The sequence below is a fragment of the Porcisia hertigi genome, chromosome 12, assembly GCF_017918235.1.
Source record: "Porcisia hertigi strain C119 chromosome 12, whole genome shotgun sequence".
NCBI lineage: Eukaryota > Euglenozoa > Kinetoplastea > Trypanosomatida > Trypanosomatidae > Porcisia > Porcisia hertigi.
Genome location: NC_090571.1, coordinates 417 through 124,425, shown reverse-complemented (window position 1 = coordinate 124,425; position 124,009 = coordinate 417). Strand labels below are relative to the sequence as shown.

The following is a 124,009-nucleotide window of genomic DNA, read 5'->3' as shown; positions in this document are numbered from 1 at the left end:
GCCTCGCGTGGTCACCGATCCACACCCCACCGCTACTGCCGCTACTGCTGCTCGCGCGGCCGCTACCCGAGCCCATGACGTTCATCACCACAGATTTCCCACAAGCGCAGACGAGGGACCAACTACAGCAGCGCACCGCTAATCGATAGAATAGGGGGAGGGGGGGGGATAGTCGAGAGGAGGAGAGCCGTGATGGAACTCACCGACTGACGCGAACGACGACTGACTCGGCATGCGCGACGACGTCGATGCAGGCAGCCCAACACGCACACACAGACGCTCGCTGAGGTGTGTGTGTGTGTGTGTGTGCGTGTCGGGCTGCCACACTGCTGCCCGTTGCAACAGCGGCCGTATACTGCGGATTATCTGCGTTGTGGCGTTGGAGGCTCGGCCGCTGTCGACGTTGTTCTGACCGTCGCTGTAAAGGAGCCCTCAGACCTCCGGGATGGTCAGCGGCGTCTCTGATGAGGCACCCGCCGGGCAGATGTTGTCCGTCGTGCAGTCGCGTCCTCGGTGCTCGTCTTCGATGCTCACGAGAAGACCGACCTTGGACGTCCACGAATCAGGCACACACCCACAGAAGCCGTTGCCGCTCAGCAATATATAGACAAGGTTCGTCATCGCAGACCAAGAGGACGGCAGGCTGCCGATCAGCTTACAGTCATTGAGTGCGACGAAGCGCACCTCCGTCATCCCGCTCCATTCGGGCGGCAGCGTGCCAGAAATGTCCGTGTGCCTCAGGGAGACAACTTGCACCGCCTTCAGCGAGCCCCACTCTGGCGGCAGTGTCCCAGAAATGCCCGTGCTGGCCAGGATGACACAACGTAATGCCCTTGAACTGCCCCACTCAGAAGGCAGGGTACCAAAGACGTGCGTCTGATCCAGTGACAGTACTTTCAGTTTCCTCAGTGAGCTCCACGTAGGGGGCAGGGTGCCAGTAAGCGACGAGGAGTCACCGATGAAAAACGAGAGCGAGGACATCGAGCTCCACTCAGCAGGGAGACTGCCGGTGATGCCCTTGCATAGGTACAAACGTAACTTTCTCAGTGACGTCAGCGCGCTCCACGAGGCCGGCAGAGTTCCCGTCAAGTTGGATTTCCTGAAGGCAAGGTACCTCAGCAGCTGCAGCCTGCTCCAGCTGTCCGGCAGCGTCCCGCTCAGCCCCATCGCCATCATGGAGAAGTCGAGGCGCTTGATCATGACCTTTGTGTAGTCAACGCCCTCTGGCATCTCCGGCAGCGTGCCAGTGAACTTCGCGGGGATTCTCGCCACGCTAACTCGGTCCACGGTGCACGTCACGTATGTGAAGCCGCAGAAGTCGCCACCGCGCCACTCACGCTGCAGCGCGGGGATCGCATTTGAGAACGCCCGCAACACCGTCAGCGTGTTCGCCTGCTGGGCAGCTGTAAACTCGCTCGTCTCAGCAGCATGCACGACTGGCGCACCGTTGCTGCACAGCAGCAGCGCCACCGCCGCAGCGAGGATCGCCGCCAGCATCAGTCGACGTGCACACCGCGTCATTCGCCACGAGTGACAACTGCGCACGACTGAGTGCTTCAGCGGAGGGGTTGCTTTGGGGGGGCGTATAGGGAGGGGGCGGAGAGGGATGAGGAGGGGGCGGGGAGGGTCGTGGTGAAGGGAGGGCGGGGGTGGGGGAAGGGGTCAGCGCGTGTGGTCCTTGACCGTGGGAGTGCGTGTGCGTATGGCTGTGTGCGCGGATCGATGAGTGTCTTATGTGCGGGTGTGCCCAAAGGGTAGGGGGGGGAGAGAGGAAGAGGGAGGAGAAAGAGGGGTGAGAGAGTGGAGGGCGTATAGGACAGAAATGGGGACGGTCACCCGTCGCACAGGAACCATCGGATGAGACGATACAGAGAGTGTGTGCGGTGGCGCCGCTCACACTGAGCATTGTCACGCAGGGCGGTAGTGAGGCACCGTGCGCGCATGCTCCGGCTGCGGTGCCCACCAGCGCACCGAACCACCCCGTGTGCTGCTGGTGCTACTGCCTCACCCGGTCCGGGTGCCGGCGGGGTGAGTTGGCCCCGTGCTCCACGCCACTCCCAGTAATGAGGAGGAGGCCCCCGAGCAGGGGCTTCGCGGCGCAGCATAGGGGGGAACACACCGCAGTGTGACACGGGCGCCAAGAGCGTTGCGACGCGCATCCAAACACGTGCGCACCACACTGCGGGGGTGGAGGGGGAGGAGAGGGCCTCTCGTTGGCGCTAACATTCGTGGGGAGCTCAGCCGATATACACAAAAACACGAGGGGAAAACGGGGGAAAACAAAGTATCAGAAAAACACGAACACTTCGAGCGATAAAAGGGGTGGGGGAGGGGAATAAAATATTTCCTTGCGAGACGGCAACGGGAGCCCACTGGCTGGACGTGGAGGGCGGGCGGGGGGAGGGGTGGGGGAACAGTGGTGTTGGGGCAGAGACGCTCGTACAACAGAGAGCGATCGGCGAACATTAGCACACACTATCCACAGCAAAACTCCCACCCAGCGCGACATGAGAATGACTATGCGAGCGAGGGCCGGCTGTAGGTCACCCGAAGAGAGACGAAGGGATCAGCTCGCGCACAGCAACGCAAACAAGGAAATCAGAAGCAATGCAGTGAGATGTGCGCATGCGACTTGAAACAAAGACGTGCACACATACACACACACACACACAAACAAAAAAGGGTACGCAGTTGTAGGGGTCCATGTATGGCTAGTGTGCCTGTGTGTGCGCGTTCCTTTCATGGCTGGAGAAGGCGTGACGACTGGGGAGGGCAGTCCGAAGAGCAGCAGACAGTGCTGGGTGCTGTGGGCCTCGCGTGGTCACCGATCCACACCCCACCGCTACTGCCGCTACTGCTGCTCGCGCGGCCGCTACCCGAGCCCATGACGTTCATCACCACAGATTTCCCACAAGCGCAGACGAGGGACCAACTACAGCAGCGCACCGCTAATCGATAGAATAGGGAGGGAGGGGGATAGTCGAGAGGAGGAGAGCCGTGATGGAACTCACCGACTGACGCGAACGACGACTGACTCGGCATGCGCGACGACGTCGATGCAGGCAGCCCAACACGCACACACAGACGCTCGCTGAGGTGTGTGTGTGTGCGTGCGTGTGCGTGTCGGGCTGCCACACTGCACCTCGTTGCAGCAGCGGCCGTATACTGCGGATTACCTGCGTTGTGGCGTTGGGGGCTCGGCCGCTGTCGACGTTGTTCTGACCGTCGCTGTAAAGGAGCCCTCAGACCTCCGGGATGGTCAGCGGCGTCTCTGATGAGGCACCCGCCGGGCAGATGTTGTCCGTCGTGCAGTCGCGTCCTCGGTGCTCGTCTTCGATGCTCACGAGAAGACCGACCTTGGACGTCCACGAATCAGGCACACACCCACAGAAGCCGTTGCCGCTCAGCAATATATAGACAAGGTTCGTCATCGCAGACCAAGAGGACGGCAGGCTGCCGATCAGCTTACAGTCATTGAGTGCGACGAAGCGCACCTCCGTCATCCCGCTCCATTCGGGCGGCAGCGTGCCAGAAATGTCCGTGTGCCTCAGGGAGACAACTTGCACCGCCTTCAGCGAGCCCCACTCTGGCGGCAGTGTCCCAGAAATGCCCGTGCTGGCCAGGATGACACAACGTAATGCCCTTGAACTGCCCCACTCAGAAGGCAGGGTACCAAAGACGTGCGTCTGATCCAGTGACAGTACTTTCAGTTTCCTCAGTGAGCTCCACGTAGGGGGCAGGGTGCCAGTAAGCGACGAGGAGTCACCGATGAAAAACGAGAGCGAGGACATCGAGCTCCACTCAGCAGGGAGACTGCCGGTGATGCCCTTGCATAGGTACAAACGTAACTTTCTCAGTGACGTCAGCGCGCTCCACGAGGCCGGCAGAGTTCCCGTCAAGTTGGATTTCCTGAAGGCAAGGTACCTCAGCAGCTGCAGCCTGCTCCAGCTGTCCGGCAGCGTCCCGCTCAGCCCCATCGCCATCATGGAGAAGTCGAGGCGCTTGATCATGACCTTTGTGTAGTCAACGCCCTCTGGCATCTCCGGCAGCGTGCCAGTGAACTTCGCGGGGATTCTCGCCACGCTAACTCGGTCCACGGTGCACGTCACGTATGTGAAGCCGCAGAAGTCGTCACCGCGCCACTCACGCTGCAGCGCGGGGATCGCATTTGAGAACGCCCGCAACACCGTCAGCGTGTTCGCCTGCTGGGCAGCTGTAAACTCGCTCGTCTCAGCAGCACGCACGACTGGCGCACCGTTGCTGCACAGCAGCAGCGCCACCGCCGCAGCGAGGATCGCCGCCAGCATCAGTCGACGTGCACACCGCGTCATTCGCCACGAGTGACAACTGCGCACGACTGAGTGCTTCAGCGGAGGGGTTGCTTTGGGGGGGCGTATAGGGAGGGGGCGGAGAGGGATGAGGAGGGGGCGGGGAGGGTCGTGGTGAAGGGAGGGCGGGGGTGGGGAAGGGGTCAGCGCGTGTGGTCCTTGACCGTGGGAGTGCGTGTGCGTATGGCTGTGTGCGCGGATCGATGAGTGTCTTATGTGCGGGTGTGCCCAAAGGGTAGGGGGGGGAGAGAGGAAGAGGGAGGAGAAAGAGGGGTGAGAGAGTGGAGGGCGTATAGGACAGAAGTGGGGACGGTCACCCGTCGCACAGGAACCATCGGATGAGACGATACAGAGAGTGTGTGCGGTGGCGCCGCTCACACTGAGCATTGTCACGCAGGGCGGTAGTGAGGCACCGTGCGCGCATGCTCCGGCTGCGGTGCCCACCAGCGCACCGAACCACCCCGTGTGCTGCTGGTGCTACTGCCTCACCCGGTCCGGGTGCCGGCGGGGTGAGTTGGCCCCGTGCTCCACGCCACTCCCAGTAATGAGGAGGAGGCCCCCGAGCAGGGGCTTCGCGGCGCAGCATAGGGGAACACACCGCAGTGTGACACGGGCGCCAAGAGCGTTGCGACGCGCATCCAAACACGTGCGCACCACACTGCGGGGGTGGAGGGGGAGGAGAGGGCCTCTCGTTGGCGCTAACATTCGTGGGGAGCTCAGCCGATATACACAAAAACACGAGGGGAAAACGGGGGAAAACAAAGTATCAGAAAAACACGAATACTTCGAGCGATAAAAGTGGTGGGGGAGGGGAATAAAATATTTCCTTGCGAGACGGCAACGGGAGCCCACTGGCTGGACGTGGAGGGCGGGCGGGGGAGGAGGGTGGGGGAACAGTGGTGTTGGGGCAGAGACGCTCGTACAACAGAGAGCGATCGGCGAACATTAGCACACACTATCCACAGCAAAACTCCCACCCAGCGCGACATGACAATGACTATGCGAGCGAGGGCCGGCTGTAGGTCACCCGAAGAGAGACGAAGGGATCAGCTCGCGCACAGCAACGCAAACAAGGAAATCAGAAGCAATGCAGTGAGATGTGCGCATGCGACTTGAAACAAAGACGTGCACACATACACACACACACACACAAACAAAAAAGGGTACGCAGTTGTAGGGGTCCATGTATGGCTAGTGTGCCTGTGTGTGCGCGTTCCTTTCATGGCTGGAGAAGGCGTGACGACTGGGGAGGGCAGTCCGAAGAGCAGCAGACAGTGCTGGGTGCTGTGGGCCTCGCGTGGTCACCGATCCACACCCCACCGCTACTGCCGCTACTGCTGCTCGCGCGGCCGCTACCCGAGCCCATGACGTTCATCACCACAGATTTCCCACAAGCGCAGACGAGGGACCAACTACAGCAGCGCACCGCTAATCGATAGAATAGGGAGGGAGGGGGGGGGGTAGTCGAGAGGAGGAGAGCCGTGATGGAACTCACCGACTGACGCGAACGACGACTGACTCGGCATGCGCGACGACGTCGATGCAGGCAGCCCAACACGCACACACAGACGCTCGCTGAGGTGTGTGTGTGTGTGTGTGCGTGTCGGGCTGCCACACTGCACCTCGTTGCAGCAGCGGCCGTATACTGCGGATTACCTGCGTTGTGGCGTTGGGGGCTCGGCCGCTGTCGACGTTGTTCTGACCGTCGCTGTAAAGGAGCCCTCAGACCTCCGGGATGGTCAGCGGCGTCTCTGATGAGGCACCCGCCGGGCAGATGTTGTCCGTCGTGCAGTCGCGTCCTCGGTGCTCGTCTTCGATGCTCACGAGAAGACCGACCTTGGACGTCCACGAATCAGGCACACACCCACAGAAGCCGTTGCCGCTCAGCAATATATAGACAAGGTTCGTCATCGCAGACCAAGAGGACGGCAGGCTGCCGATCAGCTTACAGTCATTGAGTGCGACGAAGCGCACCTCCGTCATCCCGCTCCATTCGGGCGGCAGCGTGCCAGAAATGTCCGTGTGCCTCAGGGAGACAACTTGCACCGCCTTCAGCGAGCCCCACTCTGGCGGCAGTGTCCCAGAAATGCCCGTGCTGGCCAGGATGACACAACGTAATGCCCTTGAACTGCCCCACTCAGAAGGCAGGGTACCAAAGACGTGCGTCTGATCCAGTGACAGTACTTTCAGTTTCCTCAGTGAGCTCCACGTAGGGGGCAGGGTGCCAGTAAGCGACGAGGAGTCACCGATGAAAAACGAGAGCGAGGACATCGAGCTCCACTCAGCAGGGAGACTGCCGGTGATGCCCTTGCATAGGTACAAACGTAACTTTCTCAGTGACGTCAGCGCGCTCCACGAGGCCGGCAGAGTTCCCGTCAAGTTGGATTTCCTGAAGGCAAGGTACCTCAGCAGCTGCAGCCTGCTCCAGCTGTCCGGCAGCGTCCCGCTCAGCCCCATCGCCATCATGGAGAAGTCGAGGCGCTTGATCATGACCTTTGTGTAGTCAACGCCCTCTGGCATCTCCGGCAGCGTGCCAGTGAACTTCGCGGGGATTCTCGCCACGCTAACTCGGTCCACGGTGCACGTCACGTATGTGAAGCCGCAGAAGTCGTCACCGCGCCACTCACGCTGCAGCGCGGGGATCGCATTTGAGAACGCCCGCAACACCGTCAGCGTGTTCGCCTGCTGGGCAGCTGTAAACTCGCTCGTCTCAGCAGCACGCACGACTGGCGCACCGTTGCTGCACAGCAGCAGCGCCACCGCCGCAGCGAGGATCGCCGCCAGCATCAGTCGACGTGCACACCGCGTCATTCGCCACGAGTGACAACTGCGCACGACTGAGTGCTTCAGCGGAGGGGTTGCTTTGGGGGGGCGTATAGGGAGGGGGCGGAGAGGGATGAGGAGGGGGCGGGGAGGGTCGTGGTGAAGGGAGGGCGGGGGTGGGAAGGGGTCAGCGCGTGTGGTCCTTGACCGTGGGAGTGCGTGTGCGTATGGCTGTGTGCGCGGATCGATGAGTGTCTTATGTGCGGGTGTGCCCAAAGGGTAGGGGGGGGAGAGAGGAAGAGGGAGGAGAAAGAGGGGTGAGAGAGTGGAGGGCGTATAGGACAGAAGTGGGGACGGTCACCCGTCGCACAGGAACCATCGGATGAGACGATACAGAGAGTGTGTGCGGTGGCGCCGCTCACACTGAGCATTGTCACGCAGGGCGGTAGTGAGGCACCGTGCGCGCATGCTCCGGCTGCGGTGCCCACCAGCGCACCGAACCACCCCGTGCGCTGCTGGTGCTACTGCCTCACCCGGTCCGGGTGCCGGCGGGGTGAGTTGGCCCCGTGCTCCACGCCACTCCCAGTAACGAGGAGGAGGCCCCCGAGCAGGGGCTTCGCGGCGCAGCATAGGGGGGAGCACACCGCAGTGTGACACGGGCGCCAAGAGCGTTGCGACGCGCATCCAAACACGTGCGCACCACACTGCGGGGGGTGGAGGGGGGAGGGAGAGGGCCTCTCGTTGGCGCTAACATTCGTGGGGAGCTCAGCCGATATACACAAAAACACGAGGGGAAAACGGGGGGAAAACAAAGTATCGAAAAAACACGAATACTTCGAGCGATAAAAGTGGTGGGGGAGGGGAATAAAATATTTCCTTGCGAGACGGCAACGGGAGCTCACTGGCTGGACGTGGAGGGCGGGCGGGGGGAGGGGTGGGCGAACAGTGGTGTTGGGGCAGAGACGCTCGTACAACAGAGAGCGATCGGCGAACATTAGCACACACTATCCACAGCAAAACTCCCACCCACCGCGGCATGACAATGACTATGCGAGCGAGGGCCGGCTGTAGGTCACCCGAAGAGAGACGAAGGGATCAGCTCGCGCACAGCAACGCAAAAAAGGAGATCAGAAGCAATGCAGTGAGATGTGCGCATGCGACTTGAAACAAAGACGTGCACACATACACACACACACACACAAAAAAGGGTACGCAGTTGTAGGGGTCCATGTATGGCTAGTGTGCCTGTGTGTGCGCGTTCCTTTCATGGCTGGAGAAGGCGTGACGACTGGGGAGGGCAGTCCGAAGAGCAGCAGACAGTGCTGGGTGCTGTGGGCCTCGCGTGGTCACCGATCCACACCCCACCGCAACCCTCTGTCCGGACACCACCGCTACTGCTGCTACTGCTGCTCGCGCGGCCGCTACCCGAGCCCATGACGTTCATCACCACAGATTTCCCACAAGCGCAGACGAGGGACCAACTACAGCAGCGCACCGCTAATCGATAGAATAGGGGGAGGGGGGGGGATAGTCGAGAGGAGGAGAGCCGTGATGGAACTCACCGACTGACGCGAACGACGACTGACTCGGCATGCGCGACGACGTCGATGCAGGCAGCCCAACACGCACACACAGACGCTCGCTGAGGTGTGTGTGCGTGCGTGCGTGTGCGTGTCGGGCTGCCACACTGCTGCCCGTTGCAACAGCGGCCGTATACTGCGGATTATCTGCGTTGTGGCGTTGGGGGCTCGGCCGCTGTCGAGGTTGTTCTGACCGTCGCTGTAAAGGAGCCCTCAGACCTCCGGGATGGTCAGCGGCGTCTCTGATGAGGCACCCGCCGGGCAGATGTTGTCCGTCGTGCAGTCGCGTCCTCGGTGCTCGTCTTCGATGCTCACGAGAAGACCGGCTTTCGACGCCCACGAATCAGGCACACACCCACAGATGCCGTTGCCGCTCAGTAACACATAGCTGAGACTCCTCATTGCAGACCAAGAGGACGGCAGGCTGCCGAACAGCTTGCAGTCATCGAGTGCAACGATCTGCACCTCCGTCATCCCGCTCCATTCGGGCGGCAGCGTGCCCGATAACCGCGTGCCAGTGAACGCAACAACTTGCACCGCCTTCAGCGAGCCCCACTCTGGCGGCAGCGTGCCTGAGATTTGGGTGTTTGTGAGGTACAGTCGGCGCAGTGCCCTCAAGCGGCCCCACGCAGCAGGAAGGGTGCCAAAGACGTGCGTCTGATCCAGTGACAGTACTTTCAGTTTCCCCAGTGAGCTCCACGTAGGGGGCAGGGTGCCAGTAAGCGACGAGGAGTCACCGATGAAAAACGAGAGCGAGGACATCGAGCTCCACTCAGCAGGAAGACTGCCGGTGATGCCCCTGCATACGTCCACACGTAACTTTCTCAGTGACGTCAGCGCGCTCCATGAGGCCAGCAGAGTTCCCGTCAAGTTGGATTTACTGAAGGCAAGGTACCTCAGCAGCTGCAGTCTGCTCCAGCTGTCCGGCAGCGTCCCGCTCAGCCCCATCGCCATCATGGAGAAGTCGAGGCGCTTGATCATGACCTTTGTGTAGTCAACGCCCTCTGGCATCTCCGGCAGCGTACCGGTGAACTTCGCGGGGATTCTCGCCACGCTAACTCGGTCCACGGTGCACGTCACGTATGTGAAGCCGCAGAAGTCGTCACCGCGCCACTCACGCTGCAGCGCGGGGATCGCATTTGAGAACGCCCGCAACACCGTCAGCGTGTTCGCCTGCTGGGCAGCTGTAAACTCGCTCGTCTCAGCAGCACGCACGACTGGCGCACCGTTGCTGCACAGCAGCAGCGCCACCGCCGCAGCGAGGATCGCCGCCAGCATCAGTCGACGTGCACACCGCGTCATTCGCCACGAGTGACAACTGCGCACGACTGAGTGCTTCAGCGGAGGGGTTGCTTTGGGGGGGCGTATAGGGAGGGGGCGGAGAGGGATGAGGAGGGGGGCGGGGAGGGTCGTGGTGAAGGGAGGGCGGGGGGGGGGGGGGAAGGGGTCAGCGCGTGTGGTCCTTGACCGTGGGAGTGCGTGTGCGTATGGCTGTGTGCGCGGATCGATGAGTGTCTTATGTGCGGGTGTGCCCAAAGGGTAGGGGGGGGAGAGAGGAAGAGGGAGGAGGAAGAGGGGTGAGAGAGTGGAGGGCGTATAGGACAGAAGTGGGGACGGTCACCCGTCGCACAGGAACCATCGGATGAGACGATACAGAGAGTGTGTGCGGTGGCGCCGCTCACACTGAGCATTGTCACGCAGGGCGGTAATGAGGCACCGTGCGCGCATGCTCCGGCTGCGGTGCCCACCAGCGCACCGAACCACCCCGTGCGCTGCTGGTGCTACTGCCTCACCCGGTCCGGGTGCCGGCGGGGTGAGTTGGCCCCGTGCTCCACGCCACTCCCAGTAACGAGGAGGAGGCCCCCGAGCAGGGGCTTCACGGCGCAGCATAGGGGGGAACACACCGCAGTGTGACACGGGCGCCAAGAGCGTTGCGACGCGCATCCAAACACGTGCGCACCACACTGCGGGGGGTGGGGAGAGGGCCTCTCGTTGGCGCTAACATTCGTGGGGAGCTCAGCCGATATACACAAAAACACGAGGGGAAAACGGGGGGAAAACAAAGTATCGAAAAAACACGAATACTTCGAGCGATAAAAGTGGTGGGGGAGGGGAATAAAATATTTCCTTGCGAGACGGCAACGGGAGCTCACTGGCTGGACGTGGAGGGCGGGCGGGGGGAGGGGTGGGCGAACAGTGGTGTTGGGGCAGAGACGCTCGTACAACAGAGAGCGATCGGCGAACATTAGCACACACTATCCACAGCAAAACTCCCACCCAGCGCGGCATGACAATGACTATGCGAGCGAGGGCCGGCTGTAGGTCACCCGAAGAGAGACGAAGGGATTAGCTCGCGCACAGCAACGCAAACAAGGAGATCAGAAGCAATGCAGTGAGATGTGCGCATGCGACTTGAAACAAAGACGTGCACACATACACACACACACACAAACAAAAAAGGGTACGCAGTTGTAGGGGTCCATGTATGGCTAGTGTGCCTGTGTGTGCGCGTTCCTTTCATGGCTGGAGAAGGCGTGACGACTGGGGAGGGCAGTCCGAAGAGCAGCAGACAGTGCTGGGTGCTGTGGGCCTCGCGTGGTCACCGATCCACACCCCACCGCAACCCTCTGTCCGGACACCACCGCTACTGCTGCTTGCGCGGCCGCTACCCGAGCCCATGACGTTCATCACCACAGATTTCCCACAAGCGCAGACGAGGGACCAACTACAGCAGCGCACCGCTAATCGATAGAATAGGGAGGGAGGGGGGGGGATAGTCGAGAGGAGGAGAGCCGTGATGGAACTCACCGACTGACGCGAACGACGACTGACTCGGCATGCGCGACGACGTCGATGCAGGCAGCCCGACACGCACACACGGACGCTCGCTGAGGTGTGTGTGTGTGCGTGCGTGTGCGTGTCGGGCTGCCACACTGCACCTCGTTGCAGCAGCGGCCGTATACTGCGGATTATCTGCGTTGTGGCGTTGGGGGCTCGGCCGCCGTCGACGTTGTTCTGACCGTCGCTGTAAAGGAGCCCTCAGACCTCCGGGATGGTCAGCGGCGTGTCTGATGAGGCACCCGCCGGGCAGATGTTGTCCGTCGTGCAGTCGCGTCCTCGGTGCTCGTCTTCGATGCTCACGAGAAGACCGGCCTTCGACGCCCACGAATCAGGCACACACCCACAGATGCCGTTGCCGCTCAGCGTGATATAGACAAGGTTCGTCATCGCAGACCAAGAGGACGGCAGGCTGCCGAACAGCTTGCAGTCATCGAGTGCAACGACGCGCACCTCCGTCATCCCGCTCCATTCGGGCGGCAGCGTGCCAGAAATGTCCGTGTTCCCCAGGAAGACAACTTCCACCGCCTTTAGTGAGCCCCACTCCGGTGGCAGTGTTCCAGTTATTCGTGTCTCTTCAGCCATGAACATCCGGAGTCGGTGCAGCCTACTCCACTCCGGCGGCAGCGTGCCCGATAACGGCGTGCCAGTGAACGCAAGAACTTCCACCGCCTTCAGCGAGCCCCACTCTGGCGGCAGTGTGCCAGATATGCCCGTGCTGGTCAGGATGACATGACGTAATGCCCTTGAACTGCCCCACTCAGCAGGAAGGGTGCCAGTAAGCGACGAGGAGTCACCGACGAAAAACGAGAGCGAGGACATCGAGCTCCACTCAGCAGGGAGACTGCCGGTGATGCCCTTGCATGCGTCCAAACGTAACTTTCTCAGTGACGTCAGCGCGCTCCACGAGGCCGGCAGAGTTCCCGTCAAGTTGGATTTCCTGAAAGCAAGGTACCTCAGCAGTTGCAGTCTGCTCCAGCTGTCCGGCAGCGTCCCGCTCAGCCCCATCGCCATCATGGAGAAGTCGAGGCGCTTGATCATGACCTTTGTGTAGTCAACGCCCTCTGGCATCTCCGGCAGCGTGCCAGTGAACTTCGCGGGGATTCTCGCCACGCTAACTCGGTCCACGGTGCACGTCACGTACCTGAAGTCGCAGAAGTCGCCACCGCGCCACTCACGCTGCAGCGCGGGGATCGCATTTGAGAACGCCCGCAACACCGTCAGCGTGTTCGCCTGCTGGGCAGCTGTAAACTCGCTCGTCTCAGCAGCACGCACGACTGGCGCACCGTTGCTGCACAGCAGCAGCGCCACCGCCGCAGCGAGGATCGCCGCCAGCATCAGTCGACGTGCACACCGCGTCATTCGCCACGAGTGACAACTGCGCACGACTGAGTGCTTCAGCGGAGGGGGTTGCTTTGGGGGGGGGGGCGTATAGGGAGGGGGCGGAGAGGGATGAGGAGGGGGGCGGGGAGGGTCGTGGTGAAGGGAGGGCGGGGGTGGGGGAAGGGGTCAGCGCGTGTGGTCCTTGACCGTGGGAGTGCGTGTGCGTATGGCTGTGTGCGCGGATCGATGAGTGTCTTATGTGCGGGTGTGCCCAAAGGGTAGGGGGAGAGAGGAAGAGGGAGGAGAAAGAGGGGTGAGAGAGTGGAGGGCGTATAGGACAGAAGTGGGGACGGTCACCCGTCGCACAGGAACCATCGGATGAGACGATACAGAGAGTGTGTGCGGTGGCGCCGCTCACACTGAGCATTGTCACGCAGGGCGGTAGTGAGGCACCGTGCGCGCATGCTCCGGCTGCGGTGCCCACCAGCGCGCCGAACCACCCCGTGCGCTGCTGGTGCTACTGCCTCACCCGGTCCGGGTGCCGGCGGGGTGAGTTGGCCCCGTGCTCCACGCCACTCCCAGTAATGAGGAGGAGGCCCCCGAGCAGGGGCTTCGCGGCGCAGCATAGGGGGGAACACACCGCAGTGTGACACGGGCGCCAAGAGCGTTGCGACGCGCATCCAAACACGTGCGCACCACACTGCGGGGGGTGGAGGGGGAGGGAGAGGGCCTCTCGTTGGCGCTAACATTCGTGGGGAGCTCAGCCGATATACACAAAAACACGAGGGGAAAACGGGGGAAAAACAAAGTATCGGAAAAACACGAATACTTCGAGCGATAAAAGGGGTGGGGGAGGGGAATAAAATATTTCCTTGCGAGACGGCAACGGGAGCCCACTGGCGGGACGCGGAGGGCGGGCGGGGGGAGGGGTGGGGGAACAGTGGTGTTGGGGCAGAGACGCTCGTACAACAGAGAGCGATCGGCGAACATTAGCACACACTATCCACAGCAAAACTCCCACCCAGCGCGGCATGAGAATGACTATGCGAGCGAGGGCCGGCTGTAGGTCACCCGAAGAGAGACGAAGGGATCAGCTCGCGCACAGCAACGCAAACAAGGAAATCAGAAGCAATGCAGTGAGATGTGCGCATGCGACTTGAAACAAAAACGTGCACGCATACACACACACACACCGCAAACAAAAAGGGGTACGCAGTTGTAGGGGTCCATGTATGGCTAGTGTGCCTGTGTGTGCGCGTTCCTTTCATGGCTGGAGAAGGCGTGACGACTGGGGAGGGCAGTCCGAAGAGCAGCAGACAGTGCTGGGTGCTGTGGGCCTCGCGTGGTCACCGATCCACACCCCACCGCAACCCTCTGTCCGGACACCACCGCTACTGCTGCTACTGCTGCTCGCGCGGCCGCTACCCGAGCCCATGACGCTCATCACCACAGATTTCCCACAAGCGCAGACGAGGGACCAACTACAGCAGCGCACCGCTAATCGATAGAATAGGGAGGGAGGGGGGGGGATAGTCGAGAGGAGGAGAGCCGTGATGGAACTCACCGACTGACGCGAACGACGACTGACTCGGCATGCGCGACGACGTCGATGCAGGCAGCCCAACACGCACACCCAGACGCTCGCTGAGGTGTGTGTGCGTGCGTGCGTGTGCGTGTCGGGCTGCCACACTGCACCTCGTTGCAGCAGTGGCCGTATACTGCGGATTATCTGCGTTGTGGCGTTGGAGGCTCGGCCGCTGTCGACGTTGTTCTGACCGTCGCTGTAAAGGAGCCCTCAGACCTCCGGGATGGTCAGCGGCGTCTCTGATGAGGCACCCGCCGGGCAGATGTTGTCCGTCGTGCAGTCGCGTCCTCGGTGCTCGTCTTCGATGCTCACGAGGAGACCGGCATTGGACGCCCACGAATCAGGCACACACCCACAGAAGCCGTTGCCGCTCAGGAACACATTGCTGAGACTCCTCATCGCAGACCAAGAGGACGGCAGGCTGCCGAACAGCTTGCAGTCATCGAGTGCAACGACGCGCGCCTCCGTCATCCCGCTCCATTCGGGCGGCAGCGTGCCAGAAATGCCTGTGTTCCTCAGCGAGAGAACTTGCACCGCCTTCAGCGAGCCCCACTCTGGCGGCAGTGTCCCAGATATGCCCGTGCTGGTCAGGAGGACATAACGTAATGCCCTTGAACTGCCCCACTCAGCAGGAAGGGTGCCAGTAAGCGACGAGGAGTCACCGACGAAAAACGAGAGCGAGGACATCGAGCTCCACTCAGCAGGGAGACTGCCGGTGATGCCCTTGCATACGTCCATACGTAACTTTCTCAGTGACGTCAGCGCGCTCCACGAGGCCGGCAGAGTCCCCGTCAAGTTGGATTTCCTGAAGGCAAGGTACCTCAGCAGCTGCAGCCTGCTCCAGCTGTCCGGTAGCGTCCCGCTCAGCCCCATCGCCATCATGGAGAAGTCGAGGCGCTTGATCATGACCTTTGTGTAGTCAACGCCCTCTGGCATCTCCGGCAGCGTGCCAGTGAACTTCGCGGGGATTCTCGCCACGCTAACTCGGTCCACGGTGCACGTCACGTACCTGAAGCCGCAGAAGTCGTCACCGCGCCACTCACGCTGCAGCGCGGGGATCGCGTTTGAGAACGCCCGCAACACCGTCAGCGTGTTCGCCTGCTGGGCAGCTGTAAACTGGCTTGTCGCAGCAGCATGCACGACTGGCGCACCGTTGCTGCACAGCAGCAGCGCCACCGCCGCAGCGAGGATCGCCGCCAGCATCAGTCGACGTGCACACCGCGTCATTCGCCACGAGTGACAACTGCGCACGACTGAGTGCTTCAGCGGAGGGGGTTGCTTTGGGGGGGGGGGGCGTATAGGGAGGGGGCGGAGAGGGATGAGGAGGGGTGCGGGGAGGGTCGTGGTGAAGGGAGGGCGGGGGGGAAGGGGTCAGCGCGTGTGGTCCTTGACCGTGGGAGTGCGTGTGCGTATGGCTGTGTGCGCGGATCGATGAGTGTCTTATGTGCGGGTGTGCCCAAAGGGTAGGGGGGGGAGAGAGGAAGAGGGAGGAGAAAGAGGGGTGAGAGAGTGGAGGGCGTATAGGACAGAAGTGGGGACGGTCACCCGTCGCACAGGAACCATCGGATGAGACGATACAGAGAGTGTGTGCGGTGGCGCCGCTCACACTGAGCATTGTCACGCAGGGCGGTAGTGAGGCACCGTGCGCGCATGCTCCGGCTGCGGTGCCCACCAGCGCACCGAACCACCCCGTGTGCTGCTGGTGCTACTGCCTCACCCGGTCCGGGTGCCGGCGGGGTGAGTTGGCCCCGTGCTCCACGCCACTCCCAGTAATGAGGAGGAGGCCCCCGAGCAGGGGCTTCACGGCGCAGCATAGGGGGGAACACACCGCAGTGTGACACGGGCGCCAAGAGCGTTGCGACGCGCATCCAAACACGTGCGCACCACACTGCGGGGGGTGGAGGGGGGGGAGGGAGAGGGCCTCTCGTTGGCGCTAACATTCGTGGGGAGCTCAGCCGATATACACAAAAACACGAGGGGAAAACGGGGGAAAACAAAGTATCGAAAAAACACGAATACTTCGAGCGATAAAAGTGGTGGGGGAGGGGAATAAAATATTTCCTTGCGAGACGGCAACGGGAGCTCACTGGCTGGACGTGGAGGGCGGGCGGGGGGAGGGGTGGGGGAACAGTGGTGTTGGGGCAGAGACGCTCGTACAACAGAGAGCGATCGGCGAACATTAGCACACACTATCCACAGCAAAACTCCCACCCAGCGCGGCATGACAATGACTATGCGAGCGAGGGCCGGCTGTAGGTCACCCGAAGAGAGACGAAGGGATCAGCTCGCGCACAGCAACGCAAACAAGGAAATCAGAAGCAATGCAGTGAAATGTGCACATGCGACTTGAAACAAAGACGTGCACACATACACACACACACACAAACAAAAAAGGGTACGCAGTTGTAGGGGTCCATGTATGGCTAGTGTGCCTGTGTGTGCGCGTTCCTTTCATGGCTGGAGAAGGCGTGACGACTGGGGAGGGCAGTCCGAAGAGCAGCAGACAGTGCTGGGTGCTGTGGGCCTCGCGTGGTCACCGATCCACACCCCACCGCAACCCTCTGTCCGGACACCACCGCTACTGCTGCTACTGCTGCTCGCGCGGCCGCTACCCGAGCCCATGACGCTCATCACCACAGATTTCCCACAAGCGCAGACGAGGGACCAACTACAGCAGCGCACCGCTAATCGATAGAATAGGGGGAGGGGGGGGATAGTCGAGAGGAGGAGAGCCGTGATGGAACTCACCGACTGACGCGAACGACGACTGACTCGGCATGCGCGACGACGTCGATGCAGGCAGCCCAACACGCACACACAGACGCTCGCTGAGGTGTGTGTGCGTGCGTGCGTGTGCGTGTCGGGCTGCCACACTGCACCTCGTTGCAGCAGCGGCCGTATACTGCGGATTATCTGCGTTGTGGCGTTGGGGGCTCGGCCGCTGTCGACGTTGTTCTGACCGTCGCTGCAAAGGAGCCCTCAGACCTCCGGGATGGTCAGCGGCGTGTCTGATGAGGCACCCGCCGGGCAGATGTTGTCCGTCGTGCAGTCGCGTCCTCGGTGCTCGTCTTCGATGCTCACGAGGAGACCGGCCTTGGACGCCCACGAATCAGGCACACACCCACAGAAGCTGTTGCCGCTCAGGAAAACGTAGTTGAGACTCCTCATCGCAGACCAAGAGGACGGCAGGCTGCCGATCAGCTTGCAGTCATCGAGTGCAACGATCTGCGCCTCCGTCATCCCGCTCCATTCGGGCGGCAGCGTGCCCGATAACCGCGTGCCAGTGAACGCAACAACTTGCACCGTCTTCAGCGAGCCCCACTCCGGCGGCAGCGTGCCTGAGATTTGGGTGTTCCTGAGGTACAGTCGGCGCAGTGCCCTCAAGCGGCCCCACGCAGAAGGCAGGGTGCCAAACACGTGCGTCTGATCCAGTGACAGTACTTTCAGTTTCCCCAGTGAGCTCCACGTAGGGGGCAGGGTGCCAGTAAGCGACGAGGAGTCACCGATGAAAAACGAGAGCGAGGACATCGAGCTCCACTCAGCAGGAAGACTGCCGGTGATGCCCCTGCATACGTCCATACGTAACTTTCTCAGTGACGTCAGCGCGCTCCACGAGGCCGGCAGAGTTCCCGTCAAGTTGGATTTACTAAAGGCAAGGTACCTCAGCAGCTGCAGCCTGCTCCAGCTGTCCGGCAGCGTCCCGCTCAGCCCCATCGCCATCATGGAGAAGTCGAGGCGCTTGATCATGACCTTTGTGTAGTCAACGCCCTCTGGCATCTCCGGCAGCGTACCGGTGAACTTCGCGGGGATTCTCGCCACGCGAACTCGGTCCACGGTGCACGTCACGTATGTGAAGCCGCAGAAGTCGCCACCGCGCCACTCACGCTGCAGCGCGGGGATCGCATTTGAGAACGCCCGCAACACCGTCAGCGTGTTCGCCTGCTGGGCAGCTGTAAACTCGCTTGTCGCAGCAGCATGCACGACTGGCGCACCGTTGCTGCACAGCAGCAGCGCCACCGCCGCAGCGAGGATCGCCGCCAGCATCAGTCGACGTGCACACCGCGTCATTCGCCACGAGTGACAACTGCGCACGACTGAGTGCTTCAGCGGAGGGGGTTGCTTTGGGGGGGCGTATAGGGAGGGGCGGAGAGGGATGAGGAGGGGTGCGGGGAGGGTCGTGGTGAAGGGAGGGCGGGGGGGGAAGGGGTCAGCGCGTGTGGTCCTTGACCGTGGGAGTGCGTGTGCGTATGGCTGTGTGCGCGGATCGATGAGTGTCTTATGTGCGGGTGTGCCCAAAGGGTAGGGGGGGGAGAGAGGAAGAGGGAGGAGAAAGAGGGGTGAGAGAGTGGAGGGCGTATAGGACAGAAGTGGGGACGGTCACCCGTCGCACAGGAACCATCGGATGAGACGATACAGAGAGTGTGTGCGGTGGCGCCGCTCACACTGAGCATTGTCACGCAGGGCGGTAGTGAGGCACCGTGCGCGCATGCTCCGGCTGCGGTGCCCACCAGCGCGCCGAACCACCCCGTGCGCTGCTGGTGCTACTGCCTCACCCGGTCCGGGTGCCGGCGGGGTGAGTTGGCCCCGTGCTCCACGCCACTCCCAGTAATGAGGAGGAGGCCCCCGAGCAGGGGCTTCGCGGCGCAGCATAGGGGGGAACACACCGCAGTGTGACACGGGCGCCAAGAGCGTTGCGACGCGCATCCAAACACGTGCGCACCACACTGCGGGGGGTGGAGGGGGGAGGGAGAGGGCCTCTCGTTGGCGCTAACATTCGTGGGGAGCTCAACCGATATACACAAAAACACGAGGGGAAAACGGGGGGAAAACAAAGTATCGAAAAAACACGAATACTTCGAGCGATAAAAGTGGTGGGGGAGGGGAATAAAATATTTCCTTGCGAGACGGCAACGGGAGCTCACTGGCTGGACGTGGAGGGCGGGCGGGGGGAGGGGTGGGGGAACAGTGGTGTTGGGGCAGAGACGCTCGTACAACAGAGAGCGATCGGCGAACATTAGCACACACTATCCATAGCAAAACTCCCACCCACTGCCTTGTTTTCAAAAAAAAAAAAGTATGGAGATGAGAAAGATTTATACATACAGAAGGTTACGCAAAATTATATATTTATATATATAGACGAAGCATTGTGAGCAGAAGGCAGCGTACAGGGGCCTTCCCTGTGCAGATGGAAGACTGGATGGAGGGAGGAGTACTCGGGGGAGCGGGGGAGCGGGGGCGGGGGAGCGGGGGAGCGGGGCTGGGGGAGCGGGGGGTGAGGGGTGCATAGAACCGTAGAAAGAAAAATGCACGGAGAAGGGGAGAACCGGTCTTCGTGAGGGTGTTGGCTTGATGCAGGCGCTCGTGACGTGTGCGTCTGCGCTGTGGAGCCTTCACAGATGAGAGCATCCCTGTTGTTTTTTTATTCGGCCGCCCGTCGTGCTTCAAGAGTCCCCTTAACAAGCCTGCCAAAGTGCTGTTCTTCTCCTCCTCGTCCGAAGCAGAAAAAAGCTTGCGTTCAGTTAGAAGAAAGGTGAGGCGAGGTGGGTCGGGCTGGTGGAGAGACAGGGCAGCTGATGAGAAACAAAGGGTTGAGGAGATCTTTCCCGTCCAGTGATGCACATGAATGCCTTCTGGGTGATGAGCTGGACAGTGAAGAGAGGGACGAGAGAGAAAGCGCAAACCACACGAAGACGCTGTAGACCAGCACACGGAGACACTCCCCGCACGCGTACCTGCGTTTCTGTCGTCGCGCTTCAGGGTGTATATTGGCAACGTCCCGGGTGTCCCCTCCTCCCCCTCCTCCTCCGCCCTCTTTTTCCCCACCGAGCAGGCTTTTATTTCCCGCTGCTTCATTCATGCGTTCGGCACAGTGAGCACAATGTGAACACACACACACACACACACACACACACACACGCTGATTGCAGATACATGAACGCCATGAGAATAGCGGTGCGGTGCGGTTGGGGTGGGTGGGTGGTCCGAGCTCAAGAGCAGCAGCGAGAGACAATAAGTGGAGAGGGGGGGGGTGGCAGCATCTGTATCCGATTGGATGTCAGGAGGAGGAGGGCCGGAAAGGGCGGGACCTTTGCGAATGCCGCCTCCCTTCAAAACAGCAACAAAATATAAATATAACCATAAATCCACATGTATATAAGAGAATCCCACTTTTCGCGTCTTTAGAAAAAGAGGATCACACACAAGCCGAAAATATAAAACAAACAAACAAAAAAAAGGGCCGCGGTGCGGTGCGGTGCGGTGCGGGGGGGGGGGGGGCAGACAAGCAAAAGTCCGAAGCTCAGCAAAACAATATATACAAAAGACGGTTTCCTTTGATCGTCGTTTCACTACGTCTACTTCGAGCACCCCCCCTCCCTCCCCCCAAAAAGAGAAACCGAACACACACACACACACACACACACACACACAGGGAGACAGAAAGACAGAACACGAGTTCAAGATGAGATGCAGGAAAAAAAAAGGTGTTCACTGCCTTAGATAGGTGCATACACGGAGTGGACGAGTTGTCCGAGAGAAAACAAACACAGAAAACAACAATGAATTAAAAGCGGGCCACAAAACTTTGCGTATATATGTGGGTGGGTGTGTGGCAGAAACCTCGACATTCCCTCACCACCTTTCCATCGCCTTCTCGTACACGCACACGTACACATTTTTTTTTTGAGGGGGGGGCGGGGGTAAACTACCACGGACAACACATGTACACCAACAGAAGAGGGGGCATAACTCACACAAAAGACACAGACGCTTAGCTTAAAATAATTTCCCATCCCCACACGACGCACCATTAAGTCATTTCTGTAGTTAAAAAGTGACACTCAATCGAAGCTGCTCTGGACAGAAGAGGGCAGATCTGCATGTGTGCCAGAAGGGGGCAGGTGTGTGTGTGTGTGTGTGTGTGAGTGAGTGAGTGTATTGCTACTCCGTCTCTGACTCCATCTCAGCATTGCTTTCATGTTTCTCCCACTCCTCTTTATGTATTTTTTTCTTCAATGTGCAGTGCACCACCCCTCTTTTGTTGGCAGGAGGTGTGCCCTGAAAGGGATTGTGGTGGCAATGAGGGGACATACACACACACACACACACACACACACACTCTCGCTTTCGCTCCTTCTCTCTTCAAACACTTTTTTATTTTCAACAGAAAGAGGGAAAAATATTTAATCTTCGACAATAACTACTTTGTGTTACCACGTGTATTCATTTGAGGAAGGGGGTTTCCCAGGACGCACACACCACACCACACACCACACACACACACAGACGTAGAGAAGTTGTAAGACAAACGCGTATCGCAGCCCTCCTGCTAACTACCACCCTCTTCACATACATACTCCCCATATGTCCATAACAGAGAAATTTGGCCCGCCCCCCCCCCTCCGCCCTTCTCTGCCTGCTTTCAAGTGTCTTTTTCACGCGTAGCTTCCTTCTCGGAGACGCACAGGGGACATGCACTGACAAATCAATCGCTCGCTCGCTTTCTCTCTCCCCCCTTCCTCTCGTCATCTACCCTCCTCCGTCCCCCTCCACTTGTTGGTATCGTGTGCGCCTATTATATTATTAGCAGCGGTGTACAGATTTACCCCCTTTTTTTATATCGTTGTTTTTTTTATAGTTTGATGTGCGTGTGTGTGCGTGTGTGTGTCCCCACTTCCTCCCGAGAGAGCGAGCGAGGGGATGTGCAAGGGGGGGAGGAGGGAGGAGGGAGGGATTGAGGAGGGGGAGGAGGAGGGAGGGGAGGGAGGGAGGGATGAACACAAACACACACTCCCATTTCCAGAATCGAACAAACGAAAAACAAAAACACTATAACCACCATCTACCGCCAGCCGGCCGTTAATGTGTGTGGAGCGCGCGCGCACGAAGGAGAAAAAAAAACAGGAGCAGTGAGTTTCACGTGCAGCGCGGTGATTCTGTATTTTCTGTGGTGACAGTCAATCTCCTCCCCCCACCCCCCCACACTCACACACAGAGCCCATCCGCTATACGTAACACAAAGGACAAAAAAAAGAAAAAAACGAGGGAACTCTACACCAGTGGACATTTTAAGGGCTAAACGGGGGAGATGAGTGGCGGGTATTGACGACAACAACAACACGAACAGACAGACAGACAGACGGGGGGGGGGAGCGTGAACACCACACGGAGGGAAACCACCATAAAGGTGCGCACTACCGTACTCCGCCCTCCTCATTTCTCTGCCATTCTCACTGCCGTGGCTGTTTCCAGTGTTTCATGGCCTTGTCATCTCTCGATCGTTTGTTTGGAGCACGACAAACTTCGATTGAGCATCTCCACAGAGCCGTTTTTTTTTTTGGGGGGGGGGGGGGGGGGGGGGGGGAGGGAAGATGGCAGTAGAGACGGCGCGCCTATCCATACGCGCATGGGCACATGTTTGGTACATACCAGCGTGGTTTATGGATACGTGTGCGTGCAGGCATGATGTGTTTATTTGAGCTACATCTCACAAAAGGAGACAAGTAGCGGTGTAGGGAGGGAGGGAAGCAGACCAGAAGCTCTGGGCGATTTCTTTGCTGAGCGACCCAGAGGAAAGCCGAGCTGATGTGAGGGAGAGGAAATGCAGCGCAGGTGCGCGCACCCCCCCCCCCACACACACACGCGCGCACATCGCGCACCGTCCCTGTCCTGCTTCCTTTCACTTTACTTGCTCGCATATCGACCTCAGTTCTCCTCCTCAGAAAGCTATCTATCCTACAGAAATCGTCTAGAAGACGGTGGAGCTCACCCACTCGCAGCGTCGCGTCAAGAAACCGTTGAAGCCGCTGCCGGATGCAGTGGTGTAGCTCCCCATGTCTGGCACCAAAAGCCAGTCACCCAGTTTCATTTCTGGAAAGGGCTGCTTCTTTAGGATGCAATCCATTGAGTCACAGGTGGGACCGAAGATGGTCGTGATGCGAAGCGGGCGGCGCGCGAGGTTGCGACGGCGGTCCCAGGTGGACATGTGCAGGGACTCGTTCGGCGGGGCACCGCTCACCAAGGTCTCACACGTCTTCTTGACCTCCTCCTCCTCCTCCCCCTCCTTCTCCCCCTCCTCTCCCCCCCTCTCCGCCGCGTCGATGCCGTCTTCCACCCGATCAGCGCCGTCACCGTCGTCCAGTAGGAGCAGTCTCGGGTGGCTATGGTCGAAGATGATGCAGTTGAAGCTGTTGTAGAGACCATCGTTGACGTAGTACTGATACTCCTCAGGCTTCTCCGTCATCACGATGGATTGAAAGGCCTGAAGACGCTCCTTCTCCACATCAGGCATCCGCAGTTTTCGGGCGGCAAAGACGTTCATCACAAGCGCGTGCGTGGAAGCCGTGAAGTAGCGGCCAGGTTCGCTGATGATGGTGATATCACGGCTGCCAAAGAGCTCATCAAGCACCGGCCGGATCGCACGGGCAATCGTCTCGAAGGAGATCCCATCGTCGCCTTCGTCCAGCGCCGTACCCGGGTAGCCGCCGCCGATATCGAGTAAGGTGCAATTAAAGCCGTACTCAGCGGCCTGCTCAAAGACATAGGCGGCATCGTGAATTGCGGACACGTACGCAGAGGTGTCGCTGTTGCCGCTGCCGACGTGAAAACTGACGCCATACAAATCCACGTTGAACCGCCGGGCCGCCTGCAGTATAGTCACCACCTCTTCAAGGGCGACACCGAACTTGGTGGAGAAGGCGCATTGAGCGTTTTTATCGTTCGTCTTGATACGGATGATCGCGCGCGCCGAAGGCATTGTGCGGGCGATCTTCTCCATCTCCAAAACGTTGTCCACGGTCACGTAGGTCACGCCGCACGCCTGCGCGGCCCGCATATCTCCGAGCTGTTTGCACGGGTTGGCGAAGATGATGTCGTCCGCTGATTTGACGAGCTGGTTGTTGAGCACCATGTGGATTTCTTCTTTTGATGCGCAGTCGAAGCCGGCGCCGAGGGCCGCAAGCACCTCCAAAATGGCAAGGTTGGGGTTGCACTTGACCGCAAAGTAAGGGCGTACCATCGGCAGCTCGTGACGCCAGCGCGCCATTTGCTCGACGACACGGCCGAGGTCGATCATGAAGAACGGATCCTCTGGCTCGTACCCATGCGCGGCTAGAGGAGCGCCCTTTGTCGGCGTCGGGGCCATCGCGGCAGCGGCACAACACTTCACCCCCTTCTGGATGTAGAGCTTCGACAGGCGACGCCAGTACTGCTCACGAGTCTCCATTGCCTTCTTATTGGTGGATAGGCCGGCCGCACTGTGGTGGGGTCTGTAGTGGCGCTGCACAGCGGCCAGAGCACTTCCCGAGACGGGCACGTGCGTATCCACGCCATACTTCCTGAAGACCTCACAAACTGCAGCCCGGCGCTCTTCGGCCGTGCGCGGACCGTAGATGGGGTAGGGGGAGAAGCTTAGACCGTTGACAGCCTGGCTGCCCTCCAGAAAGAAAAGATCGACAAGGTCCTGGTTGGCGGCAACGGGGGCGTGCTGATCAGCAGTCGAGTCCGCAACAGCACCACCAGCCACCTCCTGCACGTACGCAGGGGTCCACTTGTTGCACTCTGTCGGAGACAGGGCTGACTGAATGGGGGTGATGTGGTGCGGTTCATCCACAGCACTGAGTTGCGCTGCTTCGTTGTGAGGGGCAGCGGGGCAGGCTCGGTTCGGTGGACCAAAATCGGTAGACTGAGGGCGGACCTGGTACTGCTCCAATAACCTCGCCTTGCAGATGAGCAGGCGCTCCTGGGCCGCGACGGTGTCAAAGGCAGACACTGGCGGCATCATCGTCATAGCAGAAGTGTGTTCATGACTCACAGTGTCACTTTTGGCGTAGTCGATGGTCGTTGGCAGCGGCACCGCACGGTGGTAATTGGCATGGTTATAGTGGCTTACCTGGCACAGGGTGATGTCATGAGCGTCACTCATCGAGTTTAAAGAAGGCCGGCAGGGGGTGGGGGGAAGGGGGAAGGGGAGGTTGCGAAAGACAAGAGAATTTATTGCTACACCACCAGGGGGTGGGGTGGGGTACAGCGCCCTGACGAGGCTCTGTAAAGAAGAACACACACACACACACACAAATAATAATAATAAAAGTAGCACTTGAAAAAAAAAGAATGACACCTACAGAGGACGGCAGTGAAGAGTGGAGGCGACAGCGAGACTGAGAATTCGTAGATAACAAACGAAGAGGATGAAGGGGGAAGAATGGGTGGATGGGAGGGAATAGGACGTGGTCGATGCCGAGGACAACTTTTACCTTTAGTTGAGACAAACACACAAAAAAAAAAGAAGTGGTGGGAGTGGCTGAAGAGTTGAGAGAGAGGGTTGATAGCGAGGAAAGCGGAAGGTGCTTGTGTATGTGTATGCGTGCGTGTGTGTGTGTGGAGGGGGGGGGGAGGGGGAGGAGGGGGAGGAGTGGGGAGTGGGGAGGGGGCGGCGACAGGGCAGAGGATCAGTAAGGAGCACCAGAGCAGCAGCTACAACAGTGATGGCAATGCAGAGGGGGACCAGTAGGTAGATAGGGGGGGGGGGGGAGGTCATGCGTCTCTGTGCCATTTTGGCGCGATGCGAGGAGGAAGTCAGAGTGTCCACGTATGTCGGCGCACGCAGGTTCCTTTACGTGCTCGGTTGCCATGTTGAGGTTTGATCGATCGATGGTATTGATGATGTCGATTGGCGGCACACCACCACCCCCCCCCCCCCCCCCCACCAGACATCGACACATACACATTAGCTGGCCTTATCTTATTCCTTCCCCCCCCCCGAAAAAAAAATCGTCCCCAAAAGCACAGCAAAGAAAATCCACCCAAACCCACAAAGATTTGAGTGTGTGTGTGTGTTTGGCAGGAGTGGGGGAGGGGGAGGAGGAGAAGAGGGCAGAGCAGCCATCGATACTCGGTAAGTGCAGGAGGGTCGCTGATGAGGATGAGGACCAATTACTACAAAATGCGGTGGCTGGGCTTGGCCCCACCGAGGGCGATGACGATGATGCTGATTCACACGCGCCACCATCCTCAAGTACGCCGTCACCACTACCACTACCACCACAACCCCCCCCCCTCCGTGCCTTTCCTATTACAGCACCGTACCCTCCACACACAGTACGCGCAAAGGAGGCGACTCACGCACGTCTTGGCGCCGTCTCGTTCAAGCGTCGAAATACGTGACGGTAGTCCGAGAGCAGATGACGCTTGGACACCCTGCGTAACTCCACCACAATGCCTTCTTGAACAGTGGACGGTGCACGCGCTAGCCATGGGGACAGTGGGGGGGATGATACGCCTGGTAGAGTTGTTGAGCGCCGCTGCAGTGAGGGCAGCGGCTGTCCGTATACATATGCCACGATGTCCGCGCTGCTAGCGGCGTAGCTCAGCAACACAAGCTCATCATCGAAGCCTAGTTCGAGTAGTTTTGCCATGACGTGCACAGGGTCCCAGACGCCCATCGTGTTCGATGCCGCTGTACCACCCGACATCCCCGATGTGCTGTGTCGCCTTGGCAGTCGTGCGCTACGCCCCTCTTTATACTGACGGGCATGTAGCGCGCGCAGAAACTCGCTCACCTCCGGCTTTGGGCGATAGACGTAGTGACGACAGCAGGGCTGCCCACACTGACAAAGTAACCAGTTGCGCGACTGCATCATGCATGCCGAAGCCCCCACACAGAGAGGAGCCATGCGAGTGCTGTAGTTCAGCGTGAGCTCCTCTCCCGCCTCGACATCACGAGTCAAGAAGAAGCTGTTCGCGTCGGCAAAGAAAGGCCACCGCGTGAGCCGCTCCATCCAGTCTGCGCTGTGCGATGGTGCGGCCACAGACGCCGCGGTCACCCACGAAGGCGGTTTTCCTGCGCCCCCATCAACTCCCCCTCCCATTGGACTGCCATGCAAATCCTCCACACGCTCGCTGCCGCTGCTGCTGCCGCCGCCGCCTGTGGAGCCGCTCTGCTGTGAGTGCTGCTGCCACTCGGCTGCGATTGTGGCGGCTTCCCAAAAGGTATGTGAGAGTCCACTGCACACGTTGGCCCTGCAGCTGTGGTTCATCAGATGATGCGGTTGTGCCCGCGTCACGAGCTCTACCACGCTCCCTGTGGGTTGAGTGTAGTGCCACGTGTCTGGCAACCTCTCATGTGTGTCAGCCAAGAGGGTTACGAAATGGGGGGCGAGGAGGAGTGAGCGGCGCGTCTCGGCAATGATGCGAGTGCCCCGCGGCAGTGCACGTGCTGTGAAAATCCCTCTGCTGTGGATTGGGCTGTCGCCAACGTAGAGGCAGTCGAGGGCGTCCTCGCCTAGTGGCGAATCGTGAGAAGAGGAGCGCCAGGCGGCATCGGCAGCAGAGGGGCCACCGGCAGGCGGCGAGGGGCGCGATGACGCCAAGAGTGCATCCTCCCTTGACAGGCTGTCTTCACAATGCGACGGCGACCCTTGCGAGTGAGCAGTGCGACCACCCCCGCACAGATTTTCCTCATTGAAAGAAACATCGGACTCCTTCACCATTGCAAGCGGCGGCCCCACCCGTCGCCGAGTGAATATCATGACCGCTCCCTTCACATAAGCGACGTAGGCAGCGGCTTCGAGCACACGCATCGTGAGTGCGCCAAGGTATGGTGTGCGCATGAGCCCGATAAGCACAGTCATCCAGCGCTGCTGCAGACGGGTGCGCAGTGATGCAGGGCTGGCTGCGCTGCTACTGCTAGAGATGGCGGCGCTGATTGAGTCAGCATGGCTGCTTTTCTGTTGCCACCGGAACGACTCTGTTGTGGCCTTTCCAGAGGAATAAACTCTGTCGGCGTCAGCATAGCTCAGCCGCTTCGAGCGCGGCACTACGGAAGACTTTGCCGAGACGGTTGATGAACCCGATGAGGTTGACAGCCTTCGTTGTGCGATGTGTGAGCGATATGAGATCCCTTGGTTTGATGCAGCATGCTTACAGGCACGCGTGCAGCTCGACTGCCCCCACAGGCGCCCTGCCCCGCGGAGTGGGGGCGGCATTGCGGGGTTGAGGTACGCTCTAACACATGGTAAGGGCCGATAGACACAGAGACATCGAGCTCAAGAGGAAAAGAAGAGAAACCGCACGAGACAAGAGACACAACAACGAAAGAGGGGCCACACATGAAGTTAAGAAGAGCAAGCAACAGTCGGTCCACGCTTGCGTGAGACTACATCCATGGATGCCCCTCTCCACCTCCACCTCCCCCGCCCCCCCAACCTCAACCCACATACAGGTACACATGTCGCCTCTACAATGGGGAGTTTACTTCGTGTCCCATACTTTCGATATGCATGCAGATGGGTGGTACTGCACGACATAGTTTGACAAGGTGTTACACAGAAGAGGGGGTGGAGGTGGAGGTGGAGGGAGGGAGGGGGGGACACCGAACAGTCGGCGATAAGGTCATGAAGTTGACGAGTCCGTGTGTGTATGCAGTTTACTTATTTGTACTCTGTGAAGGGCGAGAGGGGAAGAGGATTGAGGTTGGGAGGGGGGGGGTGTTGGGGACGAGACACAATCACCCTTGACGCCTTTAAATTTCTTTTTGCATCTAAAACTGCGGCAGATTTTCCCTCTCATCGACGTTGGTGAGTTTGCGGGGGCTGCCAGCACTGTTGACTGCTTGGGGCGCATGTAGACGGTGCCCCTGCGACCCACGTATGCCAGGCCGCCCATTTCCATGACGTGCCGTGTTGCCCACTGCGACGTTCCCAGTACGCGGCTGCATCGCGGAGGTCTGCTTCAGCGAGGCCCAACGGTGCGCGTGGCATTCCACGTAGAATTGACGCAGCCGTGCGGCAAATGTGGCTGACGGCAGCCGTGACGGGAGCGCTGGTGGGACAGTGAACATCATCTCTACCACTGCACCTTCAGCACCCAGTGCACGGTGGCTTAGTCGTTTGGACAGCACTGCGGCAGGCGACAGGGATGCCTCGCGGCTGCCGCCTTCACTCGGTGGTCCTTGTGAAACACTGCAATTCCCTTCGGCGTCCCTCACATCGACTGACGCGCTGGCGGGGTCCAACAGCGTCGCCAGAGCACGTGATGGTGTGGCGAAGATACACCCAAGGTCGCGCAAGAGGGCCTGGATGGTTTGGCCGCTACGGACGCGCTTCAGGTAGGTGGTCAGTACCTCTGCAGCTCCAACGGCTGGTGGCGACTGTCCAATCCCCTGCGCCGCCTGCGCGGCAGGCGCAAGAAAGGGGGAGCGGTGGAGCTTGTACATCACACGCTCGACGTAGTCGGCAAGAATGACCATTTTTCGTCCCGCTTGCAGGTACTCGTGAAGAACAAGGAGAAGCGTGGCCTCCACAAGGGCATCACCGTCTTCCGCACGCATGACCGCCGATGTGCGGCAGCCGTGCTCCTCTGCGGCAATGGCACACGACGCTTCTGGAAGACACCAGTGCAGTCCATCCGAAAGGCCAGGCGTCGCATCTGACAACGTTTCTTGAGCCCTTTTCTGTCGTTTGTCAGAGAGGCCGTTAGCCATGGGCACCAAGACTCCGGGCCATCCACCACCACGGGTTATGTGTTCCAGGAGGCCCATGTAGCCCTCCATCGGCAGCGGCGTTGGCAGCCGCCACACACCTAAACCGTACAACATGACAGCGTGAAGGTGTGTGTGCGCGGCATTGAAAAGCAATGCAACCATGGCCTTGGGTGAGGCAGCGGCGAGGTAGCCGGCCACCACGAACAGCGTTGACGTCAGTGGTGGTGTACTAGTCAAAGCAGCTGCATTCGCTTCGTTGCTGTTAGACAAGTCCAGCACCCACACATGGTGCGCCGAGAGCATATTAGCGTCAACCGATGACGAAGGAGATGACGCCCCCAGTCCAGCATCGCCCAAGAACCGGTTGGACAGACTCGACTGCCGCAGGTGCGGTGGTGGAAGAACATCGGCGACGCTTTGCATCGCCACGAGAGTGCCAGCCACTGCGAGCGGTGTGGCTCGGCCTGCCTGTGCAGCTCTGCCTTCCGCCTTATGTGTGCTGGAGATGTTCTGCCCCTGTGAAGACAGCGTAGGGTCGCCGCTGAACCACTGCAGACAATTCAAGAATGAATGGGCACCAATCACACAAGGATAAACATGCTGGGTGAGTGGTAGGTAGGTCGCGCTCTGAAGGCACAGCAGCGACGCCAGTGGCAGCGAGGCAGCACCAGGCGGTGTGGCAAGGGGTGTGTCGCCGCAGCCTTCGCATCCCGTGAGGTCAGAGTGATCGCCCTTGTAGACCTCGGCCGCGTCTACGCATTGGCGACCGCCTGCCGCTCGTGGGGCCCAGCCGTAGAGCGTTTCCAAGTGTTCGCGGCGAATCCTGAGCAGAACCGCGTAGTAAAGGTGCTCAAGGTGACTGGCAGAGCGGTAGTGTTGATGCAGGGCGCCCTTGTTGGCATAAATGCGGTTGCAAAGTATACAGTAGTGCACTGGCAACCGTGCAGTGTCGGTGATGCGATCGCGTGTGGCGTGCGCCACGGAGGAGGCCTGGTGTGTGAGGGTGGGCAGAGGCACTTTCCAGGTGATGCTGCGAGTCACGTAAATGGGCGGCAGGACGCTGAAGGTCAGCGCTGCCGGCGTGGCCGTTCCATCGGGTGGGTTTGGGTTCGCGGAAGCCAATGCAGTCGCAGGGGCGGCGGTGGGAGAACCGTTGGCGTGGCGACTATACACCCGAGCCCCGTGGCTGTCCAGCAGCGACGAATTCTTCGACGGCGAAGGTGCAGTGGGAAAGAGGTCCGCAAGTCCCAAGGCTTCCACAGCTGCACGAGTGATAGACCGGCCACAGATGCCAAGGCTGTCCGGCCAAGACACGCACGTAGTCGTCGTCTCAGTCACTCCGGCGTCGCCGCAGCTGGTCGACCGCGCTGTCGCTGCGATGGGCGGAGGGGAAACCTCAGAGAAGCGCACGCTGCGCCGCTCATCTGCAACCGAGCTCTCCTGGCGTGTGAACACGGTGGCGGACGTCGGAACGGTGGTCAAGGAATGCGACAGGGACTGCGTCGACTGTGTCGGAGAGCCGGGTGCAGCGATGGCAACACCCGTCAAAGGTATTCGCTGGAGGCCACCGAGGCCGCTACCCCCACCCCCACCTCCGGTGCCTGCAGTCGCGGCAGCGAGGAGGCTGACACCGAATGGCGCCAGCTGCACGTACGGATGACTTCGTCGAGTTGAGCTGTCTCGGGACGGTAACGTCGCTGGCGCTAGTGTCTTCCCCACGTCTGCGTATCGCAACGGGGACGGGAGCACCGCCGCCTTCAGGAGATCTTCCTCTGGCAAAGTGTGTGCACCGTCTGCGCTTGTTGCTCGTGTATCCGTAGGTGCTGTCTCTGAAGTCGTCGGCGCAGGGGTGGCTTGAGGAGACCTTGCGCCCCCTGCAGTGCTATGACACTCAGCCCGCGCAGCGTGAGAGTGCTGCGCAGATACAGCGTCGTTGGCCTCATCATTCGCATTGTGATCAGAGCCGACGTTGATGCCAAGAGTGTGCGGGGAACTCGGGAAGCGACTGTCGAAGAGGCCGGTAAACCCATCGCGCACGAAGCGAGCGGCCACGGCGAGGCGGTTGCTTTGGAAGAGCTCTAGCTGCTGCAGACCAGCGCCACGCAAGTATGGAGAGAGAGCTCGCTCCACTGATTCCAATGTCACCCCCGATGCGCGGAGGAGGTCATGGGAGTTGGAAGACGGCGAGAGTGGTGCCTCGTGTACCGCTGTATATCCTGTGCGGCTCTCATCCTCTTCTTTACTCGCAACTCTTCGTGGGATATCTGGCAATATGGTTGAGCCTCCGCACGACAGCGGCGAAGACGCGACGTCTTGCTGCTGCTGCTGCTGCTGCTGCACATCGATGTTGAACGTGCAGACGTGTTCCTCGTCGTTCCCCAGTGCCTGCATGTTGCGGAGGAGGCGAGAATGGTGGAAGCGGTGCCCACCGTCCTCGCCGCGCAAAGTGCGGTGGCCGAACGCAGCCACGAACGCGGCACACAGTCGATCGTCTGTGCGCCCCATGAGAAAGGCGACATGAGGGATGGGCGGTGGCGGGGATGGTGCGCGGTAGATGGGCACCTTCGACCTTGTCACTCGCGTGGACAATGGTGGAGGCACGCTTGAAGACAGAGGGGTGGCGGCGTGGCCGGCCAGGGAGAACTTCGTGTGCTGCTGCCTGTACAGGGAGGGGTATGGCGACTGCAAGGCAGGCAGACCATTCGCCCAGTATGTGAAGCATGGGTGTCGCCGCACCGCCTCCGTCGTCTCTCGTACCCCTTCGAGTTGGCTGTGATCCATTGCGCTGGCTTCTCGGCCACCAACACGGGGGGCCCGGCGGTCGCGTGAGCGGTCCCCAAGATACGGTCGACCCCACAGTCGAATCCTTCGCTCTTCGTTGGCGTACCACTGGGGTAAGCCGTAGCGTTGCCGCATGTCGGCGTGACGTAGGCGCACCCGGCCAACCGCAACCCGCTGAAGGCGCCGCAGCGAGCGCAGCAGCTCCGCCTGGGTCTCTGCAGACCACTCTCCAAGAAAAGGGACGAGGTCGACCGCGGTGTGACGGCCGCTCCTGCCTGGTCGCGTTGAAGTGTTCGTGTCTGTCCCTAGAGGCGCACACGACCCGACGACAGCGTCGGCTTGGCACACGTAGGCGCTAAAATCTACCTCGGCCTCGGAGTCCTCGACTACAAAGCGCCGAGCAACACTATCCAGCGGCCCCTCCTCTGAGGCCTCCGTCGACGCGGTGTTCAGCTGCAGCAATAGCCGAATGAGCCTGCCGCAGGTCTGGGCGACCATGTTGTCCACCTGGCGCATGGCGCTCCTGTTGAGGCCGTGCATATTCTGGAATCGGACGCAGGCGTTTGCATTGGGTAAGGCATACCACTGCCGCAGCAGCGCACGCAGCATGAGCGGTTCACTCAGTTGTCCTACTTGGCGCTCCTCCTCTGACGTTGAGGCCGTGGCCGTGGTTGGCGTGTGTTCGTCCGCCTCACTGGCGAGGCTGTCATCGATGGGGCGCACCCCCTGTGGCAGGGAAAAGCCGGCAAAGTAACGCTGCACCCAGAGGTGCCGATAGAACTGCTCCAGCGGCGAGAGGGCCGGCTTGCTGTCCACGTCCCTCCGCTGCGGGGCATAGTCGGATTTCGTGCTGCTTCGAGCGCCCACCTGAACCGCGCTGCGGGGGGACACACGTGGCGTCAGAAAAAGTGAGGGAACAGCCATGGCACACGCCACCATCACTGCGTCCTCGACGCAGCAGAACTGGAGGCCATGGTAGACGAGAATGGCATGCTCGTACGGCAGCGGTAGGCTTGCCACCAGCCGACCCTTGGGGGTGACAACGCTCTCGTCGAGTAAAGCGAGCAGTGCATTGTTACGAAAGTGGCGGGAGGCCCCATCTTCCGAGCTGCTGAGCGCACCTGGGGCTGCGAAAGGAGAAACGGCTCTGGACTCCATCCAGCGGCGTTGCCCAGGGGCGCTGGGTGCCGCTACCGTGGCAGCAGCACAAACGACCTCGGAAATGGGGGTTGTGCTCACCATACCCGGCAACACAAGAAGGTCCGCGTCCGCGAGCCGCTGCAGGGCCAGTGAGGCCTGCCCGGCCTCCGGCGGGGACGGTAGCGCCGCCAACGCCTTACTCACCTTCGGGAAGAGAAATTTGAGCCGTAGCAACACTGCTGCGACATCATCGGGCAGGGCCTCCAATGTCGGAGCTGCTGCTGCTGCTGCTGCTAATGATGATGGGGTATTGAATGGTCCCGTCGTCAAGGACGAGGGTGAGGCCGCCTGCGTCGTCGACAGCGGTTGCATCAGAGTATCCGGAAGCACAAACCGCCTTGGCGCCAGGTGGATGACAATGCCATCGCCAGTACGGCCAACTCGCCCACATCGCTGTCGAAGTCCACTCGGTGACACGAAGGACGTCAGCACCCGTGTTGCACCGGTGACGTCATCAGAACTCACGCGGCGCTCCAGGCATGTGTCGACAACGATGCGCGTGTTCGGAATGGTGAGGGAGCTCTCAGCAACGTTTGTCGAGAGAAGCAGGCGCAGTGGTGCCCTTGCATGCTCTGATGCCATCAACTGTTCTTGCGGGCTCCCTACCGCACTGGAGTGCAGCAGACCAACCGAGAAGACCTCGTTGCCGTGGCGCAGCACGGGAGTTGAGGGCACGCTCGAGTCGACCGCGTTGTGAAATTCCGACGACGCCACCGAAGCTGAGGTGTGTACAGTGTCACACCGTCGTTCGAGTGCCAGCATGATCTGGTGCAGCTCCCCGATGCCGGCAACGAACACCAGCACCGTCACCGGCGCCTCCACTACTGGCAGATTTGCGGCTGCAACCGACGTGGGTGACCGTCGAGAAGGATCATCACCTCCGTAATAGACATGCTCGCTGTGCTGGGATTGCGGTGTAGAGGTAGAAGCGGTTCTTCTGGTGGATGCTCCCGCGCTGTCGATCCATCGATACCGGGCGGCCTGTAGGAGCTGGAGAATGAGCTCCACGAGCGCCCGTGCGTGTGCGCTGAGCATGGCGTACGAGGCGGCGCGCGTGCCGTGTAGATCGACCAGCCACGCCCGCAGTGCGGCGCCATCGTCAGTGAGGCAGATGGGAACTCCTCGGCGTGACCATTGGTCACCGTTGCGGGCAGCTGCGGAGGAGGCCACCGTGTCGTTCTGCTCCGGTAACCGTCCAGATCTCCCACCTCCGCTAGCCCCAATCATTAGAGTGCTCGAAGGTGTGCGGGCCGCGGCCGTCGATGCAGCAGCGCTTGCATGGCGACGGGTGACCTCGTCGAACAGCACATGCGACTGTGTGAAGCAGCCGCTCACAGGATCGAGGTCGTCGACAAAGTAGCGCTCCACACGGTGCGGCTTCGTAGAAATGACAATGGCTGCGCCGTCGGCACTGCGAAGCTCCGACCGGTTGTGGGGAGGCGACACGCGTGGAGGTCGTGCTGCTGCTGCTGCCGCTGAGAAGTTCTTCGGACCACTGGGGAAGAGGCCAGGCACCCTACGCTCCGCGGAGCTATCGGTCAGTGAGATGTTCGCCACATGGGTCGCGTCACCGATAGGTTGGGGATTGTCTCGGTCTTCATCACCGCACTCGTCGTGGCCTTCGATAGACTCTACGAGTTGAAGGACAGCTGCGCGTACGCGTTGATCCGTCCCCACGGCCCGAGTAATGACGAGGTCTACGTCCGCATCATCGACACGTCCGCAAGTGCGTGGCGACTGCTCTCTGATCCACCATCGCCGCACCTGGCGACGTTGGGCTGGAGATAAAAGAAGGAGTGGTGCATCTGCAGGCACTTGGTCAGTGACAGGGCCATCCCTGCCGGGCAGTGTGCCATGGAGGACTTCTCGCTTGAGCCCTCGGCAGAGATAGGCGTCCATTGCCCGCAGGTTCATGGTGGCCGACACCACGTAGTACTGCCGCAGCACCGGCAGCGAGAGCAACGAGTCCGGTGCCGACGCCTCGATGTCCGGCGTGCGCTCTCGCGACAGCTTCATCCAAGTCAGCAAGGCATCGGTCTCTATGTCTCGGCAGTGTGCCTCATCCACCACGAGCGTGGTCGGTGACAGCGACAGTGAAGGCGGTGACCGAGGATGGGAGAGCTGCAGCGCATTGAGAATGTAGCCAGGAGTGGCGAAGACAATCTCTGTTTCAGGGCAGAAGCGAGACTCTCCGCCGACCGCAAACCCTACCCGCTTGCCAACAACTTGACGACTAAGGAGATGCTGTCTATTGTCTGAGTGGCCCCCGCTATTGGGGTTCGTGTCCTCCGGCGCTGTGGCAGGCGTGTCAGTAGAACTGGCACAGGTGCGGCTACAGCCCAACAGCGCGTTTGCATAGGCAGCGAGCTCCGCACATGCCACGCGTGTTGGCTGGCTCACTACAATGCACAGCCGACTGCAAGCCATGAACTCCCGTATAAAGCTTTCATGCGAGTCGAGCGGGAAGGGCCGGAAAGATAGCGTGGCCGCCTGGGCCCCATGTGCTAAAGTGATGTCGTCGTAGACATCAATGGTCGCCATTAGTCGCTGCTCCAGCAGCGCCCAGTGCGTGTCGAGTGCGTAGAGTGGGATGAGAGCGCTTTTACCGGTGCCAGTCGACGCGGCGCAAAGTAAAAGCGGGGGGAGCCGACGTTGCTGGTCGTCGTTGTCGTGCGCGCGGCACAACTGTTTCTCCCTGGTGGTTGAAGCCGCACACGAGCGGTGCGATGACGCCGCATGGGGATCCGTCTTCACGGGTGAGTAGATGGGCGTTGCGCTCCCTCGAGCGCAGTAGTCTGCACACCACTCCTGACGGCACGCATAGAGTGGCATGTGGAGGACTTCTGGATGCTGCTGAGAAAGGATGTTCCACGAGATTCGCTTCTCGGTGCGAATGATGTGGAGCAGCTTGTGGAGGAGTGCTCTTGAGGGTGGGTCCGACCGGGGTGCGGAAGGGGGCGCAGGCGACGGTGCCCCAACGACTGCCGCGCTCGTTAAACTTGAAAGACTTTGACCTGTGTGCATCTTGCCCTTCGCGCGTGGTCCACTCGCGTGGGAGCGTCTCTGGACAACAGCCCCGGCGTCGGGCGATGATGGCTTCGGTTCAGTCTTTGGGGGCGAACTGCTGGACAAATGCGTGGCTGTGACATCGAAAACACGCAGCAGCGGTGAACTATCTGGGACATGTTTGGCGCGCTTGACCGACGCCGCGGCCGGTGCCGAAGCGCCAACACTCTGGCGATCCGCTGCACTTCGTGCCAGCGCACCGGTGGTTGATAGAAGGTCTGATAGAGCGGCTTCAGCAGAGCCGGGGGTGCCATGTCGTGGGCGTCGAAGGGCCCCACTACCGCACCGCGCAATGCTACGGAGCAGCTCCGCCGTGTGTTTCTTGTTCTTTGAGTTATTTGAGGATGCAGAGAGTGGCTGTGCAACTGGTGACGCAGGCGTCGCCACACTCTCACTGCTTCCCACAAGCGTTTCTCGGCGGTGGTGTGAGCACAACAGCAGCGACGTCGGTCGAAATACCAGCCCGGAGGCTAAAAAAAGCGTTCCACCAATCAAGCGGCTGCTTCGATGTGCTGTGGCGAAGCTGGCACCGTTGCGCCTCTGTACTCTCGCACGCGACAGTAGCCGCGCGGTTCGATCATCGCAGCGACCGAGCTCGTTGCGTACAGGAACCAGCGCGCGACTGCCAGGTGCCGTTTGCGAAGACGAGATGGATGGCCCGCTGCGCCATAGACCCCACATACGGAAAACACGAAAGTGTGTGTGTGTGTGTGTGAATGTGAGTGACTGTGCGTGTGCGTGTGTGTGTGTTCCACGGAGTAAAGGGGGGAGGGGGGGAGGAGGAGAAAAGAGAATACACGCAGTTTTTTTTTTGGTGGGGGGAAGGGAGAGCAATGGAGGTTAGGGCGCCCTCAAGAATCCGCAGAGAGCCCCCCTCCCCCCTCCCTGGGAACAGCTATAAATGAAGTCTTGAAGGCGCATCGCGCGGTATGTAAGGACACCTCTGCATCTCATGTATTCCATATTTGTTGCTGTTGCGTGGAGATGAGGATGATGGGAAGGGGGGAGACGTAGACGGTGGAGGACTCCAACAGAAGTTGCTCCCGCCTTCCCTCCTGGATCACCTCCCTCTGCGCCGGCTAACCGCCTTCTTCTCTCCCCCCTTTTCACAACCCCCCCCCAAAAAAAAAATAATAATGTTATTCCTTCCAGTACGCATGGCTTTGCAGTCGGCAGACACGTTCAGAAAAGTAAGGGGGATGTGTGGGGGGGGGGGGGGGAAGGAGGTGTTGGTTGAGACCCCACACTGTTGCCACTCACTCCCCCACCCCTCTCTCCCCCTATAACCCGCCTTATACACATATGTATAGTGTGTTCGTCGAGCGGTCTGACCCCCCCCCCCCCACTCTCTACCCCCCCCAGACCTCTTCATCTACTCCCCAGTTACCTGGGGACGTTACCGACTCTTCCCTCCACCGTTGGTGCGCATCGATGAGCGCATTCTCACCCACGCTTACTTATTGATTTGGAGTTCTGCCAGCATCGTGGTGAGCTCCGCCTCTTGCTCCTGCAGCCACGGCTCGCCGCCCTTGCTGACAAACTCGTCGTACGACTTGGTGTACTTGGCTAGCTCCTTGCCCAGTTTCTTCAGTTCCTTCTCGCCCACCGCCTCGCCGTCAGCCGTCGTAGTGGGGAGGCCGGTGACGCTGTCGAATGCAGCGTACTTCCGTACCTCCCGCTCCTCATCCTGGCAGCGGAACAGGTCAGACGGTGGCGTCATAAATTGCCGCCACTTCTCCACCAGTTTGCGCTTCGTCTCCGCCTGGTTTGTCAGCTTTTGCCTGCGGTCGTTGTCCTGCTGGGCACGACGCTCTTCCAGCTCCCGGCGCAGCAACGCCGGTTCATCCTTCTTCCACGTGGTTGGGCCAGCCGGGTTGTCCTCCAACCGCACACCCGCGTCCACAAGCCATTCGTCGCGCACCTTGTCACACAACGGCAGGAATACCCCCACCATCTTCTGTTCCTTCGCAGCATCACGCACCTCATCACGGAAGCGCACGAGACTGTTCATGACCTCAACGAAGCGCCCCTCGCCGTCACCGGATCCCTGATTCTGGAGACCGATCTCGTCCGAGCCCTCCACAACGCCAAAGACGCGGAACATCTTCGTCACGTAGCAGCCGACCTTGCGCACCAACGTTGCACTCGGGCGCTCGCCGGACAGCAGGTATTGGTTGGTCGCCGCAACCAGAGACATGAGTTGCTGCAGGGCGACGACTGTGTCGAAGTTGTCTAGCAGCGCTGTGTGCACGGCTGCCTCGACCTCCACCCACTTGGCCAGCAACTCTCGATCGAAAGGGCTAGCACCCTGAGTGGCCTTCCAGTTATCGGCCCGGAGGACGATGTCGACGCTGCCAAAAAAGGCGCGCAGGACACGCTCTTTCTCCTTCGCCTCGTCGACAGACTGGTCAGAGAAGTTCATTGGCCTGCACCACGGATTTGCAAGAAACAGGAGCCGCATCGTCCGCGGCGTGACACCGAGCTCGTCGAGCGCCTCGCGGATGGTAATGAAGTTCTTGAGACTTTTACTCATTTTTAGCCCTTTGATGTGGAGATGACCGCAGTGAAGGAAGTAGTTCACCCATTGATGGTGCAGGTTGCACGCCTCGCTCTGCGCACACTCGTTGTCGTGGTGTGGGAACTTCAAGTCTAAGCCCCCGCTGTGAATGTCCATGTTTTCGCCAAGTATGTCGGATGCCATGACGGAGCACTCAATGTGCCACCCGGGACGGCCATCACCCCACGGGGACGGCCACCGCGGCTCCCCGGGCTTCGAGAGCTTCCACAGAGCAAAGTCGTTTGGGCTGCGCTTCTCGCCATCGATGCCCTTCGAAAGTGCGCCCTCGCCCTCCGCCATCTCGTCCTCGGTGGTGTTACGGTCGCCGCCGGGCTTCAGTTTTGGATAGTCGTGGCCCGCCCTGATGTACGCCTCGGTGTCGAAAAAGACGGACGTTTTACCGACGTATGCAAAGCCGTTGTCGATGATCCTTCGAATGAACTCCACCACCTGCGGCACGTACTCTGTGACGCGAGACACGATGTCTGGATCACGGATACCTAGACGCTGCATGTCCTCAAAAAAGGCACGCTCGTACTTTCGGGCGTGGTCCTCGAAGATTTGCTGATCAGAGATGCCGTGGCCCTTGCGCTCGTCAAGCAGGTCCCCGTTCACGCCGCTGGCCGCGGCAAACAGGGCGGCAAAGTCATCTTTGGCCTCCGCGATCTTCCTCTTGGTTTCCGCAAGCTGCGACTCTTTCAACTGCACCTCGAGCAGCTTCTCCTCGCGCTCCGCCTTGGCGCGGCTGTTGGCGGCGTCAGGGGCGGATTCCGTCAGCTTCGCCCTGCGGTTTGCCAAGCTCTTCTCAGCGGCGGCAACGGCGTCAGACGTGAACGCCCTGAGCTTTGCCACGTTGTGATGATGCAGCTCTTTCTCCTTGAAGTCCTCCAGCAGTTTGTTGACGCGCGCGCGCTTGATAATCTTGTCATCGATATCCGTGATGTTCATTTGATAAACGACAGAGTACCCAAGGTAGTCCTCCATGATGCGGCGGATGATGTCGAAGGTGAGGTAAGCGCGAGCGTGACCCATGTGAGAGAGGTCGTAGACAGTGGGGCCGCATGTGTACCACCGCACAACTCGCCCTTCGCGTGGCGCGAAATCCTCCAAGGACTCCGTCAGCGAGTTCAGCACCTTCAAACCCTTTCCGTCCAGCTTCGCCGGTGGGTACCACACGGGGTGACGCTCCCGCATCACCGGGTTGTCGCCATCCAGGCCCGTCGCAACCTTTGGTGCGTTATTGCTGCTCATTGTAAGTGTGGGTCTGCTGAGCGAACTCCGCGACTCGGGGAGGGAAGATGTTTGTATCACGGAGTTTGTACTCAGCGGTGCACGTTGGTGTGCAACAAGGTTTTGGTCAGCGACACCCGTGGAGAGGGAGGACCACACGCGGAAGGCGTGCCGAGATGCGGGTGGCACCTGAACGGGGATTCGAAACCGAAACAGTTTTGAAACGTGTTGGTTGTGAAGAGAGAACGATCGACCGTGTCTGTGTGTGTGCGTGTGTGTGGTGGCGATGAGGTGGGGAGGGGGGGGGGGGGGGGGGGGGGGGAGGACTACCACAGACGTAACGATATAAACAAAAAGCGACACCGAAAACGTTACACCCTAAAAATCAAGCAGATATATGTGTGTGTGTATATTTTGAACCTTGACTGTCTCGCTATTGTGTGGTTAATCTCTGTGTTCAGAAAGTGGAAGTGTAGTGGAGTGGAAGTGGCGAAGAAAGATGTTGTGTGCGACGGTGACCAAAGTGCCTACTGACCAGTCAAATTACGGTTAGCGAGTCGTCCAGCAGAAGGGAGGGAGGGGGGGCGGATGAGGGAAGGAGGGAGAAGAGGAATGAAGGCAACTGTTGCAGCTACACACTCATGACAAACAAGATGCAGAGCAGGGCAGATGGGAAAGACTTCTCATCTCGATTTTTGTTCGACCGTGCGTGCTAATGCCTCTTCCGTGCTCCCTGAGGTTGCAGTGGGAGTCTTACACACTTGCCGACGACGGGGGGGGGGGGGGACGGGCATATTCGCAAGACCCGAGACTTCAATTTCCTGTTTGTCTCTCCCCTCCCTCCCTCCCCTTTTATATGTAGGCGTCAAAGCGCAGAGCGCTGTTTTGGGCGACACCGCTGGGGCTCGATTGAGGTCAGTCGGGCTTTCACCCGCAGTACTGTCACTGCCAGAGTCGGTATCGTCATCGGCGGAGTCCATCCCATCCCTGTCACGATGCGGACGCTGGGGAAGGCGACGCCGACGAGGACCCACCGTCCACACCAACTTCGAGGCCTTCACTGTAACTGTGGTTGCCGTTTCCACAAAAAAACCCTTCGAGTACGCATCGTGGACAGGTTCCCCCGAGCCAGCGACTGCGTCGCCAACGACGCCGGTGGGGCCTGCCAGTGTGGTGCCGCTCCGCAGGCCAACCTCACTCGTAACCGCCGGTACTATAATCTTTGCTGGTGGTAGTAGTTGAATAACGTAGTCGGTGACCTAGGAGGCGACGACCACGGCAATGAGCGTCGCGAGCACACCGGCAAGAGTAAGCCACACGTTCGAGACCCCATGCTGGGGTGACGGTTTGGGGAGGGGGGGGGGAGGTGCGCGGTATCCGCACTGGTCAAGTAGGCCAATCCCACCATGGCAAAGCCGACGGAGCGATCCCCTGAAGTTGCTCCGTTGTCGCTGGGCCAGACACTATTCCCAAAGGAGACATCCGCGACGGAGCACAACGTCTTGGCGACGCTCACGATGGGCACGCGCACCACTGCGACCTCATCAACACCGCTTCGGGCGACCCGCCCAAAAGGCGGTGCTGAGGGGGACGCTGTCGAGGAGTCGTAGTGACAGTGCGGCACAGGAACTCGATTGTCGACTGCATCTCGCATAAGCGAGCACAGACGCGCCGCAACGAAGAGGAAGGAGCCAGTTGTGTGATTCTGTATGTAGCCCATCGTCGACACTGTAATCTGCATCGCATTCTCAAGCATCGCGGTGCCAATGCGAGAGTAGTACAAACCACCCGGCATCCGTACGCTCATCACCAACTTCGTTCTGTCTGCGCCGGTGGTGAACACCATGTAGTCAGAGAAGTACGAGGCGTGCATGGGGGAATAGGCGCTCAGGAGGCCACCTGCAGAGGCCCTTCACGTCCTGGCAGGCAACATACTCGCGCATGTCTTGGGGTGTTCCCTGCCTGAGGAAGGGTGTCGTGTCTTTTATACCACCTCACCCTGTGGGCCCATCAAGAACGTGTTCGACCGCTGCAGAGGCGGCAGTACGACATCAAAGACGAACTCACCGATGCCGGTGAGAGTCGAGTACATTGTCGACTCCGCCAAGACCCGCTCCACGACGTAGGAGACGATCGCCGTGTTGGTGCGTGAGTGGAAGTAGCGTGTAGGCAGGCCGGGAGGTCGAGAATCGAGAATCGATAGGTCCCGGTGTGGCGAAGAGGGAGCTGGCGAAGGCGGAGAGGGTCGGCACAGTGACGGAGGAAATATGTTGGAGCAGCATGTTGAGGGTGATGGACACGCTGGGGAACAACGGGTTGAGGAGGGGCGGCGCCGCCGGTGTAGGAGTCTGGCAGGTATTGAAATTAGATCGGATCGGTGCGTGAGAAAGGCAGTTCGCCACTGGCATCGAGGTAAAGCAGCGCCATCACCACAAAGATCTCCGATAGGACGCCGGTGCGAAAGGCCGCGAAGTCGGTGTTGGCCAGTCCAGCTGTCTTCGGCCGATCCGGCTCCCCTGGAATATCGTAGACGGGGTCCGGAGGCCTTGAACCGTGTCGAGCCCTGGGTAGGCGAGACCGTCGCTGCTGCGAATGAGGGTGCTGCCAGAGAAGATGGTGGGGTCCAGGAGGCTTAAGGCCGCGAAGTATCCAGCGGGGTTGGCTTCTGGGGGAAGGACGACGTTGGCTGGCGTGGCGGCCACGTCTGCAACGACGTACACCGGGGTCGTGCAGAGGAGAACTTGCGCCAAGAACACCACGCACACTAGTAGACGCAGCAGCCAACTTGTACACCGTCGTCGCATGCCGCTGAGGAAGCACCAATGGGAGGATTTCCCAGCGCGAGGGTCAGTGAAATCCATGGATGATCTACACGGGGTCGCCCTTTCGCGGTAGTCTCGCTTCCCCCGATGCGTGCATGCTGCTCTCTGAGTGCGTAGGAGTCACTATTAATGCGATGTCTTTGGGTTTTGGAGAAACGCGGAGAGGATGCATGTATGCAAGCGAACGAGGTCGTGTGTGTGTGTGTTGGGAGGTGATGGGGGAGGGGTGCAGGCTAGTTAAGAGTGGGGAAGAGGAGAGAGCGGAGACCTGCCTGCGAGACATGAAGCTCGTGCGGTGCAGCAGGGGGCGGAAAACTCAACACCACCGCCCCACTGCCTTTATATTCATTTATATATATATAAGTATATACACTTTGGGTTGAGGTTATGTATAGATGTAGGAGAGAGCAAGGCGAACAGAGAGGAGTGCCACTCCCAGTGGCACTCGGCGCCGTCACCCATGATCCTCTCAGAGGCTGTGACATCGTCCCTCGTGGCGCTACGCAGAGCCGGTGGGCCAGCACATCTCCTCCGCCTCTAGCGAGGCCCATAGAGCGGAGGCAAAGGCAGAGGTCAGTCGAGGTGGTGGCGGCAGCGTTTTTCTCGTCAAGGAGAGTGAGAGCATACCCGAGGAGGACGATGCGGCTTCGGTGTGAACAGGGCTCCCCCGGAGCAGCGCCATCTCGTTACCAGGCAAGACGGTGACTCTCTCGGCGAACAGCGGGGCCCCAACAACGGCTTGAGTGCTCTTTGTTCCAGTGCCCGTCCTGCAGGCATCATCGTCTTGACAGAGAACGGCTGGTCCGCAGAGTCGACGGGGGGCACACGACTGGTCTGCCGGCATGGTGCTGCCTGCCTGGCACTCTCTCCCCGGGCCGCTGTGGTGCGGCGCTGCATTCAAAGAGAGCTCTCCTACTGCGTCGTTCAATGAAGGCGCCGACAAGACAAGACTGCGCACACGGGGCGGGTCACTGTCCACGTAGCGTCCACGGCAATGCGTGTCACTTTTACGTGACGAGGCGCTCTGCACATCCACTACTGCACGACGACCGACATCCGCACTGGTGGACGACGCTGAGAGCGACAGGACGCGTCTCCCTCCTCCTGCACCGCCATGATGACGGCCACCACGGGCCGACACATTTGCTGCTGTCGTCATCGCTGAGCCCTCCTCTCTACCGCAGCGTTCCGCTGTCGGCGAAGAATGACTGCGCCTGCAATTGCCTGCTTGGCGCTTGTCGGGGGTGTCCCACCGCGCCTCGGCTGCGAAGGTGGCAAGGGTATCCTCGGCCTTTTCAATGATAGGCCAGAGCCCACTGTACAGGCATCTTGGCAACTCGGTGTCGCGTAGCACTGCCGCCCGAAACGCGGACCACCAGGGATACCACTGAGGTGCGACAGGCCGCAACGGCGATGGGGCTCCGCCAGTATCGCGCGCCCGCCCACCACCTCGATTTGGTGCACCGTCGATGCGCACTTCCCGCGTTACCAGCGTCGCTGCCAACCCCACCATCAGCAGCATCGACTGTGCCGGCTGCAGCAGAAGCGCAAGAGCGAACCCGTCGGCCCTCAGAAGTCGAGGGATCGGCCGCGGCATTAGCAATGACACGTCGAGTATAAACGACGCCAGTTCTGTTGTCCACAACACGAGGGTGGGCTGCTGGTGCAAATCGTCGAGGAGGCTGTGGCTGAGCACGAGACACGTGAGGGCGAGCGTGGCTGCCGCCGTGCCAAGTGCCTCTCTTTCCGTCTGTGAGGAGATAGAAGAGGCCGTCGCGTTTGCAGTCCCGATGCCCGTGGTCGAAGCACACGATCCCTCTTCCACAAGTGCGGCAACACCAGTGACGGGAGAGCCCCCCTTGTCGCTGGTGTGCGCTGCTGCTGCTGCTGCTGACGACGACGACGTTGCGGCCGAAGATGCAGAGGACACAAAGAGGCCCTGCAGCCCCAGGACACGACGGGCGACCAGGTACATGCCCTCCAGCGTAGTGCCTAGTGCATCCCTGGACAGGGTCAGGCGTCCGCCACCACCACCGGCGCCATCGCTAAGCCCCGCCGCAGATGTGACAGCAAGTGACCCCATATCCCTGGTGTAGTGGGCACCGATACTGCCTGAGGTGCCACTACCGCGGCCTGGCCTGGTGTGATTGTTTGTCCGCACAGTGAAGCCCATGTGACGCAATGCTGTTGTTTCCTTGCCGAGCGGATGGCCATACAGCAACACGAGCTCGGCAGCGTCCTCCTCAGAGCACCTACTGTTTGTCTTACAGGCTAGCCTTTCTGCACGCAGATGTAAGCGCATCGCATGGTAGAGCAACGGGTGCAGCCGCCGGACGCTCTGCTCATCCGCAGACACCGCGGTCCCCCTCCTTGAGCCCCGCCGTGATCGCTTGGCAGTGACGACCGCTAACGACATGGACGTCTGTGCACCTAACGTGTTTCCTGTGCGACTTCTCACGGGATGCAATCCATCTGCGGCAGCTCTTCGAGTTGCTGCATCGCCGTCGATACTCGTAGTACTTGCGGAGCGGTTTGTGGTGGTGTCCACAGTGCTCTGAGCTGGGATTGGTAGCATTAGCAGAGTGCGTGCCACGTATAGGTCCATACACGGACTACCGGCCGTCTCGCGCGACGTACACGACCACCACCGCACCGAAGGGTTCTGCTTTAGCTGACCACCGCAGATATTGCTGGCAGTGGCACACTCGCTCGTCATATCGGACACACGGAGGATGGGAAGGAGGTGCTGGAGTGAGGCCACGTAGCGTGGATCGAGAAGGGATTCGAGATCACCACAGCGCACTGCGAAGCCCAGCTGGCAGTGCCCCGGCGACGACCCTGAATGAAAAGAGCTGGCGGCCGTTCCCTGTCCACCCATATTTACAGACTCACGATTGCTCGGGTGCAGGGCCGCTGAGCCACCAACGCCATCTGCGCCAACCGCTTGATGACTCGGGTCGTGTGCTTCAGCCATCCGGCGCGGCTCCACGCCGAGATGCAACCCGTAGGAGTCCACGACGCAGGACACAAAGTGGCCCTGCGCACGGGTGGCGGTGCGCGTGTAGCTGATCGGTGCACCATCCGAAACCGCGCCGGGAGGCACGCATACGCGAAACATGGATCCTTGTCCTATCATATGAAACGGAAGCAGCAGCACCGAGGGTGGCATCCACAACCGCAAGCTGGAGGCTGCACTGGCAGATGCCAACACGGACGGCGCTGAAGACGCCGCGAAGGCGCGCGGCTTCGAAGCCCGCAACGCGGCGGTCCCGCTGTGCAGAACTTCTTCCACCAGAGCACAGGTGAAAATGGCAGGCAGCGATTTTGTGAAGATGTCCTCTGCGTCGTGTGGCGCGATGCCTTGGCGAGCGAGAACGGCACTCATGTGGATGTTCTCTTCACGAAGGGCGGAGTGCGCACCGTCGAGGTACGCGACCATCTTCAGCAGAGAAGAAAACCAGTAGTGCCGAGCATCACACACGCGACGGCGCCAGAGCATCTGCTTAGACGTCTCAGTGCACGAGGCTGGTGACACTCCAGTGGGCGCCGACCTTCGAGGAGGCGCGCTGCAGAGACCGCCGGTGGCGCTACCACACAAGGAAGAAGTCTCCTCGTTTTTTGTTACTGTCGACGCTCTTGCGGTCGCCTCCCATGGCGGTGGAAGGGACACGTCGACAGAAAGAAGATCAAGCCACTCGTTCACCAGCGCCGTTGCCACCTGCTGCACCAGTGGCTCCTCCTCGCTTACTAAGCTGGTGGTGGCACGCAGAAGTAATGTATGCTTCTGCTGAGCCGTCACACGGGTTCCATTACGGGCTCCGGTGCCACAATCATAAGTGTCGCACCTTGCCGATTCGAGGGGTTTGTCACTATGATCTTTCCCCTGAGTCTTGACGGCAGCACCGCCGTCTGCTGACTCGTCATGGCGGCAAACCGATATGCGGTGCTGCTGCTGCTCCTCCTCCTTCTGCTGGAGTAGAGAGAATACCGCCGCGAGTGTACTGCTGAGGCCCTTGCTTCCGCCGCTAGCACCGTTTTTCTCATTGCCCGGCAACTTAGGAAGCAGTGAGGAGGACGTCACCAACTGTCTTTGGGGCACATCAAATTGTGAGCCCGCCGGGCAGGCACGAACCTCTTCATGGCGACGGGGCCCTTTGCGGCGAGCGTTTGCGCTTGATGCCTCGCCGCGCCTCCCTTGTCCCGCTCCACGCTGGCCCTTCACGCTTCGATACCTACCATCGTCGCCTCTGCCCCACCTCTCGCACGCCCCCTGTCCAGTCGCCAGCCTACGCCTTTTCATCAAGCGACTCTCCACCGCGCCATTTATCCCATCGCTGCCTGCCCACTCGCTCCCCATACTGCTGTCGGAGTAGGTGCTGTTGCTTCGGCTGATGTGGTTGTTGCTGCCCGTAGCACTGAGGTCGCCCTCGCTGCAGTCGGTGCTGTCGCCAAGGAAAGACTCCGATACAAAATCGGAGGTCACCTCATTCCGCTTTCGGTTAAACTTTGCTGTGCCGCTGCTGCGGGGCAGAGCGCACACCTCCTCCACCCTCAAAAAATGCAGCACATGCAGCGCCCACACACTTGCGGGGCACGCGGCTGCCAGCTCCGCATGCGCTTCAGCAGCCGCTGCCAGTGCACGGACAGAGTGCGCAGCTGCCCCTGCCGCCACCTTGACGCCACGTTTGCCACGCCGCTTGACAGGAGTGTTCGGCGGCCCATCGCTAGTAGGGGCCGTACGGTGTACCGGCAGGTTGTCGGCGTGTTTCCTCTCCGCCACTTCGCTGCCCACATCAGAGACAGGCGTGCCTTTCGAGAGAGGTGCCGGTTGTGCCGATGATTGCTTTTGCCGGGTCCGCATGGCGATGTTGTGTAGTTCTTGATGGAGCGCGGCGTAGTCGGGACACCATAGACAACCCGAGTGGAGGAGGACTGCGAGAAAAACGCTGTCGTTTCCAATCACTGTTCGCCAGACAGTGATGCACCGCCGCCAACGCGCATAGCTCTCAGCGATGATGGCCGGTGCCGTGCAGGACAGATCAGGACTGGGCAAGGAGAAGGCGGCGGCGGCGGAGCCCGTAGCGTTAATGTCACCGCTGCCACTACTACTGCCGGAGTCGAGTCTAGCGGTCAATCCTTCGATCGAGGCGGGTGACAACCGCGTGTGCGCATCCGATGGGTGCTCGGAGAGGAATTCATAGAGAGAAGGCAGCAGTCTTTCAAGGTTACCGCTGACGTTCATTACGGGGAGTGTACAGATGGTGATGGGGGTGAGCTTCTCTATCACACACCACCCGCTCGATAGCGTGAGTTCAGCAGAGCGTTGATTTGCCCTACGCGTGCACCGTGCTGGCCAATACCTGCTGCGGGTGGGGGCCGCGGCGGGGTGGTCAGAGGGACGCGCGCTTGTCAAAGCACGTTTTATGTTGTTGTTGCCCCTCCACCCTTTTCTAATAGTCAAGGCGCCTCTCCCCCTTCGATGTGCCCTTTGTGTGTGTGTGTGTGTGGGGGGGGGGTGAGTGGAGGGGAGGAAGGGGGGGGGAGGGAGAGACTCTGTGCGATTGTCGTGCACACCACCCGAGTGTGCTCGAATTGTGTCACCGCTGAGGTAATCGGATAAGGGAGGAGAAGAGAAAAGAGAGGAGCTGGGAGGGGCGAAGAACACTGCGGAAAACTGGAGTAAGAGGAGAGGGGGGAGGTGGTACAGGCCATGAGGGATGGGGGCTCACACACACACACACACACACACACACAGAAGCAACGCGCACGCCTGGAGTCAAAACGAGCAAAGCCCTGAGACTGCGCCCCACCTCACCCCACCCAACTAAACCCCATGGCGCACAACACCGAGGAGCGTCCGAACGCCCTCCTTGCTTCTCCGGTCTTTTGTCACGGCAGGCGGTGCCTGAAAAAAGAAGAGGAACGACGAGATTCCCCACGGCCCACGTCACCCTCATCTTCAATTCTACAACGTCAGCGTGGCGCCATGATAAGAAGAGCGGGGAGGGCAAAACAGATAACAACAGCACAAAACAGCACATCGGCATTCGCACGAGGACGTGCGTGTGCGATGTCTCGTTGAGAGGGGGTGGTGTGGGGGGGGGCGAAACATTGACGGGTGAATATAGCGGATGCGTGGCGCGTGCATCTGAGGAGAGCAGGGATGAGTTTTGTTTGGGGGAAGGGGGGGATACGTTTAGACAACGGGAGTCGGGGCGAGGATGGGGAAGGAAGAGTGGCGGGCGGGGGCGGGGGCGGGGGGGTAGCGTCGAGTATCACACACAAGAAGATAGATCAAAGGCGAGGGATGCCGTGGATTTCACTTCAGGACCCCACCCCGCCCCACCCCGACTCCGGGCCGTGGGAATCGATGGCTGCCAGTAGAGCGACGAAGCAGTGCTGCGGATGTCGTTGCCGTACGCTTCGCGAGCAGGAATAACCTCCACCCCACCCCTACACATACAAACAGACACACACACACAGACACAGCGCGCTGCGAATATTGCTCAGTCACAAGCGTTGTACAGGTGAGTCATCAGCGCCTGCTCATTGCCCTGATTCATGCTCTTCACGAAACTTGGGTCAGCCACACGCAAAAAGAGGTTCTGCCGCTTCTCGTCGGCCAGCGAACTCGGCACCGATGGATCACCCTCTTTCACGGCCGCAGCGTACTTGGCCTTCTGCGCCTGGATGAAGGACAGGTCGTCACTGGAGCGGTCAGGGAAGGTGTTCTCCGAGAACGTCATGAAGCCGGCAGTGTACTCGTGTCCGGGGAAGACGAAGGTGGCCATGTCGAGGGCGTAGCCGTTGCTCTTGTTAAGGTGGTAGATCTTCTCCATCGCACGGCACATGTCCTTCGCGTCCCCCTCAAAGAATGCACCGATGCCAGCGATGAACATCGTGTCGCCTGTGAAGAGCGCCACACCATCGCTGAGGTGTTGCGGGTGATACACCTTGTACAGCACGTGGCCGCGCGTGTGGCATGGTGCATCTATCACCTCAACAGAGAGCTGTCCAACCTGGGCCAGGTCACCTTCGCGGACCGGCAGTGTAACGGCAGGGATGCCGTCGTTGACCCCGCCGACCACCGTCACTGGCAGCGAGGGGTTCATGGCCTCTAATTTTGCCTTGAGCTCTGCGTTGCCGCCGGCGTGGTCCCAGTGCTTGTGCGTGCTGAGGATGATGCGGAGATTATATGACATGCCATCGTTGACCTGTCGGCTCAGGTGCCCCTCAATATACCTCAAAATGGGCTGGTAGTCGGCATTCACATCCACGGCGGCAAGTGTGTGAGTAGCATGGTCGTTGATAAGGTAGGAGAAGTTGTCCTTGAGCGTTGGCACAACCGTGACGGAGAAGGCTGAGCCAAACCTTTTCGTGTAGTAGTTGCGCATGATGTCAAACAGTAGCTGCAAATATGTGTGGAGGGGAGGGGAGGGGGGCTATAGATGGAGCTGAGTACACCGCATGTGGACAAGGGCGCTAGTGGTACGAGTGTGGAGAGAGAGCGAGCGAGCAAAGGGGGGTAGGGGGTAGGGGGAGGGGGTAGGGGGTAGGGGGGGCAGGAGCGGATGATAGGAAAAGAGTGGTGCTTTCAAGTCGCAGGTGTACACACAGGCGCCAGCACCGCCAACAGAACGACTAGTGAGCGTCGAGGCGTTCAGTCATCGAATCGATAATTTGCCCCCTCCGGTCTGAGCTGCCGCATGGGCTTCAGATGGAAAATTCCCACACGGCAAACAGACACCCACGCCACCTCCCTCCCTCCCTCCCTCCCCTTTCGGTGTGTCTCTACAAGCATACGCAGACAGAGGTACTGGGAATACAGCTTGACCACGCGTACACCAAGTCCACATTCGGGGGGGAAGGAAGGAGGGAGGGGGCGGGATGAAGGCGCTACAGTGGATGCACACATGCCACAACCACCGAAAGCCACGCACGCGAGCGCACACACAAAACGCTCGAACACGCATGCATGTCTGTGAGCAGAGGCCTTCCACTTCCCCATAGGTGCGCCTTCGGGTGGTGGAGCCTCGTCATCAACGCCACGCTGCTGGCATCTCGCACAGTAAGGGCTTGACAACTGATGTTTTTTTCACCATATGCGATTTTCGAGAGACGCATCACGAGCCGAGAGGCAACTAAGCACACACGCAGACCATCACACATGCGCCCAACAAGGAAGGAGAGAAACTAAACGGAGAGGCAAACGGAGACGATGAAGCCCCCCCCCGCCCCGGGGGAACAGGGGCGATGGACACAGAGAGAGACAAAGAGCGACATTTGACACGGACACGCACACGCACACACACACACACGCCAATGCAAGCGACGACCTCTTCATTCGCCCTCCCCTCCCCCTCCTACGCCCTTGAATTGACATCAGGCTACACAATCTATCAGCAGTGCTCAAAGACACGGGCTGGGTTGCTAGCCAAGGAAATACACAGAGCAAAAAAAGGCACCGCTCCTGCGCGTGGGTGGTGGGGAGGGGAGGGGGGGCAGCAAGCGTCTGTACACATACGTGGAGGAGCTCTGCTCCTTCTTTTTTTCCCCCTTACGTCTTTACGAGTAGAAGTCGTAGGTGCCGTCCCCAGTCTTCTTGATCACGGTGCGATAGGCATTCTCAATATCACGCGGCAGAATTACGTAACGGTTTTTTCGCACCGCCAACATTCCCGCCTCCTGGCAAATGGATTGAATGTCCGCACCACTGAGCTTCTCCGAGCGTGTGACGTAGTCCTCGAGGTCCACCTCAGGCGACAGGTTCATCTTTGACGTACACACCTGGAAGACGAGGCGCTTCTGGCGGCGGTCGGGGTAGGGGAACTCGATCTTGCGGTCGAGACGGCCAGGGCGCAGCAGCGCGGGATCCAGTGTGTCCCAGCGGTTAGTGGCCATGATCACCTTGACATTGGTCGTCTGATCAAAGCCGTCCATCTGGGTCAGCAGCTCCACCAGCACACGCTGCACCTCACGGTCCGCCCCCGTCTGCGCATCAAAACGTTTGGTGGCGATGGAATCCACCTCGTCAATGAAAATGATCGACGGTGCGTTCTCTCGGGCAAGGCGGAAGACATCCCGCACTTTTCGAGGGCCCTCGCCGAGAAACTTCTGCACAAACTCGCTGCCGACAACACGGATGAAGGAAGCCTTCGTGTGCTGCGCCACAGCCTTCACCAACATAGTCTTGCCGGTGCCGGGCGGGCCATACAGCAGCACACCACGCGGAGGGTCAATACCAATCTGCTCGTACAGGCCCGCATGGGTCAGCGGCAATTCCACGGCTTCGCGTATTTCTTGTTTCTGCATGTCCAGACCACCCACGTCCGAGTAGGTGACGTCAGGCTTGTCGCTTGGGTTCAGCAGCGTGATCGTCGCGTCCGTCTCGCTCGGCAGCAGCTGCACACAAGCGTTGCTGCTCTTGTGCAGACCAACGCTGACGTTCGGCTTGAGGAGTTCCTTGTTAAGCGTAGAGAGAATGCGCACAAAGTACTGAGAACCGCTTGTGCCGCTCACGATCCCCCGCACACTGTCCACTGCTTCAACAAAATTGCCGAGGACAAGAGGCACAGCCTGGATGCGCTTCACCTCCTGCTTCGCCGCGCTTTCTTCCTTCATGAGCTGATGTGTTTCGGTCCTGCAGATCATTGTCTTGAGCTGTATGTTCTTGATATCCTTGCTAAGCTGCTCGTACTCCTCGTAGAGAGAGCGACTGGTGCGCGCATCCTTCTCCGGTTTCCTCGTGGGCAGAGCAGAAGCTCTCATGGCCGACGCGGCTGCAACACTGGAGGTGGTCATGATGCTCAAGGAGGTGCGGGAAACAGTCGGGCAAACCGAGATCGGGGTGGTTGGGGGAGCGGGTGGGGGGATCGCCCTTGTCTGCTGGACTCGAAACTCGACAGTGCGCGCGAACGGCTTCTCTCGGGTCTGTGGTTGCAGGGAGTGGGAGATGTGGATGTGGAGAGCGAGCGGCGGAGGGCAAGGCTGAGACGTACACTGCAGATGTGCCTCCTTCAAGATAATAAAAGACACACACACACACACAGAGACTACTGGAAGGAAGAGGGGAAAAAACAAATCAAGAATAATAAAAAACAACGATGACAGATGATTCACTGATGATACTTCTACGTCGTAATGTGTAAGTCGAATGGGGGCGGAGTTGTAAAAAAAAAAGAAACCCCCCAAACACGCAGCTTTGAGTGAAATCGCGCGGCGGTGTAACTGTCATCACCGTTGCGAGCGCACGCCGTGAAAAAAAAAGGGAGAAGGCGGCGAGAGAGGTGATATAAAGGAAGAGAGTGATGGAGGTAAACATGTGTACGACGGCATACACGCACACCCACCACACATGCAGCAGCAGCTCTCCTGCTTTCAAGTGCACAACAACATCCTTGTCATACAGGGATGAGTCCTTCCTCCTGCCGTCCAGTCAGGCCATGTGTCTTTTGAACTCTTCCCGAGGCTCTTCAGACTTCCTTTCAACATCAGCTGCGCGGCTGAGGCAAAAATTGAGGTGTGTGGGTGGGTGGGAGGGTGTGTGAGTGGGGGGGGGGTAGGGGGAGGGGGTTGATCCTAGCGGGAGGCTTTCAGTTACCTAGTGAAGAGCCGATGCGATGGCCTCTGTCGTGCTGGCGTCACGAGGGTTTCAAGACGTGGCAGATGAATGCAAGAATGTTGGCAAGTTTCGAGTCAGGACCATCTCAGACCCTTCACTCTGCCTACATGTTCCCTCCCCCTTCTCCCCCCCAGTCGCCTCAAGCTACTACACTACTCAACATTGTATGGATACTTTTCACATTTGGGTTCAGATGGACTCAACAAAATAAGGTTGCAATGCAATCACCATGTCTCCGGTCTCGGTGCTTCGCCGGCCATCCGATCTCATCCAGGAGGTTACACCTACACCGCGCACGTGTATACGTTAGAGTTGGGTGACATTCGGCCTCCACGCCTCCCCCCCCCCCCCCTTGACGATCGCTCGTGCAACATGTGACCTATGGAAATACTTTCTCTTCTCGGTGTGACACACTCATGCAGCATGTGCAATGACAACTCCTTCAACAAGGCGTTTGCAATGTATAATAACGTGGCCCGTTCCATAACGACGTTGTCGTCGTCTGTGTGTGTGGGGGGGGGGGGGGGGATAGGAGAGGGGGGCAAAAAAAAAGGGGGTTCGCTGGCTTCATCCTTCACCTACGCGATTGCCGTGAAAGTGGGTATGCCGGGATGACCTGCCCGAACCTGCACAAACAGCTGGCACACGGCTAATGAATCTGTAGCAGCGAGGGTACGTCACCGTCTTCTTGGGCCTACGCGCCATCGACACGGGGGTGTCACAGCGTGTCCAAGAAAAGGGAACCGTGAAGCAAAAAAATGTGGCAACGCAGAAACAACTCGAGGCTATCCGCTCCTCAAAAACATGGGGAAGGTGTGTGTGTGTGTGTGCGTGTGTGGACGCCGGTGATGCTATAACGGCAGCAGGCCAGGTGCTTTGGGGGGGGGGGGCCCGCGTTTGCAGTGCTGACAGAGAAAAACTGCGGCACGCTCCGGTATCATTCTGGAGCACAGAGGACGCCGGCGCGAAGGCTGCTCGGCTGTGGTGCCCGAACCCAACTGCCGCGATGTCCTCTCAAAAATGCAGGTCCCTGCCTGCCTGGCTGATCGCTAAACAAGGCAATCGCAGGCGACACCAATGCGAAAAAACACAGGGGTTCGTGTGTAACGGCTCTCCTCATCGACTATTCGCGCTTTTGCCCTCACATCGCCCCATGTGCACACTGCAACATCAGCAGCGCTGCCTGTCCTGATTATCATCGAGCTCTGGACCGGCGTCGCTACTACTTGAGCTCAGCACCGTCTCCTCGTGCGCGGTGCCGCTATGCTCTCGGTGCCCCTCTGAGCCTTCGCGGCTGAGGTGAGCGCTGTAACGCTTCGTGCGGTGTATTGGGGTGTACTTGGCAACGGGTGTTAGCCGACGCGGACGGTGTGATGCCGAAGAACGACTGGCACTGCGGTTACTGAAGAAGGCTTGTACGCCTTTGTTCAAGTCGACATGAGCGACCCTGGCTGCCGGTGCTTGGACCGCCTCCTCATCACCCGCCATGCCAGACCATGACCGAGCGACGCTCTCTCTCGAATTCGCGCCCAGCGTCCCTTCAGATGTCAGTGGCCCCCTTTGCAGAGGAAGCAAAGGCGTTACGCCGTCAGCATAAAACGGGGGAATGTACGGCTTTGGAGTACGAGAGACGGCGCTGCTCCGAGCGACGTTGCGGGCCGCCTCGTCCTTTAGCCGCGCGCTGAAGATCTGCATCACTTCAGGGGCAAACTGAACCGGCTTGGGGGGTGGCTCACCAGCCAAGGTATCGCCGGGCGTACCTACCGAGGCATCATGGGTCTCCCACAGCCACTGCAGCCTCACCGCCGCCGACAGCGCAGCATCCGCGACACACTGATTCGTCACCTCCTCATCCGCTGACAACGCATTATACACTGCCGTCCCCTCAAACGCGATGGGAACTTTCTCGTAGAGAATGATGTATGGCGTCTCCATGGAAGAGTAAACACCGCCGCCACACCCATGCAGGATGCGGCGCATCGTGTCCACCTCAACCGGCTGCACGTGGGAGTCGTTCAGCATCACCCAGTTCTCGTACAGGCTGTCGCCGCTCACAGAGACGGCGGCCGTGGGCAAAGTTGGCGCCAGGGACAGCGTTGGCGACTGGAGCACCTGCTCTGTGGCTGTAGGAAGGGGTGCCACAGCTGGTCTGCCCTGCGACTGTGGCCTTGTAGCTTCGGCACGGGTATGACTCGACGAGCCTCCTACGCCTGCTGCATCACCTGCCCCCGCCGTTGGGTGCCCGCTTTGCCCCTCGGAGAAGACGGATTCAGTATGAAGGCAGCTCGTGAGGGCGGACCCCAGGTTCTTCACGTACGCGCGCATGAGCGACAAGTCAGACGCGATGCGTGTACGACTCACTTCTTCATCGCTGTGCTTATCGTCTTCATCCTCAGACTGTCTCTGCAACGGTGACCCTACGGGACGACGCGTGAGGATGAAGTAATGGCCGCTGTTCGGCGTGGTGCCGCTGTGAATGATGATAGTCTTAAGACGATACGCCACCCAAACCGGATTTTTCGGCGTCACCGAGTGCACTACTGCCGAAGGTCGATTGACGGAGCCTCCGTGGAGGCCCTCGTCCTCGCGTGACATGTCGAGGTTGCCCCTCTCCTCGCTGGTCATCCGAGTCGACAGGTTGGAAGCGTGTACATCGAAAGAGGACTGCGGTGCGTCTCTTTTCCCTGCGCCTCCGGGGTACACGGGAACGATGATCACCTCATTAAGCGGCACGCCATCCGTTATTTTTCGATAGGACTGCGAAACGCGCTGGTACGCGAATCGGTTCAGCTGAACCGCGAGGTAATAAGGGAGGCCACCTCCAGCAGCTGTATGGGTCGGGGAGTCCCGAGGCGTCAGGTCGTGCCCCATCGACTTGGACCCCACGTGCTGGGGCACGCGTTCACCCTCGGGGAGCGCTGTAGAGAACCCGCCCTCCTCGTCGGCTTTGCACGCCGCATCAGCGGCGCCGCAACCGGCAGAAACACGCGTGGGCGGCACAACGCTCACACCTTTGCCGTGGAGGTCTGCCGACACTGCATCGAGCCCCGGCTGACCCTCCATATCCAACTCTGCGACAAGACGTGTGGTGAGCTCAGTGTCGGTGCGCCGACGGCAGTGTTCGCAGTCGAGGGCATTGCTACCGTGCAAGAGCTCCTTGTTGAGAATCGGGTGGAGGACGTGAAGCAGCAAGTGTTGCAGCGTCTTGGGTGCCTCGTCTGGCTCCACCGTCGAGAGCGGCGGCGGTGTGGCGCGGCCAAGAACGGCCTCACTATTGGCCACTGTGGGGGACCCCACCCGCGCTGTTTTGTTGTCAATCCAATCGACAGCGTCCTCCTCGCCGTTACCTAGTGTCTCTAGCATTGGACATGCATGTGTGGTGGTCAGCGGGTCGACTCGCACGTCGGATGGTAGCGGGCACACGTACGTTTTAGACACAGCAGTGGCGTGAGCGAATTGCTGCACTTCCACTTGACTCACCACCGGGACTGCCGCAGTCGTTGGTGCCGCAGGTAGCGTCGGCTCCACGGTCGGGTTCAGTGGACCGCCTCCTAAAGACACGGGCGCGGTGGAGGCCGACGTGTTGCGCAAGAGGGGGGTGCAGATATCCCAGAAGGTATTCGTATGCAGGCGCTTGCGTTGGCAAGCCACACACCTCATCGTCGTCGTCGTTCGGCCGCTAAACCACTTCGCTACAACAGCCCCGCCGGGCTGGTTTGGCATGTCCAGCTGATCCAACAGTGCGTGCCAGAACTCCGAGGCGTCGTGCTGTTGTTGATCGCCAAACGGCGGCGGCAGGTGTGGGGTGAGGTAGTCCGGCAACACCGGAGGGCTTTTGTGGTGATGTGCACCACGCCACTGCAGTTCACCGAGCAGCAGCGCAATAGCCAGGCGACAGCCGTACTTTGTAAAGAGATCTGCCATAACCTCACCATCGGTGGTACGCGCGGCTTTCGGGGGTCGATGATCGGTGCGCGCCGAATGGCTGAAGACGACGTTTTGCACTCGCACCATGAGATCGTCACGGAACAGCGCTGCGCTGCCGAGCAGCTGCACAACGCTGTTCAGAAAGCACGTGTTCCCGCTGTTCCGCAGCCCAACGTAGCCCGGCACTGCAGAGAGCTGACATGATGCGGCCGCGCTGGGACCCGGGCGTGGCTCGGCTGACGGCCCTGTCAGAAGGCTGGCGAGGCTGGCGCTGGCTCTGCCGTTCGTGCCGGCAGACACAAGGGATGCGAGAAGTGAAAGCGGAGCTGATGCACCGCCATTGTCTGGAGCGCTTCCCGGCCACACGGCAGCGACAGCACGCCCGCTTGGCACAAACGCAGTCCCCCTTTTCACTCGCCGATGTGCCGAGTCACCCGCCGCCCCAGCGTACAGACTCGCCATCACCGTTTGAAGCGCAGCCTTGTTGCTAGGGCTTAGGCACCAATGAGGCTCGTGCACATAGGTGTTATGCAGTAGATCATTGTGCAAGTCGCATCGGTCAACGTCGCCGTTGTCGTACGACCACTCATCCGGCACACCGGCGTTGAAGAGGTCACTCCACTCCAGCATCTGCTTCACCTTGAAGTACAGATGATTAACAGGGTGCAGCGCGTATACCTGGTGCCGAAGAATGGCGAAGCGGGCACAAAAGCGATGCAGCTGCAGCAGTAGACAGCGCTGATCCTCACCGAGTACCAGACACGCTGTGTTGTTAAAGGCTTGACGACTCTGTGCATCACCCGTTGCGAGGGACCAGGTCACTTCAAATTCGCTCAGCGTCGTGGCAGTCGCAGAGAACACCCTCCACACACTTTGCGGCAAGTGGCTCGATGCGTCAAAGAGCCTATGGAATTGGTCCAACGTGTAAGGGTGCGTCACTGGGTTGGCTGCCGACTTCATGACGGTTGGGCATGACGGTGTGGTACCCGGCGTACAGCTCCCAGCGCACCGGGCCACAGCGACCGTCGGAGCGTCTTCCTCTGCTGTGGCCGTTCCCGGGGCCGCTAAGGCGGAGGAGGCCGAAATCAGGTCACTTGGGAGGTTATTCATGCGGCGGTCACCGGCGCCATTTGCTGCCGCCTCTCGGTTTTCCCTCGCTGGGGTTCTGTCCGATGGATGTGAGACGGCGGCGACGGAGGCGGCCGTGCTGGCGGTCGGGCTTAGCGCTGGGATTGGCGAGGGCACATCCTCGAGGGCGAAAAAATCTAGGAGGGCCACGAGAGAATAGAGATTTGCCACGATGAGGCTGAGGCGGCGGCATGACCGACGGAACTCCACTTGATGCCGGTCTCGCACCCGGTCATCTTCATCCGTCAGATACGCCGTTGTGAGCGCCTTCATCTCCTGACTTTCCTGATCGATAATGCACATCACTTCAGCCGCTGCCCGGTGGATCTCGTGAAGCGCGGCGTTCATTTCGAGAGTCAGGTGCAGGTGGGAACTAGTCGCCTGCAACATGTCAGCGGCGAGAGGAGGCGTGGACACGGCTGCCTTGACCTGTCCTTCAACTGCAGCTCTGCTGGCGCTGAGCGAGTCCGTACTAGGGTTCTCAGCGTAGATGGACGCCACACCGTGTGCAACAAGAGCAGCCAGAATGCCCTTGTAAAGCGGAGCAGAAGCGCGGCTGGCGGTCTGCACGAGCGTGCGCCGAGCGACGCTAGCTTGTAGAGGGGAGGGTGTACTACGGGTGTGAAGGGGGTAGGGGTGCGCTACCGGCGGGGACGCTGTAGACGCTGTCTTCTGTACGAGTGATCCTGTAGCTTCACCTTCTTTTGTTATCTGTGGAGTTGATTGCCCGGCCTTGTACGTCGTGCACGTGTGCAGCGACGGTAGCACCGGCTGCGATAGGTGACGCACATGCACCGCCTCCCTCGCCTCGGCCACGTCTGCCGCCAGTGCCCTGGTATCCGTGGTCTCGAAGGCGCGCATCGGCGGCGTCGAAAGGTGACCGCGTCGCAGCACCCCGCGCAGCAGCGAAACTCCAATTTGAGTCGCGTTCAGGCGCACGACTGTCGCTCGCCACTGCTCAATGGAGTCCACCCGGCCAACAATGAACTCCACGGGATCGTTCAGCGATGCCTCCGCAGCGCCGGGGCCTGCGTCCGCGGGCAGCTCCGCGGGAGGCGGCGGCTCTTGGTGTGGTACGGTGGTGTCGCCTTCCACCTGTGCCCCAACTGCAGCAGCACAGACGGTGTTCATATCGGGCTTAGCCATGTCGCACGTTGACACGCCTCACGGAAACCCCGTGCGCCAAGACGTAAAGGCTAGAGAATGTGTCAAACTGTAATGCACGCGGTTCCCTTCACAAAATAGCCTGCAGCCAAAAGCAGCTGAGGCGCAGAGGAGTCAAGATAGAGAGAGAGGGGGGGGGTGGACAATCGTAACCCTGTCGCCCAGAGCAGCCACTCCATGTACAGGGACAAATCCATTACACAGCAAAGAAAGAAAGAAAGGGGTAATGTAGGAGAGAGAGATGCAGCGGCCAAAGAGAAGGGAGCGGTGCGGGGCGTAAGGGAGGAGAATATTCGTGGTCCCCCGTAGGCGTAGTGGAGGGTGACGTGCACAAAACGTCGCCAGCAAAGGTGTTCTACTAGAATGTCCGGGTACTCCACAGGTGAAGGCAGCTCTACTAGCCGGTCGTCCATTCACTACGCATTAAGAGAGCCCTCCCCCCCCCCCTCCGCCCCCGCCCCCGCATACACACACACACACGCACACACAAAGAAAGGGGGCAGGAGGTAAGGGGGAACGGCAGTGGATACCCAAGGAAGTGACGCTGTTGCTGAAGACCAGTCACAGAGGTGTGCATATTCTTCAATGAGAATCTGAGGAGTGGTCCGCACGGCGCCTGCTTGGTCTGGGGCTACCAGGGATGAAGGTGCCATTTTCCCCCACCCTCGGAAGCCTGAGAAGTTCCATGCGTGTGCCGTCTCGTGGATCTGCGCGCTGCGTCAACGGCGTGTGTGTATGTGTCTCTGGGCTGTCCCTCAGAAGGGGGTGGTGCTGACACGCGTCATTGCGCAGTGAGGGCGGGCGCGACCGCCAGTGAACTCAGCGCCACCTTGTGCCTTGCCTTTCCCTCTCCCGTGAACGTGTCACACCGTGTCCAAGAGCGTTCGCACCATCTTTGTTTTCAGGTTTGCACTTGCCAGCCCGGCACTCTGGAGCTCCTTGAGCACGCGGAGCAGCTGCTCATCCGATAACTGGCAGATGATCTGCAGGTGTACAATCGGCACTTGCTTTGCTGCTTCGGTCGGGGCGCGCAGGGCGTGTGCGGTGAGGACATACAGCACTCGGACAGCGTGTGGTACCTGGGGATGATAAAAGTTATCTGGGCTGAGTTGAGCCGGTGTGCGGTTGCCGGAGTCTTCGTCGACCCTTCGCTGCTCTGCAGAGGAGGAGGGCACTCCTGCGGGGTGATCCTCTGTGCATGTGGCTGCGACGGCACGCCGCCAGCACGAAGGCAGCTCATCCCGCCACACACGCTCCGCCACTCCTTGGAGCTCCATCAGTGATTCCCCAATCGGCAATAGAGCAAGCAGAGTGCTGTGCTGCAGTTGGTGTGCAAAAGACATGCGACGAATGGGGAGCACGAGTGAGTTCATTGGGTATGGCTGTACCTCACGCACACTGTCGCGGCGCTCAGGTGAAGCAGCTGTAAACTGCGCGACACGCTCGTAGAAAAGATTCAGAGGTGCAAAGGGCAGGAGATGATGGACCGCGTAATGAACCTTCTCGTCCGTCGTTGCTCCCCGACTTGGGGCACCCGTCGCAGCCTCACCGGCGGCAGTGGCATAACGGTCAGATAGGGCGACAAGAACGCGCACTATGTCGGGAATACGGCGCAGTTGACCCTCCCGCTGATGCACGAGCGCCTCATAAAAGAGAAGGAACAGGGTCGCTTGCTCAATGGCGAAGTCGTTGACGGACAGCGGGTGTGCAGTATCGCGCTCCTCAGCCAGCGTGAATGCTGTGCGCAGCAGCGCATCCAGGAGGTCGGTTGTGTCCTGCAACATTCTTGACGCCAGAAACGGCGATCCATCCCCGACTCCCGAGAGCGCAGGCGATGCCTGAGAAGCCCCGGCATATCCAGCGTAGGAAGAGGACAGCACAAAGGGGCAGAGGGCTGTGTGAAAGGCAAACAACGAGTCCGTCAATGAATGACGTGCTGTCCAGCTGGTCTGCCAGTGCCGCAACACGACTGGACAAACCAGCACAGGAAAGCGACGCAGCGCCTCCATCAAAAACACGCACAAAGGGGCGTTGCTGGGTCGCACGAAGAAGCACGCGGCGTGACGACGCAGTTCCTCCTCCTGCTGCTGAGCAGATAGACGCCGCACGGCTCGGGGACAGCCTACAATGGATGACGACACCTCCTTGAAACAACCATCACCACCACTACGGACCGCCATGGACGGAAAGAGGTTTGCTGGTGAGGACGTCTCCACCTCACTTGGAGTGGTGTGCTGCTCGCTTGAAATCGTCTCTGGCAGGTGTAGAACACCCCACTGTGCCGCCAGGCGGCAGCCCCGTGCGAGTGGCGTCTCGGCCTGCTCGGGCCGCCGGCGTTGCGAAATGCCACTCGGCCCTCCACACACGTCAGTCGCATTAGAGCTGCTGCCAATCAGCGTCGTTCTCCACCCGTCGCCCCTCGGCGATCCTCGCCCGGCCTCCGCTGCACCCGTGCCGCCACTCGATGCGCCTTCAGACTGCTGGAAAAGTTCGACCCAAAAACGGTACCCCACCTCGTCCCGGAGCTGCTGCCTGAGCATGGTGCCACCGTAGCCATCGTCCTCTGGTAGCAGCAGCACCGCAGGCCGCGCCGCGCAGCACGTGGCGGCCAGTCGCACCTCGTACAGTATCGTAAGAGCCGCAAGTTCATGCAGCAGTAGGTAGAGAGGATCCTCGCCGTGGCGGTGCCGGCGGCCTGCACCGAAACATGACGCCTGACCACCAGGGATACCACAACCGCGGGTGGAGAACGCAACACGATTGTCTGTACAACACCGCACTATTAATAGTAGGCGCTGCAGCTGTGTTTTGTGCTTGCCCGGCTCATCGCCAGTGGTGACGGCGAGAGCCCCTTTATCGTTGTTCTGTCTCTCTCGATTCAAGTCCAGGAAAGCCTTCTCCTCCACCTTCTCGAACCAGCGACGCACGGCAGCCATGCAGTTGTGTCGCGCAGCTTCGGCAGTGATGCTATAGCGACTGTCCAGCGACACATCAACGGCGGCAGACGAGGTCGGATCGGACCGAGCCCGCTTACGAGAAACAGGAGCACTGGAGGCGTCGATCGACGTGGAGAAGGAGGACCGCTGCGCTCGCGAGAAGCTCCCGCTGCAGTAGTCGTCGCGAGACACCGCGGTGTCCTCAGATGTGCCCGACCCCGCCGTCATCCCAGGGGTGGCTAGGTGCAGCTGCGACTGTTGGTGCTGCTGCTGCTCAGTGGGCACGAGACTCACTGTGAGCACTTGCTTGAACCCGTTGCCTGCGAAGAAGTTGAGCAGGACTGCACGACTGCTGGAAGTGGCGGCGGATACGAGTGCCGTGCCTGCGATGCCAAGAGGGATAAAATGCCCCCAGCGTGTAGCCCCGAGAGGGTAACGCACCGTAGTCGACATCGCAGCTCCGAGCGACTTGTCGCGCGACTCTGTCGAGGAGGCCGCCGTCGAGACTAACCATGCATCCCCGCGCAGGAACGAGGCGACGTCGTCCATCTCAGTGGGCATGAACGTGGCTGAGACTCGGTGCAGGACGCCATTGAGATATCCGAGTATGTCGGACATGATTCGTGGTGCAGTGACCACTAGCCCTTCAAACAACGACCAAGGGGCCAAAAAAATAAAGTGGATGGGTTTCCAGGCACTATGACGACGCCGCCGGTGAGCGTCTGTATGGCGTCTGAGCAACACGTGCCCGTGCGTTTGTGAGTGGGGGGCGTGTGTCCGATTTTGATCTACAGAAACCCTCGTTTTATGTGTTTACCCGACGTGGCGTTCAATCCCCCAAATCGCATCGCTGGTACAGATATACACACACGCGCGAATAACTTGACTATCGGTGCCCAAGAAGAGGCAGATAGGCAGGCGTATGCGCATCTTCGTGATAAAGCAGTTGCACGCACTCGCCAAGCGAAACAAACAAACAACAAAAAAAAGAGAGATCGCGAAGAATAGTAGTAAGTAGAAGAATGGAAAGATGTCATGTGCATCCCAGCTGCAGCAGCCCCGTCCAAGTCGCACACTCAGGGACTAAGAGATGTGGCAGACGGCTCACCACCACCACCACCCTCACTTGTCCTCACCAGAGTTGGCCTCTCAGAGAAGGAGGAAGCCCAACAGAGATGAGTGTTGGCTGATTTCGAGGTTGGAAACCCGGGGTGTCGAAGAGAAAGGGCTACACCAGCAGCACCAGCGGCTACTCCTCTCTCAGCGCTGCAGAGACGTACTACTCTTTGCCATGCTCACATCTGCCGTTTGCTGCTCCAGAGGAAGGCGGTGGGATTGCCGATTGTGTGGCGGTGTGTGTGTGTCCCATGTTTGCTTCACTTCACACCACGTCCTCCATTGTGTTCCACCTCTTTTCGTCAAGCAGAAACCTTGCATCCGCGCCGACGTGTGTCCTCGCATGAGAGCGACCCCCCCCCCACACACACACACTACCCCATCCATCAATTGGCTGTATATATACGTACACACACACACACATATATATATATATACACACATTGTACACTCCCAGTACGTATGAGCGCAAGTGGAAGATAAAAAACTTCCACTGGACGCATGTAGAGCCAATGAGATCCGCTGGTGCACCGATGCGCCTCATTGTGTTTTTTTTTTGTCCCTTCTCATTGCTCACCACTTGGAATGCATCTGATCTTCACGCCGTGCTACCACCCGAGTAGCAGTAACTGCTGCAGTAATAGACATTGGTAGTACCATCCGGACAGGCGCAGAACCTGTGCACCAGAGCGTGGCACGCACTACAGGGGTGCAGCTCGTCCTCTTCGTGTGTCTCCGTCGCGTTGTCCGATGTGCTCTGCAGGTTCGCCACGACACCGGACAGCTCACAAACGACACACATTCGTGATTCGCCATCTCTCCCTTGGAGTCGGTGGTCAAGGGCCTCATTCGCCGTGGTGGAGCTCGTCGCCAGCTGTGAATGCAAGACGTCAGGTCTCCTCTGCGCCACGCCGCCAAGGACAGGCTGAACAACTAGGCTGATGTCATCTCCCTGCGGTAGAGAGGTCAAAGACGCGCTTTCCAGCGGCGCATCTAACGGACGGCCGCCGTCGTCCACAACGAAACCCTGGGGGCGACTATCCATGGTGGCCCTCTGCGCAGCGAGGAGTGACGCCTTCTCTACGGCATCCCTTTCTGTGGCATACGCTGCGTTCATGGCAGCCTCGTCATTCATCTCATCAACATCCATCTCCATCCACACAGCCTCCGAGCTTTCGCTTCCCGGACTCTCATCTATGCGCGCGCCGTTCGGATCTACATGCAGCGGCAGCGGGGGTTGCAGCCCGACATCCATTGCCGCAACATGGGTGGCTTGGGGTATCGTTGCTGGTACCTGAGCACGGGCGGTGGAAGACTCCTGTGACTCGCGCCACCACGCGAAGAGTTCTGGAGTAAGAAACACTTGTAACTTATCCACCACCCTTGTCGTCGAGGCAGCGGGGCTCTGCAGAGCTTGAGTACCGTCCGCGACCGCAGCCTGCATGGCCTCAACACTCAGCGACAGACGACGCAGTAATGAGTGTTGCTGTCGCAGCATATGACGCGTCGTCTGCGAAGCCGCTTGGGCCACATCACTGGTGGCAAAGAAATCGTCGGCGAGAAGTCGACGCGTGTAGTTCTCCAGTTGCAGGGCCGACTCGTACTTCACGACAGTCTCGTACAGTCTTGCCAAGTAGCTCTCGTCATCTGGAGCACTGCGAATGGCGGGGTAGGACCCAGAGGACGCGGTCGGCTCCGCGGTGGGGTAACCCCATTGACACATACTCCCTTCGCTAGGTGGATAATCAGAGGCACGGTAAGCCTTCGTCACGTGAAGACACAAGAGCAAGCGATGCGCATGACGCTGCTCCCAGTATCTGCGTCCCCACGCCTGTATTGTGCGTGCTGCCGCTACACGAGACGGCCTGAAGGATCCGTTGTGGCCACCACCGCCCTCGTTGAAGCCCGATGGGGCAAATAAGCGAGGCGATGTCGGCATTGTAAACTCAACTAGTGAGTACGATTGTCTCGAAACACTCTTTTTTTTTTTGTTGTTGGGGGGGGGGGAAGTGCTACAACCCAAAAACAGCCGCAGCATGGTTGAGTGCAACAACGGTGAGCGTGTTCACAGGAGGGGGAGAGAAGGCCGAAGAGAGCAAATACCAACAGCGAGCGTCGTTAAACAGCCTCCCAGAGGAGAGGATGCTCAACCAGTTGCATGCTCATGCCTGCCCACACGCGCGAGACGCTTCACTGACACGAGGCGTGTCGAAAGGCTCTACCAGGCGATGCAAAAAGGCATCAAGAACATGTATCATGTCGCTTTCGTCCGCCATCAGTCTGGAGGCTGACCTCATTGAAGTCGACTGTAATCGACGGCGCTGGATGGAAATATTAAAAGTGTGTGTGTGTGTGGGGGGGGGGGGGAGGGATGACCGCAGCACAAACACGTTTGGTGACGTCAAACGGTGCCAGCAACTAGACCCCATATACCAGAGCACCGCTGCTTACGCTGACTTCATTTGAACGCTGTAGCGTGGGACAAGCGCTCAAACTCAACACATACCAAATACTGATCAATCCACACCGAGGCTTTACTCGACAACTCTGACAGACGAGCCCGACACACAAAGTAAACACAGACAGACACGATGAGGCGTGCCTAGGATCTTCGCTTCTGCTACAGCAGCAGCCTTCACGTTGTCGGCCGTGCTGTCAGACGCACACTTTATAATATCATCCTGTGGATGTCAGTCGCGCCTTTTTTTTCCTCACACCACCACTTAGCCTGCCCCCACCCTCCCTCCCGCCTCGCCTCGCCGCATGCCGCATCTTTTTACGGTCGCTGTCATGCACCCCCCTCCCCCCCCCCCCCCCCCGGCAACCAGCAGCGGCTGACCACTACAGATGTGGTGGCCTCGCTCAACTTTCGTGCCCCCACAAGGCCGTATCACTCAGGGTCTCGGTCTCGCTTTCAGAGAGTTCTGTGGGAGAGGGTGCTGCGGTGCCCGGGGATGAGTGAAGCCGTTGCGGTGGTGAATGCGCTAAGACGCAACTGTGAAGCGTCGGCTCGAACACATCTTCACCAGATGCAGCGGTGTTCTTCCTTGTCACTCCTGTGAAGTCGTCGTGTCCGTTGGACTGAAGGCTCTGTTGACCATTTCGTGTGTTCAGAGAGCTCAGTGCCACCACGGCCGCCTGCTGGCTTTGGTGTACTTCCTCGGGACTGTACAGCGGTATGTCACACACCGTCACCTGCTCCGCGGCGACAGTGCTGACTTCGCTTTCTACGCACCTGGACAGCTGCTGGCTGTCGCGGAGCCACTGGAGAGCATGGCAGATGAAGTCCTCAGATGGTGGAAGCGGCGGAGTGGTGGGGGAGGTGCCGTTGGAAACACCGCCAGACGCAGAGCCATCTGTGGGCGACGGGGGTCGGCGCCGCAGCAACGATGATGAGGACGCGCGCAACGACGACCCCTGCGCACAACCCAGACAATTAAGACCGCGTTTTTGCGCACATGCGAGGTGAGCAGGTGCGCCACACATGTGATGGGCGCTACTGCTAGCCAAATTTAACAGCGGCAGCATGGCAGGTGTGTGCTCCTGCTGCTGCTGTTGCGGCGGCGGCGGTGGTGAGGATGGGCGTAGCAGCAGGTTGTACAAAAGATCCCAGGCAGGTGGGACGGCACAGTACGACGCCGGTTTGTGCTCGTGCAACCAACGCCACTCTAGTATGCGTGGGACGGGAGAGTTGTCAGAAAACGGGTACAGGGGGCTTGCCTCCCCATGGCGTAGGGCCGCAGGCGTGCCGTGACCATTTACTGCCGCAGTCGGCGACTCCGTGGGAGACGACTCTGGCAGCGGTCGGGGTGCCGCTGCATCCTGCTTCCCAAGCTGACACACATAAGCATTTTTGCTCAGGAACCGGCGACGAGACACTGCAGATTCCCAGCACTGCCGCCACGTGATATACTTCCACATGGCCGACGTGGTGCTGCAGGAGGTGGCCACAGAGTCTGTGCAGTCCATCACGTGAATGACTTGCAGAGGCAAGGCAAAACTCAGCTGCCGCGTGGTGACGCCACCTCGACCCCGCACTGGGATACCTGGCCGTAACAGAGTCGGTTCACCACCCTTCGCGTGATCGGTCGCCAAAGCTTTGGCGCGGAGGAGTGACCCACCAATCCTCTCATTTTTGGACGATTGCGGCGACGGTAGGTCGGCCGACATCGACGCGTCTGGGGAGGCCGGCGCCTTGGCGAACGGTGAGCTCGCCCCATCAGGGTCACTCTTCACTGTTCGCAGACAGTTTTGCACAATGTGATGAGCCAAGACTTCGTGAAATAGAAACTCGTTCTGGTCTGCCGCTGCACCAGCGGTGATACCAGTGAGAAAAAGAACAGGAGGACAACGCACGTGGGCGCCCTCCGAGTAGACAAGAGAGCATGATGGGAGGCAATGCAAGAGTGCAGCAACCGTATGAGACGTTGTCGCCAGATGAGCTCGATTCCGTGGGTGATTCGTCACGCCACCGCCGCTGCTGTTCCAGGCAGGACTGTCGCAGAGGGCCAGCAGATGCTCACGCATAGAGCACGGCGACTTAGCACCCAGTGCCCCACTCACCTCCACGGTAGACGATCCATGCAGCACCTCTTCAAGCCGCTGCCGCATCACTGCAGACCAACGACTCAGATCGATGCTGTAAACATTCTCCGCTATGCACTGGATAGTGTCTTGCTGCAGCGCCTCCTGAGGCGATTCGGTGGCAGCGGCTGGCGCCACGTCGGGCAGAGGGGGTGAGGCCTTCCGAATGGGGGGCGCGGGAGCTCTGCCCACGACACCTTCACGCCTCATCTTGACTGATGACTTGATGGGAGTCGGCACACCCCCCTTTGCCTTGAGCAGCGTGCTTCGGTTTCTGTGCGAGTCCGTGACACCCGCCAGCGATGCGCCAGAAGTTAATGAGCGGCACCGCTCATAATTGTGGATCGCGCGCACCCCGCCCTCGACCTCCCCTTTCCCTGACACGAGCCGCTGGTTATCACGACCCGACTCGGCGCGGCGCACAGCGGCTTTCCCTGTCAGATCCGATGACATGCGGCTCGCACCCCTCATGGTCATTGAGGGGGACCATGAATCAGCAGCGGTGTCCTCACCACCCGAAGGATTGCTGCTACGGCGGGGACGGCGTGCAGAAGCGTCAACATGGCCTTTCGTTCTTTGGAATGGCGGCACTACAATTGATGTGGCGTGAGCAGGGAGCAAGACCTCAGGCACTTTTCTAGTGCGCGCCACTGCGGCCTCGACTATGGCAGCAGGGAGCTCGTTCATGCTCAAATCGAGACGCGACAGCTGCGGCAGACACGCGCAGACGGGAAAGCCGTCCGGCACACTCTCGATGACGTTATTCCTTAGGCGCAAATCTGTCAACTTCTGGAATGTGTAAATCGCACTCGGCACTTCGCGAATTCGGTTGTTGGACGCGTACAGCACCCGCAGCCGCGTGGATTTGTACGTACTCGCATTGACGCTGCAGAGGTCGTTGGTGGAGCCGGGCCCCTGCTGGGGGTGCGTGACAGTTAGAATGCAGTTCTTCCTCAAGGTGTTCACGTCTTCGGCAGAGATCAGCTCAGTCAGCGCATTGGAGCTCACATCCAGCACGCCCAGATCCGCCACAAACGGCGATGCCCAAAGCGGTGCCAGCGAGGTGAGCCTATTGAACGCAACCCGCAGTGTGCGCAGGCACTTCAGGACACCGATCCCGGTGATTGATGTGAGCGCGTTATGCGAAAGATCGAGCGAGGACAAATTTGTGTAGCACTGCAGGGGGGATCCGCAAGATGTGAATGATGCCGCCTGCGCAGCAGCAAATACAGGCGTGCCCTGGGCGTCGATGCTCCTAATGGAGTTCTGTCGAAAGCTGACCGTGTGCAGACGCCCTGCCCTGACGTCACCGCTTCTGTGAGCAGACGTCACGGCCATCTTCCCATGACCCGCAGCAGGCAACCATTGTGCGGATGCTGCGCTCGCATGGAGGCAGGGTAGCGCCCCCAGGCCTCGCATATGTAAATCCAGCCGCTCACCACCGACAGCGGAGGCCATGCGTGAAGAATACGGCGGCGGCATAGCCGGAAGCTCGACACACAATACATCATTCTCCTCCGCCAGGGTCGAGGTCGAGACGCTAGGTTCTACAAACGCTGCTGAACACGCTACCGAGCGGCTAGAGCCGGGAGGTGAAGCAGCGTGGGTGGTGTTCATTCGACTAATGATTGGCGTGTTGAGCACATCACCACTCAACACAGGCGAGTCTGGGAGTAACTTATCTTTTGAACACACCGCTGCCTCCTCTGCGGTCGCACGACTGCCCAACGGGTGGGCCGCTGCTCGGGTGAGCGGAGGCGAGTGCTTCTTGACCACAGCAACAATCTCTTGTTCTCTTTGCAAGGAGCCGCCACGACGCGTATGCGACCCCTTCGATTCCACTGCGCTAGTGGACGCCTTGGAACGCGTGGGCGTTTTGGGGGCTGCCGCGTACGTGTCCCTATAGAGCCCCGGCGACTCTGAGCTTGTCGACAAACCTACAGCCGTCCCATTCGGCACGCCAGCGATGGCATTACCAACGCAGTACTTGGTAATTGCACTGCCGCGTTTGTTGATCAAACGCTGCGGCAGGGAGCGTAACACAGTCGAAGCTGTTAGACCCTCCACCTGTTCCTCGGGCGCGGCGCCCTCAGCTACATCGGTGCTCATCGAGGCACCCTCCCCCTCCCCCCCCCGCGCGCGCGCGCACACCCTGTGTCAAGATGAGAAACAAAAAGTTCTACAAGACGGTTCAACCCGCTCTACACCATACGCGGTGACCGGTGTGGCTCGTCTGTAGGTCGCTTCGCACTTTCTGCGCTCGCTAAGGTCGGGGCGTGGATTACTCAGGGCCCCTATTTTGGGTGCGACTTGATCTCCTGTTCAGACACTTCCAATAGACAACAGGAATACACGAATTGATCTTTTTCTGGAGATGAGATGACACACCCTGCCCCACCCCCCTGGTTATACCAAAGCAGTCGAACACACTATAGTTGCACTGAGCCTGTCCCGAGAGACAAACACCGCGACCACCGCGTGCGTAGAGAAAGTTAACCGCTGAGCTATCGAAGCGGACCCAAACAGAGCAAAAGAATAAAAAAATAAATAAATGTACGAATGATGCACACACGCAAAAAATATATATATATACAGGGAGAGGAGACACCTCTACACCCTCAGGAAAAAAAAAGGACGCGCGAGCGTTCACCCCTTCAGCTAAATAATGTCTAGATGCTCGTTTGACTAGACCGCTTGTTGCTGCCGCTCTCTGACGACCTTTTCCAGACTCGTCAATGAGCCCCAAACCCACACTGCCGTATACACCACAGAGCAGTTTTATTCTGAACTACAAACGCTGCACGAGAGAGAAAACTACTTGCGCCGCGATGCAAAGCGAGGAGTGTGCACGGATACCGCGAATGTACCCCCTCCACCCCTCCACCCCCCACCCCCCCCCGCCTCAGCAGCAGCAGCGGAGACACGGAGGAAAGAGTAGTGCGCCGAGAGAGCTGTGTGCGTGGGTTTGGGTGTGAAGCAGAGGACTGAGGTACTCTACGTAAGACCAAAGAATCAGCGGAGAAACGGAGAAGGGAGCGGGGCCTTTTGGGGCTCACGAAACAGTGACGAGAATCACAGTTGGGTGTAGGTGCCTCTCGGCGGCCCGCTCGACCTCCGTTGGGCTCTGCGAGGGTGCGCCTCAGTAAAGCTCTTCCCCGCCGTCAAATGTTTCAGGGGAAAAAGGGGGGGGGATGCCTTCCGACTTTGGAACGTCTACACGTCTCCGGTGTGGTGCCGAGCGCACGAGTCTCCTGCTCAGATGTGAATTCATCGTGTGTGCATATCAAGGAAAAAAAAGTCGTGGCAAACGAGAGAGAAGTACAGAGCAAGAGAAGAGGGGCGCCGATAACCAACAGGGATGAACCCGCGCGCGGTGGTGGTGTTTGGGGGGGGGGGAGAAGGGAGGGGCTGGAGCGAAAGAAATCAACGTCGTTAAGTCTTCACCCGAGCGCGTCATTGCAACCTGTAAAGGCCCGCAAGAACCCACCGCGCACTGCGATGCGAGTACTCCAAAAAAAAAGGCACACTGGCGAGCCGCACTGAATAAACGGCCTTTTATGGGGGGCCAAAGCCGCTCCAAAGGCGTCTCGCATTTCGCAACACACGTTTGAGCGTTGAGCTCAAAATACATCACGCACGTGCACACACTCAACCATGTCAGAGCAAAAACAGGAAAACGATGAGGTAGAGGTGGTGAACAACCACAAAAAAGAAGCTCCCCCCCGCGCGTGCGCGCGCGTAATATATGGCAAACAAAGCTTGGCTTCGGCGAGGCGAGGGAGTTGCACACGCAATGCCGCTGTGACCAATCGTCACATACTTTGATAGACGCCCAAACGTAGGGATGATGGAAGCAGCATGTAGGCCGAAGGGTGGCGTTCTAGATGGACAATCCACAGCCCCCATACCACCGACACAATCGTCACGACGCACTGCAGAGGTACGCTAACGATGCACACACTCCGCTGACTGACGGATGACGGAGTTGCCGTGTTGCGCGCAGAGCCGAATGTTGAATCCATCGCCGCCAGAGGCAGCAGTATGAACGCCGCATGTAGGGCCAGCGCTGCCGTGCCGGTGATGACCGCGGTAGGCAGCCGCTGAGCGAGTACGGAGTCAGCCACAAGACACCCCGCCACTTCAGATGACGACGACGGTGAGAATGTCATTTGCTCGCACTTTTCTGCGGTGGGGCAGCCCATCAATTCACTCCTAGACGGCGTCGCAGCCGGTGTGGGGTCGGCACCGGCATGATCGCTTTCCGAGTGCACAGCACCACCGGTCACGCGCTGGTTTGCCTCTGCCTCTTCACGCGGCACCGACACCACACCGGTATGTAGGCAGACTTTTCTTGCGCTGCAGACTACAGTTTCCAGTTCGCTGCCCCCGAGAGGCTGCTGCCACTCCTCAGCCCCTGGGAGGTGCTCAGTGACCGCCAGCCGTGCGTCCTCCAGCCCCGACCTCAGCACCCGCGGCGTCGCTGCGCTGCCGCCCCCGGTAATCCCTTCGGTATCATCACCACTCATATTATGCCCCAGTAAATCCTTCGCTGCGCACGGAGGCCAGAGGGCAGCGTATGCCTGCCCCATCATCACCGTCCACGCCACTTGCCCACAGGTGAAAAAGGTCTGCTGAAAGCACGCCTGTGCAAATCGGGGAAGCTCTGCGCAGCTGCCGCTGGAGGCTATAAGGTCAACCCCTTGCGCAACATCACTCGAGGAAGATGGAGTGTACTTGCTGCTCGTCAAGACCCCTGCGACAGCCCACGCCTCAGCAAGAAGTGCACCACCACTCACGAGAAGCGAGGTCGCCGCGAAGCCAGCGCCGACGGCTATGCTCAGGGTCACCAAAGGGAATCGACTACACACCAGCAGACAGCCATGGTCCCACCCGTGTCGCTGCAGACGCAAGCAGACGTGTAGCACTCCAACTCGAGCAGCATTCAGGAGCAAAAAGTGGGTCACTACCACCCATGTAGCCGTCGCAACATCCGAAACACTTGCCCAGTGCAGGGCTTGAAACATCAACCCAGTCATGAAAAGTGGCAGAAATGCTACAAGGGAAGAGAGGAGGCCGACCACAATCAACATGGGTTGCCAGCGGAGCCCCACCCCAGCCAAGACTGTGTGGGGGGCATAGAGAACGATGGTGCACAGCACCAGAGTTCCATAAGTCATACCTTGTTTACCAAGGCGAGAGGTGATGCACTGCCTCGGTGCACATACAAGAAAACAAACGAGAGAGAGCCGGCAGACTGGTGCACTGTTCACGGCGCCTCCGATTTTATTATTCTCTGTAGGCCAAAACACGAAAATCTTCTTTTGTGTGTGTGTGTGTGTGTGTGTGTTGATGACTTGCAGCAGTGAGACGGTGGACAATGTGAGAGAGACGGGGGGGGGGGGGGGTAGAGACAGGGGCATGGACGTATGTTTGCATTTCACATCTCTGTGATGAGAAACTGGGTGCTTGGCGAGAAGGGCGAGGATGTGGGGAGGGGAAGGGGAGGGGGGGGGGGCAGAGTCAATTGCCCGAGGAAATCAACTCTGACGTGGCGGTCACTAAAGCAGACGCACACTTGCACCCAGCACGATAACCCTCATCAAAGAAAAGCCCAAACACGGGTAACGCGGTCAGGCGCTCCGCCCCGCCCCCCCACCTCCTCTCGCGAGTGCCAATCTCACCTCTACGCCACGAATCGCTATAATGCAGTTGCCGCTGTAGCTACCAATGTGGATGTCGCTTCCATACCTCGAGTCATCTCTGATCCGATGTTGTTATTTTTTTTGTGTTTAACCCACGGGGCGGGAATGGGGTGGGGCAAGAGGGGAAGGGAGGGGGACTTATAGTGGATGAACGCAGTGGGCGAGAAGACTCACCCAGCTGCATGTGAAACAAGGCGAGTCTGAAGTAGCGGAAAGGGAGGGGCTGGGCTGCCAGCAAAACGCATCCCGAGCCTTTACGGTATTGTCCGCCATCACTCGATCCCTATGCTTCTCCTTTCGGCCCCCCCCCCGCCAATTCTCTAGTGTGGGCTAAAAAAAAAGGCTATTAAGTATCGAAGACCTGAAGAGTGTCACGCAGACAGACTCGAATACATACATGCATATTCACCCGCCATGAACCCTGCAGCCGCTACCAGCACAAGCATGCATGCATACACACACACACACACAGACACACTGACAGCGGCGGCAACGGCAACAGCAGCAGCAGAGATGCGGTTACAAGAAAGGAACTGGCGTCGCTTCACCCAGAGATGGGGCGCCTTGAATGAAAGACGCTAAAGACATAAAATCGACGCAGGCACGTGACATGCGTTCGAATACCCCCCCCCTCTGGTAGGAGGGGGAAACGAACGAGACGACATGGCGAACCCATTCGACACGTGCACAGACTTGATCGAGCTCGGATGCACTTCTTAAGCACCACTTCGATAAACCAGTGATGACGCTGGACATGAGAGCACATAACGCGGACAGCCATGAATAACCCACGAACACAAAGAAGGTGAAGTCCGCAAGAGACGGGAAGAAGGATGCCGCTGTAGGAAAGAAAAAATTGCGTCCAAAGAGAGACGGTGGCGCCTCTACACTGTCCATTTTTTTTTTGGAGGGAATCGCCAGACACTCTTTTGGAAGCGAGTCAATGTCCATCAAGGGGAATGACGCGCGAGATGGGGGGAAGCGAGGTGGTGGTAGAGGGGGGAGGGGGGGGCTGGCAGCTCCACGCCCCCCCCCCCACACTTCCACCACCACCCACATGCCCAGGCGAAGGGGCGCACGCCATGAAAGCGCACACACGTGCGCTCTAGACTGTCGCCTCCACAAGTATCGCCACCAACCGTAACGGTAAGAGCTCCACAAAAAGAATGGTGGGTGGAGTGGAGAAAGCACAGCGAAGTATGAGTCCCGCAGCATCCGGCCACATAAAGCTACAAAGACCGCAACAGCTTTCCAGGAATTAGTACGAGGACACATGCACTTCTGCGACTAGCAACTTTGAATGCCCTCTAACGCACCAACACCTCCTCTGTGTACACACATCACTGGCGTGGCGGACGGTGATAAGCTGGCAAAAGACACAAGAGAACATATAGAGGAGAGTGAACGACGCGACACAGTGCAGAGTGCCCTGACTACCACCCACTATGTATTCGACAGTGCTCACACGTAGCCGTGTCCAAGTTTACTCGAATCCACACACACCCACACACACACACACAAGAAATGATACGCATCACGCCAGCCCACCCCATTCAGTGAAGTGCAGGGACAGAGAAGTGGATGGGTGCGACAACAAATGCTTCCACAACCCTATTCCGAACCTTCCCTCAGTCCGTATTGCACACCCTGTCCCTTGTCGCCAATGTGAGTCAGCGGCTTCACACCCGCTGTCATGCGTCCCCCCCACCCCCACCCCCACCCCGCCCTTCTTCCGGGCGGCATCGTTGCTCTGCTAGTCCTCTCAGGGGTTCAGTGTATCGGGGCTCAAGAAAGGGTGGCGCAGCGCCTCCGCAGACGTCATGCGCTCAGCGGGGTCGTAACGTAGCAGCGAGCGCAAAAAATCAACACCACTTTCGCCGATATGGAAAAACAGGAAATCCGATATGCTCAGCGGCCGTCTTGCGGCTCCCTCATCACAGCCCTGAGTCGATGCCGCCGCAGCGTGCATGTTTGTCGCCCCATCGACTGGTGCCCGTGGTCCAGATGTACGCGCACCAGGAAGCGGATGCTGCCCGTTGAGGTCCGTCTGCGCATCGATCGTTTTGGCGTGACAGTTCGCCTCATTGTCCCTGCGATGATGCAAAGGGGATCTGACAGGAGTAGTGGGCTGATCCGTGCAGCGGAAGAGAGATGCATCACGCACCTGCGGCAGGTGAGACAGCACCGCCTTGGGGTAGTAGAGAGGGTGGGCGATGCGCCTCCACTCATCAATGGACGGAGTGCCGAGGTAGCCAAACATGCAGTTCAGCCGGTGCATCACACAGTAATCGTCCTGAACGACGACATCACCGCCAAATGACCGCAGTGTGCCGACACGAAGGAAAAAATCTCCGGTCAGCATCTCAAAGAGGATGACGCCAACAGCCCACATATCCACCGATGTGCCGTACCGCTGCAGCAGCATCATTTCGGGTGCACAATACACTGGTGTTGTTGGACCCGGCGTGAGCTCCTCCCGTTGTTCCTCTTCACTCCGCAAACGTAGCGTCCCAATATGCCGGGCTGAGCCGAAGTCACACAGCTTTGCATCTGGTAAGAGTGGCAGTTCCATAGACACGAAAGATGGATTCTCCCCGCTCGAGGGCACTTTCGCCGGCCCCTCCTTATCCACGGCGTCCGCTTGTCGCTCTTGCGAGCGAGAGGTGCCTGTTGCCGTCTCGTCGCCCTCTCGCTGCGCCGGCGATGCGCCATCCTGCACCTCGGCCACTTCAGAAGGGCAGCGCCGACACATCTCGCAGTGCAGGCGATGAATGGCGATCGCCAGCTCTTCACCAGTGAGATCATGATGAAGTGGAACTGAGTTGTTGCAGAAATACTGACACGGCTCCAGCGCACCCGGCTGGTGCTTGGCTTGAGTCACCCTCTCCTCTTCTCGTGGGTGTGGAGTGTGGGGGGCGTGGATCCAGCAGCCCGAAGCCTCACTAGTTGACTCGCAAGAACTCACAGGCGGGCAAATACACCGCAGTGGGCGGCCCAGTCCGAGAGGCTCCACAAGGATGTTCTCTGGCTTCACATCACGATGAACGATTCCGCGGGCGTGCATGCAGTGAAGAGCTTCAACGAGGCCGCGCAGAATTCTCCGCACATACATCAAAGGCAGATGGGTAGAGGGTTCTGAGGCTGGTCCCGTAGCACCCGTCCCAGTTCTCGCACACCACGCCGGTAGAGATGATGCCGCCTGGTTGCAGTAAAAGGCACTCAGAAAGGTGCGCAAGTCAAGCGGAACGTACTCCAGCACCAACGCTGCCCTCATGCGATCACGTGGCACGACATGGAAGAGTTTAACAATGTGCGACGACCACTCCTGCGCACGGCGCTGCACGCTCACTTCACGCAAGACGTGTGGGTGGTTCATTGGGTCCTTTAGCTTCTTTGTGGCTATAATTCGATCGGCCAGTGTTGCCGCCTCACCATCGATGACGCGGTAAAGAGAGCCATAGTTGCCGCTTCCGATCTGCTCAATGACAGTGAAGCGCGATCCTAGATGATCCCCCATGTCACTCCCTCTGTATTTTATCAGCCAGGAGCCCTCTCGCAATCACTACGACGTTGGCGTACGCAGACGTCAGGATCGCTACAAAATGCCTAGTTCGTTTTTTCCCCCGCTCTCCCTTTCCCTGTCCCCTCCCTCGTGAGTAGTCCAAGCGCTACTACACGGCAACTGCAGTGGTGCCGGTGGTAAGGGGTGTTAATGGGGGGGGGGGGGGGGGGGGAGAGGGGAGAGGGGAGAGGGGAGAAGCGCTACACCCGCTACGAGCACAGGATGATAAAACTGATTTTCTCCCCCCTGTTGAACGGGAACGGCTGTACTGAAGAAACGTGAGCGGCAGTTACAGGACGGGTAACCCCAAAGACACAATGAAGCATAAATGATGCCCGCGAAAAGGTCTCTATCACCACCTCCAACGGCTGCCGTTTCGGCGTATTGCTCAAAAGTAAAAAAAAAGCAAGTCCCCCCCCAGGGCGGAGGGAGGGGCTGAGCGGGGCAGTCAGTCTTTATTGTCTCTTCAGACAGAGCCAGCGTCGACAGCCCCCCTTCCCCTCCCGCCGTGCACAGAGACGCGGGTGTGTACAGAATGGCCGAGCAAAAGGGAAAAAAAGTGAAAACAAAGAAGCCCCAGCGTTTACTTTCTTCTCGAACACTGGGGAGCCGAGACGGGGAAGGGAAGGGAGCAACAGAGTGCGCAGCCGCCGATGCGATGTGGTGAAGCCACAGATCACGCGACGGTAGACTAGGAACAAAAGATAAACAGTGCCACGAGACACGAAAGTCACACGCTGAGAAGGTCCACCACCACCACCACCACCCCCCCCTCTCCCTCTCCGCCCCCAGGCACACACACACACACACACACACACTAGTCGTGCTTCCAGAGGCACACCGTGACAACTTCACCCTTGGCAGGTGAAGCACTGCAGGAATAAATGCGGCGAGCAGATCCTAAACGATAGGCCAATGTTTCTGAGCAGCGGGGAGCACACTTGCGCCTCGACCCGAACGAATCTGTCTGGTGTTCAACGCTCAGCACTGCACACTCACCTCGCTGATCAACACGTGGGGTGTGGAAGCCAACTCTGATGAAAAAAAAAAGAGAAACCCCAAGCAAAGCCACCAAAGAGGGGGGCCCTCAACACCCCCCCCTGTCCTTCTGTCCCCGAGGAAGAAGAGGGAGTGACGGCGTGTGGGAGGGGGTGTGTCAAGGAGGCGCAGCTTCTGGAAGGCTTCCCAGCTGTCGAGAATCAAAAAAGAGGAGAAAAGAAAGCAGGATCGAGAACGACCCCCAACGTCACTTTCCCTTGGTGGTATGTATGGCAGAGGGTGACACGGTACTCCCCTTTGACTCACAAATCTCCCTTGCGTCACGGGGTGTCCTTGTGCGAGTCGAAAATACACGTGACGGAGGGGTGATGTGGCGGATACTTTGGGTCGCCGGTAGAACCGCTGTCATGAAGGGTTGTGTGGAGGACGATAGAGGGAAAGAGGGCCACTGAAAACCAATACGGAGAGAAGGCATACAGGCAGTGACGCATTCACGATAGACACACAGGAGGAAACGCAGGACGTGGTTGGTGATAAATAGACATCTGTTTGGAGACAGGGAAGGGGAATATGCCAATACGAGCGCCGGGAAGGTGCAAGCCGACCAAATTCACGTCTGGACGCCCTTTTGCAATGCGCCCAGAGAACACCGAGGCAATACGACATGAAGATGATATGAAAGCCGCCTGTGATGCAGGCAGCCAGGACGAGCGTGAACATACCGCACCCATATAAGTATATACATATATATTTTCAGTTCTAGGAATGCACAGCGCAGCTTCGGCCGCACCAGAAGCGCCTCACGGCTCGCTGCACATCTAAAAGAATGTAGATCCGCCTCAAGGAAGTCGTCTTCAGTAAAAAAAAGAAGGAAAATAAATAAAGCAGCTATGTGTGCATACACACTCGCAGGCCACCGGTGTCTCTCTTCCCCTGATGAGTACACCTTGTTCTCTTTGGGATCTGGGTAGGCTGCGGATACTTTAACCAAGTCAATATATATATATATATTTGTGGGGGGAGGGAGGGAGCTAAGCAGAGGTAGCCGATCGCTGGAGCAACGTCGACCCAGTCATCACAGGGCAACAGCTGCTCAAAATCCACACACACCGACTTGCAGTTCGCTTCTCAAAGCCCATCCCTCCTTACAGCGGCGCTCACCCAGTGTGTCCATTAAGGTTCTCCAAGCTCGCTCGTCAGGGGCGGTGAGATACGTAGGCCTCGTGTTGGCGCGGTTTCCTGTTCACCATGAATGATGCAAGGTCTGTTCTATGTTGCAGGCCGCAGCCATGAAGCGCCATCGAGGACGCCATCACCAACATGCCTCTGACGGCGCATCGCTCTCAGACCCCTTCGTCCAACCTACCCGAACCATTCACCCCGAGAAGTGATTCTGGCGTCGACAGAGGGATAGGAGGCTGCTTCCCCCCCCTCCTCCCCCCTCAGAGGGTGTGCAGTGGTGCCCCATACCACGCGCAAAGGGCTTCCTTGTAAGCCCAGAAGCCCAGAAAGCCCAAGAAACGACTTCAACGGACCGACTCACTTTTTTTCCGGACGAGAAATGTACGTGGGAAGACACCAAAGAGAGATCTAGAGAGGGGGGGGGGAGAGAGATGCAGCCGATACCTGAACCTGAGAGGAACCTGTCGAATCTTTGAAGAGTCTGCCCTCCCAGTTGGTGTCAGACAAACAAAGAAGGGAATCATGAGCTGATCAGTGACTGTGGGGCATCTACAGAGTGGACCTGCACTATCATTGCATGCACCACACAGTCATCTTCCCCTTTCGCCGAAACCAGAGCTTCCTCCAAACTACGAAAGGCTTTACCGTACGCGCTCACCCCTCACTGATGTTGCATTGCCACCACCATGTAAATAAGGCGTGCTTTACGGGAATCCCCCCTACCCCCTCGTTGAATGCAAGCCTGGCCATCCGAGAAGGTCTACACCAGGCCACCCCCGTCTGCCTAATCACCTGTGCGCCAGTGCCATTGGAAGGATGCAAAAACAAACAGCACTCGAGAAGAGCAATAGGCAGGGCCTACGGGGAAACATGGAGCTTTACGTGAGAGCAGCACACCCATGCCTCCTCCCCCACCCCACCCCACGACGCGTGAATGCGAAGGGCTCACGAAATGGGAGAGGGGGAAACTAAGACTGTAGCAGCGAAGTCTCTCAGGGACGCTGAGCACCTATAAAAGAAATCCGGCAGTGGGCCTCACCGCTGAGAGTCACAGCAGAAATGCAGACATGTCCAGATATACATACACACAAGAACACATACACATACATACACATACACACACATACACATACACACACACACAGAAAGAAAGACGTGTTAAGGAGCAACTGGCCCAAACCCTCCTCCGAGAAAAAAAATCAGGAGAGAGGAGAGAACACCCGAGATGCAAGCAAGATGAGGCGGATCAGCCAAGACAAAGCACAAAAAAAAGTGATCACCGCTCACCACTCCACGATTGTGTGATTCATTTAATCGTCCTCAGCACTTGTCGAGTCGTCGAAGTTGGTGTACTGGCGCATCTGCGCTGGTGGACGCTGTGGCAATCCTTGCTGAACACCTCGCAGACCAAGCGCTTCCGCTCTCTCTGCTGAGGACGAGGACGACGACGTCGTACCTATCCCGTGGCGGGGGACAGAGTCACGCATCTGCGCCGCTTGCTGCACCGATTCAACTCCTCGGTCACGGGTGGGGGTGCTTACAAATATGCGCCGTGGCGTGGCGGTCAAATCGTCCTCCACGTCTCGATGGTGCACCACCACCGAGGCAACCCCCGCCGTGAAAGGGATGGAGCTGGCTGTTCGCGGCCCGGGCGTGCCGCTCGACTCCTCAACACTGTTCACGTGCATGACAACATCATCTGCAGAGCTTGCATTTGAGCAATTCACTGGGTGTCGCGCTCCGAGGTCGCTGGGGGACTGGGGCTCCATCGTATCTCTTTCCCCCGGCCTCTCTCGCCCCTCCTCAGTGTGGTTCGCTTCGCTATTAGAGTCCCAATCATTCCAGTTTGAGTTGCGCGTGTGAGGCATAGAGACTGTAGTGGCTACCACCTGGCTTACGGATGAAGGCTCCAGGTCCACCGCATTGACGCACATATCCTCCACGGTCGCGGTCCCCTCAATCTCTGCTGTGTCTGAATCGTGTTGCAACATCGCCTGCACGCGATCACCATCACCGTACATCGCCTCAGATCTTTGCAACACGCTCTTCGGTTTGCCCTCGCTAGAAACTGAGGGCCGCTGCGACTGTAGCGAAGACACATTCCCCCATACTCCCTGGCGCACCACTGGTGTCTTTTCTACGAATAGCCCACGAGTATGGTGCCCCCGCGAACCGGCCAGCCCAACCGACGGTTGTTGCTCTGGTGAGGGTGGCAAGCCACTGTACTGCCGGCTGCTCTGGCTTGCCGGCGCCTCGCTCGTCAGCGTGACGATGGCAGTCAAGTCAGTCGAGTCATCTTCGGCGCCCTCGTCGGAGAGGCTCCCACGCAACTCGAACACCTTACGCCCCCCTCGCCTTTTCTCCTCACCGTCGTCGCTCGATTCGTCATCCGAAAGCGAGGACGACGATGCGATGGTAGTGAATTCACGGATCGCGGTGGCATGCTCCAAGGTGACCGCGAGCGCGGACAGCTGCTCCACCTTGTTTGTCACTGTAGAGGGAAAGTGTGGCGTTGGTCCCGAGCTGGGTGTCTCAGAGGAGGTGAATTGCGGGCTAGCGACCGCTACGGGCCTCGTCGAAAAGGGCTGGACAGCGTCGTCGCTGCTGGCAGACGCGGTACTGTGCTCGGTGGGTTCGACAAGAGAATTCAGTCGCCCCTCCTGCTCATCAGGGGGCCGCACAGACGATACGCCGCTGAGCTGCAGCGCTGGCCGCTCTCCACTACCCTCTTTGCTGCCTCTGTCGCTACTTCCAGACGAAAATCGGTGTCGATATTGCATCTCCTGCAAAGAGGCTTTAGAAGTGTCGGCCAATGGTGGCGTCGCAACTGCAGGTGAACGTTGCTGATGCTGCTCGGGAAGTGTACCCGTTACCAGCGAGTGCGGCGATATGTGCACGCCGGAGCCGGAAGGTTGGTGTGCGGATGGAGACGACGAGTTTGCCCCCGTCGCTGCTGCTATATCCGTGCTTGCTGTCTGAGCTTGTGACATGCCCAGTCCACTGAGCGAACGATCCTTGACTGAGCCCACCGCCAACAAGACTTGCAGCCCACGCAACGCCTCCTGGAGAGAGCTCACATCTTGTTGCGTGCGCCCCTGCACTGCTGTGAGGCGCATGAGCTCCTGCTGCACCGTGCCCAGGCGTTGGCGGTCGCCTCCCTGCGTATCTACACTCACCGCAAGCACCTCTGTCTGCCCGCGTAAGGACTGAAGGTTGGCCTCAAGAGCGTCAACGCGACGTTGCAGCTTCACGGATGCCTGCTGCGCGGCGGCCAGCTGCTGGGGCACTTCAGCCACGCGCTGCTGCGACTGCTCTACAGCCCCTTCCACTGCCACCATTCGCTCAGTCACCTGCGACAAGCTCTCGTTCCGTGCAGCAAGCAAACGTTTCTGGACCTCGCCGACGTGGTGCTGCATGGCGTTTTTCAAGTAGTCCTGCACGCGCCCGTCCATTTCATTAAGACGTTCCTCACACCGCGCCACGTTTTGTCTCAGCAGCTGTACTTGAGATTCCACCCGCTCCACTGAATATCGCTCATGGCTTTGTGCGGAGGCCATCTGCTCATTCGCCCGGGATGACAGCAACCGTAAGTCACCGGCCACTTGCTTCTGCTGCCGCTGCAGTTCGAGAGTCTGGATGCGCTGGTCATCGATGGCGCCACGCAGGGTATTTATTTCAGCAGTAGTGGACGCAAGGCCGTGGTCGATGCCGTCAAGTCGACGCTCCACGCGGTTCACCTCTCCGCGTACATCACTGCTGACCTGCTCCGCTCGGGAGGCCACCGTGTGCGCCATCTCCATGCGGTCCGTCAGCTCACGCTGCACCATCATGTGATCCTTCACGTATTGTTCCTGTTGCTGCCGGCAGAGATCCAAGCGGTTTTCCTGCCCAGCAACCCGCTGTTCTACTTGGGCAAGAAGGTGTGAGTGGCGCTGGTGCACCGCTTCAATGGTGTCGAAGCGGTTGCGTGCCTGCTGACCCTCCGACTCGAGGGCCTCGAGTCCCTCCTGTACTCTCTGCACTGCATCCACCCCTCGCTGCGTCGAGGCCTCGCAGCTGCTAATGCGATCGGCAAACGCCGCCACCTGCAGTGCTGTGCGGTCTGCGAGCTGATCGACTCGCGCACACGTCGCCCCCGAAGCCTCCAGGCGGCTTTCCAAGCGAGCCGCCTGCCGCTTGCAGGCCTCAACCTCCGCCCTCAGCCCCTCTGCAGTGGCGATGGCATGCAGCTGCGACTCGACTGCAACGAGACGGCTGTCTCGATCTGTAATTGTGTGCTCTATCCTTAGTGTCCGCTCCACAGCGCCAGCTACCTGCACAAGTGCGCGCTCTGTTGCCTCCTTCGCCGCCGTTATTACAGCCTCCATGTGATGTGCAGTTTCGTACGCGGAATCTGCCTTGCGCTCTGCACGGTCGATAGATGAAGTCGCAACGGCTTCCTTTGATTCCAACGCATGAAGTTGTTCTCTCGTAGTGGTTGTGAGAACTCGGCACTCCGCCTGGCACGTTCGCACACAGTCTGCCACCCTCTCCTCTATTGCTTGCGCGTTCGCTTTGGCTTGTCGCAGCTCCGCACGGAGTTGCTCGATGGGCTCTGTGGCCGTCTTCACAAGTGCGGCTGCTGACCCTTCCCACACTTCTTGGACCGCCTTCCTTATGCCGTCCCTCATTCTCAGGCCCTCGTCACGCATCAGCTCCCTGGCCTGCTGCAGCGCTCGCTGATCGTCACGCCGCATTTCTACTAGCCGCAACAGCTCAGCATCCAGCCGCTGAGAGAGAGTTGCTCGCTCTTGCTCGAGCTGACGGCTGCAATCTGCGCGGACCGCGCTGCTTTGCGCCAGCGCAGCGTCCACACGCTCTTCCATCTGCTGAGTCCTTTCCTGTAGCTCCTCTCGCAGCTGAAATCGGTCCGTGTCGCGAACCCTGCTGGCGCGCATGGCCTCCTCAAGTTGCCGGCGCATAATGAGACAGCCCTCGTTGTTCTCCCTCCACTGTGCCACCATTTTCTCCTCGATGGAGGACACATCTGATTGGAGGGCCGCCTCCCGCCGGTGAACTTCGACCAGCACGTCTTCCTTCCACTGCCGCCCCATAGCAATCAGAGTTTCATGCCGTCGATCGCGTTCAGCAGCGAGCTCGGCGCGCAAGTCGATCAGTTCACGCATAGCCCGGCTCAGTTGCTGCTGCAGCTCTTCTATGCCAACTACGTCTGACGGTACGCCACTGCGTTGGTTTTTGCACGAGTGACTCGTCGCGAAGTTGTTCTCTCTCGTGTCGATGGTGCTCTTATAGGCGTATGTCCCTACCCCTACCGGTACGCCCCTGCTGTGGCAGGGCCGTCGCGTGAGGGAGTCCTCGGCTGCCTGGAGCATCTCGAGCGCTGATCTGGAGAAGGAGGACATTGCTCTGCTCCTTGCCTTCCTGTGAGTGTATATGAGTATATGTATGTATGGGCTTTGGGGGAAAATGTATGATTGGATCGACACCAAGACAAACGAGTCGATCGATGGCGACACCGAGTACGTCTATTCCAGTTATCTGACGTTCTTGACAGGCGTAAAAGTGTGATGCTGCTGCACGTACACGTACGATACTTTTTGTGGAATTTGTGCTGCTGCTGCTGCTGCTCCTTCAACACATCCAGCTGCTGGCGATCAAAGCGCGCTTTTCACGTGATAAGTGAACTTTACGGCCACGCAAGCAGACCCGTGATGGTCGTTGTGCAAGTACGACCAAAGATCGAATGATCGAGTAGCCAATGTCACAAAGATACGAACGCAGACTGCAGTAGTCGAGGGAAGACATGCAGAGCGACCACAAAAGGTTGACTCGAATGAGCAACGAATATTTGCCTTACGCTTTAGAAGTCACGACTGGGAGGAAGTACCGTGGGCGATAAACTCAACGACGCGCGCGCCAGCTGAGTCACGCAAACCGCTGCACAAAAATGTTCACACCAGAGCGGGATATTCTAATTGGTGAATATGTAGTCGAGGAACTGCACACGAAAAGGTAGGGCCAGAGGAGAGACGAGCAGTTGTGTCGAAGAGAAGTGGCTAAACATGCAGCCGATGTTGGTCGACAGATAAACCAAAAGTAAAACGCGCAGCGCTTCAGGTAATCGCCCTTATGACCAAACACACAATAGTAAAGAGCAACATCTCTTCGAAGGACGCAACCGCCTCGCAGCGTATTGCAGTCGCACACACTCGAACGCAGCATTCTTTTCAGAAGAAGAATCCTTCACAAAAGTACACACACACACACACACAAAAAAAAAAAGTTCGAAGATGTTGGCACCACAAGCACATTCGTACAATTGCACAGGATCCCTTCTCTCTTTTTTTGTCGTCAACCAGGCGGGCGAGAAGTACTTCACTCCTCCTCTTAACCTGTGTGTCACGCCCCCGACATGGTGCTAGAGGGAGGGAGCTTGTGAAGCGGTGGTGTGGGTGTGTTGGAAAAGAAAGCTAGGTGGCGGCGAGAGCGCTAACGTCGGCCGACGGAAAACAGGAGAGAGCGGTCAATAACACATGTTTCGGGCACCACAAGCACGAACAGTAACTGATAAAACATCATGGAAATAAAAAAGCGAGAGCACTGCGCCAGCCAAAAGCCAGACGGGTGACGAGCCTTTCTCGCCTTGCCGGGCACCTGACCTTGCCAACCTCAACACAAACTCCTCAGCCGCACATGCGCCAGAGGGTACTATGTTCATGACTATGCAACAACAGGCTACGGGGACTCGCTCATCGCACGAGCGGCCAACACCGAATTCTCCCCCCCCATCTCAGCACTCTCTCTGACGATAAAATGCTTCCCTGCACCTCTACTTCTCCTCCACGGACGCGCTCTTCTGCAAAGCTTCCAGACGAGCACGCTGACTCTCCAGTGCCTGTTGCAACCCGTCACGTTCTGCCCGTAGTTCGGCCATCTCTGCAAGCGCACGCTGCTGCCGCTCCTCCATCATCTGCTCGTACATCCGTCGGTGCCTCAACGCGCTGTCCTGCTGCTGCGCAACCCACTCCATATACTTGTTCTGCACATCCGTGACCGCGTCAACGCAAATATCTTCCAGGCGTTGCCGCTCATCATTGAAGAGAGAGGTGAACTGGGCAGTCAGCTGCGCCGTCATCCGTTTCTCCTGCTCCTGGAACGCGGCACGCTGTTCCACAATTTTTGCCGCGTCGGCAGAAACCTTCTTGAGCGCATCCTTCAGAGTTGCCTCGCGCAAGTCGAGTTGCCGCTGCTTTTTGTGGATAGCTTCTTCCATGGCAGCCACCGACTCTGGCAAATCACCGGCGTTGAGGCAGGGCCCACCGTCTGCCTTTAAAGATGACGAAAGAGGAGAGTGCGCTGCCGTCGCTACAGTGCCTAATGTGGACGTCCCAGCTGCCACGTCCGCCTCGATTTCCATTCTCGCAATGGTTGCCTTGAGGCTCTCTCTCTCCTGTATCAGTAGCTTGTTCTCTTCCTGTTGCTCGCGCATATCGTTGCGCAACTTTTCTGCTTGTGAGACCTGTTCATTCAACATTTCCTCCAGCAGTTGGCAGCGATGCATTGCCATCTCCGCTTCCTCGTGTGTGCGCATGACGGCTTTGGCGCATAAAGAGCACACAGGCACTGGCCGGGTGCCTGGTTCACCGGGTAACACGACGTGTTCTGCAAGACATTCTGAGCAGCACACACGTCCGCATCCGTGGCAGTTGTTTGGAGTTCGAAAGAGCCCGAATGCCTTGATGCAACCGGCGCACGTGCTGACGGTGGAAGGGACAGGCCACTGGTGCTTCGGTACCGCCTGGAACATGGAGAAAACCCTGGGCATCTTTCAGGATGATGCGACGATCGCGTCGGTTTCTCTCTCCCCCTTTTTTTTCCTCCGTGGAAAAGGTCAATTAGGTAACAGGAACTTGAGCAGCGGTGGTGCAGCGCTGTGACTTTACGCGGGGTACACGACGAGCGCGAAGGCACGAAAAAGCTAGAAACTGGCAGGCGGAGCCAACGATAAAAAACCGCGGTGATGTGGTGCCCAGCAACACAGCCTAATGTGTCGCGCCGGAAAGCCTATGTGCTGTGTGGCTGAGGAAAGGAGAAAAATGCAAACTATTCGAGCTTCGAGCGTCGACCCTTCCTTCTGCCCACCAACGTTACTGAGTCCCTAACGTGGCACTAGTGGGCATCCAATGGTTGCAGAAGAAAAAAAAAGCTTCCTGTGAGGTGAAACTGAAGAGCCACGATGCCGAAAGATGAAAGGCGACAGAAGCGTTGAGGTTTGAGGGGAAGCCCGCGGAGTGCGGCGAGGTGCAGGAAACAGTGAGAGGGATAAAAAAAGCCAAAGACAACGCAGGATTGTTGTGGTGCCTCCCTGACCAGAATTAGAAGGGTGAACTCAGTTTGTACACCTCCCATCGTCAATGCACGCAAGGGGGAGTAAAGGGCAGCGAGTCGCTGCAGGAAGAAGACACTGATCTGGGATAAGGTCGCTGATTCACAAGTCTGGGTACTCACCGAGTGTACGCTACAGCGCAGTTACTCCAAGCTCTTCTCTCTCATAGGGCCGCTGTGATGTTAGAGTAACCGAGGGTGGCTAGCCGACTAGTGGTAAAAGAAAACGCTTCCGCCGTCTCGGTCGCAGAAACAAAAAAAAATCAGGCGGTCATGATGTAAAATGCATCGCCTCGAATGACTCCTGGTCTGAGTCTCTAACTGCGAGATTATTGGCACTCCGCAAAAATGACACAACCGACACCGAAAAGCTGATGAAAATGAATGGAGAGGAAGTGGCGAAAGAGAGTGCGAAGACGCGCACAAAACAGAGCAGAGCAAAAAACATGACGAAGCCATACGGAGGCACACGAAGCCGGTGCAAGTGTGAGCCTCGCTCCCCCTGCCCGTCCCTTCCCCCCCCCTCCCCTGTTGCAGGACAGCGAACAACAGAATCGTCTATACATGTGTATACTCAAAATGAAAGATGACCGTAAAGGCGACAATCAATGCCAACGCAGAACGGCAGACAAACAGAATGTACAAAAAAAAGACACGCCACACTGCTGTGCTCATCCAGCAAGAGGAGTGCGGACGCCGCCGCAACACGGAGAGGCATACGACCAAAACGGCAACAACCCATCAGAATCTGGTGATACGAAGAAGTGCTAGGCGAAGAAAACACAGTCATCAAAAATAGATCAAGAGTCCGCACAAGCACGGGCTGAGAAGAGGGGAAAAGAGGCGAGAGGCGCAGTACAGCACGCGCTCTGCTCGCCTGACGCTGCCACGCCGTTCTTGTGAGAGAGAGAGGACTGCAAGATAAAGGCAGAAACACAGGGTGTGAGAAAGTGCAAGTCGCCAACACAATCGCCAAACTCATGTGGATGTCCCTCCTTTCGAGTGCATCAAACAGAACAAGAGGACTGCCACATAACACTAAAATAGTTTATTCAGAGAAACGGCACCACCTCAGGCGGAGAAAAAAAAAATGAGGCCCCTGCAAAGTGGCCACGTTTGAAGGGACCGCGGTTCTTTTTCTTTGGAAAGGGGGAGGCGGAGGCGGGAGGCGGGAGGCGGCGGCGGCGGTGAGATCTCGAATAAGTGGGGATCAGGCAGACAATGCTGGTAAACAGACAATAGACAACTGTCCTTGGATACGACTTTCAGCACGGAGAGGAGCGCGCACGCGCTACGATGTGAACGCCTCGAACGTGTACTGCACAGGTGTCTTGCATTTCGGAGCAGGGCATTGCCCATGGATTGATTTGGCACAGTCCTTGCATAGGACTTGATGTTTGCATGGGTAGCAGATCTCCGTGCAGATTCGATTGTGGCATAGCATGCATTTTGAGCGTTCATTGATCGAAATACGCACACCTGTGATCAAGTCGAGTATCTCTCTTTCCACCTCCTGCAGATCCTCCAGCGAGAGCGTCTTCAGCTGGTCGATTCTGCGCAACTTCAGGTGCGTCGCCATTATGTCCTGGGTGATGCGATCTCGTTTCTCCATCACTGCCCGCTCTCTCAGCGCAGCAGTGTGCATGTCCTCGCCGCTCCGACGACGGTGTGGTTCTGGAGCGAGGGCCTGCTGCTTGTGCTCCTCTAGCATCCCTAGGCGGAACTGGAGCTGCGGGAGGCTCGGAAACGACAACTCTCTAGTCTCGTTCGTCATGTCCACCCAGTTCTGGTACTCCGCCTGTCTAAAAGGGGAGTTCGAAATGGAATTCAGCTGCACGACGTTTCCATTCTGTGTCGAGCGGAAACACGGCGGCAGTTCAATCACAATGTGCCACTCTGTGGTTACGGCATCGGCGGAGAAGCCGGAATAAACTGGCCCGCGCTGTGCCCCCTTGACAAGCGCGATGTAGTAGTTATCAGGACTCTCGCGCCGGTTCTCTTCGGTGCTACGCATTTCCAGCAGCACACGAACGTAGCAGCCGTGAACCACATCGCTGAAGTTACGCCATTCTAAAAAGTTAACCAGTGTCGACCGAAAGAGCTGCAGCTTCTGGAGCATCTCCAGTGGTGGGGCGTTCGCCGCCGCCGCACCTTTGGCGTGGTCTCTACTCATTTTTTTTCCGCTCTACGAAGAATTTTCGACGGCACCTTGCGCTCAACCATCGATGGACGCAACCCTCAGTGGTCCGATCAGAACAAAGCACACATATGCGGGTGGTGAGGGCGTTTTGAATGTGTTCAAAGGTGGACAATAAAGGAAAGAAAGAAAAATAACAGGGGTGCAGAAAAGCAGAAGTCCACTGGGCCCACGTAGGGGGCCCCCCTGTGAGGCTTCAGACACACACACACACACAAAGATAAGCGTGTGCAGCAGCGGACGCCGAGAATAGGCCTCCAATCCGTTTGCGGGCGGCGAGAAAAAGATGAGTTTGGTCCCGCCCTAGATCCAGCAGACCATACAAACTCACGGTGTGTGCACAGGCATTCAGGTACCTCTGCCCGAAATAGTACGGCGAGTCGGCAGACAATAACGCTAGTATCGCTGATCCGTTATGGTTTGAGGAGAGATTAAAAAAAAAACAGTAGAAGCGACACATCAATGGCCGCTTAGTCGAATGTACACGAAGAAAGGAAGTGGAATTCCAGGGAAGCCCCCCGCCCTCTGAGTAGACCAAAGATTGTCGATGACGTCTGTATGTGAGTGTGTGTGTGTGTGCGTGCATGATAGCAGGGAAAAAAAGAATGGTGGAAGAAAAAAAAAGGCCACAACACAGACGAAAAAGCCGCCAGACGGACACACATAAGCGAGTATGCCACGCGGTGCGCGAAAGGCTGAACACCATGAAAACATATCAAACAAATCGATGCCACACAAAAGTGGTGAGCGTAAGGGCAATAGAAATCCCCGCGTGGCACTACTTCATCGCACACCTTTCTCTCATGCGACTGTCTTCCTGTGCTATCCGGTGGACCGTGACACCTTTTTTCGCTCTCTGCTGCAGCTATATGAGAGAGCCTTTACCGCGACGCTCGCAACCACATCGTGTAGAGTGCACACCAGTGTCGCCGTCGTCTCCGCTGTACGTGACAACTCAAGGAGCTCATCTGGCATCGTCTAGACGGTTTCTTGACAAGGTTGCAGCACCAACAGTAGACACATACAGCGCCTCCTCAGCGCACCTGCACAAGACGGGGGGTCGAGAAGTGTCACGCAGAGGCAACCCGGCGAAAAAAAAAAAAAACACTCTTTACCGCCTTCTCTTTCAACATCCGCTCTGACATCTGCGTTCACTTTTGTGCCCAAAGCCTAGTCTGGGGTGACCAAAAACGTTCTGTAAACCACCCGGCCGGTGTTGAGGCGCGGTTGCCATGGGGGCAGGGGTTTTATCCTCTCGAGGGACGTGCGCTGCGCAACCCCAGCGGCAAATGCGCGAATGATGCAAACTCGCAGGTATCTCCGATAACCACCACCACTCAGACAACGCAGTGCTCAACTTCATCAGAGTGAAACAAACCCTCTTGGAGACTCTGTACTGCTGCGCGCGAGCCGCTCAGCAAGAGGCGCAGCTCAGCCAGAATCCCGTCGGGGGGGAAGGGGGGGCGGCGATCTGTCTAGCTGGTGAATACTTTTCGGCGCAGAAATCACCTTTTCGGAAACAGGCACGCGCCCACTTGGTGGCAACCACTGCAACCAAATGATACTACCCCTCGTTCGCATGAAGTAGCCGAATACTACCGACAGAGAGAAGGTGGAAGCTCCGCATTATCCCGGGACGCCTAGTAGCGATCGTAAAGGCCAAAGGGCATTCCTGTACCTCTGATCGACCTCCTCAGCTTCTACGATGGCCTCATTAGACACGGCCGTCGAGAACCCCATCGCCCATTTCCCACACCACATGCAGCCACGACCCTCACACCCCAGAATACATCACCATCACGGCTGAAACTGGCGGTGCCCAGCAAACGAAGTGCTGCTCGCTAGGTGTGTCACTCTCGCCTCTGTTCTCTGTTTATTGTGAGATTGGTTGGGGTTGCGTGCTTACACACCTTTTACATAAAGAGGCCGTGCAGCACCATCATCTGGCTTATACAAGCGCACGCAAACCCCTGTGTCTTGACCACGACCATCGGAGAAAAAAAGGGGATAAATAACCCTGTTGCCGCCGCTCTTCACCTGCTGAATCTGCCCTTCGGCGCATTCGACACCGCCACAGGTGCACGTCAGCATGAGACTCGAGACCCCTAAACACCTCTACTTCGGCGCGCTTGCCGCTTCGCTCTGCCAGGCCAAGCAATTCAGCCGGTGCAACAGAGCCATCCTCCTCACCCGGTGGCGGCATCGTGAACTTGGCCCCAATTCGTGACGAGGCGAGCTTCTCCACAGAGGTGAGTTCCGCTCTAGAGAGACGCACAATGTGCAGTACCGCACATCTTCTCTTCCTGCGGCACAGTTCTGAAACACTTGATTGAAACACAATCTTCCCAGCACAGCACACCCCGACATAGCACTAGACGGGTATTAGCAGATCACGCCAAAGAAAGGCTTTGGCTGTTCGATGCGCTCCGCTTCACGGAGAACTGCGCAAACATCTTCGAGAAAGCCGTCCAACTCACCGAGTCTTGCAACCCACTATCCTTCGCCGCCGATGGTAACGATACCCCCTTTGGGCGCGAGCACTCGCATTTTTCGTGGACTTCCTCAGCCCATCCGTCTGTCTCAAAAACAGAGAGAGTGATAGAGAGGATGCGCACGGAGCTCCCAGGCCTGCGTGTAGTGGTCTTGCGGCACTTACTTGAAAGATATAGCTTTTAGGGGAGCAACTTGACTACACTGGGGAGGACAGGGAAGCCCACTGATACTATTGTGCTTGGTTGTCAGTGATGTCCCCGCGGTTTTTGGTCCGCACAGCAAGTCAAAGCTCGTGGACCAGGCAAATACAATGTTGCCTCTCCATTGGATGCAAGACGGTGCGGAGTCAACGCAGAACCGCGCGCTGTGGTGTCGCCTGTCAGCAATTCATGGAGAAAATGAGAGACGAAGACGTGAGTCACACCGTTTCGTTGAGAAGCCCGCGTTGATTGAGAAGAGCAAAAGAATGCAGGGAGGCTGAGAAACAAATACAGGTGCATGTACAAAGGCTAGAAGAAGCCCCAGCCCCACCGCTTGCGGTAGGAGGTGATCGCGCGGCAGTCGCTGGAGAATTCACGAGAGTGATATGCACTGCAGCACGCCAACCACTGAAATCCCACGAAAACTCGTGAGTGGACTCCGACTCGTTTAGGTTTGTGCCTCCTTCACTTTCATGTATGGGTGTAAAGATGCAGATGCGCAGACTAGGACGCCATTGCCTCTTCAGCTCTCGACTATTCATCTTCCCACCACCCGGCTGAGGGAGTCATGAATACCAGGGGAAAAAGCTCCGCCGTCGAGTGAAGCTGCACTAACCTGCCCCCTATGAGAGCAATTACGGAGTAGGCAGTGCAGACGTGGGTCGGGCGTCATCACATCAACCCCTCAGCTCGCTATAAATAGGGAAACTCAAGCTTGCTCGGAGCTTTCCATCCTCCCTCCCTACTTTATTATTGCCCAGAATCCACTGGACACCCCCCTCCTCCCTCCACATCCGTATAGAAAGAGTCAAATGTGATTCTTGAGGAAGCTCTGCTCTTCATAATCACTAGCGCAGACAGTAAGACACAACCGACTAAGACTCTCTGCATATTCACATTTCCCGGGTTACATCTCTGTCGCCAGCTGCAGCCACGACTCCATTTCTTTGGGGACCAGACAGCCTGTTCGCGCACCAGCCTCCCGCACACAGGCAAGCACAGCTGCTGGGCTTGTCGTCTTCAGAGCACCTCCCTTCGTAAACCATTCAAGGGCGCTTTGAAAGTCACCAGCCGTCAACGATGCTTTCTCCAGGGCGTCGTAAACCTCTGGAAGACGGTTCACCGCCATGCCAAGTAGTAGTAGTAGCCCCACTAGTTCTGGTTTCTCCCCCAGGTGGGGCAACCGCAACGGAACGTCGATGAACAATTCCTGGAGTGCCTTGCTCGCGACCACTAGGGAGCAGAGTTGCGCACCGAGCACCGCAGCACCTGGTCGCAGCATGAATGTGCCTAGCTCTTCTGGCACACTCATGTTCGTCGCCACCATCTGTTCCAGCATCTCCATGGCAACAGTGAGCTCGCCGGATGTGCAGCAAGCTTTCGCCAGCTCCATACCGACGAGCTGAGCCTCCCCTCGCCACAGTTGCTCGTTGGACGGGTGCCAGTGAAGCACCAACCGAACTGCGTACTGAAGCAAGGCAGGCGAACGATTCCCTAGTGACCTTACAAAGGCAACCTGAGCGCCAATCGTCGGATCGCAGTCTGCCTCCGCAAGCTTCTGCAAGCATGCTACCGCCTCGTTCATTTGCCGGAGCTCCGAAAATGCCATGATAGCCACCGAAGCTGCGGAAGCATCCCAGCAAGCTGAGGTGTGCCGCATCCACCCCCACATCGTCGCGACGCGCCGCGGCTCTCCGGATCTCCATACGATATCCAGCACGGCCCCGAAGTCCTGTGGGTTCATCGAGCGCTCACGCATGGCAATTTGCATGGCGTCAACCACGTCATCGCGGTGCCCTGCGCAGCCTTGGCTTACTGCGCAGAGAGAGCCGAGGAGAGGGGATGCGCTAAGGGGATGGAAGCGAATATGCCGCATAATGCGAGAGCGCAAGCTCTCGCGCTGTTCGTCCCACGCGGCAGCGTCGTTCCCTTCCACCAAGCCAGTAGGTAAGCTGCTAAGAAACTGCTTGACAGCCACGCACAAAAAAGTGGCCGTTGCCCCCGCACTCACATACTGCGCCTCCTCTGACATGCCGATCAGAGTAGACAATGCGAACGCACCAGGATGCCGCGCAACATAATCGTGCACCCCATTCAGAACCTGTTGCTGAGAGGGGTGCGACGCTAACACCGCCGCGGCAGCTCTGAGGTTGTTGCTCAGCAGGTGGTTTGCTATAATAGCTGACGTCAGCATCGTTGGCAGCGGCGCGGTCGTGCTGCACTTCGACGCAAACTCCTCTTTGGCGCGAGAACATGCAGCTGCGATATGAGTTGGGGTTGGCAACGCAGCATGTGTTCCGCACAGAAGGGCCTCGAATGTAAGTGGTTGAAGGTGAGCTGTAAAGCGCCGCATAGCAGAACTTCTCTCGATATCACTAGTGCAGCATCGACGTGTAAACGCGGCTACGAAAGGCTTGGAAGCAACACACCACAGAGTAGATGAATTGGGAAGGATAGGAGCGGAAATGGCAGCTTAGATAGCACAGTTGGCGCGACCAGCAGCTCCGCCGCGAAGTCGGCGGAGCCTCAGAGATTATAGGGGCCCTTTGAAGCGGGAAATTATGCGGAGATATCCTCAGAATGCCCACAGATCCCTGGGACAGACACTACCACAGCATTCCGCTACAAAAGCTTTCGTGTTGGATATTTTGTGCTCTATGTGGATATATCGGCACATCTAAGAGAAAAGAGATGTATATCGCACACAACCATTACCTTGTACGCTCTATCGAAGGTGGTGTGCACATATAAGAGAAAAAAAAGGGAGAGTGCCACCGTCAGCCTTCCTGACGCTTCCCCATGGAAGCTGTGGTGTGTAACAACTCACAAAGTAGCTACATCACAACCAGACTTTTCGCACCTCTGCGATGCGCAAGAGATGCGAAAACTTGTAGGAAAAAAAGAAGCCTAAGCAACCCAAGGCAAACATCAGGAAAGTGTTCTCTCTAAAATGCACACCTACTCATACTCTCTGGTACCCAGCGCGCACATAATTTCTACTCGCTCGTCATCCTGCATCTGGCTCCAACAGTTCTGGATGAACTCTGGGTCTTTGAGTTTCAGAATTGGGATCGCCTCGCCGACGGACGCCTCAAGCAGCTCCATGACAGCACCGAGCCTGTCATACAGAGCCTGACGCTGCCGCCATTTCGAGGTTGACACGTTCGCGTTGTTCCCCTGCGAGAGTGAGACAAACTTGTCCACCAGGGCGGTGCACAGTTTACAAACACGAGCAAGTGTCTCATCCACGTCGCTTTGAATACGGTAGCCAATCCATTTTGCCGGCAATAGATCCTCTACTTCTTCTGGATAGGTGCAGCGGTGCACCCGCTGCTCCCAGTTGGTTTCATTCTCAGTCCAAGATAAATCCCAGGTTTGCACAGCCTTTGGTGCGTTAAGAAGAGTATGCGCCGCCTCGGCATCCCAGTTGTGCAACAGTCCTCCGACAACGAGCTTTGGTTCCCGCACGCTCACGTACGGCCCAGTGGCGGCTGGCGAAGAAGGGTTTATGAGCTTCAGCTTCTCGATAGACGCCATCTGCGCCGGGTTTGTGGTGTACGGAAGAACCGATTGCATGCTTGTTCTACGAGGGATCAGGGGAGGGGGGGGGCGTGTAGTGAGTTGTTGTACCATCAACCACGCCTGCATGCCCACTGACATTCATGTTTAGAGAGGAGGCACCGGGGTAAAAAGGGGGCGAGAGAGGAACAAATTGCGACAGAACATAGGTGGAAGCGGTAATACCCAGCGCACAGAACGGAGAACCATGCGCGGGGCTGTATTTTTGGTTTTCGCCTGGAGACGCGGAAACCCTTCATAGAGATCACTGTTAGCGACCGTCGGGACCCTACAGTCGAAAAAAAAAAATGGCTCGCAAGACATTGACTGATTGAGCAAGCAACCGGCCCCCAACTATTGCCCCGCCACACAAGCAGCGAGGCCAACGCCTTGAGCAAGGCGCTGCGTTCTATTGAAAATCACAGAGTACACAGCAGGAGTAAGAGCATGAAGTCAGCAGGGAAGGCACCAAATAGACGCGAGCAACCATGTGCCACAGGCAGTAATGAGGCGCATATCGACCACATGTACTTGCTGTTAGTCAAGCATATGGGTTACGAGGCACAGAAACATGATGAGAGAGAGAAACACGTACACGGAATCGCGTAGCACACTCCGCACTAATAACCGCTCCCCACCTGCGTGCGCAGTGGGTGGCTGTGTCTCAGCCAAACAGCAGGTGTGAGTTTTCTCCATTGCCGCCCTCCGCAGCAATTGTCTTTCAAGATTGGTTACGTAAAAATCCTGTATCGGGATGCCCCTAACCCGAAAGCCCTCAAGCGGTGCGACTTTGGAGTTCAGTTCGTCCATCGGTATCAATTGAGCTTCTCCTCCCGCCACAGCAGCGAGGGCGACACCATCAGTGAGAGACTCAGCCCTCGCACTTGAGCCAGCCGGCTTTCCCGAAGCGTGCACCTTTTCGTGAGGACTTCTTTGTATACTACGCCTCTTGCTCGCCAGCGCGTTAGTAAAAATGGGTATGGAACACACCGCCTTTGTGTATGTGTGTGCGCGCGCGAACCGCTCCTGTGCTTGCAAAAGTGACGCAGACGGTGCCGGCCTGTGCGGGAAGAGAACCATATTCCAAAAAAAAAAAAGGACGTGAAATACATGCCGCCTTGACGAATGCGTCCAGAAAATGATGAGAGCGAACTGAGCAACCCTTTGTGTAAAAAGACTGACGCTTACGGCGCTGCATAGTACACTGCCCCCTCGTCCCTTCACCCACGATAAAAGCCGATACAGTAAAATGAACCTCCTCAGAAGACTTCAGAGCCTCTTTCATGCTGCCCTCCCTGGCAGTTGCTCCCTTTTTTTTGTCGCCGCTTTGATTTCTCAGAACGATACTTGAAGGTACAGGTGCGTCATCTAAAAGGTATAAACCAGCGAAGATAGCTGAACAAAGCAACTTGCGCGACACCGCCCTGGCCTTTTACCTTGTTTACACTATGGCTAGAGGTGGCGGCACGCCACCGGCTCCTCCCCCCACCCCCCCCCCCCCCACACACACACATATATACACGCGCGTTGTCTCTATTGGGAAACGAAGAAGTGTAAACATAACGACTGGAAAAAAGTGCAGCACAGTTGGTCGCGCGATTGAACTAGATTCGCTGCCGGCTACGTCCTCGTAGAGCGCCAAAGTCGTAAGCGCTGGCAGGCAAGAGCCTCCCCGTCACGGGACAGAGGTACCGTATCATTGCTTGTGTAGCGGGGACGTGTGTGACATTCATAGGAGCACGTGGCCTTTCCTCCCCTTCGGACCCCGCACGCTTCAACGCGATTTGTGCCTCCAAAGCGCGCCGGAAGTTCTCTGCTTTCTCTTTTGCACCCTTGTATTTATGCGCCAGAGTCTCCTGCGCCGAGCGGGTATCGTACTCGACAAGTGCACGGTCGATTGCCCGCTCTGCCTCCCTCTCCCGAGCACGATCCTTGACTTTCTTCTCTGCCTGTCGCTGTAGATCCTCATGAAAACGGCGGGCTTCAGCTTTCTTTGCCTCTTCCGATCGCGGCGACTGTGCGGCAGGCCAAAAAAGCAGCGGCTCCACCGATGGCTCTCGCAACCGGGCGGCATCCGCGTGCTTTTGACGCTTCTTTGCAGCCGCTTCGACCGCTTCTTGTAGCCGCAGACGTTCCTGCCAGCGCTTCTCGCGTGCGCGAGCCACGTCACGCTGAAAACTCTCCAGCTCTGCCCTGGCGCGCTCTGCAGCATACTGTCGCTCTCTTTCCCGCTCGGCCTGTTCGCTCTCCCGCTTCTGCGCAGCCATTTGTACATTGAAGGCCATGTCCTCCACCAGCTTCTGCCGCGCCCGAATCGCCCCTTCCCGCTCTCGCCTCTCCACTTCGTCGAAAAGGGACCCAGACGGACTCGCTTGTCGGTGCGAGTCGGCGGTGTTACCCCTACACTGACGCTCGCGCGCGGTCTCTAAAGCACTCCGCATTTCCTCCGCATCGCTACGCTGCCTTTCCACATCCCTCGCATGTTCCTCTGCGAGATGCCACTGCAGCTTCGCGATCTCTGCCTGTGCCCTTCTACGATCGGCCTCCTCCTGTGCTTTGCGCTCCACACGTCGCTGCTCCGCAACACGTAAGTTCTCTTCGGCAAGTTGGCGTGCGCGCTCCGCTACAGCGGAGCGACGCCGGTCGTCATCATCCTTACTGTTCCATGGAGTCGAAGCGCCCCGTACGTTCGCATGTGTGCCTGCTCCACCGTCCTCCTCTCGTCTGGGGGAAACCTCTGCCACTGCTTGGCGCAAGGCTCCATCTTGCAGTACTTTTTCCCCCCTGGGAATTGCTCTGCTAGCGTTGTACTCCAAAAATGAGCGCTCATGTGCTATGCGCCGAGCGCGCTCGCGAAGCTCCTCCTCTTTCTTCAGACGTGCCCTTTCCTGGTTGCACCGATGCAGTTCCAGCAGCAGCTGCCGTCGCGCTTCCTCTCGTTTAGCTTCGTCTCTGCCTATCTGCAGACCGCTGCCAACTTCGGCGGGGGACTTCTCCCGCTCCCGCTCAGCCTTCTTCCTCTCAGCAAGTTGCTTGTTGACACCGTAGACTGAGGGAACCCTGGAGTTGTAGACAATACACTGAACCTCAGCCCCATTTTTGCAACCCAGAAGAACCTCCCCAGTAGGGTCTGCATAGCGGTGGTGGGCACCCATGCGACCTTTTTCCAGCACCACGCGTGCTTTCTCGGGTGCACCGCATTTTGACGGCGGGTGCTGTGTCGGCGCCCACACCCGAAGCGTCTCCTTCTCCGAAGACGGGCGAGGGGCCACTCTATCGGGGATATCGCACTTGTCTACATTGACACCGAGATGCTGTAGCAGGGAGAACTCCGCACTCATCCTGGACGCTACGAGTCCGCGCACAAAAACCCCTCCCAGCAATACGCTGCCAAACGCTCGACGCATGTGAACCGAGCGAAAACATCAAGAAAATGAAGGTAAGGAGAGAGAGAGTGGATAAAAAATGTGGGCATCACAGCAAACGAAGATCACTCCCAACAAGTAGCTGTATTCCCGCCTCCCCCGTCCGTTTGGGCGAACGGAACAACGAAAGGTGTGCGGACGGAGAGAAGCAGTGATCAGTTATGGCATCTGCTAGTGTAAAGAGCCCCGGAAGCCCGGCGCTAGACTTCAAACAGACTCGCTAAGGATCGTACAGCTGGTCGAAAACGCAAAAAAAAAGAGCAATGAATTCTTCCGATCCCTTGCGTGCATATCACCCATTACTCCATATGGCCTCACGCTGAACGAACATACTCCTTGCTTATCGTTTTTTTTTTGGGTGAGGGGTAAGTGGGGAAGGTATTTTGATGTTGGACACTGCAGCTTTTCATTCCCGACATTCCGAGAGACATTCCAAAGGAACGCGTGAGCTGAGCCTCAGACAAGACGGGAAAACAAAGAGATTCAAGCCGATGGAAAACACCGCTTCGCTGCACTCCCTACAACGAAATGAGGGTGGAGGAAACACCTCATAAAACAAAAACCAGCACGATAAAACCAGGGTAGAGGGAGAATAGAAACAGATCACTGTTGTAATGGGGTCCTGTTCCTTTCAGGGCCACGGGCACTACCAGATTCGTATTCGAATAAAAGAAGGGGGAAACAAATGCTGTTTGCTAAACCATCAGGCAGCAGTGAAGCAAGCATATTTACACAGGTGATGGGCAAGCCATGAAGCAAGAAAGGTAGAGGACCAACGAAACTGTTACGTGATCGCTGCCTCAGATCCCCCCTTGTCGCGTCCATGTGCACAGCGTTTTTGGTCAAAGTGCAGTTTCTTAGAGTGGAATCGGTGGCTCGTCCTTGAGCAGCTTTGCAATCTTCTTGAAATTGGGGTCCATGGCATCCTTTGTCATCTGAAGCAGAAGCGACTCGGAGGTAGTCAGCTCGCAGCTCGGACCCCACGAGCGCATAAGCTTCATTGCTGCCTTAAAATCTGTCTGCTTTTGACTACCCAATCCATCCATTGGGAGAACCACATGCTTGTTCATATCCAAGAGATCTGCCACGGTTTGCATAACGCAGACGTGCGCTTCGATGCCGAAGACAACCACATGTTCCACATCCTCCAAGAGCTTTTCCACTTCGGGCACAATGCACGAGAAGCGTGTCTTCTCAATCATGTGAGCGCTTTCCGGCAACGTAATATCCGCCACAGTGCGGCCAAGACCCTTTGGATACTGCTCTGTGACGATGTACTTGGTGTGCTTAGGGAGTATCTCATGCATGCGCGCCAGTCGGTTGGCCACAAAGACGCAGTTCGGAAAACTTTTAATGCGCTCGCTAAACCCCTTTTGGAGATCAACGCACAGAAAGGCTGTTTTCGCCTTGGAGTAGTGTGGCATCAAACGCGACATCGCTTTCACCGCAACGTTTTCAAAGTTCCTGGTTGATGTACCGATTGGGCGAGTTGTGTGGTGTAGAAAGCTGAGATGAGGGTCAGGGAAATAGGTGCGCCGTCGCTACGTGGTGAAACTCACATCACTGGGGTGAGGCGTGCAACCGCGAAAGTGGTCAGGGACAACAGGTGGAGACGTGAAGAGTACAGCCCTCTGAGATCCGAATCGGGACATCTGCTCAGAAGAAACTGACAGCGTAGACACCAGCAGATTTGCATTTGTTTTCCCTTACGGAGGAATCGAGATTGCACACGCTGTCGAACTTCATCGTTCATTCCCGTGTAAGACAATCAGACTAGACAGTGTCGGTTGTCCGATACGCGCGCATCAGGGGCTGAGGTGAGCAGACATGGGCACACGCAGACAAAAGCCAACCGCTTTGACGTCCTACAAACTGGACACGGAATGTAGCCGCGACTGAAGACAGAAGTCGAGCTTTCCACAAAAATATATATATATATATATATATCAAGCATACAAACGACACTCTCACAAACACCTACGCACAGAGACGACAAAGAAGAGGCACATTGATGCCAATTTACACCACATATGTGCACAGATGTCAACACTTAGGGCGGGGGGAGGCTCGTGGACAGCGTCGTCAAACAGGCGAGATGGACGAGCGAAGGAGTGGCAACGGATTTTCACACCGACATACCCTAATAGCTGAATGACGCATCCTAGCACCGTCAGTTGAACGTCAGCTTAGGCACATCGGGGAGAGGGAGGTTGTGGGCCCGAAGAAGCACACACATGCGCCGCATTTTGGCCACAGCAACTGCCTCCAAGCGCGCTTTGTGAGCATCGATCTCAGGGGCTGCATCGGCCTTAATCCCAAAAATCATCTCCCGCGCAATGACCACGATTGCACGCTCCAGCATAGGCTGCGCCCAGGAAAACGCGTGGTCTTGCGGACCGGGCGTAACTAGAGGGCGCCTCGCATAAACGCCGAGCTCCTGCACCTCCAATTGCCTGTTTGCAATTTCAACGATGCACGCATTATTCCGGTTCACCCCGCAGAATGACGGAGCAGAGAACATCGAAAGCACCGCCGGCAACTGCGTCACGGGGTGGATGCGACCTAGAATATATCCGGGGAAGTAGATGGATTCCTTGTAGTGGTTCGGGCGAGCAAAACCATCGTAGTCTGGCCAGTTCGTGTGGTACTCCATGCCTACAATGAACATTGCCAGTTTGTTTCGGCTCAGGAAGTTGCAAGCAGCATTGAATGTATAGCGAAACGCTGCTTCGTTGTCTTGCGAGACGACAAAAGCATTACCGTCCGCGATACGCTCCTCATCCTCGTCCATCGGCTCATTTACGACAAACTCTTTCAGCGCCTCCTGCGTCACCGCCTTCGCCTCCATCTCCTCTAGAAAGCGAAACCCCGAAGATGGCCCGCCAGCAACACAGAAGAAATTGTGCACCACACACGCAATGGGCAGAACCGCAAAGAACTCCTTCATGATCTTCTCATACTCCGCCAGGGGGACGTGTTGGCGAGTGCAGTACAACAGCATCTCGTTTCGGAGAGATCCAAAGTTCTGCGGCTGGATTGGGTACAGCATTTCATGCTTGCCGATGAGGGGTACAACACGGAACCGAGAGCAGACAACGAGCACTGAGATAAGGAAGAGGACATCCAGCGACTGGTGTGCCCCATCGATGTAGTTGCCTAGGAAAACAATATTCCTGACACGGCGATTCGGTAAAACTTTAGTTAGCAGAATGTTGGCGAAGTCCACAGCGTGACCGCGAAGAGGGCCGAACACAATCGTGTCACTGGATAATCGTTCCAACACTTTTCTTTTCTCCCTCAGCAGTTTTGTAGCAGAGGCAATACAGCGAGCTACTCGTGGCAGACTTAAGGGAGCACCCTTCCTCACCCGCTCTGCAGCCCTCCAGACGAGTACCTCTCGGTCTGCATGGCTAGTGTTTTCTTGTGAGTTCGCCATACGCCCGCATGAGCATCATCCTTAAGCCACAACAACACGCGCGTTCAAAGAAAAAAAAAACAAGAGGGACAGCAAATCGAAACACCGTAGGGAATGACAGAGAAATTCATTGCATGAGAAATAACTTCAGTGGCAGAGGAACACCGGGTGCAGCCAAATCATTCGCATGCCATGACTCGCCGACGAGAGACTTGCACGGGGGGCTACTGGTAGCTGCCTTCAGGAAGGCCAACACGCCGGTGCGAGCTGTGCAGAACGCCAAGGGAACTGGATCTGGAGGCCGGGCTCCTGCAAACAGCGCATGGTCGACTTTTTGCACACATTCTTCCAGGATTAGGGGAGGAGGCCCTCTGCAAACCTAAAAAATGCTCTCAAACATCCGGCAACGCGAACAGCTGCTCTTTCGTGTCAAAGTAAAGCGATACGAGAGCCGCCACCTCAAGATACAAATCCATCACCTCCTTTGTACACGTCGACGGACTGAAGGTGCGCATCGCATCCGCAACAATCTGGTCGCGAGAGGAGCCTACGAGGTGGTATGAGTTCATAGCGGCGCGCCTACTGTAGACACCACAGTAGACTGGTGGAAGGGCCGCTCGTTCCGCAGCTGTTAACGGCGAAATCGAGTAGAACCTTTTCAAGCTATCGAAATTCTGTTGCACCAGCGCGGTGCGCCTCTTGTCACGTTTTGCCATCGTGGTCGCTCCTCCCGCCTTCAGCGTGATGTTGTCTTGTTGACTACCCGCTATGCCGAAGTGCACTACGCAAAGACGAATGCCTTTTTTTTTGCATTTGCAGATTTGCAGATCGTAGATTGGAAAGAGGAAACGGTGGGATGAGGGGTAGAGAGAGGGTGTAGCGCTTAGGGGGGAGGGAGGAGAAAGCATTCGAGCTACGATAATGTAGGCAACTCATTCAGTCTTGTTCTGCTCCTATGATCTGAACACCACAAGGGGAGGGGGGGGAATTAACCTTTTGGACAAGAACCGCGACCTCAATTCCAGGGCTTCAACTCCACACACGCGTACACGGGGCCCTGCTTAGGCAGTTTACCCTCGGGGCCACCCAAGGGTGATTCGAGCTGCGTCCAAGACGAGCAGAATGAAACTCTTTTATCAACGCAGCCATTGAAAACAGCATCATCAAGTGCTGCTGCAACGTACACTTCACCGCCACTAGAACAGGAACAACTCGGATAGAAAAAGAGACACTAAAGCATGTGAGAGAAAACATCACGAACTTTACTTTGCAGCACGGATGGAGAACGTGGGGTTCTCATTTGCCATGGCGCAGTTGAGTAGAGAGTTCTGCCCCCTGCCACATCTTTCGCCTCGCTAGAAGGTACTGCTTCTGCCGTGTGCGTTTGTATTCGTAACGCCACACGAGTTCTTGGTGATATTGATCAACCACTCGCTGCGGGTTCCGGCCTGACATGAAGTCGATCTTGTACAGCTTTCTCTCAAAATCGCTAGAATAGTGCCACATTGGACCCCAACCAAGGCCAGCCAGCTCACCGGAGTTAATGGCAAAGCGCAGAAACGCCCTGTACTCGTATTCTGTAAAGTTCTCCACCTGCACCGGGTGGAAAAAGGAGTCTTTCTCCGGATCATATGGAGCGTACTCGTCGAGGCTGTTCTTGAACCTGTCGTTTTCCACGTCGGGAAACCCACTGACTCCGTCGAAAGGCTTGAAGTCACGGGTGGTACAAGTGATGAAAAATTTGTTGGGGTCATGTTTTGAGAGAATCAGTTTGCTTAGGCCACGCACGAAACTCAGCCGTGATGCCGGGATTCGAGGTAGCTCCTGTGGGTACAGATCCACATCCGTTGATCCATCGTTTAGTGTCGTCAGAGTTCGCAGAAAATCTGGGTGAGGGTAGCGAAAGTGCGTCTCATGGGAAAAAAGGTTCCATCCGTCCACGGCAATGACGATGGGCTTCGTTTTCTCGGCAATTATCTCGTCGAAAAAGAACTTGATGCACACACTCTGTCGGTCGATTGACGCTGGCGCCACAGCGCGATGGCCCCACTCGCAGAGGTCGTAAAGGGAGCGCGGTCTCTTCTCGCCTTGCTCGAGGGGTAAGTCCTGCGGGGTCACCTTGAGCTCCCAAGCTTCCAAGAGAGAGCGATTTGCCTCTGCTACCGTGCGCAGGAAATCTCGTGCGGCATCGGGGGCGTCGAAAAACCCTGGTAGGATCGTGCTGGGCCAGCACCACTCTCCATGCGTCCACGCCTTGGCATTCGCAACGTACAGGGTAATGATGTCGCGGGATCGCGCGTAGTGTACTGCCTGGCACACCAGCGCGCTCTTGCCGCACCCGGTTGGGCCATCAAAAATCAATCCTGGACGACCGTTTGTGAGCGAGCGCAGCGCCCTCTCCTTGCTTTGCCAGAAGGGCAACTTGTCGATAAAGCAATTCAAGAGGTGACTCTGCTTCCGATACAGGAACCCGCGCGGGTGACTTGGGGGCATGAGCTGCATCATCTTTCCACCGAGGCCCTCCGGGAAGTACCGGATCAGCTCGTCGTTCCCGACGCAATACATGGAGTCGATGTCGTTGAAGCTGAGGTTGGTCGGGAAAATCTCCGGCGGGTGAGAATATGTTTTCTTCACAACTCGAGTAGCGACACCACCCTTGACGACGCGCTCCTGTTTCAGCGGAATCGCCCCTTCCCACATCGCAACGGGCGCTTCGCATGCATCTGTGTACGAAGTGATCCTAGGACCTGCGTAGAGGGCTGCCGCCCCCTTCCGTGCGAGCTGGGCTTTCATCCCTAGAGCACGAAAGTGCTACGGTGCTCGGTTGGGGCTACTGGATATAAAGAGATGTATACAAAAATGATGTAAAGAGCGTGTAAATTCAAGGGAGGCAGAGAGGTCATGAACATAGTGGAAGTTGTCAAAACAAAAAAACTCGCTTTTTTCTGCTTGAAACAGGAGCAACATGACAACGCACACAGCGAAATTCTATTCGATCCCAAGATCAGAAAATACTCACTTTGCACAGAAACACAAATATCATTCCAGTCCCCACAACGCTCGGTTGTATCTTCCCCTGTAGACGGCGATATTGGCTAAGCACAAAGACGCATGAAAACGCTGTCAAAGGGCCGCGTCCTAGTGTTGCATACCCTTCCTACTTCGCAATGTTCTTCCGTCTTACATACAGCTGCTCCTAGCCACCATATCACTATTCAATCCGTCGAGGGAGCCAAAACTTCGGAAAACAAAAAGATCGCCTACACACGCCAGATAGAGGGGGAAAAAAACAAAGGAAAACGTGGTCAGATAATCGTGCAGCTCGTGTGACAGCGTGCTGTTTTCACGCAGCAGAAGAGACGCGATTCGCCGTAACCTCGGAGGTGCTGCTGAAAGCCTGGTTCTGTATAGCCTGTTTCTGATATTTTGGATCCTTCTCCATGCAGTAGGGTGTCTTGTTCCACGGGATTGTCTGGTCCTCCGGTTCATTGGCGTCGAGGGCGATGGTGCGAATCAGACCACCGCTCGAGCCGTCGCGGCTGTACGCATGTGCGACGGCGCGCTGACAAAACGCAACACACTCACTCTTTGACATGCCTGGCTTATAGTTCGCGTCGAAGAACGAGTACAGGAAAATAGAGCCGCTGCCTCCAAGTGCATAGTCCAGCTTCACACAAGAGCCGCCAGACGGGATGCTGTACACCGAGCCACCGTTGATGGGGTCGTACCCGGCCACGATAATACCCGCGGAAATATTCCACTTATTCATGTAGCACATCTTTTGAAATAGGTTCGCTGCTGTCGAAACGTTCACCTCTGCGCCGATATCGGTCTGGTAGCTTTCTAGGTAGTTTGCGACGCGCTCCGCAAGAGCCTGTGTATCAGCAGCAGAACCACTGCGACAGCAGTAAATTTTTCTCGTCAGCTTCGTCAGCTTGTTGCTGGCACGGTTCACAACATACGTACCAGATGATGTGCGCGAGTCCGCTGCAAGCACAACACCACCCTTGTACGAGACCGCAATAATCGTTGTGCCCAAAGAGACAGCCTCACTTAACTGCGGATCAATGACAGCGGGATCTGCCTGAAACAGCTCCTTGCTCGCCTGTGCCGGGCCATTTTTTGTCAAGCTCTCCTTGATTTCCTTCGGATACGACGGATCCTGGAGAAGAGTATTGTCAGGACGCTGGAGCATGTTTCTTTTTTTTCTTCTGAGGGAAGCAGTACCCAGCGGGGGAGGAGAGGGGAACAGTAAGCAAAAGACTAATGGAATCGTCTAGGGAGAGAACTATGTATGACGCACCGCAAGAAGAGAGGAGGGCAAAAAGAAGATGTCAATGGCCGAGAACACAGAACGGGAAAGCGAAACTTGTATGGAGTCTAAACTCCAGTGAAGAAAAACGAGTGAAACCCTGTGACACAATACACTCCTCTGAACACCACCGAAAACGGTGGAAACCTTGATTTTATTCTGGTGTGATACTTGATGAATACCCACATTGTGAAATAAACGTGAAGCAAGACGAGAGACACAACCCAAGTAAAGACCAATTAAGCTCAGCTTTTTCCTCTCTCTCATACCACCCCAAACGGCGTCTTTTCCTCTTCAGCAGTTTGATGGTCTGCAGGATTTCCCCGACCTTCATAAACAATGTTCGTCGCCACCTGCTGATGTGTGGTCTTGCCTGACTTTTCCCCAAAAAGCTCGATGCGAAGCACATGTGTCTCCTCTCCATTGTAGCTCTCGTCGAAAAAAAAAGTGAGCGAGGAGACCGAAGAAAACTTGGCCGCATTCAGAGAGTAGACAATGCGGTCCTCACAGCCCCCGTCCGCCAGCTGCAGCTGCTCCTGGGGGACTAGCTGTTCGACAGAGCTGAACCCTGCCACATTGAACAAGTTCACAAATATCTTGAGACGCGACGGCGCTGTGTCGTCTCTAGGTCCCACAACAGAGATACCCTTGATGCGGCACACAGTTGAAAGGGGTGCGACGATCAGGAGATCCTGATCGTCGTCACTGGAGATCGGATCCTGGTTCGAGGATTTGTTTACGTCAAAGAGCCGTGCCGCCTCCGCGGGTGTGTGTTGACTATTCCACACTTGAATTGCGTTGAGATCAATGGCATCGTTTATAGGAACCCCCAGACCAAAGACCCCTTCGCTTGCGACCTGGTCGCCCACGTGATTGTGCAATGCGGTTCCCTGACGGCAGTTGCACGGCATGACTTCAGCTTGGTTCCAGTCGTCGATTACTTTTTTTTCCGTGAGAATTGAAAGACCAACTGGTGTCATCGTTGAGGCACATGAAGAGCGTAGAAATCAGTAGCACATGACGAAACAGAGGAAAAGGATCATCCTTGGGAGAACAAAAGAGATGCACAACATAATTGTCAGGAGCCATTCTTCCTTTCCCATTACCGACACAAGAATAGAACACCTTCCACTAGCCTGCTCCTACCATTTCCTCGCCCACTGTACCTTGTACACGAGAGAGGGAGAGAACAGCTCTGGGAATGCTTTGCTTCGGTACACACACGAATCTGCAAGATACCACGACGCTGTGAAGACAAGAAGCAACCATGGCCAAGAACCCGTACCCGGAGCGCAACAATACGCAGACACACAGACAAAGACCCTCAACACCGCATCAATTCTCTTGCTTTTTTTACTGCCGTTTCCCCGGCGCAGAGGGAGCCCTGTGAAACCTGAACATCTCGTCCGTAACTGCAGAAGGCGGCATTATACCCTGCTCGGAGAAAATTAGAGTGATCATGGATGGCGGCACAAACTCTACCAAAGGAACCACCTGGCGCGTTCCGTCCTCCGGCTGTTTGAGATCCTCCGTGCTGAGCGGAAATATATGCGCAAATTTGAAGGTCTCGCACAACACGTAACAAGGGACACTACGAAACGCTGCCACTATAGCAATTTGAAGAGACCCTGTAGAGTGAACCAGTCCACCGTGCTCTGTCACACAATTCGCACCCATCACAACAAAGTCGACGTTGTTCATGACCGAACTGACGCCGCTGTCAGGAACGATCGTGCAATACTTGTCGAGTTTCATCTTCAGTTTCATTCCCTCCGGTGTTGCAAGCACTCTTTCTAGCAGTTTCTCGCCAGACCCATGCGGGTAGCCCTTGCGTGCCGGGCGTCCTTCACAAATATAGAAACGAACTCCCTCATGCTCTTGGATTGCGCAAGCAATTGTAAGCGCCAATAAATTACCAGAACCGTGCACCAGAATCGAGGATGTGCTACGGATGAATGGCAACATGTCGTTAATCTGATCTTTCTGACTCGACTCACAGTCCTTTAGCCGATCCTCGCAGCGCTTATTCATATCTTCAAGACTCTTTTGTAAATCATTGGAATGGAGTGCATCTTTCGTCAGACTCACGTGAAATCGCTCGAAGCCGTCGCCGAAGGCCTCATATCGTTTGAGCGTCTTTCCGATCTCCGTGTCGACTTCCGAGAAGGTGGAGAACTCACGCGATGTCAAAACAGCTTGCACTTCGTTGATCGCTTTTATCATTATGCTCACATCATAATCTTCGCTTGGAACGTCCATTTTCTCCTCCCTGTAGACACGTGATCACTTGGGTACAAAAAATTGATGAAAATATGTAGATAGAGGTGCAGTGGAGAAAAAAAAAACAACCTGGGAAAATAATAATCATAGAAAGCATAACAGAACATGCAGCTCCGATTGCATCTGTGCCAAACCAGCTTTGGCCTGTTCTCTTGACCAGACAGAAAGGCCTGGTATTCTCCACTGAGGAGCCAAAAATCGAAGCTTTTTGTCCTGGTCAGTGTTCTGAGAGAATCGAAATCTTTTTTCGAATGTACTACGACTGTGTCCCCGCAATTAATGAGAACACCCAGGAGCAGATCAGGCCATCCCCGAGAAGTTCTTCGAAGCGCGCCAACGGCACACTTGCCACCACTACTGCAAAAACTGTCTCTCCACTGATAGAAACACTGTACATGTTCTCACCAGAAACGCGCACCCCAGAGGATTTGTGCCGCAGGATACAGCTGAGGCGATCACATCGCTCGCAAAAAAACACCGCTAGTGAGGCTTAGAACGCCACAAGGACCTCGAGCAACAAAGGCGTAGTCAGCGATTTCTGCGCATTCGAGTTTAGCGCGCATGGTGCCCTTGAGAACTAACTCAGCGCACCCCCCGAAGCCAGGCTACAGACATCACTTTTGTATGTTGCTCAAGCACTGCGAACACTGCTATGCACTTTGCGCACCGTGCGTAGAGTCCGTGGCACCTCTTCGCGAATACGACACACAGCACTGGTTCTTCGAACTAGAATTATTGCACATCACCGCCTGTATCGCTGCTAAGACCACTTTGCGCAGTGAATGAAAATGAACTAATTTTCAGTACAGTATTGGTGATATCGTCATGTATACATCTCCACTGGAGGAAAATACTGTTACATAAGACCGCCAAGGCAGCTTTGCTCTTTGTCTCCGCATTTACTGCTTTCAGATACCGGGATGCAAGGTGAAAACCGGTGCAGGTATCCACAACGAAGAAGGGAGTACTCATGTGCTTTTGTTTCTCCGCAGGAACAAAAGGACTTTGGAGCAGAGCCAGGTTGAAGAAGAAAGGCCTATGCGGTGCAAACAATAGGGAGGCCATGAGAAGCACACACGCAAAAGTGCACACATCCTAAAGTGCCTGCAAAAAGTGCGGCCCCAGTTTCGACTGGTTTGTGCGACCACCGATTCCTGGAACAACCCATTCTTCACGGAGGACCCTGCTTTCTTTGGTGCTGAGAGAGCGATCGCGTACGACTCTCCAGAAGCACGGATTCCGACGTACCGGTGACATCGCGTGAGCGATGTGTACACAACCAGAAAGCGTCAGTTGCCTAGGCTTGTTAGTGCAAAAAAGATGCAGTGCATCCACAAGTGGATGCATAGCGGCAGCAAAATGATTTTCATGAGGGCGTAATAATAATAAACGACTTCCTTACGTAACTTCTAGCTCTGTGGGAGGCAATCCTGCTGCACTTCTGGTCAAAAACGCGAAGAGGTGCAATACTTTACGCACCTCAGAGGCGTGCTTTGTATAGAATTCACTGAAAGCTCAGCTGATTCTTACCTCTCCGGGTGGACAAAAAGTGGTGGCGTTTCATTCAATTGCGCAGAGTCGCCCAGATAAAAGTGTTCTTTTCTTCATGGATCAGCATGGGGGTAACGCTTTTCCCGAGAAGCCACGGCCACTCAACGACTGGAGATGAAGAGCTTCCGGGTATTCTCCCACATGAATTCTCTCTCCCTGCTTGGGAATAAAGGTTGTGCATGTTTTCCGCTTTGGGCTCCCACCCCCGTACGCCTGTTAAGGGGGGGGGGCTGGACCCCAGGTCCGGATTTATGCGTTGTTTGGGAGCTCTTCGAAAACACACTCGGGATTCGCCCTGTTGTTTTGTGAAAAAAACACCTGTCCTCTCCCCCCTCCCCTCCTGCACCCCACAAAAAACGGGAGGAATGCGTTTCAATATGCCCCTTCCGCAGGGGATGGGCGTTGGCAAAGTGTCGCTTTTCCGTTCCGTCATCGAATTCGGAGTAGCCAGAAGCTGCTTTGACAGCGCGCGGATAGGGGGGGGGTCCGTATCGCGGGCATGAGTGGCCGTCATTTGCGTTAATTGATGGATGTGTTTTCATACCTCGTTCCATTTCTTTCCATTCTCCAGCTTGCGGTGTGTGTGTGTGTGTGTGCGTGTGCGTTTCCACTTTTTGTGGTCTATCGAGGCTCCGGTTCTAGTTGTGCACCTTCCCTGCTTTTCGTTGGTATCACTTCTTCCCTTCGTAAAAGGAAAATTTTGACACGATGTGCGTCCCCCCCCCCTTCGTTGAATGCCCTTCCCAAATCAAGCGACGCAGTCTTGTCCTTTGATTTCGCTTCTTAGAATTGCGTCGCCTTTTTTAATTGCATAAGCGGGGTGGGTGTCAACAGATTTGTTTCCAGCATTCCTGCGGCACGCGCGCTTCCATAGAAAACTAGAACCTTGCTAAAAAAGTAGATGTGTGGGTTCTCTTTCTTGAAGTGTTCTTTGCTGGTGTCGCCTTCATAAAAAGTACTTGTGTTTTCCCAGCTTTGCCCCGCCTGTTTTTTTCTTCGCTGGCTCTAGGTCTGTTTTGCTTTCTGCTATGAAAGGCATCTCCAGAGCCCATCGGTGCGAATGGTTTTGGTCTTAAAATTGCCTTCTCTCTTATGACGCGCTGTGGCCGCATGGCCCCTTACTGGGGTTTTCACTCTTTTCTGTTGGGCGGAATGCCGTGCGCATGGTTTTTGTTTGAAAAAAACGTTTAGGCCCCCTCAAAACGAAAAATAATTTCACTATTTTCCTTCTTTTTTCCACATCGGTTGCATTTGCATATCTCTGCCTTGGTGCTTTGTACCTCCGCTTTGTTTTTTGTGAGCATCTTTGTTGCCATTCCTAATTTGACCCATGTGGCCCCCAGCTTTTGCAATATTCTTCTCGGCGCCTACTTCCGCTGCGCCGTTTTCTGTGGGGGTGCGTAGGGTTTTTTTTTTTGGCGGACCCCCAGCCCGTATGTGAGATGGGGGCGTGGCGCCGCATATCTGTTCCACAAACGGTTTTGCAAACAGCGCTTTCTTTTCCAATGCCATGTTTTGGCGGGGGGCGCCGTTGTAGGGGTTTTGTTGTTTCCCGGTCCGGGGCTCGGGCCTTCACGGCGTTCGTCGCCGCTTTCCGTAGAGTCCGGGCTGGGTATTTGCAAAGCGGGTGCCGAGAACAGTCTGATCGGCCTCTTTGATTATTCGTCTCCCTGTTCCAGCCCAATTCTCCCGGCCCGTGCGTCACATCAACCAACTTTTCAACGGAGTGTCTCGACCGCTTCTTTTTGTTTTTTGACCTGGGTTAGGGTGCATAGGGTTAGGGTGAGGGTGCATAGGGTGCATAGGGTGCATAGGGTGCATAGGGTGCATGAGTCAAGGTGCCATGGGTTAGGATTGAAGTGCAAGTACATAGGTTAGGTTGAAATTGGAGTTAGAATTAGATTAGAATTGAAATTAAGATTGAAATTAAGTTAAAGTTAGGTTGAAATTAGATTAGATTGAAATTAAGATTAAGATTAGGTAGAATTAAGTTAAATTAGAATTAAGGTTAGAATTAAGATTAGTAGAATTAGAAATTAAAATTAAATTAAGGTTAGAGTTAAGATTAAGGTAAAATTAAAATTAGGTTAAGGTTAAAGTTGAAATTCAGGTTAGAATTGGGGTTCAGGTTTCATTGGCGAAGTCTTTTCGACGGAGGCAATCGAATGGTACATGATTTTCTGGATGGATGAAAGTTCTGCACGGGAGGGGTCCGAGCGAGGGGTCAGGTACCATGTGGTCGGCCGGCTTTCCGAGTGAGTGACGCACATTCACTGCTATGCAGTGTGTGGTGCAGGGGATTTCTGATGAATGCATGTCCGGGTTTCGTCCGAGATGTCTGGTCCGAATGTATTTTGGTACCCCGGACCCGGGTGTACCCAGGACGGTTTGGTCCAGTGCACCTTGTGTGCCGATATGCTCTTGAAGTGGTTTTCTACAAATGTGATGTCACATGTGTGTATGTTTGTTATCTCTTTACCGAATGATTATTCGTTCTCTCTCCTTCTACTTCTGTCTCTTATGGAATTGGATACAAATCCAGTAAGTAATCTAAGTGGGTTTAATGCGGTCTCTGACGCAAAAACGAAAACAAAAACACATTTTGCACAAAAATACCGTACGCACGCGCCCAGGCAGATCCGCAGCTTCTCGTCATCTAGCCGTTCAAGAAGTTCCGCCACATCACAAAAAGACGATTGTACTTCACAACATTCGCGCTTAACAATGAGCAACAAGACGGATATCGGCTTCGCTTTCCACCGAGGAGGGCGATGTGGACATCAGTTTCTTTTGAACAACCCAAGCACGTCGACTAGAGCGAAGACGTGGAGAGGTCTCCACAAACAAGGGATCGTTTCAGCGGAGAAGTATCACGAAGAGCGTTGTGCGCCTGGCTGAGGGTCTTGAAAAGGACAAGGAAAGGGACCGAACGGTTGCCGTTGGACGGTGACGCGAGGATTCAACACAACATGATGGAAGCGCAAACCATCTACGCGGACACACGGCTCCGCGAATGCATGAACACGGAAAATGCAGACAAACAGGCTATCGAGGCGCTCCGGAGCCTACGCCAAACAACGGGAGACCCGTTAGAAGGGGCCCTGGAAAAACTGGAAACGGCAATCGAAGCATCACAGGTGACACCAGTCGTGGCGGCGTCGGCGGTAATCCTGCTCGGCCTATCCGGGCCGGAGCTGAAAGAATTGAGCGATAGGGAGCGGATCGCGTTATGGCTCGATATGTTTCTCGAAGAACCCAAGCCGACGCGCCTTTTCCGGTACAACGTGCATGTTGCAAGGGCGATGGGAGCCCAGATGCGTACATGGCGACAAATTATCCAAGAAGTCAGCGAGCCATTGCTTCACAAACGCCACGCCTGGCGAGATTCACGCGAGACATTATGGAAACAGCGCAGGCTGCAGTAATGACTAAAAGGCGGAATTTGAAGGCGGCGCTGGTTTTACCAAAAACCCAAAAGCACGTTCCGGAACTCAAAGGACGATAAATGTGACCCGCTTGAAGGTGGAGCTGCGTATGCGCAAATTGTGGGCACGGACGGGTCACCAATTGGAGCGTTGGACTTGAGCAGCTGGGATGAATTCGCCACCACTCTTTGCGCAAAGTTGGACACCCTCAATGCCAATGATCGTGAGCTTGTTTCTCGGATGATGAAAGAACGCATGCGCGCGCAAACGCGCCAAAGCACTCAATACCGCTCGGACGCCCCCGCAAATTACAAGAGTTACCAAGGACGAAATTATTCAAATGGTAGCAGGCGAGGCGGCTACGGCAACGGAAACGCAGGAGGCAGAGGCCACACATACCGCGGAGGCGAACCGCAGGAAAATCCAAAAACTGATGCGCGACGGAACGGCAGCCGTCGTTTTGAAGGAGGAATCCACACACACACCAAAAAATATGTCGAATATTGCCCGCGAATTCGGCAAGGAAGTGTGGGGCGGCGACATGCTCGAAGGCAAAACATCAAACATAGAACTCGACGCCATTTACGAGCAGTACCTCCCACCAAAACGCATCGTTCCGTCGGATACAATGGTGTACTTGGACCGCGATAAAACCCAACAACTTACGAAGATGGTGCGCGAGCACGGCGCTGTTTATTTTCCAATCTTTATTATGAAGCATTGGATAGCGGGCATTTTGGAGCAAGACGACGAGGATGCAACAGGCATTCAGTTATCCCTTTATGATTCCGCACCATCCCCAATTTTGGAGCAACAACTCAATGAGAACCTCAAAAGGTTTGGCCAGCTTTGCGTTTGGTGAAACAATTTTCGCCACGTCAGGAACGCTATAGCAATGATTGTGGGTTGTTCATGTCCGCGGCATTTTCAGTCATTATTTACAATTAATGGTTGATCACCGTCGTGATTTGCCACGGTGTTTGCGACGACTATTTTATGCGGCGTCGCAGTATCACCCGCCTCGTGATTATTTCCTCACGAAAATGAGAAAGGTGCTCACGAACCACCCGGTGTCTAGGAAAGATTTCTTTTACGATGAAATCGCGAAGATGCCATGGAAGCGTGCAAAAATGGATGACGCAGTCCAATCATCCGGATCACGCGACGCTCTCCACGGAGGTGGTGGTGTAAAGCAGTCGAAAAAGTCTCCGCCGAATCGGAAACGACCAACGACACGCACCACACGAGCGGTCCAGAGCATTCCAAAACCATCTTCGAGACAGAAGAAAAGGGAAACCAGGATGCAGAGGAACGTGGACCGAGCTGCGCGAACGAGGCGCACACCACAGGAGAGAAAATCGACATCGCAGGCGTCGTCCCGAAAACGTCCGGACAGGTCCTCGATGGATGCTCCGCTTCCAAGGCGTAAGGCTGCAAAGAAACGTGGTAGACAAATGTCCGTGGATCCAGTTCAGGTGACAGAAAACACATCACATTCCCCACTGGTAAGCGACCCATCGTCCGATGATGAGGACATGCTGCTGATTGATGCGATCGCGCGTGCCGACGCACGCGCTGCAGCACTACGGGACAACGTGCCCGTCAATGAAACAACCAGCGCATCAGCACGAGACGTGGCTCACGAGCGCTGATGGCGCATCAGCACGAGTCGTGACTCACGAGCCTGAGAGCGCATCGGCGAAAACTCCCGAAAAAGCATCAGAAAATGAGCAGAGGATTGTCCCAGAGAACATCCCAGGGAGTATGCCAGCGAACGCGACCGTGAGTGTAGCTGAAAACGTGCCGGCGAATCCATCACCACCACCTCCACAAGGGAAATGCATCTCCGAGTGGATAGAAGAAACATTCGCAGAGGCAAACAAACACGCCAGGAGGGTATACGAATTTGTTTTGGATCACCTATGGGCTGCGACGGCTCTGGCGAGAGCCGGCGATGGTGTCGCGCGCGGTATGAGCGACACAGCCGTTGGACAGCAGCGTGTGCGACACAAACTGACACCGCTGCAACCCTATAGTGTTCAAGAGATGCTGAAACTTCTCCACAAGAAGATCCACATCGTGGATCCATCACCGACCGATCCGAATGAGGTGATTTTCCGTGAGGAGAACGGAGCCGATGAGGTGTCGATGGACCCTCCGATCGACGAATTGTATCTCGTTCGAGGGCCCTCGATGTCGGCGTTATCTGACCAGTTGAGAAACTATAAGTTTCTCCTCGGAGCGAGACTCCGTGAGGCACCGGAAGACATGAACGGGGTGCGATGCCCGAGCTATTACGTCCTCACAAAAGTGGCGTCGGAAGCGACGGTGGGTGTGTACATTCCCGCCGGGATGACGCATTACCCGACCTCAAAGCCACAGCGTGCGTCACGCCACGCGTCCCGATACGATGCCTCGTCCAAGAGGTGCGACGCCGGAGACACATCAAGGTCGCTCGGATGATCCAGCGCCACGCCTGACCAGACGGAAAAGATGGCCAGGTGATGGAGTGAACGTCGATCCGGACATCAACGATGAAGGCGATGAAGGCGAGACATCCAGGATTCCTGGCAACAGGAAAGGTGATGGATACGCCGATGTCGACGCGAACATATCGGAGGAGGCGAAACGAGCACTCGAGGATATCCGTTCAAACCCTTTAAACATGCAGGGCAGGCCTCTTTCGCAAGCAGAGGAAGCAGAGGCCTGCCCGAGAACTGGTTCCTCTTCAGCGCGAAACCGCCACACGTCTCACAGCTGGCATGGAGTCTTGTGAGGCCGGACACGCGCGCACACCATCTACGATGGCTGACGCGCATAAAATGCATGAATTCAGAGCAGATGCTCATGCGTCTTCCGTCGGCGTGCATCGACCTGATCCTGTCGACCGCTCGGGCACGCAAATGGAAGTGGGCAACGACAGCGAAGGCGTTTGCGGGAGTAGCGGGTGCGCTGCGCGACCTGCCGCTCTATTCCACCCAATCGAGAGGCATTCGCCTCCAGGACGACCCGGAATGGCGAAGCGCTTTTGGCACGGCGCAGCGCTTCATGAAGGAGTCGGTGCCAGACGCGCCTCCTTTCGTATCGCGTATGCAGGTCGAGAAAATCCTCGACCGACTTCGCCTAGGCCATCCTCGGGCTGCACTTTTCTTGGCGATGATGTGGGGATTCGCGGCGCGAGCGTGCGACATATCCACGCTGCGTGTGAAGGACGTGACGGTGTTTCCGACACCCGCGGCGGAGCCGGACCACCACAGCAGGAGAAGAGCGACCACCATCGCAGAGGAGGAGCCGTGCGTGCGAATCACCCTGACGATACGCAAAGGAAAAGGTGCCAAGACGAGGGGCCCATACCCTGTGCCGTCGATGCTGACCAGAGACCTTGCAGCCACGCTGCAAGAGATGATGGCAAAACGGAAACCATCAGAGGAGTTGTTCGCGCCTCACTCGGAGGAGCTGAGGTCGCGGATCGCACACGAGGTGCGGACAGAGATGCGAGGCGCACAGCTGCCCTCGATTCGAAAAGGCGCACTCCGCTGCATGGCGGAAGCGGGTGTCCCGCTGAAGGACTTGATGACGATATCAGGCCACGCCAAACAAGCCACGCTGCTGCGCTACCTTGGGTATGGCCAGCAGCCTACGGTGGAGGCCGAGACCGCAAGGGAAAACGCAGGAAGAGCGTTATTCCAGACCCGCTAGAAGCGGCGACTTCGGTGTTTCGTTTCCGCTCCCAGGAATCGTCATGTGCGAACCTCGCGATTGCACCGCAAGAGGTGTCGGACATGGTGGATCGCATGTCCGGGTTCGTCCGAGTGATGGCGGAAAGGCCGGCGCTGGTAAAGCGCTGGCCGCTGCGCTGAAACAAAACACGCCGCTGGACATGGAGGCGGTGCTGACGATGCCGACAAAACGCGCCTCCACAAAGCGTTTTCTTCGCCGGATCCAGTGCTTCCTGGATCCCTGCTTCTATGACGGATTGCGGACCTCGCGGACCATCAAAAAATGCGCCCTGACAGCGGACGAGATCCGCCAGGCAGTCGACATGGGAAAATTCGAGCCGTGTCCTGCCAACGGATGGGTACCCAGGCGCAACTGCCTGAGGGAGTGCATGGCGTGAACGTGTTCACGGTGCCCGAGTTGAAGGGCAGACGGCGCCTCATCACGGAGCCGCTGCTGAATCGGGTGATCCCGACACATCACGTGCCACGCGTCCACTACGACACCCGCGCTCGGAAGGCGGCAGCGGTTGCGATACGCCCGCTACATGATGCAGATCGATTTCGAAGCTTATTACGACGCTATCCCGATCGCGGCGACACTCCGCAACAAGTTCGTTTTCGAGCACGACATGACGGGCGATGCCGCCGTCTGCGGACGCTTCCGACCGGTGCGCGGTGGAGCGTTGCAGTGGGTCAGGCCGTGACCTGGACGATCGTCGACATCGACACGCCAGTCACCATCACCACCCTCATCGACAACATTCTGATCGCAGCGAAGAGGGTCAGGAACGTGAGTTCCTGATGGCGGTGCGCGCGGTCGTGGCGCGCATCAAGGCGGCAAACCTCATGACATCACCAAACCGTGACGAGTTGGAGGTGATGTCCGACGAGACGATCTTGCAGATGGCAGGTGCCAATACGGTGTTTCTCGGTGAGGAATACATGTGGAACGGACATGAGCGTCTGATTCGGAACTCGGTCAAGACGGTGGCGAAGATGCAGATTGCGCTGCGGAAAACTTCCACACGATTCGCAGTTTGGCGTCACTGATCTCGCTGATATTTTCGCACTCCACACCACCCAGGTGAACCCGGCTCGCGCCTTCAAGCTGTTGAGAACCTACCGCGGCATATTCCGTCTGACGTTCCGGGGCTTCGACTGGGACGACCCAGTGCCATACATTGACTCGGCGGTTTCGCGCACACTCCAGGAGATTGGCGGAGCACTTGTGCACAACCAATGGTGGAAAATATCGAATGAGCGTCACCCGTCCTATGACGAGGCGGCCTACGACGCGGTGTGTTTCACCGACGCGTCGCTGGAAGGCTGGGGTGCGGTCCTTCACTTGCGCGAGGCCGGCGCCACGGAAATGTGGACGTATCGACAACGTTGGACCGAGGACCTGGAGCAGCAGCTCTGCGGTGAGGACGGCGAGGCGACCCGCGTGCTGGAAAAACTGCGAAAATACCAGCAACAATGCCATAGGAATCCGGACGGCAAACTAGGAGATCCGGACCTCGAGACGGACCGGTTCCAGGCGAGGTACTCGGCACATGCGGAGCCTCGCGCAGCGCAGCTGATGCTGCGATACATTGTGGAACACCATCGCGTTCCAGATGGTGCACGCATCGCGCTGGCAACGGATCACCGGGCGATTGTGATTGCGCAAAAGCACCTGAACGGTTTCGGTGGCATCGGCAGAGGCTATGCACTGAACAAACTTTTCGAGTACACATATGACCTCTGGTATGACAGAGGCATCGACGTAGTGTTTTCTACGTCGAGGGTGCGCAGAATCCGGCTGACGCCTACTCGCGCCACTTTGGGGTTGACGCGACGGGGTCGCTGGAGGTGGAGCGTGTAGCTCCCATCGGTGTGCCGTTTCTCCGCCAAACGTGGTGCCCGCTATGCGAAGAGCAGCCCCGCGAGGAGGGCGGAGAAGTGTGACGACCAACCCCGCACACACACACACGCACACCATGAGATGAAGAACTTCGAAGGAAGAAAAGATGCAAGAGTGGTTTCTGGCTAACCGCGCGCTATGGGGGCTTCCCCGGTACCGGTGCCAAGCCACAAGAAAAAACACACAACAGAGATGTAGACGACGTGACGTGTCCCACACGCGACTGGACGCGAAGGGTGGACGAACGGAACCCCAGTTACGCGGCCACGCGGCTGTAGTCGCGTGCCTGCCTTGCCGCTTCCCATCGGGGTCGCGAAGAATCATGCCATGACTTGCCCCACCTCAGGCCACGCCTCCCTCACTTCCCCTCGGCCTCTTTCTTTCGCGACACATCTCACACAGGTCGGTAGCATTTCATTGGCGAAGTCTTTTCGACGGAGGCAATCGAATGGTACATGATTTTCTGGATGGATGAAAGTTCTGCACGGGAGGGGTCCGAGCGAGGGGTCGGGTACCATGTGGTCGGCCGGCTTTCCGAGTGAGTGACGCACATTCACTGCTATGCGGTGTGTGGTGCGGGGATTTCTGATGAATGCATGTCCGGGTTTCGTCCGAGATGTCTGGTCCGAATGTATTTTGGTACCCCGGACCCGGGTGTACCCAGGACGGTTTGGTCCAGTGCACCTTGTGTGCCGATATGCTCTTGAAGTGGTTTTCTACAAATGTGATGTCACATGTGTGTATGTTTGTTATCTCTTTACCGAATGATTATTCGTTCTCTCTCCTTCTACTTCTGTCTCTTATGGAATTGGATACAAATCCAGTAAGTAATCTAAGTGGGTTTAATGCGGTCTCTGACGCAAAAACGCCCACCCACCCAACCCTGAGAACTGGAACTCCTGACGGTGTCTGGTCCACGGTGAAGTGGTTTTTCTCAAAGAAATGTTGATTCAGTTTAAGCTGTTCTATGCCACACGATGGCAGATCAGCAAACCAGTTTGTTTTCAAGGTGGTCAAGAATGCCACGCGAGTGTGATTTTATTCCGTGTTTTTACATGTGCCCGAGGGGGGTTTCGACCAGCTCTCCTTTTCCCCCGCGCCCGGGTCTTTCCAAGAAAGAGGGCGCGGGTCTGAGTTGAAAGGGTGCGCTTCCGAGATGGTAGGATCGTGGCGGAAAGCTATCCACCCTCATACGCCGAGGGCGTTTTACCACCCCGTGGGTTTTAACAAGGGGAATCGTTGATCCCATTAAGGCCATTCTTCTTTAAAAGTTCTTTAGTTTTCCAAGCACCATCTTGCCTTCAATAGTTGATGGCTGGGCATCGCTGGGTGAAGAAATGGTAGCCAGGATGACCTGAAAAATGGAAAAACTATATCTAACGTTTATGATTGATTTCTCTAAAGATTCTCTTGTTTCCAGTTTTCTCTTGACACAGCATGGATTCCCGCTGTGTTCGCCATAACCCTCTGACGAACGCCGGCGGGGCGTTTGTCATCCACCCAGTATCTTTTCTTTGTTTTCTGTCACTCTTTGATTTGTTCGATTCCTCTAGTTTAGTAGATTCTCTTGTCTTCATCTTTTTGCCCACTGACAACACGAGTGCTCGTTTCGCCTCGGCTTCTTCCTTTTTTCCCTCGGGCACCACCGTTTGTTCAGTCGGAGCTGATTTGTCTTTGTAGTTTCATATGTTTTGGATTCTCTTTCGTGATCCGTTGTTCTTGCATGTCCGTTTGGCATGCGCACCTTTGGCACAAATGAAGGGGCACTCGGTGCTGGGGGCTTCCCCGGTACCGGTGCCAAGCCACAGGAAAAAACACACAACAGAGATGTAGACGACGTGACGTGTCCCACACGCGACTGGACGCGAAGGGTGGACGAACGGAACCCCAGTTACGCGGCCACGCGGCTGTAGTCGCGTGCCTGCCTTGCCGCTTCCCATCGGGGTCGCGAAGAATCATGCCATGACTTGCCCCACCTCAGGCCACGCCTCCCTCACTTCCCCTCGGCCTCTTTCTTTCGCGACACATCTCACACAGGTCAGTAGCAGTAAGGTTGAGAATTTAAGATTTGGAGTTAAAATTAAAATTAAAATTAAAATTAAATTAAGTTTAAGAATTAGGTGGAAAATTGAAGTCAAGTTAGAATTAAAGTCAAATTAAAATTAGAATTAAATAGGTAAAGTAGAATTGAAATTAGGTTAAGTTAAATTAGAATTAAGTCAAGTTAAAATTAAATTAAGTAGTTAAGGATTAAAATTTGGATCAGGTAAATTAAGAATTAGGTGAAATGTAAGGTAGGTAGATTTAGATTAAGTAAATTAAATTAAAATTAAAATTAAATTAAAATTAGAGTAAAAATTAAAATTTGAAATTAAATTTATAAATTAGAGTGTCAAATATTAAAGTTAAAATTTAAATTAAAATTAAAATTAAAATTAAAATTAAAATTTGAGGGAATTAGAATTAAAATTAAAATTAAAGTTCAAATTAGAATTAAGTCGAGTCAGAATTTAAGTTAAAGGTTAGAAGTTAAAATTAAAGTCAAGTCAAATTAAGTCAAGTTAAGTCAGAATTAAAAGTTAAAGTCAGAGTTAGAAGTCAGGGTCTAGGTCAAGATTAGGGTTAGAGTTAAGGTTAGGGATTAGAAGTTAAGGTTTGGGTGAGATTAGGG

General features: G+C 57.3%; 25 protein-coding genes across 25 annotated transcripts; all 25 read right to left on the bottom strand.

The window, feature by feature from the left end:
- Positions 1–23,166: 23,166 nt before the first annotated feature.
- On the bottom strand, positions 23,167–25,341 carry JKF63_07473 (uncharacterized protein; the record flags this gene model as incomplete). The annotated part of the gene is made up of 1 exon (XM_067903410.1): positions 23,167–25,341. The coding sequence occupies one exon, from the start codon at positions 25,339–25,341 to the stop codon at positions 23,167–23,169; it is 2,175 nt and encodes a 724-aa protein (XP_067758835.1).
- A 1,195-nt stretch (positions 25,342–26,536) lies between these two features.
- On the bottom strand, positions 26,537–28,402 carry JKF63_07472 (uncharacterized protein; the record flags this gene model as incomplete). The annotated part of the gene is made up of 1 exon (XM_067903409.1): positions 26,537–28,402. One exon carries the CDS (start codon positions 28,400–28,402, stop codon positions 26,537–26,539), a length of 1,866 nt encoding a protein of 621 aa, XP_067758834.1.
- A 554-nt stretch (positions 28,403–28,956) lies between these two features.
- Positions 28,957–36,711, bottom strand: JKF63_07471 (uncharacterized protein; the record flags this gene model as incomplete). Its single annotated transcript, XM_067903408.1, has 1 exon — positions 28,957–36,711. One exon carries the CDS (start codon positions 36,709–36,711, stop codon positions 28,957–28,959), a length of 7,755 nt encoding a protein of 2,584 aa, XP_067758833.1.
- A 1,687-nt stretch (positions 36,712–38,398) lies between these two features.
- On the bottom strand, positions 38,399–40,753 carry JKF63_07470 (uncharacterized protein; the record flags this gene model as incomplete). Its single annotated transcript, XM_067903407.1, has 1 exon — positions 38,399–40,753. The coding sequence occupies one exon, from the start codon at positions 40,751–40,753 to the stop codon at positions 38,399–38,401; it is 2,355 nt and encodes a 784-aa protein (XP_067758832.1).
- A 3,300-nt stretch (positions 40,754–44,053) lies between these two features.
- Positions 44,054–48,796, bottom strand: JKF63_07469 (uncharacterized protein; the record flags this gene model as incomplete). The annotated part of the gene is made up of 1 exon (XM_067903406.1): positions 44,054–48,796. One exon carries the CDS (start codon positions 48,794–48,796, stop codon positions 44,054–44,056), a length of 4,743 nt encoding a protein of 1,580 aa, XP_067758831.1.
- Positions 48,797–50,060: 1,264 nt separating this feature from the next.
- JKF63_07468 (uncharacterized protein) lies at positions 50,061–50,948 on the bottom strand (the record flags this gene model as incomplete). Its single annotated transcript, XM_067903405.1, has 1 exon — positions 50,061–50,948. One exon carries the CDS (start codon positions 50,946–50,948, stop codon positions 50,061–50,063), a length of 888 nt encoding a protein of 295 aa, XP_067758830.1.
- Positions 50,949–52,119: 1,171 nt separating this feature from the next.
- JKF63_07467 (uncharacterized protein) lies at positions 52,120–53,355 on the bottom strand (the record flags this gene model as incomplete). The annotated part of the gene is made up of 1 exon (XM_067903404.1): positions 52,120–53,355. One exon carries the CDS (start codon positions 53,353–53,355, stop codon positions 52,120–52,122), a length of 1,236 nt encoding a protein of 411 aa, XP_067758829.1.
- A 1,990-nt stretch (positions 53,356–55,345) lies between these two features.
- On the bottom strand, positions 55,346–60,376 carry JKF63_07466 (uncharacterized protein; the record flags this gene model as incomplete). The annotated part of the gene is made up of 1 exon (XM_067903403.1): positions 55,346–60,376. One exon carries the CDS (start codon positions 60,374–60,376, stop codon positions 55,346–55,348), a length of 5,031 nt encoding a protein of 1,676 aa, XP_067758828.1.
- Positions 60,377–61,257: 881 nt separating this feature from the next.
- JKF63_07465 (uncharacterized protein) lies at positions 61,258–63,948 on the bottom strand (the record flags this gene model as incomplete). Its single annotated transcript, XM_067903402.1, has 1 exon — positions 61,258–63,948. One exon carries the CDS (start codon positions 63,946–63,948, stop codon positions 61,258–61,260), a length of 2,691 nt encoding a protein of 896 aa, XP_067758827.1.
- Positions 63,949–65,044: 1,096 nt separating this feature from the next.
- On the bottom strand, positions 65,045–66,385 carry JKF63_07464 (uncharacterized protein; the record flags this gene model as incomplete). The annotated part of the gene is made up of 1 exon (XM_067903401.1): positions 65,045–66,385. One exon carries the CDS (start codon positions 66,383–66,385, stop codon positions 65,045–65,047), a length of 1,341 nt encoding a protein of 446 aa, XP_067758826.1.
- Positions 66,386–67,308: 923 nt separating this feature from the next.
- Positions 67,309–71,139, bottom strand: JKF63_07463 (uncharacterized protein; the record flags this gene model as incomplete). The annotated part of the gene is made up of 1 exon (XM_067903400.1): positions 67,309–71,139. One exon carries the CDS (start codon positions 71,137–71,139, stop codon positions 67,309–67,311), a length of 3,831 nt encoding a protein of 1,276 aa, XP_067758825.1.
- Positions 71,140–72,842: 1,703 nt separating this feature from the next.
- JKF63_07462 (uncharacterized protein) lies at positions 72,843–74,207 on the bottom strand (the record flags this gene model as incomplete). The annotated part of the gene is made up of 1 exon (XM_067903399.1): positions 72,843–74,207. One exon carries the CDS (start codon positions 74,205–74,207, stop codon positions 72,843–72,845), a length of 1,365 nt encoding a protein of 454 aa, XP_067758824.1.
- Positions 74,208–76,494: 2,287 nt separating this feature from the next.
- Positions 76,495–78,249, bottom strand: JKF63_07461 (uncharacterized protein; the record flags this gene model as incomplete). The annotated part of the gene is made up of 1 exon (XM_067903398.1): positions 76,495–78,249. One exon carries the CDS (start codon positions 78,247–78,249, stop codon positions 76,495–76,497), a length of 1,755 nt encoding a protein of 584 aa, XP_067758823.1.
- Positions 78,250–81,785: 3,536 nt separating this feature from the next.
- JKF63_07460 (uncharacterized protein) lies at positions 81,786–85,877 on the bottom strand (the record flags this gene model as incomplete). Its single annotated transcript, XM_067903397.1, has 1 exon — positions 81,786–85,877. One exon carries the CDS (start codon positions 85,875–85,877, stop codon positions 81,786–81,788), a length of 4,092 nt encoding a protein of 1,363 aa, XP_067758822.1.
- Positions 85,878–90,151: 4,274 nt separating this feature from the next.
- Positions 90,152–91,033, bottom strand: JKF63_07459 (uncharacterized protein; the record flags this gene model as incomplete). Its single annotated transcript, XM_067903396.1, has 1 exon — positions 90,152–91,033. The coding sequence occupies one exon, from the start codon at positions 91,031–91,033 to the stop codon at positions 90,152–90,154; it is 882 nt and encodes a 293-aa protein (XP_067758821.1).
- A 5,675-nt stretch (positions 91,034–96,708) lies between these two features.
- Positions 96,709–97,326, bottom strand: JKF63_07457 (uncharacterized protein; the record flags this gene model as incomplete). The annotated part of the gene is made up of 1 exon (XM_067903395.1): positions 96,709–97,326. One exon carries the CDS (start codon positions 97,324–97,326, stop codon positions 96,709–96,711), a length of 618 nt encoding a protein of 205 aa, XP_067758820.1.
- A 519-nt stretch (positions 97,327–97,845) lies between these two features.
- JKF63_07456 (uncharacterized protein) lies at positions 97,846–98,118 on the bottom strand (the record flags this gene model as incomplete). The annotated part of the gene is made up of 1 exon (XM_067903394.1): positions 97,846–98,118. One exon carries the CDS (start codon positions 98,116–98,118, stop codon positions 97,846–97,848), a length of 273 nt encoding a protein of 90 aa, XP_067758819.1.
- A 794-nt stretch (positions 98,119–98,912) lies between these two features.
- JKF63_07455 (uncharacterized protein) lies at positions 98,913–100,649 on the bottom strand (the record flags this gene model as incomplete). Its single annotated transcript, XM_067903393.1, has 1 exon — positions 98,913–100,649. One exon carries the CDS (start codon positions 100,647–100,649, stop codon positions 98,913–98,915), a length of 1,737 nt encoding a protein of 578 aa, XP_067758818.1.
- Positions 100,650–101,590: 941 nt separating this feature from the next.
- Positions 101,591–102,169, bottom strand: JKF63_07454 (uncharacterized protein; the record flags this gene model as incomplete). Its single annotated transcript, XM_067903392.1, has 1 exon — positions 101,591–102,169. The coding sequence occupies one exon, from the start codon at positions 102,167–102,169 to the stop codon at positions 101,591–101,593; it is 579 nt and encodes a 192-aa protein (XP_067758817.1).
- A 734-nt stretch (positions 102,170–102,903) lies between these two features.
- JKF63_07453 (uncharacterized protein) lies at positions 102,904–104,169 on the bottom strand (the record flags this gene model as incomplete). Its single annotated transcript, XM_067903391.1, has 1 exon — positions 102,904–104,169. The coding sequence occupies one exon, from the start codon at positions 104,167–104,169 to the stop codon at positions 102,904–102,906; it is 1,266 nt and encodes a 421-aa protein (XP_067758816.1).
- A 371-nt stretch (positions 104,170–104,540) lies between these two features.
- JKF63_07452 (uncharacterized protein) lies at positions 104,541–104,864 on the bottom strand (the record flags this gene model as incomplete). Its single annotated transcript, XM_067903390.1, has 1 exon — positions 104,541–104,864. The coding sequence occupies one exon, from the start codon at positions 104,862–104,864 to the stop codon at positions 104,541–104,543; it is 324 nt and encodes a 107-aa protein (XP_067758815.1).
- A 580-nt stretch (positions 104,865–105,444) lies between these two features.
- Positions 105,445–106,941, bottom strand: JKF63_07451 (uncharacterized protein; the record flags this gene model as incomplete). Its single annotated transcript, XM_067903389.1, has 1 exon — positions 105,445–106,941. The coding sequence occupies one exon, from the start codon at positions 106,939–106,941 to the stop codon at positions 105,445–105,447; it is 1,497 nt and encodes a 498-aa protein (XP_067758814.1).
- Positions 106,942–107,491: 550 nt separating this feature from the next.
- JKF63_07450 (uncharacterized protein) lies at positions 107,492–108,343 on the bottom strand (the record flags this gene model as incomplete). Its single annotated transcript, XM_067903388.1, has 1 exon — positions 107,492–108,343. One exon carries the CDS (start codon positions 108,341–108,343, stop codon positions 107,492–107,494), a length of 852 nt encoding a protein of 283 aa, XP_067758813.1.
- Positions 108,344–108,723: 380 nt separating this feature from the next.
- JKF63_07449 (uncharacterized protein) lies at positions 108,724–109,440 on the bottom strand (the record flags this gene model as incomplete). Its single annotated transcript, XM_067903387.1, has 1 exon — positions 108,724–109,440. The coding sequence occupies one exon, from the start codon at positions 109,438–109,440 to the stop codon at positions 108,724–108,726; it is 717 nt and encodes a 238-aa protein (XP_067758812.1).
- A 373-nt stretch (positions 109,441–109,813) lies between these two features.
- Positions 109,814–110,719, bottom strand: JKF63_07448 (uncharacterized protein; the record flags this gene model as incomplete). The annotated part of the gene is made up of 1 exon (XM_067903386.1): positions 109,814–110,719. The coding sequence occupies one exon, from the start codon at positions 110,717–110,719 to the stop codon at positions 109,814–109,816; it is 906 nt and encodes a 301-aa protein (XP_067758811.1).
- Between the last annotated feature and the right edge of the window lie 13,290 nt (positions 110,720–124,009).